Genomic DNA, 128813 nt, shown 5'->3' with positions numbered 1-128813 from the left:
GAGCCACTCATGCGGCCCATACACCAGTCAAGATTGCCCGTTGCTGGTCTAGCCTCGTAGTCCAGTGGCAAACTGCAGTCTATTCTGGATACTTCATCACTGGCATGTGTAGGAAGAGAATTAGATGGGGAAATGACCCAGGGACCCTTTAGCAACTGCCTTTCAGTGCCCCTCCTCCAACTCTACCGCTGGCCACATCCCTGCAGCACCCAGCACCTTTACCTCCCACTCCAAGCTCTCTCCTCCCTGGGCCTTGAGCCTGCCATATTTTGCAAGGCCTTTCCTGGTGCTAGCTGTGCAGCCCTCTTGGAAGCCAGCCTCCCCCGTCAGGCTCCATGCAGCACATTCCCACGCCTTGGTCTGCAGCTTCCCTTTTATCAGTCAGCTAATTATATGCAGCTGCACCTGTGGTTGCCTGACACTCAACCACATTAACTGCTACCACAGCTGTGGCTGCCTATCACTCAGCCGCACTAGGGAGGCCAGTGTGGGCAGATACCCAACCACAGTGTACCTCAGCATTTATGGGGTGCTACAGAAACATCAATAGGCAGGACATGGGAAAGCAGTAGGGAGGGGAATGTCTCTTCAGTCCCCTTAACCCAGAAATTCTCTTAGCAGCTCTGACAAAAGGTGACCATAGACAGTGGATAGCATAGGCAGGAGAAGGCTGTGCCCCTCCAAAAAGCCTGGCATGGTCCCATCCATACTCTGCCTCCAGGAACCACCTGCCCACTTCCAGTTTCCTTCCTGGTGTGGCTGAGAGGGTGGGGGGACAGACAGGTTGGGGTCAGTGTGCACATGGTCCTGGAGTAGGGCCATACCACCCAATCAAACATCTGACTCTGGGACCAGCCATGACTAGCACTAGCCTTGCCACCTGACTAGCACTAGCCTTGCCATCCTGCCTGCCCAGCATTTTGAGTCTGGGGGCACTCTGGCTGTAATGATCCAGTCTCCAGGAGGTAAGGGAAGGTGAAAGAGGCAGGGCAGGACCTCAGGAAAAGAGGGAGGGAGCAGGGCTGAACCTTGCCCAATAGCTCATTCACCTGCCACCCATGAAGTTGACGTTTTTTGTTTTGTTGGGGCAATGAAGGAGGACATGGGGGACAAAAGAAAAAGACCCCAAACACATTTGGAAAAGAAATGAGGTAATATAAATGGAATGTCATTTCAGGAGAGAACAAACTGGCAGTGGAGCAGGGGGACAGGATCCTGAGTTTCCTACAGGTTGGATGAATAGGAAACTACCTAGTCTAACTACCAAGCCATTAAGTCAGTCTCTGCTTGCTTGCTTGCTTGCTTGCTCGCTCGCCCTTTCTCTCTGGGTATGTCTACACTAGCTTGTTAGTTCGAGTTAGGTAGGCAAATGAGGGCAACCAGAGTTGCAAATGAAGCCCAGGATTTAATTAGAATCGCTCATTCAAACTACCTACTCCGTGCTGCGTGTAGCCGTGGGCACGGAGTTCGGACTAAGGGGGATTTAAAAATGGTGGCACCTGGGAACATGCAAATGAAGCCCAGGATATTTAAATCCCGGGCTTCATTTGCAACTCCGGTTGCCCTCATTTGCCTACCAAGCTCGAACTAACGAGCTAGTGTAGACATACCCTCTCTCTCTGACCCAAGGACTAATTATTTATCAAAAGTGGAACATCTTAAACAGGAGGGACTTGGAGTCTCAGAATCTCTCACAGTTCAGGGGCCTGCATCCTCTCCTGAGACTTGAGAGATCCCAATTCAAATTCCTTCTTCCCACTGTGGGGAGGGAGAACTTGAAACAGTAAGTCCTCTAACCCCTGGTGTGACAGACCAGTCCGGGTCTGGGCACTGCTGAGGGCATCCGCTCAGGGCAAATTACTCAAATTCAGGGCTCCTTACAGCCCCCACACTGGAGACCTTCCCAAACAGGCTACAAACCAGTCTCACAGAGTACTTCTGCTGCCTGCCTGGCCAGCTAGAAGCCTCACGAGCAAAACCCCTCTGACGCCCCAGCAATATCTGTGCTCTAGATGGCCCCGGGCCTCATACACAGGTGAGGGGTTTTAGAGCCCAATCTCACCTACCCCAAACAAGTAGGTGAGAAACCAGCCACAGTTCCCAGGTCAATTTACCATCTGAATCTTACCCACGAGTTCACTCTAAGCCAATCCTTTAGAATCTAACACCTAAAGGTTTATTACTCAAGAAAGAAAAGCATGAGAGTAAGGTTGTTAAAGTATCATACATTACATGCATCGAATCTCCCAGTTCTCAATGCAGGCTTGTAGCAGAGATGTTATAACTGCTGACTTAAAAGTCGTTGGTGTACATCCTATATCCGAATGGGTCCACAATTCTTCCTGGCTTGTGATTCCCTGCGAGGCCGCATCTGGGGTTAGGAGCAGATCTGAAGACCGAGTTGGAATCGGTCACATGGCCTATTTATCTCCCCTCCTGGCTTCTTCCAAGCTGGAGAAAGTCATGGTCTCTGACCAGGCACCTAGATTCCTTCATAGGTGGGTCTCTGGTATTTGAGAGACCTAGTGTCCCTGGAGCCTTGCTAATTAGCATGTCCATAGGCTGAGCCCATTGCTCAATCACATACAGAGAAACTTCCAGTCTCCATACCGAGTACATATTCATAACTCCACACACAGACATTATACCGCTATATGAAGAGCATATACAGAATCAGTAGAATGTAAGCTTTAATTCGACACCTCACATGGCCCCTTTTGTACCAACTTTTGGGGCAAACACTCCCCCATGGGCACAGCAGTGACCTGGTTGCTTCCCTTAAACACCGGTAACGTGACACGGGGTTACAAGTTAAAAAGAAAATCCTCTGATTTCTTCTTGCAAGAAACACTTTCAGCATCTGGCTCCAAGAGAGGATTCCCAGATAACCCTGCAGACTGAATTTAGGCATCAAATTCTCTCAAAGGGGCAGTGATTGGAATGCATCTCTCTCCTCAGCATCTCCCATTGGCTGCTATAGGCAGGAAGCTGCCTATCAAGATGGCTTTTGAGTATCCCAATCTTAGGTACCTTATCTCCCAGGATTCATTGTATAGAAGCCAGAGCACCACATTCAAGCTTTGTCAATTCCAGTGGCTCCCTATGCACCTACAAGTTAGGTGTTGTATGATGCTGAGTGTCATGATGAGTCTAGCCCTAACAGTCTACAAGGAAGCAATATGAATTTTCAAGATACAATGCATTGTGTTTTAATTAAATTATAAAGATTATAAATGAGCAGGCTTTTGGTATATCAATTGACTGCCATATGCAGTGGTATTTCATATTTAAATACTGGCCATCAAAGCATGCTTTTGCAGACGGTTCTAAAATAGTTGCCAAGTATTGTTGATTTGACCAATAAAACATTTGCCAGAATACTGACTACTTAGGGCTTGAACCTCTTCTATTGTGTATCCATCTAAAGCTAACAGGAATTTTCAGTGTTCAAGGAATGCACCTATTTTCTGAACTACTTCTAGTGCTAACAAGTTTAATCTGATACATCACAGTTTTAAAAAAAAAATCCCACGAGCTCACTTGCTGCATGGGTTTCCATAAGCCCAACCAAGCTCAATGATCTGCAAGGAATTCAGGTAACATGAGTGGAAGATAGCTCTGTTGTGACTGTAGTATGCAGCCTGCATTGGGGGAGAATGTGAATCCGTATCTCTTTGGGGGAACACTGGGAAGCAGAATTTTCTAGCACACACAATGTGAGCGTCCCTGCTGCTACACTTCTTCTTGAAGAGTAGTATGCCCATCCCCCCCACTCCACACACAGAGACACAAGCTGATCTCACTGTGCTGGAATGGAGGACAAACACAAAAAGATGAATCTCCTCACTTTTCCCTTGAGGGCACTACATGCGGAGAGTAGAAGGACCAACCTGGGGCTTCCTAGAACACAAAGGGCAAACTCCTGGCTCCATTGGCATCAATGACAAAATCTTCAGGGTATTTCTGCACAGCAAAGAAAACTTTGGGGCTGACCCATGCCATCTGACTCAGGCTTGGGGACGGGCTGCAGCCCAGGCTTGGGGACGGGCTGCAGCCCAGGCTTGGGGACCTTCCCACCTTGCAGAGTCCTGGAGGCCAAGCTCCACCCTGTGCCTAGACATCTAACCAGAAGTGAAACAGCCCTGAAGACCCAGCCCTGAGCACCCAAATTGGCTCTCAAGAGCCAGCTATTAGTGGCCAGTTACTGTGTAGACATAGGCTCATTGACCTCACTGGGGCCAGGATTTCATTGAGGGACTTTGAATGAACACAGGGTCACACAAGGAGAGTGAAGTGAGAAATTTGTGATCTCACTCACATATATGCACCCACAAAATGATCAGGCATATGCTGTCCCAGAGAGGGAGAGAAATGTGTATAAGAGGGATAGGCATGGGGTATACTAGGCATATTCAGGAAGGGTCCTAACTCCCTACCATAAAAAAAATCTGACACTACTCCCTTTCTGAATAGCAGGCATATCTGGCTGGCTGACAAGGCATGACAAGGCATATTTTTACTGCCAACAGTCAAATACACACACCTGAAAATCCAGATTATAGTGTATATTAGGAGTTGAGATACTGCATCTTGAAGAAATATTTGGATTTGTCCAGTTTCCCTTTCTGGCTATGCACTAAGCTCCAGTTATTTATTATACACTGCATGCCATCGTGGGCTCAACACCATACAAAATTTGAAGATACAGTACCTGTCCCTAAGAGTTAATCCTCTAAATCAAATAGAGAACACACTCCAAACATGATCATTTCCCACATAATCCACCACAATGGAAAAGCCTATACATTCACATTTCAGTTAAAAAATATTCACAGAATCTCTGAGAGGGAAGTGAAAGGAGTTCTGAGCTCCCTAAAAGGGAAGGAGAATCTAATGCAGCTGTCCTAGCTATATACCTCTGTGAAACCTGCCTCCAAGCCTGCAGACACTTGTCATTTATTTCGTTGTAGATCATTGGAGGGGTGGGCATTTTGTATTATATTCAACTCTAGTGTGCATAAGCACAATTCCCATGAAAGTGTTTAGGTCAGTTCTGGGTGATTTAATTAGTGAGGCTAGCTACACAACTTGCCCACATGTTCACAACACACAAATGGGCAGGAAGTGAAAGTGAGGAAGTAACTTGCACCTACATGGCATTCGGTAGGTCACTCATATAGAAAGAGGAAAGAAGTAGACTGGCATACCTGTGCAGCCTACAGATGGACAATACAAGATAAAGAAAGAGCACCGTCTTGTGCATGCTTCTATATTCTGAACTAGTGTAGCTCAAAAATAGCTTTTTAGCCTCCCTGGTAGAGCTACCTATGGCTCAAAGAATCCAGCTGAGTCTCAAGTTATAGTAAAATGGAGGCACCAACACACCTCAAGTCTGGTATAACAAACAGCTATTGACAGCTAATGTGCAGCATTTGGCACATACTCTAGATAGATATAAACTTTTCAGCTCACTCTCTGAGTAGGAAGCCACCTCTCCCAGATAATGTTTGGACTGGAAGGGCCTACATTTTCCTGAAACAGGTCAGCCCATTTCTAATTCTGGAAGACCTGGTATTTACAGTGAATGATAGTGTGTTCCTGGCAAAGTACACTGAAAGGTGTGACTGAAGTTGAAGTGGCTCTTGACTTTTGACAGTCAACAGGAAAATGGAAAGGTCTGTATAATAAAAATCATACACAGATCTAAAGGCACTTTTTTATTACATGCCTACACCTATATCTCTGAGAGACCATCTAGTGAAACTACATGGATGATTTACTATTAATCACTTTGCTTTACATTATAATATAACATTCAGTCAACAGCAATATGCATTAGTCAGGTTTGCATATTAAGTACATAGTTCATATTAAAAATAACTCTATGTTAGAAGAACATTAAATATTGAAAAATCAGGATCCGTCAAAGTTAGCTGCCTTGTTTGTGCCAGGTAGGTTGATTATTGGTTTCTCTGAATGCTCTTTCTGGGTTTAGTTTGGCACATAATTTTTTACTTAATGTGGATATCATAAATGCTAACAAGGTTTTTGAAAGAAATATTTCTGTAAATTGAAAAAAAAATCAAAGCATTGGTTTCCATTACCAGAAATATCTGAGCAATCATGAGCCCCTTTAACATCCCATTAGACAGAGATGTCCATTTTGAACTAATTCAACCTATTTATCCACTATGCTAGGATCTTTAAAAAAAATATGGAGTTTCCAACATCCCATCACCCCTTTCTGCCAAGAGAGGAGCATGACTTTTTTTAAAAAAAAATGTTGGTTTTAAATGCTTATAAATGCACCATAGTCATTGAAATGCTTCTACAATCTAGTCTAGTTTCTTACTTCTCAGAATCCGGTTGTAGCTGGCCTGTACAAGAAAGAAAGAACCAGGAAGGCTTCACTCTGCATCCCCCCTCCCACTTCTGTTTTCCTCTCTGCTGTGCAGTTTTTGTACCCTAACTGGGATTTTAAAGCTACTATAGAAGAAGTTACTTACTTTGATGGTAACTATGGTTCTTTCAAATGTTATTCCCATGGGTGCTCCACATTAGGTGTCAGTGTGCCCCTGCGCTGGCTCATCAGAGAATTTCTTAGCAGGATCTGGACGCGCCATGCATGCACAGCAGCTGCCTCATGCACCGTTCTCCTGTTGTCTGTGTGCGCAGCATGATCCCTCCCCCCCTCGGTTCCTTTTCTACTGTGGAATCAAGACTGCAGTCTCCAAAGAAGAGGAGGGGGGAGGGTAATGGAGCACCCATGAAGAGACACATCTCAAAGAACTATCATTACTGTCAAGGTAAGTAACTTCTTCTAATGATGTCTCCATGAGTGTGCTGCATTAGGTGACTATAGAGCAGTGCCCTATTGGAGGAGAGTTTTGGAGGAATGTCCAATGGCAGTAATAGGGAATCTCTAGCATAGGTACATTTACTAGGAAAGTTGTGGACATGTCAATGGTTCTGGTGGATCGTGAAGTCCCTCAAACTGGAGATTGTTTTGTATGGAGTATAACACAACTGTGTGCAGGATATCTATCTGGAAATTCATTGTGACATCACTGATTGGCCTTTGGAGTACTCTACGATGGAAAGAAAGAGCTTAGGAGATTTGCAGAAGGGTTCTCTCCAGACAGAAATCCAGGACCCTTCTGATGTCTAGTTTATGTAGGAAAGTTTCTAATGAGTCTTTTTGAGGTTTAGGGAAGAAGGTAGGTAGGTGTATTGAGTCATTGTTATGGAAAGTAGAAACTACTTTTTGGTAAGAATTTGGGGTAGGGTCGTAAGATGACCTTATCATTCATAAAGATAGTGAAGGGAGGGTCTGCCATGAGAGGAGCTATTTTTCCCACTTTCACTGATTTTATTGAGACAAGGAGAGAGACCTTCTCTGACATATGGAGGAGGGAACTTGAAGCAAGAGGTTTGAATGGTGGTCTTGTGAGAGCTTTTAGGACCAGATTTAGGTCCCAAACTGGTGCTGTTTGTAAGATAATTAGGTTTATGTTGGGCAGGCCAATTAGGAGGTGTTTAGTTATAGGATGAGAGAATATAGAAAACCCATCTCTTGATCCATGAAACATGGTAATGGTGGCAAGATGAACTTTTATAGAGGTCAGTGATGAGCCCATTTTTTTTATATCCAGGAGGAAGTTGAGAATGGATGGTAAATTAGACACAGACAGTACAGTAGTCTGTCTGTGCTTATACCCGTTGAAGAAATGTGTCCATTTGTGTAGGTAAGTGTTTCTGGTGGAAGGTCATCGACTGTTCAGAAGAATATCTCTCACCCATTTGGGGCAGGCGTGTTTGGCATAATGGCACCATGGAGTAGCTAGGCCTTGAGATGCAAAGTGCTAGGATTGGGGTGTATCATCTGACCTTGTTGCTGGAAAAGTAGGTCTGGATGGTTATGGAGGGGATGAAGATTGCACAGTGAGAATCGAAGGAGGTAAGGGCAACAGGTTTGTCTGGGCCATGTTAGAACACTAAGAATGATATGGGACCAGTCTTGACAGATCTTGTGGATCACTCGACTGATGAGCAGTAGAAGTGGAAATGTATAAAGGATGTGTGTTAACCATGCCGTCAGGAATGCATCTTTGAGAGATCCCTTCCCCATGCCTGCTCTGGATCAAAAGTGATGACATTGCAGTTCTCCCACATGTCAAATAGATCGATATCAGAAATTCCTGATTTGAGGAAAATTGTTTGAATGACTGCTGGATGTATCTTTCATTCATGTTGCTCTGCAAACAAGTGGCTGAGTCCATCTCCTATCATATTCTGACTGCCTGGTAGGTATGATACTAAGGGTGTTTTTTGCAGTGAACACACAAAATTCCAGAATTTTACTACTACCACACATAGGGAGTGGGATCATGCTCCATCCTGATGATTTATATAATACATGAAGCTGTGGTGGTCTGAAGATGTGTATCATTCGATTCTGGATGACAGGGAGGAAGCGTTTGCAGGCATTGTGTAGTTCTAGTATGTTGATATGGAGCTGAGCTGATGGGGTGCATTTGCCTTGCACTGTTAGAAGCCTGAGAGAGGCTCTCCACCAAAGGAGGGAGGCATCTGTGGTGAGGGCATGAGATGGTGGTTCTTGATGGAAGGAGATGCCTTGCATGATATTACTTGGCTCCACCACCATGCCAGAAATGAGAACATGCAGTGAAAGTGAGATTCTCCTGTTGAGTGAGTCTTGGGATGGAATAAACACTGTGGAGAGCCATCCCTGCAGGCAACGCACATGGAGTTGGGAGCACCTGACCATGTATGTGGTAGCAGCCATGTGCCCCAAGATTTGGAGGCAAGTTGTGACATTGGTGAAAGTACTGAACTTGATCACAGAAATAAGAGCTCCCAGTGCTATGAATCTGTGTCATGGTAGCATGGCTATTGCCGATACTGTGCCCAGATAAGGTCCTATAAACTCGAGCAGCTGGAAGGGAACAACTGTTGATTTTAGGTAATTTATCTGTAAACCCAGAGCACAAAAGAGTGATATGATGGTGTGCAGCATCTGTAGTGTGTCTAGACAAGTAAGTCCTTTGATTAGACATCGTCAAGGTACAGAAAACTTATTACTCACAGACACTGAAGATGTGCTGGGACAACCTCCAAAGTCTTTGAGAAGACTCTCAGGGCTGTGGAAAGGTTGAAAGGGAAGATGCCATATTGGTAGTGACCATTGCCAAGCATGAATCAAAGAAATTGCCTGTGGGCGAGGTGGATATTAATGTAAAAATAGGCTTCTTGCAGGTTGAGGGCTGAGAACTAATAGCCCGTGGCCAGTACCAGAATACTGGTATAAAGGGTAACCATCTTGAAACTGTGGTTTTGAACAAACTTGTTGAGATTTCTGAAGTCTAAAATGGGTCTCCAGCCCCTGGTCTTCTTTTTGGTGAAGAAATAGTTGGAATAAAATCCTCTGCCATGGTATTAGACCTGACTTGGAGGAGGTGCTGTACCTCTAGGTGTAGAAGACTCTCTTGGGAGGGGTCCCTGAAGAGGGACAGAGGTGGGGGATAGCTAGGAGGTAGCTTGATGAATGGGATTAGATACTCGGACTGGATGATTTCTAAAACCCATCAGTGAGACATGATGCTTGCCCGAGAATGGAAAAACAGGCACAGGTGGTAAGGGTGGTGGTTTTGGAATTGGCATTGGTGTAGGGATGCTCAGATCCTAGATCAATGCTTCAAAAGCTTTATTTGGATGTGGATAGTCGGTTCGTCGTGGATGGAGTCTGTTCAACAGTGACATTGGTAGAGCTGTCCTGAGCAGAATTCAAACAGCTTGTGTTGGGACCTGAAGTTTGAATAGTGAGATCTATGGTATGGTGTGTAGCATTTACATTTATTGGGTGGAGTGTAAATGCCCAAGGTTCTCAGGGTCAGTCGGGAGTCCTTCATTGTACTGAGAACCTCATCTGTTTTATTTGCAGACAGGTGTGATTTATTGTAGGGGAGATCCTCCACCTTCATTTGTAAGTCTTTCGGGATCTCCAAGGCTTGTAGTCATGAAGGTCATCTCATGACAATTGCAGTGGCAGTTGTATAGGCTGCCATATTGGCAACATCCATCACTGCTTGCAATGCTGTGCAGGCTATGGTTTGGCTTCATCCATGATGGCTTTGAGTTGAGGCCTTTTGTGCTCAGGGAAGTGCTCTGAGAGATCCTGTAATTTGGCATAATTTGAATGATCATAACTAGCAAGGAGGGCTGAAAAATTTGCTACTCTGAGCTGTAGAGTAGCTGATCAATAGACTTTACAATCTAAAAAAGCTAATCACTTATGGTCTTTCTTCTGTAGTGTAGAAAGGAACTGCGGTAATTTGACTCTGTACAACATCTACCACCAATGAATTAGGGGAAAGGTGGGAGAAGAGAAAGTCCATATCCTTTGTGGGTACAAAATATTTCCTGTCAGCCCTTTTATTTGTGGGAGGAACTGATGCAGGGGTCTACCAGACGGTATCTGCCAGTTCTAGGATAGCCTTATCCATTGGAAGGGCAATTTTAGTCATGGCAAAGGGTTGCAAGATTTTCATCAGTTTATGTTGTTTCTCTTGTAAATTGATGTCTTGATACAAGACCACCTTCTTAAAAAGTTCTTAAAATTGTTTAATATTGTCTGTTCAAGTTGATGTTTGTGGAATCACCACCTCATCAGGGAATGAGGAGGAACTGTGGAGAGGTGATTGATCCTCCAATTTGGCGGAGTCAACCTCTTCTACTTCTGTGGCTTCATCATCCAGCACCTCCAATGTTATGCGAGGCAGAGATGTCCTGGATGCTGACTGGGCTGAGGTGGTAGGGGTGGTACGATGGCAGCTATATAGAGACCAGGTCTGCCAGGATGGCCATTGCCCAGGATAAGGGGGTGGAGGGTATGGCCTTGAATGAGGATACTAGTGGTAAAGTTGTGGACTACATGACAATCTGAATGGTGGTTGATCCCATATAGACCTGCACTTTGCGGGCAAGGAGCACTGAAGAAAAACACTAATACTAAGAAAACTATTTTGAAAAAGGAAAAACCTTGCTTTCATTATAGGTGTTTAAATTAAATACCAGCAATGCGAAGACTTTTCACTGTATTTGAAGCACAGACAAGTGTATTAGTATGGGGGGATTCTGTGCAAAAAAGAAAATCAAAATTCTGCAAAACTCTGCATACTGTGTCAAAATAATGAAATATAATCACACTAGTTTCAATTGTTTGGTCATTTATTTAAACTATACTACAGAAAAAAAGTTGCAATATGTATTCAGCATTTCCTAAAGATATGAAAGTTAAGTTACAAACACTTGTTAATCAATACGCTGCATGCCATTTATAATCCTGGACTTTTGTTTAAATTACATTATGGAACACCAAACAGCAAGAAGTAGAAGGTCATTTTTTAAATTGCACAGACATTTATGCATGAAAGCCATAACATTATCCTCAACCTGGCAGAGTACTTTGGAAAGTGCTTGGTTCTTGTTGCCTTGACATTTTTTGACTGATTGGTCAATGTTTTAATTGCCTTGTAAGGTTGTTGTTGCTTTTTTAAACAGGTAAGTAAAATAAATCCTGATCTGTAATCTATCTGCATTGTGCCACATTGGCACAGGAAAAAAAAATGAGAACGCGCACATTGATCTTCCTAGCTAAGGAGTCTCTTACTGGCATAGTCTCATTTACACCACTCTGGCAATATAGGGACCTTATATTTTTCAGTTTTTATGCTTCTAGGGTAACTGACTGAATGCAAGAACAATAGTTATGAACAGGAAAATTAACAACCTTATTACCCAGTCAGGTACATTTCTGCTTCTAGACTGCCTCAAAAGCCCTACCCTTCCACTGTAGTGAGTTTCAGTCTTGAGAGAGAGAGACAGACAGACAGACTTGGTCCCTCTCTCTCTCACTCATTGGCATACATGTATGCCCAATCCCCCTACCTTGACTAATCAGTCATGCCTAAAGAGGTTGTGGAATCTCCATCACTGGAGATACTTAAGAACAGATTGGACAGACACCTGTCAGGGATGATCTAGATGGTGTTTGGTCCTGCTGTGAGGGCAGGGGATTGGACTTGATGACCTCTCGAGGTCCCTTCCAGTTCTAGTATTCTGTGATTCTATGCAAGCACATGTGTCCAGCCCCCGCTTCTCTGTCTCTGAAGCTGTTCCAGACACACATTGCCTGGACTGTAGGGGTAAGAGATGCATGTCCCCTGACAGATTTTTTTTTTCTTCATGGGGCACAGAAAAATGTGGGATATATGAATTTTGTGCCCCTGCGGGGACACAAAATACTGTCAGGAGTATTTTTGAGGAAAATGATGTCTCAGGTTTCAGTGGAATTCATTTACCATTGCAGTTACATCAGCTTAACAGATAATGCCAGATTAAGTGTCTTACTTAGAGAACCCCGGAACACTCAGCTCAAAGCTGGCTGGAAATTTTCTGACAGAACATTTCTCTCTTGGAAAATATGGATTTGATTAAATGCAGGAATGTACTCACTGACATTTGTCAGCTAAATATTATTGAAATGTTTCATTTTGATAAGGTCATTTCAGAATTTTCAAAACAAGATTTTTGTGAAATTTCATTTTGCGTGAAATATTGAATTTTCAAACTTTCATTACAATTTGGAACAATAAACATTCAAAATGTTGGAATTTCCTCCAGAACAGAAATTCTGAATTTCAATCATTTTTTCTCTCTCTCTATCTCTACTTCTCTATAATGCGTATCATTTTAAATGCATGAAATATCCACAAACAGCAGTTTCTACATAGCCAACATTGGCTATCATTAATTTATAGTGGATGAGATGATTTTTTGAAGAAAATGCAGATTTGGAAAGACCAAAACATATTGCAAGTTAATGTAGATTTTTCTGAATTGTTTCAGTTGAAATAAAATCTAAAATTCCAAAACCATCAAAAAATTTCTTTTTAACATTTAAATTTGTTTTAGTCAAGATTATTTTTCTTTGGAAATTTTCTGTATTTTATTTTTTTTTTTAAAGATTCAAAAGCAAATCAAGACATTGTGTTTCAGGTTGAAAAGGAAGTTTAATTCACCTAACTTTTTGATTCTCTATGAATTTCAAAAAATTTAATTTTTGATTCAATGCCAATTTTTTTTAAATCATAATTGCCAGAAGACTATTTGCACAGCTCTAATAGCTAATTTGCCTTTTTTATTTTTGTTTTGCCTATTATATAAATGCATTGCATTTGTTGCTGCTCGAGAGTCACTAGGAATTGAAGGTGACCAGAACTTCCCAGGAAACGCTCACTACCTTCCCAGGGTCAGATCTACAATTTGTATGAGCTTCATTCCTAACTACTTGTTGAATGGTAAACCCATCTTAGTCCTGGTCTTAGGCCTGGTCTACACTGGAAAATTAAAAGCTTCAGAGGGGTAGCTGAGTTAGTCTGTAACAGGAAAAACTTAAAAAACAAAATATAGACTAGTAGCACCTTAAAGACTAACAAAACATATAGATGATATCAAGAACTTTATAAAATTAGGTTTAAGGGTAATTTCAAAAGAAGGGTTTTCTTTCGAAATAACCGCATCTAGACTGCATTTTTTTTTTCAGAATAGGGTATTTCAAAATAGCACCTGGACACGATTATGCAAATGAAGCATGGGAAATTCATATTTGCGCTTCATTTGAAATTTCACTCAGCTGCATTTGCATTCCTCTCTCGAATGAGGAATGCAGTGTAGACATACCCTCAGTTGATGTAACTTATGTCACTTAGGTGGGGGTGGCTTTTCACACCCCTGAGCAATATAACTTACACTGATTTAAGCTATAGTGTAGACAAGCCTGGAGACAAGGTCTGCTGGCAAAGACTGGGAATAAAAGCTGCCAGGTGGGGACTGGGACTGGGAGGTAAAGAGGTATACAGGAAGGGAAAGGATGGCTATGAGCCAGCATGTGTGAGAGAGATTGAGATTTGATGAGGAGCTGGAGGAGAACTGGGACTGAGAGGAGGTATGATGGCAGATCCAGGAGAAAGGAGGAGGGCAATGAGTTGTTCCTTCACGCACTTGCCCTGGCTCCTGCACAGACTTTTTACTCAAAGGACTGGGTACTGGATTGGGCCAGAATTCATTTATGAACAATTCCGGGAAACCTACCATACCCTTTTCCAAAAATTTATGAAATTTGGCAGAAAAGACATTTTAGGTAAGACATGTGAGGCAAGGTCTCTGTGTTTGGGAGGGTGCAGCTCTGTGCCCTGGAAGGAAGGGGCGAGGCACTGGCCAATCAGCTCTTAGCACTGCCCAGACTGCAGCATGCTCCTCTTCTCCAGCCCTCAAAAATGCACAGAGGAGTGCTCCAGCTGCAATTGAAAGGGGCCTGGGGCTCCAGCCACCACCACTGCTGCAGTAGTAGCTGGAGCCCTGAGTTCCTTTGAATCACAGGGCCCTGGGGCAATTGCCCTCTTTGCCCCCCCTCCCCATCAGCAGGCCTGATTGTACCACAGGCCACCAGATGCCCACTCTCTGATTTGCAGTTTCAACTGAAATGCCCTGGCTTGAATAAACAAAGACTGCCAGTATCATAGGTGCCACTTTTTTTGGGGTGGGGGAAGGAAGGGTGAGCAGTGAAATGGCTAGAGACTCATTCCATCCAGTCTGTACCTGATCAGTGCACAAGGAGAACATAGCCCTCACCACTGTTATTTATTTAGCTGTTTTTCCATCACAAAACTAAATACTTAAAACATTTTCTAAAAGCAAGATGTCAAAACAGAACTAGAACCACAACAGGAATTCCTTGGAAATATTTATAAAAACAACATTCAGAACATACATAAAATCTGAAAGGGAAAATAGTTCAGATGCCTCGGACTTAAGCAAAGAGATGAAAAGCATTTATGCAGCAATCACTCAGTGGGGAGACGCATTTTCCAATATGCAAGCACAGACCACGCACAATTAACGCAAACTGTTAGATCCTAATAAGAGGACACTCACCTAGTCGAAAACATTCTATGGAAGACTGGGGCCAACTTCCCATGGCCGAGGAGTCGATGTAGTAACAGTGACCATGGAAGGGAATCCAAGATCTGCGTATATCAGATGCAGAACGTTTTCCAGGGAGCTGTGGAGGATCAGTAGGGGCTACAACTGATGAGAAACCCTGCTGTATGAAATCAGTAATAGGGTTACCATATTTGAACTTTCAAAAAAGAGGACACTCCTGAGAGGGAACGTATCTGTATCAGAATCTGCCAACTCACATGAATGTGGTATACCGAGTGTGTGTGTGTGTGTGTGTGTGTGTGCGCACAAACACACACACACACACACACCCCAACTCACGTTGCATGAATGCGTTATACTATATAATATACACGCACACACTATATAATGTATTCATGCAACGTGAGTTGGTGTGCGTACGCGCGCGCACACACACACACACACACACACACACGGTATACCACATTCATGCAACGTGAGTTGGTAGATACAGCTCTCAGAAGTGTCCTCTTTTTTGACAGTTAAAATATGGTAACCCTAAAGTAAGGGCTTTTTGGATATGTTACTGAAGACACACCTATACTGTACCATAAGCAGCCACTACTAATTTGTGACCAAAAAAGAACCTCAGACATTTTTGTTTCACAAACTAAATTTCTTTGGGCCAGATCTTCTACTCTGCTGCACTGACTTTAACTGAGGCCTGGTATTCACCACTCAGCTAGGTCAATGCAAGGCAGCCTATGCTGACCTAATTAGATCAGTGTTTATACTACAGCCTTGTCCCACAGATGTAAGTGCCGTACTACAGTGACATAGCTCCAACTCCATGAAAGGAGTAGGGTTTACGTCAGTATAGTTAGAGTGATGTAGCGTGTGTCACATATTTTGGTTTATATCAGCTGATGGACCAGTGAAATTGACAACTTGAATTCAGGACTGCTTGAATTCATCACCTCTTCTGTCTATCACTAATTTGTTGAGTATCTTTGGAAATAACCACTTTTTTTTTCCATGGGCAGGAAAGCCATTTCTTGTGCAAACCAATTATTAAAATGATGATATATGGGTATCCTTCTCTAAAAATATAATCAAAGCTTCACTTAGCAGAGAGTAACCTATGATTAAGGAGCCAACTCCACCTGAGATGATAAAAGCAATTCCAGCACAAATTAGTTTCCAATGTATAATATATTCAAATTAATATTTCCTGGGGCACCCCTCAAGATCTTTAAACTTTTGAATTTATCTCCCACCTCTCTCCTTTGACAAATGAACCAAATACTGATTAAGAAAAAAAACATGCTGTTCCTAACTCAATTGCTGCTTTTAAAATGCCTGAGTTTGCAATGACTTCAGCATTGTATTGGCATGGTGAGGCTCTTAAAGAATGAAAATAAAATGTTTCTGCTTTTCACATATTTAGCCTGTCTTTCCTTAGGGGATAACAAAGAACTTAAACAACTTATACTCTAATTACCCCCATTTTTGTGTATGAAAAAAAAGATATAAAAGGTCCACTGACTCTCCCACACAAGAAACTTATGTCAGAGCCTGAAATTAAACTGAGATTGCCTGGTTTCCAGGCTAGTGCCTTAACTAGACCACCCTACTAAAACTACTGAACATTCATTAATCTGCACCATAAAATGCAGAACCATCAACCTCTGACAACCCTTCCTCTTCACCAGATACAGTAATTACTAACATAACACAAGTAATACATCCCCAGAAACACCAAGTTGTTTGAAACACAAAACTGTGGGCAGCATGCAGAAGTGAGGGAGGGATCTGGATAATGCTGCAAAATGCAGAGATTAATGCAATCAGCTCAGCAACTCATCAGCTCCTGAATTGGGCTTCTTACACTACAAATGAGTGCATGCAGAGAATGCAAGCCATGACAGTCTCTGCTGTCAGACAAGCACCTCTGGACTCAAAGTGTTAAACTTACATTTAAAAGGAGCAAATACATAATTATATGTAACAGTCATGATCCCAAACATTGTAGTAATACAATAAATTAGGGAGTTTGGACCATTATTAACAAATACTGTAGTTTTATTTGCTTTTTAATGCACTCTTTAAATGAGATGCAGAGTTTTCAAAGATCTACTGTAACACTTTGTGTGTGTGAAAGAGTACTTGTGATTGAGGCCCTGAGAAACATCATGCTTTCACAGAAATGGAAAAATTAGCCCCAGACTGAGATTTTTCCAACATCAGGAAGATGGAAGCTGGCATCTGGGAGCATGCATGCCTGTCTTCTGGTTGGTGTGGTTTGTAAAATGAAGTGAGATCATGTCAAAGTAACAGTTCCAAGCAGAGGATGACACTGCCTCCTATGAAGCTGGCTGCTCAGACCCTGCAAATTGCTGCTTCAACAGGATACCATCATGTGTTATGAGATTCACTAAGCATAGCACCAGAGGCACATGGCTGCCTGCTTCCTCCTCCTCTCTGCTGCTGGAAAAAAATGCAGCAGTTGGTGAAGGACTTAGCAGCTAAAATCTTGGCACATCCCCAGTGAGACTTCAAAGTGGTTGTGGTGCTGCCTCTATAAAACCAGCAGCTGTGTCTGCAGCAGGTGATCCAGGGTGGCAGGCAGGACCTGTGCAGGCAGAAAGAGGATGGAAAAAGTCTGAAGCTGCTGAAGTAAGCTGCAGCAGTTCACAGTGGCAGATTTTATGCAGAGGAATGCGGCATGAGCTTTTGCTGACTGCATCTCAGGTTCCTAAGGAAAAGGCTCAATGTATGATGCAACTCCCATGCCAGTTTGATCGTGGTAAAAAGAAACTATCTTGAGGAATCTACTTGGGTAGTTGTGGGACTTGAATTCTACATTGTTTATGGCCTTATTTGTGTCTACTGAGTATGTAGCCAAGTGGCCATTTTGGAGGCATTAGGCAGATCATTTGAGTCTAGAATTGGAAAAGGTACAGACAAGGACAACAAAAATGATTAATGATACAGAACAGGAAGGAAGACGGGGACTTGTCAGCATGGAAAAAAAGACAACCAAGAGAGCAATAAAATCATGAATGAAATGGAGAAAGTGCACCACAAAATGCTATCTACGCCTTCACATAACGAGAACCAGGGACACCCAAAGAAATTAGGAGAGAGTAGGTTTTAAACAAACAAAAGGAAGTACTTCCTACAATGAACAGTCAACCAATGAATCTCGTTGCCAGGAGATGTTGTGAAGACCAACCTATAACTAGGTTTTAAAAAAAGAACTAGATAAGTTCATGGAGGATTGTTCCAGCAATGGCTATTAGCCAAGATAGTCAGAATGGAACCCCATGGTCTGAGAGTCTCTCGCCTCTAATTGCCAGATACTGGGAGCCAATGACAGAGGGTGGAGATCATTTGATTGTCAGTTCTAATCATTACCTCTGAAGTATCTGGCATTGGCCACTGTTGGAAGACAGATTACTGGGTTAGATGGATCAATGGTCTGACCTAATATGAGCTTCAGGGGGTAGCCAACATAGTCTGTTACAGAAAAAAACAACAAATGGTCTGGTAGCACTTTATAGATTAACAAAACATGTAGATGGTATCGTGAGCTTTTGTGGGCAAAACCCAGAGTTACACATTTGGGATATGAAAACTCAAAATAAATAGGAGAGGAGAAGGGAAGGGGAGGGGGGAGAGAGAGAGAGAGAAAAAGGGAAGGGGTGGGAGACAGAGCATCATTAAGTATCTGGAGACCTAATATGGTCAGTCTTATGAAGCTAATATCCTTTGTTTTAGCAATACTTAAGGCTACCAATGAGGCATCTCCAAATAGGAAAGGTTCTGTTTTGGCTACAGAGGAGCCTCTGGTGGCCCACCCACAACTTCCTGGTTAGTTTAATCAAAAGCCTAGGCTTACCGGATCTTATCTGAGTCTAGAATTGGAAAAGGTACAGACAAGGACAACAAAAATGATTAATGATACAGAACAGGAAGGAAGACTGGGACTTGTCAGCCTGGAAAAAAAAAGACAGCCAAGAGAGCAATAAAATCATGACTGGAATGGAGAAAGTGCACCACAAAATGCTATTTACGCCTTCACATAACGAGAATCAGGGACACCCAAAGAAATTAAGAGGTAGCAGGTTCAACTACTCTTTTACTATTTAACTACTGTTTTACATCCCTAGCTCCAGTCCTTCCCCAGGACTGGCTCTGTGTTCCTGATTGCAAAGTGGCTTCCTGACTACTCCCTGGGCTGGCTGCATGGTGGCTGTCCAAAGCTGGAGCTGGGCAGTGGTGCTGCTGCTCATGGGGCTGGGGCCTCCTGGATCTCTCCTGCCTCCACCTTTCTTTTGACTCTCAGAGCTTCCTGCCCCCAACCCTCTGTTTGCCACCCCTGCTCCCTACATGACACTGCCTCACCTGCAGCACCTCACTCCTTGCAAACCCTGGGCTCTGGCAGCAGCTTCCCTCCACCCCAGATGGGGACTCACAGCAAGACCCATGAGGAACAGCCTGGGGCAGACCCTGCCCTGCACACAGACTGCAAAGCTCACCTTCTCCCCACAAAGTGGGGGGAGGGCACTACGTGAGGAGTCTCTTGGAGAGCAGCACCACTGATGGGTGTCACAGTGGCCCACATCCAAACAAGTGCATGAGAGCTCATTGTTGGTGCACAAGACAAAACTTACTCTGTTCGTGGATGGAAAGTCTTAGAGGGAACACTGCTTGAGAGGTAATCAAGCGCAGTCCCCTGCACTCACAGCAGGACCAAGCATCATCTAGATCAGGAGAGGGCAGTACTTTTTGATGGGGCACTCTAAAATTTTGGAAAGTAGTCGAGTGCCGCACTCTTCCATATTAATGGAGGAGATGCAGAATCTGGATTGGAGGTTGGATGCAGAGGGGAGCTTGAGCTAAGGTATTGGGGTGCAGGAGGGAGACTGGAGTCTGGGAGGGAGTTTGGGTGAAGGACTTGGTTGTGACCTAGGTCAGGTGACTGGAGTGCAAGGTTTTGGGATGTGACCTAGGGTAGGAGATTGTGATCTGGGGCAGGAGATTGGGGTGTGAAATTTGGGAGTGGGTATGGATGCAAAAAGGGGGACAGAGGGTTTAGGGTTGAGTGGGTTGGGGAAGGGAGGAGCTGGGGTGCCAGAGGCAGGCTCTGGTCAGGAGACTTTCCAGCCAGAAGCCAAACCAGCTTGCCGGCCTGCAGAGCTAAGGCTTGCAGAGTTTAAACCGTTTCCCAGCCAGCCTGCCTGTCTGTCTACTTGCCTGGCCACACGTTTTGGTGAATAACTGAGCTGAGGAGAAGAGGCATGGTTCTTCTTGGCTGCCTGTTATTCCAATAAGCAGCTCCCATTGGCTGGTTTCTGGCCAGAAACTGGCCAAAGGGATTGTGCTTAGGGTGGGGTGGTTCCTGAAACTTCTCCCCTCCTCTCCAGTTTTTAAAACAGAAACAGAGCCCAGCAGCCCCTATTCTGCACGGCACGCAGGGTTGCAGGGCAAGCAGAGGAGCCTGCTTGGGGCTCCCCACTGACTATGAGGACCGGATTTGATGGCTTGATGGGCCAGATCTGGCCACAAGCCGTGTTTTCCCAAGCCTGATCTGGATCATCTGTGATAGATGTCTGTCTAACCTGCTCTTAAATATTTCCAGTGATGGAAATTCCACAATCACCGTAGGCAATTTATTCTAGTGTTTAACCACCCCGACAGGAAGTTTTTCCCAATAGTCAACCTAAACTTCCCTTGCTGCATTTTAAACCCATTGTTTCTTGCCCTTCTTGCCTCAGAGGTTAAGGAGAATAATTTTTTTCTCTCTTCCTTGTAACATTCTTTAGGTACTTGAAAGCTGCAATCATGACTCCTCTTAGTCTTCTCTTTTCCAAACTAAACAAATCCATTTCTTTCAGTCTTCCCTTGTGTTTTCTAGACCTTTAATCATTTTTTAACCTTCTTGACCTTCTCTGATTTCTCCACATTTTTCTTGAAATGTGGTACCCAGAACTGAACACAATACTGTAGTTGAGGCCTAATCAGCTCAGAGTAGAGTGAAAGAATGACTTCTCGTGTCTTGCTCACAGCATTCCTGTTAATGCATCCCAGAATCAAGTTTTTTTTATTAGCAATATTGTCACACTGTTGACTCATATTTAGCTTGTGGTCCACTATGACCCCTAGATCCCTTCCTGGAGTACTCCTTCCTAGACAGTCACTTCACTATCATCCTCAAGGTTGGGGGTGGGCAAAAGGGCCTCTGTGGGCTGGATCCGACCTGCCAAACGAGTTGATCCAGCCCACAGAGGCCCTGCCACTGGAGGCGGAGGGAGTGTGAAAAGTCTCCTTCTGGCCCTGCCCACATCCTGCCAGGATTGCATGGTGATGAGAAGCAGCATGTGCTCCTGATAGGGTTGGATGAGACTTGGCACATACCCCCAGCCCCCAAGCTCTGATTAGCCTGGGGGGTGGAGAGCATGCAAAGTCTCCTCCCACCTTGCAAGGGGCTCAGTACTTAAAGTCAATCACCAGCTGCTGCTCAGATAAGGTGTGAAGGTCATCCTCAGAGCCAGATGACCAAGAAAGGAGGGGTAATGCAGGTGAACACAGACTCATCAGTATCAGAACCACCATCAGTGCATACCCATGGTCAAAGATTGGCAGATTGACGACTCTGAAGGTAAAAAGCTGGCACCCTACAAGACAACTGAGTACAGGATGAGCTTCTCGAGGTCAACATCAAAAGATAACACACCGGACACAGACTGACACAACAAAATCCATAAACTTCAACAGAGGAAGGGATTATAAAAGCAGGGTGCTTGCCATTGAACTTTGGGTTCGTCTTGCCACTAATTCCAGGAGCATCGCGACTGATAGAGCCTGGCTCCCTCTCTGTGATTGATCCAGACTCTGGCCTGGTAACTATAACATTGACTGGCGGGACTCTGTGTGAGTGAGAATGAGAGAGAGAGAGAGAGAGAGAGAGAGAGAGAGAGAGTGTGTGTGTGTGTGTGTGTGTGTGTGTGTGTGTGTGTGTGTGTGTGTGTAAAGCATATGCTAACTGTTGTATTCTCAATAAATGCAGCCTATTGACTTCTCCCCTATAAAAGATCTTGCATACTTTGTATAGCATAACACAAAGACATCTAATCAGGGTCAGTGGGTGGGGAAGCAGGAAGTGTCCTGGACCTGCCCTTCTGGGGCAGCCTGGGGACCACTTAAAAATTTCTGAAGTGGCCCCCACTCAAAATTTATTGCCCACCCCTACTCAAGGTGCTTCCAATTTAATTGTTTAATAATTTGTTCCAATTTCTTTCTAGGTATCCAAGTAAGACTGTCCTCTTTGCACCTCTTTTTTAAATAGGGACTATGCATACCCTTCTCCAGTCCTGTGGGATTGAATACTGAAACAAAATATGCATTACAAATCTGAGCCTTCTTGAGAGCAACTATTATTAAGACTATGATTTAATCAAAGGTGGGTTTAGTAAAAGTCACGGACAGGTCACAGACAAAACACCAAAAAACCCAAGGCCCATGATCTCTTCCTGGCTTATGCCTTACAACTCCCTGGTTGACTGTCACTGGGGAGAAGTCATGGGGGGACCACCCGTTGCTCCAGGCTAACGATGTTAAAGAGCAATTATTTGGCTAATTGTGTAGTTGATACAATTTGTATCAACTACATGATTAGTCAATAAGGGGATCACTGCAGAGCCGCAGTGGATGTAGCTCCCAGAGCCAGCTCAAGCTGGGACTGAGCAGTCCCGACTTGTACCAGCTCTGAACTGCTGTGGCGCTGCATTTTAAACATAGTAAGAGTGCCAGGCTCTTACTACATTTAAAATGCAGAGACGCAGCAGTTCTGGACTGGTATGGGTTGGGACTGCTCGGTCCTGGCTTGTGCTGTATCCAGCAGACCCTGTCCACGGTGACCCAGAGCACCACGAACAAGAGATGCTTGGTGGCGGCAGCTCCTGTCCGCAAGGGTGAGGCAGCTCCCCCACTAGGACCCCCACTGACAGTGGCTGCTGCTCAGATAGTGGCATTTAATTTCAGAAAGGGGAACTATACAAAAATGAGGTTAGTTAAACAGAAATTAAAAGGTACAGAGACAAAAGTAAAATCTCTGCAAGCTGCATGAAAACTTTTCAAAGACACCATACTAGGGGCCCAACTTAAATGTATACCCCAAATTTAAAAAAACATAGTAAAAGAACCAAAAAAAGTACCACCGTTGCTTAACCACAGAATAAAAAAAGTAGTGAGAGATAAAAAGGCATTGTTTAAAAAGTGGAAGTCAAACCCTAGTGAGGAAAATTTGATGTTTGACAAACTGTCAAATTAAGTGTAAAAATATAATATGAAAAGCCAAAAAGGAGTTTGAAGAACAGCTAGCCAAAAACTCAAAAAGCAATAGCAAAATGTTTTTTTAAGTACATCAGAAGCAGGAAGCCTGCTAAACAACTAGTGGGTCCCTTGGACAATCAAGATGTTAAAGGAGCACTCAAAGATGATCAAGTCATTTAGCAGAAACTAAATGAATTCTTTGCTTTGGTCTTCACAGCTGAGGATATTGGGGAGATTCCCAAACATGAGCTATTATTTTTAGATGACAAATTTGAGGAATTTTCCTACATTGAGGTGTCATTAGAAGAGGTTTTGGAACAAATTGATAAACTGAACAGTAACAAGTCACAGGGACCAGATGACATTCACCCAAGAGTTCTGAAAACTCAAATGTGAAATTGTGGAACTATTAACTGTGGTTTGTAACCTATCCTTTAAATCAGCATCTGTGCCTAATGACTGGAAGATAGATAACATGATGCCAATATTTTAAAAGTGCTCTAGGAGGGATCCTGGCAATTACAGACCAGTAAGTCTAACATCAGTACCGGGCAAATTAGTTGAAACTATACTAAAGAATAAAATTGTCAGACACAGAGATGAACAAAATTTGTTGGGGGAAGTCAGCATGCCTTCTGTAAAGAGAATCATGCCTTACTAATCTGTTAGAGTTCTTTGTGGGGGTCAGCAAACACGTGGACAAGGGGCATCCAGTGGATATAGTATACTTAGATTTTCAGAAAGCATTTGACAAGGTCCTTCACCAAAGGCTCTTAAGTGCCCATAGGATAAGAGGGAAAGTCTTCTCCTAGATTGATAACTAGTTAAAAGATAGGAAACAAAGGGTAGGAATGAATAGAAAGTTTCCAGAATGGAGAGAGGTAACTAGTGGGGGCCCCCAAGGGTCCGTACTGAGACCAATCCTCTTCAACCTATTTATAAATGATCTGGAGAAAGGCATAAAAAGTGAGGTGGCAAAATTTGCAGATGACCACTTTGGTTAAGACCAAAGTGGACTGTGAAGAGCTTCAAAAAGATCTCACTAAACTAAGTGTTTGGGCAACAAAATGGCAAATGACACTGAATGTTGATAAATGTAAAGTAATGCACATTGAAAAAATAATCCCAATTTTACATACAATATAATGGGGACTAACTTAGCTATAACTACTCAAGAGAAATCTTGAAGGCCGTGTCCACACTCAGGGGTTCTTTCGAAAAAAGTAGCCTTTTTTCGAAAGAACTTCCCCTGCGTCCAGACTCAAGCCGCGTTCTTTCGAAATTAAATCGAAAGAACGCGGCTTTTCTTTCGACGGCGGTAAACCTCGTTTCACGAGGAAGAACGCCTTTTTCGAGGGAGATCCGTCGAAAGAACGTGAGTCTGGACGGGGGGAGCCCTTTCTTTCGAAATTATTGGCCTCCAGGAACAAGCCCTGGTGGACAATCTGGGCCATGGGTTGCACGTCTGTGGTTCCTGGCTGCAGCCATTCCTTAAAGGGACAGGCGCACCCTCACAGCCACTTGTTGCAGACAAGGAGCCAGAGCACACGGCGACCTTGCTGCAGCATGTCACAGCCCCAAGAGCGTCCTGGCCCTTCCTCCGAGCCTTCTGGGGACCCAGCCAAGGGCTCCAAGCGCCAGGCACCATCCTGGTCCGGCGCAGAGATAAAGAGCCTGCTGGAGCTGTGGGGAGAGGAGGAGGCCTTACAGGCCCTCAAAAGCCGGCGGCGAAATGCCGACATTTATGGCCGCATGGCTGAAGCCCTGGCCCAGAAGGGCCACTACCCCCGCACCCAGGACCAGGTGCGCTCAAAGGTAAAAGAGCTGCGGCAGGGCTACGCCAAAGCCAGGGAGGAGAGCTCCCGTTCTGGGGCAGCCCCCCACTACTGCCCCTACTACCCCGAGCTGGACCAGATCCTGGGTGGCAGTGCAGAAGCACGCACACCACGGCGGTTCGTGCAGTCCGGACTGGCAGACCCGGTGGTGGACGCTCCAGAGCGGGAGCTACAGCAGTCTGGAGACGGGGACATGGGCCCAGAGGAGGAGGACACCGAGGAGACGGCGACCCTCACCCTGGAGCCAGTCACCCAGACCTCTGAGGCCTCCCAGGCGTCATCTGGCACGGGAGAGGAAGCAGCAGGTGAGTACAGTGAGTTTGTGTCACACCCGGGGGGGGGGGAGGGGAAGGTAGGTGGGTGGGTGCACAGTGGGTGATGCACAAGGGAAACCTGTCATGCTCATGCTGATGCCCAGGTCTCTCTCACACACACACACACACACACACACACACACACACACACAGTGTGACCTTCAGAATGTCTGCTTCCCCTGTCTCAAGGGAGAGGGCATGCCCTTTTGGACAGCTGTTGCACACATGACTGATTGTGATAGAAATGTAGCCGTGTTACTCTGATCTGAGGAAGTGGGTCTGGCCCTGGAAAGCTCATCCCCTAATAAACCATCCTGTTAGTATTGTAAGTGCTACAGAGTCCAGTTTATAGGACTGATTGTGTCTTCTTCTTTTCCTCCACAGCCGGACCAGCCGTGGAAGAGGGCCGCAGCACCCCAGCCCCACCTCCATCTCCATCTCCACCTCGGAGACATGGGAGCCGCAGACACAGGCGTGTCTACGCCGACATCCTCCGGCAGCACGTCGAGGCTGTGCAGGAGCAGAACGCCATCCTGCTCCAGAGGGCGGAGGCAGAGGAGAGGTGGCGTGATCGGCTCATGAATGAGCTGGTCCTGCAGCGCACGGTGCTGTACGCCACCCTGAGGGAGGTCAGCGGCTTGCCTGCTGCTGTGCCTGGTCCTGCTCCTCCAGCACCCCATGACCCCACCCCACCAAACCCCCCTTCCACAACAGCAGCCCTTTCCCCCCTTGGACCTCCCTCTCCCCCAGCCCCCCCAGCTCCCCAGCCCCTCTCTCCCCCTGGCCCTCCTCTCCCCCAGGCTTCCACGTCCCAAGAGCCCCCCAGCAGCCAGCCAACCGACAGGTGCATCACCCGATCCCGTAGCCGGGGAGCACCCCAAACACGAGGCCCAGCCAGGAAAGGGAAATCTGCCAAGCCCCGTTCAACCTGATCCCCTTCCCCCCTCCAGGTTTCCAGGCCCCTTCCCCCCTCCAGGTTTCAAGCACCCCCATCACCCCAGTTAAAGCACAAACAAAGGGTTAAAGGCACTGTTTGTTTATTGTATATAGTTTGGCAACAACAAAAATGAAGAAAATTTTTGTTATTTTGCCACATTGTTTGATTATATGTACAAAATTATAAATAAGTAAAGAGAACATTTTATTTTGAAACACACCCTGGTGTAAGTGATGTGTCCAAACTGGGTCAGGAGATGGGTTGTGCAGTGAAGCTTCTATTGGGGGCCAGGGCCCAGTCCCCAGGCAGAAGCCCCTCAGTGCACTCAGTGGCCTCCACTGGAGAATTGGTCCCGGAGGGCCTCCCGGATGCCAACTGCAGACCGGTGAGCCTGGCAGATGGCAGCTGTCCGGGGCTGGGCAAAGAGCCTCTCCTGGGCATCAGCAGCTCTCCCCCACCCTGGTAGGAAGGCCTCCCCTTTCCTCTCCACGAGGTTATGGAGGACGCAACACGCGGCCACCACCTCGGGGATGTTGGTCTCCCCCATGTCGAGGCGTGTGAGCAAGCACCGGAATCTGCCCTTTAAACGGCCAAACGCACATTCCACCTGGTTGCGAGCCCGGTTAAGGCGAGCATTAAACTGCTCCTTGCTCGCATCCACCTGGCCGGTGTAGGGCTTCATCAGCCACGGCATCAGGGGATAGGCGGCATCAGCCACTATGCACACCGGCATGTGCACATCCCCAACCGCAAACTGGCGATGGGGGAAAAAAGTTCCTGCCTGAAGCCTCCGGTACAGGTACGAGTTCCTGAAGATGCGGGCATCGTGTGCCCGCCCTGACCACCCAACACAAATGTCTGAAAACTGTCCACGATGGTCGACCAGGGCCTGGAGGACCATAGAAAAGTAGCCCTTTCGATTGATGAATTGGGCTGCTCGATGGGGCGGTGCACGGATGGCAATGTGTGTCCCATCGAGCGCTCCTCCGCAATTGGGGAAGCCGAGGGCAGCAAAGCCGGCCATGACGCTGTCCAGATCCGGTAGACAGATGAGCCTGTTGAGCAGCTCCGAATTGATGGCCCTCACCACCTGCAGAACGAGACAGACAACAAAGTGTTAGAAGGGGTGCCTTATGTCTTAGGAGGAGAACCCACCGCCCACCTTCCCTCTCAAACAAACAGCCCGGGAATCCCCTCCTCAGAACCCCCCCCCCGCCCCCCAATTCAGGGTGAGTGGAGGAGCTCCCTCCCACTCCCACTCCCACTCCACTTGGCCCTTCCTGACAGTCTCCCTTCCCCCCACCCCAAACTGTGACTGTCCCCAGACAATGACTTACCTCCATCAAGATGGCCCCGACAGTAGATCTCCCCACGCCAAATTGGTGTCCCACGGAGCGGTAGCTGTCGGGGGTTGCCAGCTTCCAGAGGGCAATGGCGACCCTCTTTTCCAGGGGGATGGCGGGCCGCAGGTGGGTGTCTTGCCGTTGCAGAGCAGGGGCGAGCCAGGTACAGAGCTCCTGGAAAGTGGTCTTTCTCATGCGGAAGTTCCGTAGCCAGTCTTGGTCATCCCAGATCTCCATCACGAGCTGGTCCCACCATTCAGAGCTGGTGTCAAACCTCCAAACACGCCTGTCCACGAAAAAGTTCGGAGGCAAGGGCAGTGTGGCTGCCGGACGGGGGAACCCCTCGTCCCTCTGGTCTGGGTCCAGCTCGGGAAGGAGCCTCATGATTGTCTCACGAAGATGCAGCAACAGCTGCAGTATGGTGGTGTGGGGCCCTCGCCTGCCCAGGGGCAGCTCTGGCTCCATGCCACAAATAAGGGTCTGCAAGCAGAAAAACCTCAAAAGAAAAAAGCTGCTGGGGTGTCCCAGGAAGCTGAGCACTCCAAAGCAGCACTGCGATGCCTTGCAAAATTCCTCAAGGGACAGCAAAGGCAGCTGCAGGAGCAGAGCAACGGGTGTTCAGGAGTGTCCCTCTCACCACGCGTCTCTGCAAAGGGCAGGCAGGCAGCACCCGGAAGGAAATGCTGCCCCCATGCCCTGGCAGAAGCAGTTCCGGGTGGCTTTCAATTTCGAAAGAGCGTCCGGCAGTCTGGACGCTCTTTTTCGAAATAGCGGATCGATCTTTCGATCCGCGCATTGTAGTCTAGACGCGCTCTTTCGAAAGAGCCTCTTTCGAAAGATGCTTTCGAAAGAGGCTCTTTCGAAAGAAGCCTGCAGTCTAGACACAGCCGAAGTGATTGTGGATCGTTCTCTGAAAACATTAACTCCATGTGCAACAACAGTCAAAAAAGTAAACAGAATGTTAAGCATCATTAAAAACGGATAGGGAATAAGAGAGAATATCTTATTGCCTCTACATAAAACCATAGTACACATCTTGAGTACTGAATACAGACATGGTTGCCTTATCTTTGAGATATCTTAGCATTGGAAAAGGTTCAGAAAAGGGCAACAAAAATTATTAAGGTTGGAAGAGGTCCCATATGAAGAGAGATTAAAAAAAACTGACTTTTCAACTTAGAACAGGGGGATATGATAGAAATCTATAAAGTCATGACACTATGGAGAAGATGAATAAAGAAAAGTTATTGACTTGTTCCTATCACAATAGAACTAGGGGTCACCAAATGAAATTCATAGGTAGCAGGCTTAAAACAAACAAAAGAAAAATTTTCTTCACGCAGTGCATAAGCAACCTGTGAAACTCATTGCCAGAAGATGTTGTAAAGACCAGAAATTTAAACGGGGTTCAAAAAGGCACTAGACAAATTCATGGAGGTTAGGTCCATCAGTGGCTATTAGCCAGGGTGTATAAGAACAGTGGCTGTAGCTTCTGCTTGTCAGATGCTGGAAAAGGATGACAGAAGAGAGATCATGTGATGATTACCTGTTCTGTTCTCTACCTCTGGGGCATCTGTGACTTTTAAAGAACCCCAAAAAAAGACCAGAAAGGTACACTTGTATTCCTTCCCCAGTGGTACCCCAAACTCTTCTGCCACAAGAGAGCTTGACAAAAACAAAAACAAAAAAATCACAGAAAACAAACTGTCTTTGATAGATGACCTCTCAGGTTAGACAGGCACACACACAGAGATCTGTTACCTTCCAGGACAAAAGAATCAAATCATTGCCCTGGAACAGATAATTTTATTAACAAAATACAAAATAGATATCCTTAATAAAGCATACTTGGCTGGTTGGTGTTACAGATCAACTGAGAAAAACAAATTAACATAATATCTCTGGATTGTAGCTGTCTTGAGGTCTCTGAAAACATCGGTGCACAGGTCCTGGCTCTGCTGTCACTGCTCACGGTCGAGGCTCATGGAAGGGGTTACCTCTTCGACACTACCTTTGCTCTTCCCATTGTAGTAGGCTCCTTCAGGCCACTCAGCGTCGTCTCTCTCATGGGCTGTAAACTGAAGAACCTTTGCAAGTTGTCTACAAAATCCACAATGTTAGTTCCTGGGGAAGGGGTACCTCCTCCCACTGCTGTTTCACTAATTGCAATGGCCACTTAACCTCATGGCCATAAACAAGTTCAAAGGGAGAGAATCCCACACTGGGATGGGGTACATCTCTGGAGGCAAACAGTTACTGCTGCAACACCAGGTCCCAATCACTGAAATGTTCATTTATGAATTTGCATATCATAGCTCCCAAAGTTCCATTAAAACTCTGCATGATGCCATTTGTCTGGTGGTGGTAAGGGGTAGCAACCAAGTGGTTCACCCTATGAGCTTCCAAAAGAAGTTCCATGTTTCCTGCCCAGAAGTTAGCTCCTGAATCCCTAAGGATCTCAGAGGGCCAACCGACCTTGGCAAAAAATAACTGTTAGTGCCTGGCACAAGCTCTTGGCTGTGGTGTTCCCTAGAGCTACTGCTTCACGCCATCAGGTGGTAAAATCCATAAACCTCAGTAAATATTGTTTTTCTCTGGGTGTCTTTTTAGGAAAAGGACCCAGAATATCTACAGCCACATGCTGGAATGGAACCTCTATTGTAAGGAGTGGAGAGGTGCCTTTATCCAGCCTTGGGGTTTTCCCACCCAGTGGCAGCTTTCAAGACCATACATAACTAGACAGATCCTTGCCCATCCCCTCCCAGTGGAATGACTTTCCCAATCGGTCTTTGATTCGGTTTACTCCAGCAGGGCCACTAGGATGATTGTGGGCTAAGCTCAAGAGCTTTTCCCTTTACTTAGTTGGAACTACCATCTATCTCTGAGGATGCCAGTCCTACTTGTGCCCACCAGAAAGAGTTTCTTTGTATAAAAGTCCTCTTTCTACCACAAACCAAGACCTGTTAGAAGAGCTGAGGGGCTCACTCTGAGCTGCCATCCAAACTCCCTTTAGGTTCTTGTCTGCTTCCTGCTCTGTTTGGAATTGCTCCCTTTATGCTGGAGACATCAGCTCCCTGCTGGGTTGTATACTTGTGTTGTCTAGTTCTGGAAGTGATGCAGGTGATGTGGATATCTCTGCGGGCTGCGATCTGCTCTCGGCTAGTGCATTGTGTTGGGTTGCAGTGCTTCTTGTGCAGGCACCCCTTCTGATACTCCTTTGAGTGGCTCTCAGTTTTGTTTTCCTTAGTCACCTCCATCCACCTGGTTCTATTATATCCTGCCTCGGTTATGTCTTTACAGTTCCCATCTCATATGCATCTCTGGAGCTCTATAGGAAGGTCCTCTGGGAACTATTCCATTTGTACCAGGAAAACAACTACTTCCCTAGCGTGAGCACCTACTCCTAATATCCAGGCCTCACCGCTCTTTTTAATCTCATAGGCGTAGTGGGGCAGTGCCATACCCGATTTCTATCTTACGGCTCTGAAGCAGCGATAGGCATGTTCAGCATGAGACCCATCTTAAGTCTGGCCTTTTGTTTAAAAAGTTCATAGTCATTCATGTTTTCCCTAGACATTTCAACTGCCACTTGTGTTAGGGGTCCACTGAGCTGTAACCTCAGCTCCACCACATACCATTTTTTGGAGATGCTATACCCAAGACAAACTCTTAAAACTTTCTAAAAAGGCTTCTACATCATCTCCTACCCAGTACACTGGGTATTTCCTGGGCTGGGGAGCATTAGTTGGAGCAGGGTGGTTAGTCGGTGAAGTTGGAGCACCCAGTTTCCTAGCTTTCTCCAGTTCAACTTCTAACTGCTTTATCTCCACTTCTGCCTCCAAATGCTTTTGCTTCTCCCTCTCCTTGGCTTCTAATTACCTCATTTCCACTTCTCTGTCCTTCATCTGCAGTAAGAACTCCATCTCGCCCAGAGGCGAGGGCACTCTCCCACCCTGAAGACAGTGATCTTGCCTTGGTCTGATGCTGTTTTCACCTGGGTGTCACTTAGGAAGAGTTGGTTGCTTTGGGCCTACTCTGTCCGACCACAAACGCATTCACAGGGCTGCTTCTCTGCTCTAGCCTAGCCTAGCTATCCAGTTGTCCTGAAAGCTAAACAAAAAACCAAAAACAACTGTTTGGTTTGGACTCTCTGGCTCTGCAAATTTAACCTTCTGTATGCCTCTTCCTGCTCAGGCAGAGAAAGGAGGAAAAAGAAGTCCCCAAACTTCCAAACATCAAAAGAGAGAGAAAAGTATCCTTTTAAAATCCCGAGGTTTGTGTTCCTTGTTCAAAATGATCACACTGCTCTGGCCACCATGTCAGAGCTGTACCTCACTCTGGCACTCTGAGTGCAGAAGGTGGGGACCCACAAAAGACCTTTAATACTTTGTCTGTATGGGATCTGTTTAGAAAACAAACAAACAAACAAACAAAAAACCTCCCCAGAGTCATAGCACTCGCTCTAGAAGATAGGCTGCCACCAACAAATGATTTTTAAAGAATCCTAAAAAACCCTAGGAAGGAACACTTCAATTCCTTCCCTGAGGGTACCTAAAGCTCTTCTGCCACGAGAGCTTGAAAAGAGAAACAAAAGAAAACAAACCATGTCTTTGATAGCTGACCACTCAGGAAAGGCAGGCACACACATAGACATGCTACCTTCTAAGAGTCAAGAATCAAATCATTGCCTTAAAAAAGATTATTTTATTAGCCAAAAACAAAAAAGATATCCTTAATAAAGCATATTTGGTTGTTGAGTCTTACAGAGCAACTGCGAAAACCAAATTAAAACACAGAGCATAGTATCTCTGGGCTATAGCTTAAATAAGGAGAGTGGAGGAAGATAGAGCACATGGATTTTACACAGAGTTTAACCAAAACAAAGAAAAATACCCTGACTGCAACTAAACATACATTTTCCCTTATGCAATCATGATCCCTTCATGGTTCAGTCCACTTCCATGCCTGGTGGCATAGTAGTACTAAATACTGCACGTTGTTCCTCCAGTCCTTAACTTAGAATTCAAAAGAAGAAGCAGCTAGCTAGCTATATACAATTCAAATTTCAACAGTCTTTCCCATTGGCTCTCCCAACACCCCCGCTAGCTATTTGAGTTTAACCCTTTAGTCACTGAATGCACTCTTAGCCATCACAACTTGTATTCACTCTATGTCAATTAAATTCATAGCATCTCTAGGAACAAAGGAATCATCAGACTGGATTAGACCCAAGGCCCATTTAGCCCATCCTGTCTCCAATAATAGCCACTTACACCTTTCTTCTGAAGCACCTGTAAGACACCTGGAGTAGGCAGATGCAGAATATTACCCGCACTAGATCTCTCCCTGTTCTCCCAACAGTTAGACTGGCTTAAGGCATGAAGTTTAGAAACTCTTTCAAATTTACTATCTTTACCAAGACTACCAAGAGGGGTCAACGTTAACATCAAGTGTGACAGTGTTTTATGTGATAATGTAGACATCTGTCCATTACAAATTGGACTTACCAACTCACTTCACATAGAATGCACAGCCTCTAAATTGTGAACTACTGTGGGTTATTGCCATCCTAAGCTAGAATCAAAATAACCTTTCCTACATTAGGCTTATATCTTTAATAATAATTTACTATTTTGGCAGCACTGGAGGGAATGCTAGTGCAGACAATGCACTAGCCCACTGAAGCATTTTAAGTATTGAGTTATGTGGGCCTGCTCTGAGCAATATTAGATTATGCTCAGAAAACATCAATGTGCCTGAAGCAATATGAATACAGGGTATGACCATGACTACTACAGATGAAGCTCACCTAAGAATAACATGACAAATGTTTGGCAAGAAAGCATAATGTAAACACACCAACACCCTTCCAGCGACCTGGAAGCAAAAAGCACAAAACCATATTTCTATCACATTTTGCTTGTTATGAACATTCCTGACACTCACTCCTATATTTCCAGAAATGTTTTTGTTTTCAAAAAAGTTTCACATGAATATAGGCACAAAAACATTTGTCGTTTTCAAGCTGCGGGTTACTGACTTGTACATGATGTGTGGTATGAACAGAATGTCCAGAAAGATAGTGACTTTTATTTGCACTTTATCGCTATAAAATATTTAGACTGTATATGCCTTATATGAAAATAGTATGTAGCATTCTTGAAAAATGGTAACAGTGTACAATGAGTTACTTGAACTTTAACTCAGGGACTCTGACCACAGCTAGAAAATGTAGTGTAACAACACTATTTTTAACTATATGAAAAATAAAAAAAATGAGTTTGGAAATGTATGTTCGTGTGTTTCCACAAAACCCATTTAGTTTATGTCAAAGTATTTCTTTCTTGATCATTTAAAACGATGAAATGCATAAAATAACTTTGCAACATAATGTACTAAATGCTTCAACTTTAATATTCTGCATTCATACCAAAAACAATTAACATTTTTTACAAATAGTGTTAACTAAATCACACTCTTCTACAACAGTGCAATTCAAGTATGTATCATATGCCAACATAAAATGGAATTTCAAAAATAAAAGAGTTCTTGGCTACTGCATATACTCTATTAAAACAAAGACAGACTTTAGCAGTCTCATTTCTAAGAGACACAAATAATACAGCTTTCCAGAAGTACATGTAGGAGAGAGGACTAGAAAAGAAGTCTCCTGCCACCTTCAGGCTGAGGCAGCAGCAAGAAAATGAGGTTTGGACCTGCAGCTATATATTTTCCCATTGCAGCCAGGTGAATGTTTCTCAGACACAAAAAGAGCCTAATATATCAATGAACTTTTAAAAACATTTTCCAGTGTTTTTTTCATATAATAAAGAAACTCAAATATCAAGGCATTTTTTCACATCTGACTGAACATTGTACTTAATAGTATACATGTCGGAGTGATCAGTATTTTTAATGGGGCAAATGGGACAACTCTACTGTGAAATTAGTCAATTGTATTACAACCGAACAACAGTAAGATGAGTCTTATCTTAACAGATAAGATGAGTCTGCCTACTGCTATTCATAGCAAAATTAGCATAAGGTGTAAAAAAACCAATGAAATAAAGCTCCAGGAAAATTTAAAGGAGATATTTTCTCTCTCTGCTCCTAAAAATGGACACATGCTGCTTCCTATGAAGTTAAGTACCACACTGAAGCCAGATAGCTCCTGTAACACATATGGCTATCATCATCTGCCTGTAAATTCCAGCAGACTGGGAGAGGAGTTTAAAATGGATACAAGTGGAGATTACACAGAAATATTTGAAAGCTAAGCAAAAATAGTTAACATCAAGCGAATTTAAAAGAAACTTGATTATTTAAACATTCTGGTAGGGACATTGATTTTAGGCTGGAGAATAAGATATCAGCACTCCAGCCTAAAAGCAACATTTCTACCACCTGGATGAAATCTGAGAACCCTGGGCCAATCTCAGTCAGATGATCAAAGACAATTCTCAATATAAGCAGAATTCTATATTTTGCAAATAAGTTGAAATATTTGCAATGACCAATAGGCTTCTCTGAAGTTCTGGTGACCCCAACTCATTTTCATTTCAGAAATCAAAAGATAACAGCTGCAAAAACTATATTGTGGAAGATTCTGCACTGCTGTGAGATGTGAAAAGCATTCAGTGATCGTATTGTCTTCTAAGCCTCCTTTCTACTTTATTTGGGCTTAATTACATGATATTTATACTGTACATTGCTACAATAGGCATATTCTAGCTGGTAACACTAAACATTTATATACAGAGGCACCAATAGCTAGTATGACTGGGGCACACACTGACCCCAATCTTGAAGCAAGACAGTGGCAAACTCTGGTAGCAGTCTCCTCCATGACATCAGAGTAGCAATCTTTTCATTTGGACTATCCCTTGGTTTTCTTTTCAGGAAAATGAATTTCCTTGGGATGCTTTATAATTTTTGCCATTTTTGTTGTCCTATGTGCACTGAACCGATAGACATGAACAAAATGTCTATAAAATGAAGTGAGATAGAAATCATTTTGGAGAATTTGCTCTTGTTGGTCACAAAAAGCAAACCACAACACCCTATCTGAAGTCAGGTAACAGTTTTTCTAGTCCTTCATGGATATAGACTTTTAAAAACATTTTAGTATTACATTCAGAATTTACATGCAAAGAAATCAAGAGTTCCAAAAGTCAGCTTTCTACATTGTAATATGGCTGATAGTATTTTTGAGGGAGACAAACTTTAGAACAGCCTGACACTGGCATTTAAAATCTCAGCTTTAACTTTTTTAGAGAAACTAGAGACTCATATTTCACTCACATTTCACATAGTAAGACAAAGCAAGAAATGTGAAATTATTCTGTATATAGTGCATGGAAGGTTAAGAACTCTGTAGAAATGTCAGCAACAAAGTATCAATTGTGGGATTCACAGGGGGAACATATTAAAATAACTATCGGTAACTGGAGGGCAGTGGCCAAGTCATTTGTAAGAAAGGAAAAGAAGTTCAATAAGAGTTAGTACAATAAAAGTGTTCAATGTGTTACAGATATTTGATATCTCCGAGGAAGTCTATCCTGAAGAGGAGAAAGAATAACCAATTTAGGACACTGTGGACAGAAGTAAAAGGTAATGGTAAACATAAGAAACATGATGTGAGCTTAACAGGCAATCATGTTTTTAAAGAGGTTTGAGCTCGACCAAATGCGCCCAGGGACTTGGGCATATTACTAAGTTCAACAGGCAAGTTAAAAGCCTGAGTTCTACTTAAGAATATTACAAGTGACTTGAAAAGGGATATAAAGTAAAAGGAATGTTGGTAAGGACTGACATGGATCCTGCTGAATCAGTCATCTATTGTACCACAGTTTTGCACCACAATCTGTACCAAAATTTATGACAATTTAAATAATCATTTGATTCTGAGTTGTTCACAAAACTTATTACAGGAATTAGATAAGGACAATGACGTTAACAGTAAAAAAAATGAAGATAGATAAGAACTAAGGAGGCAAAAAGGAGATACTGGTAAAGAGTGACAGATCCCATTTTGGGAAAGAGTTTTGCAAAACTATGGAGTGCTGGGAGAGGAAAATGAAGTGCACACTTGGCCAAAAGCTATTTGAGACATAAAACTTAAAAGTGAATAAATATGCATGAAACATAGGGTGGAGGATAGGAGCATGTAAAATGCATATTATAGATTTTCAATGCTTGGTAAATAACACTACACCTGTGCTTTATTGAACCCAGACTTGCACTAAAAGTTTTCAGAATAAATTTGTTTATATTTTCCAATGTATGAAAATTCTAATAGACAATTTAAATTGAAAAAAGGACAAAAGATGCCAGATGTACTATAGATTTTATGGAAGAGAACAGTATCAGTATTCAGCACAAGGCTTTAAAATCTGGTTTTGCTGGGCCATAGAGAATTCCACTGTTTCTTATTAGTAGTTACAAAAGCCTGAGGCCCTTATTTGGGAATGTAGTGAAGCATGTGCCTAACTTTCAGCTCATGAGCAGTTCTACTGAAACCAATGGGACTATGTTCATAGTTAAAGTTAGGCACAGGTTCTCTGAGTACAGGTTCACTTAGGTTATAATCCTGAATTAGGGTCTAAAAACTGTGAATTGGAAGGAGTTTTTTGTTTGTTTAGAAATTTTACTCCTCTCCATCAAAATCATTGCTCTCCTTTTGGAATAAATTGCCCAATATGCACAGAGGATAGCCCATAATCCTAGTTACAGGTCTTCCTCAAGAAATAAAGCATTGTAAGGTATACAAGATTGCAAAACATTGTTTTATGTTCCTCCTTAAATTCCACAAACTTAACTGGTTATACTAAGAAGTTGTCACTTATGAGGATAATTAGATTGTTGGAGGGAATTACAAGAAACAGCTAAATATAGTCAAGCTTCACTAGCTGAAAAAATATCATTAACCTGGAATGCTGTAAGTTGGAGGAAAGTTTTCAACCCATCTTGTTTAGTATTTACACAAGACATTTGGTTGACAACATTCACAGACAAGGTATCAACTATTGTTTTCTAATGATGGCAAAGCCAATTATATGGCAAATAGCTATGAACACTGCAAACAGGTTCAGAAACTATTGGCTAGTCAAGGTAACTGAGCAGTTACACATGTATATGAATGAAACATCAGAAGCAATACAGTAAAATGGAAAATACTACCAAATTGAATAATTATGGCACTTATGCTCACCAAAAATAAAATGTGGGTTTTATATTGAGAGACCTATAAAGTTATCTACACAAAATGGGCTGAATTAAAAAGGTAAATGGGATGCTAGGATGCATCAACAGAAATAGACTACAAATCAAAACAAACACTTTTGTGCAGGATGCGTTGATTAGATCTCTCTAAAATGCTGTGTTATTATTGTTACCTCTCCACTGAGTATATAAGTGGCATACAGAGTTTCATGCCTCAAAGAGTAAGACATAGGGCAACCTGTGTAAGTTCACATCATATTTAAATGATCATAACTGGGTTAAAATTATAGAAGAATCTTGATAAGATGAATGAGAACCTATACATACTAAGAAAGGAATTTTAAAAAACCACAAGGCATCACACAACTAAAATGTATGAAAGTAAGAAGAGATGTTGGATTAAGGCTAAAGTGTTTTTTGTAATAATAGTAAACAGAACAATTTAGCTAAGCAAGGCCACAAGAGTTACAATAAAAGTAAAGATTTCCTCAGCCAAGTGACTATTCCTATATACAACTCTTCATGTGTGACCTAAATAATTACAAGAGCCATAAATAATGTAGTGTATTCATGTTTTTGTTCCAGTTTAAAAATTCCATTAATTCCCATCCAAACTCAGTTTCTTGGTCTTTGGTGTAATCTTCACCAATATACACACAATACAGTTCAGAACCCTAGTTATACAAAGCCAGAATGGAAAAGTACATCATTATATGCTTTAAACAATATGTTCTAAGATTCTAATCAGTTTCATGGTCCAATGATATGTTTAGCAGCCTGTAAATAGTTGTTTTAAATAATTATTATTCTAAGACAGAATCATCATTTGTGGTGATCTAGCCAGACCGTTAAAAGGTTAACTAGTTTACTTTGGTAGATAATGCCAGCTACTAGTGTCTGCAAACTACAGGAAGCCATGATATGCTTAAGTGCAATTTACAACAAATGGAACCTAAATGTAGTTACGTTTGGAAATTAACATATAGACTTTAGCATGTAAATATTAACCATGATATGCAGATTTAAGACTTTTTCTGCATTGCAAAAGGATATCACATCCTTCACAAAAGTAGGTACAACTATGAAACATGGTCATCTGTTCATGATTAAAATAAAACAGTAATGTAAAATATTTTAACAGTGTTAAATATATTCATATGATCACCATAGCTATTTCAAATGGCCACTATTTCAATCACACACTATTATATACATAACATTTATGACACAAAAGTTTGCAGGTTTTGAGTTTTCACAGACGAGCCAATCTTACCAGACATAAATAATCTTGTACCAATTTTAGGCCTTTTAAAAGGAATTAAGTGTCCTAAGTATTTTGTTCCTCTGCAAAATTTAAAAAAAAAATCCTAAAAAGTCAGTGCAAATTGAATCATTGAACCTGTTCACCAGGGTAGATTCCTATTAACCAAGGATAAACAATGTTTAAGGATTAAAGGAAGAAGCTTATAACATTGTCAACTGCATTTAGCAGAGGTTAGAGAAGATTAAGAATTAGAAGTCCTGGGTCCTATAGTAGTGCCTTCTGAGAATAAGTATGTTGCTGTGACGGCGGTGGTTGCTGACTGCCTGCTGGTGGAGGCAGAGTTGAAGATGCTAAGTTATAATTTGGCACCTGGGACACACTAGTTCCAGCATTCTGGTAAGCAGCATCAACAGTAGCAGGAGGTGGACTGTACACTGAAGCCTGGTTGGAATACGTGTTTCCAGGAACAGAGCTGACCATTGCACTGAGAGAAAGGAACATGAAAAGTTGCATAAGTAATAGGGTAGGAAACAAGGCAATAGGACAGAAAAATTAACACAAGTTTTATTATTTCTTTAGATCTATTACATAGGCATGAAAGCACCTCGCCTGGGCTCAGTTTCAAAGAAACTCCTGAAGAGGTCCATACTCCCAAACTTCATATTCATAAATTTAACTCTGGATGATAAAACTATGCTTGTATTTCCTACTGTATATAACACATATTACTATTTCTAATATTTTTGTTAATATATATAATACAAAGAATGAACAAGCTTTACCAATGTATATTTCTCACATCACATCTTCCAATAAATAATTTAAGCAAGGAAAAAATAAATTCTTTAAAATATGACTTAAGACAGATATCTTTCCCAGCCTTCTTTAAAACCAAGTCACTGCAGAAAGCCAAAACCTCAACCTTTTCTTGAGTTAATTTAAGTCCAGCTCAAACTTTTGACCCTGTACAGGTTGCTCACTAGATCAGGGCTACTCAACACATGTCCCACGGGCCATTTGTTTGCGATTTGGATTTACGCAGGGTTCAACACATGGCCCACGGGTGGGATCCTTTGAACATGGCCTCCACTGGGAACAAGCTCTACAACAGCGAGTCAATATAATGGTCTTCTGCTGATGTGTGTGTACTAGTTAAATTCCTGGACGGTCATTACTCATTAAAAGGGCTGTCATATGGGTGGAAATTGGGTAAATAATTGCATTTTATTAATATCAAAACAACTGACTTAAATAGGGCCTGCATGTTGTGTGGTCTTGCCTTCATTTTTGTATTCATGCCCGTCAGTGTGAAAAAGCTATTTGCTTGTATATGCAACCACACTCAAGTTACAGCCCTTGGCATGTGCTGTGAGTAGCATTGTGCCTCCTGGGGCTTCCAAAGTTGAGTAGCCCTGCCCTAGATACTTCCTCTACAGAGACCCAATTCCAATCCCCTTGTATCAGGGTAAATGTACAAACTTCAGAGACTCTGCAGAATCCACTTAACCCATTTCTAACATGATCAGAACCTGTCAACACAGTAAGGTGCTGGCAGCAAAGGAGGAGCAATCACCCCTAATGGAACACACCATACTTTGTGTTTTAGACAGTACCAGACACCAGTCAGACCAACAGTATGTATACTTGAATCTGCCTTGAATGTTGCATATATTTAGTGAACATGGTTATTTGGAACCCAACAATGGCCATAGTTTCTTCACATCATTATTGCACAAATCAGAGAATGTTTTGTGTACAAAGTTCAGACAACTACTAAAAATACTTTTGTTATCTAAACATCAGTAAATAGGCACTGGAAGTAAATGTGCTGCAGAGTTCAGTCAATAATGGCTAAAATCCAAAACAATTATGTCTGTCCAAAAACAATTTTCCCCTTAAAAGTCAGTCCTACTTACAAGAATGAAATGTTTAATGTATAAAGAATAGGTAAATATTAAAATTACTTAGCATAAGATGTCTGAGCTGGCTGACCAGGCAGTCCTGAGCTCGCAGATGGAGGAACTGTGCCTTGGTTAAGAGAAGGAAGTTGCTCTTGAGGAAGATTATAGCCTTGAATATGGCCCAACTGTGCATTCCCTGTCACCAAATAGGTACTACTTTGAGCTTGCCCTGGGTAGACCTGAAAAAAAAAAAACAAAATAAGGCCATAGATAAAATACAAGAACATATAGTTACTATTTAGTTGCTTGCTAAGTTCAGAATCTAAAGAAAAGCCTCTCAAGTCTTTGCCAACAAAAAGTTGTGGATTTAGAGGCAACTTGACCAATTTGCACTGTGTCATAATGTTGTAACAGTGGAGAGTATTATGATTGTATCATAACTCTACTCTCTGTCAAAAGGAAAGAGACTCCAGTACATTGGTAGTTTACGAGACACTGTATATCAAATAGGACTTTCAGTCATTAAATTTAAAAATACATATTTGTGAAAGTTCAAAGTAAGTCTGCAGTTTTTTCCCTTCTGAATAAAAGTTAAAAATTTGAACTGTTTAACAGAGAACAGACAGTGTAGAATAGAGGCTCCCTAATTGTAACCCAACAAATGGCGCTGGCTTTCCTTTATATACAATTGCTAAACGAAAATTCAAAGAAAGCAAACACGTTTATGTAAAAAAATTGCTGAATCTATCATTGGGAAGTAATATGAATGGGACAGGAGGTGGTCTGCTAGGGAAAATTCCATCTAGAATTCCATATGTTAGGTTCTCCAACTCCTGATGTCCTTATATCATGGCTAGATGAGTTTCTAAAGAAACAGTTTTAGTTCAAACAAATTATTGGGCTTACTGCAGAGATAACTGGGTGAAATTATATGGCAGGGGTGGCAAACCCATTCTGAGCCAAGATAATAGTGGATCCAGCGTGAAGAGCTGGGGCAAAGTTGTCAAAACAAAACAAAAACAAAAAAACAAAAAAAACCCACCACACACCACCCAACCAAACCAAAAACACACACACACACACACACACACACACACACACACACACAAAGGGAGCCCCCCCAGTCGCGTTTGGTCGAGCAAAACAAAAACAAACAAAAGCTCTAAAAAAAGGCTCTGCCCCTTTAAGAACCCGCATTTAAACACGTTTTGAGGCTTTTTGGCCACAGCAGGCTCCTGCTGCCATCTTTATTTCTGCAGCTTTCATGGCTGCGCCCGACGGCTCCCTTGCCCAGGTCAGCACAGGGAGCCGGGAGGAGGGGGCTGTTTAGGGGGACGCGGGGGCAGCTTTCTAGCCATGCGGGGGTGGGAGAGAGGGGGCTCGTGCGCCTCGGATTGGCCACAGCTGCTATATGGTCTGTGTTATGTACATGATCAGGGTAGCTGATTATAAAAATCTTAAAATCTGAATCTAAGGCACTAGCTCTATTGACATAATCTACACAATCAAAGAATGTAAGAACTCATTCAAGAAATGAAGGAAAGCATTTCCTAGCATCTTTAGGCCTTTACAATAGCTCTTCTCCACCCAAATGTCCTGTATTTCTTCTGAGGTTAGATGTGTGCCAGTTTGTAAGGCAGCTAAATCGTATTGTATGGGTGTGTGCTGAACTTGATTATGTGTAGGTACAGAGACTCTAGATTTCTAACTATTTTGTTCTAATGACACTATGCAAAGAAAAGGTATTGTGTCTCAAGAAACTACAGGTAGATTAATGGTATCATTAGAAAACTAAACACTAATTTTGCCAGTAATACTTATCCAAAAACACAGGAGTGGGAAATACAGAGGTTTATTAGCTGGCTCACATTTTTAGGCTTCATTTAATAAAGAAGCAAGTCTTCTTTCTGATATTTTGGAAGATCCTTAGAAGTGTCCAAATGCACAAAAGGCAATAAAGAGATTGTACAGCTTGCAAGCCTTTACACCTCTGATATTTTGATAAACTGGAAAATAAAGTGGTAATTGTGTTTTAGAAGAATTCAATGGCTAGCATGTTTATAAGGATTTCAGAAATCTCCATACATATGAATTGAGTGGAAGTATGATCTACAAAAATGATACAACTTAAGTAAGGAGAATGAATGAAGCCCTCTGCATCTGAGCCAAAAAAATTAAGTTATGAACTGTTGATATATAAAAGTGATGTGTAGCGTCCATATAGCTACTGGCAAGAGTAAAAAGCAGGCTGTGTTCACATGGCAATGGGTAGTTTCATTTGTCGGTGAAAAGCTCTGGTGTAGGGACACAGCAGGGAATATCATCTTCCTGCTGCCAAAGCCTTTCACTGCTATGAGGATGGACTCCAGAAGTTGGGAGCGCCTAGCCTTTTCCCGGTGCCGGAATCTTTTATTGTGGCAAGGTTGGGCTCCGGTACCAGGGTGCTAACAGGACGCTCCCCTCTGCTTCCAGTACAAGGAGATGTAGAGTAAAAATTTCTGAGGCAGGCTATCATATTCTGTTAAGAACCCCTATTCTAAATTCCAAATCTGGAACAGGCACACAAACACCTATGCCAAAGGCACAGTACATGAAGGTTACCGCCTCCCGCCCGCTAAGCCCATCGGAGGAAGGTCATCATAAAAATAACTACCCAGACTATTGCATCCCAGGGAAAGGCCCTATGGGTGAGAGAGACAGGACATAACACATTCAATGGTGCTAGGAACAAATGCGCAATTGTCATGTACCCTTACTGCCTCTGCTTTAGTCCCCCAGGTGCAACACCAATGGATCACATCCGTGCAAATATACCTTCCTGACGTTAGCAGACACATCGCCCCTTAACACATAATTGACAATTGATGTCTGCTTTGTTTAAGTACTTGTTTAACTAGATATAAGGTACAGTAATTACTCGTTTAACAGGTGCCTGCTTAACATGTTTTCGCAATAGCATGATTTTTTTTAGGGAACGTTTTTCAAATAACACGACTGTCCACCAAATAACATGACAATAATCAAGTAGACAATAATCTACTTCACGCGGTAATATGAAAACAGTGGTAATATGCATGAGCGGATGAATATACGTGGTCACAGCGCTCCTCCGCTCACTCACGTGTTTATCTTCGTGTTTTAACAAACTGTGGCGACTTGTGTTACAAGTTATCTTGTGTTGCTAGATATCTAATGTTGACGCTGACGACCCAGCACCAACAAAAAAATGACTTAGCCACCACCACCTGAAACACACCACCACTTTTTCCATTATTTTTAAATGGGAAAATCGACCCCACATAGAACGTTTTCGCTTAGCACGAACATTTTCAGAAATGAATCTACAGTGTTAAATGAGGAATTACTGTATTCTGTAAGCTATGGGTGGAAAACACTATGTAACCTTTAGATTATTGCCCTCATTTTGCCTCATGGTTAGTACCTATCCAGGGGATCTGGGATCTTCACCTTCCTCCCCCCATCACTTTATCCGCCCATCAGCATCTTATATAATCCATTGTAACCTATTATTGGGCAGTATTCACCATGCCTAACAAGCAAAGTGACACTCCACCAGCGCTGTGTGTAATAAACCTTCCTACTTGCTTCTTACACGGTGTCCAGATTCTGTTTCAACACAGGGCCTAGTTCCAAGAATGAAATATTATAAGGAAATCTGCTTATTAGGAGAAAATGATGTGGATGAAGATGTCAGTATATCTTAAGAACAACGTGGATCAACTGCTGAAGTCTTTTCCAGCTGCCTCCCTTCGCTTGAGACTTCCCTTTCTGCTATAGACTTTTCCAACAATAGGGAAAGGCTGCAGCAACCAGACACCACACAATACTCTTTTTGGTGGTGTAGAGAAGGAAACACAGCTTGGGTATGTAGAGAGCATTTATAGTATGTACTTGCATACAGACACCTTTCGGGCGTGTCTTTACTCATGTAAGCCGTACCTCACCATCTACATGACTCCCTATAGTCATGCTGGGAGAGTACATACTTAAATGTTACTGCCAAGAAGCGTGCCTACGTACTTTACGTATACTGCTACCTGTGCACGTCTGTAATATAAGTGCAATTTTTGCACAGGCTTTTTGGGTAAGGAAGATAATGGAAGAAGTTGTTTGTGGTGGAAGGAACATATGGTTGAACTTAAAGTCTACTGTGATTGAATACCTTTTGGCTTGAATATGTGAAGGAAATGCTGGCTTTACTTTTGTTCATTTTTATTTTCAAACTGGTACAAAGCAAGGTGGATAAAAATCAAGTTTTTTAAATTAAAAATGGATTTTATTTAAATGTGATTTTTTTTTTAAAATCAATAAAATACTTAACTTCCCTCTTGCTTAAAAATAACAGAATTAAATCTCATCACAAACAAGCTAAACATACAAATTAATGGCTCTAGTTTGCCCAGCCTCACTACCAGCTCTTGCTTCTTGAAAGTTCTGGGCTTTCAATTTCTGCTTCTCAACAGACTAAAGTCACATCTACAAAGAAAGCCACAGGATTGTTATTGTTCTGTGCTTATATGGTGGTAGAGCTCGGCCAAGCATAGCACAGGTGTTATTCAAGACACTGTCTTAATGACAGACACACAATACATAGAAAAGGATGGAGGCAGCATAGAAAAGAACAGTAGTGTGGAATGGACTGGAAATAAAACAAGAACACATCATTCAGCACACACAGAACTTCCTATATTCCCCCACACTTTTGACACAGAAAACTATCATGGCTCCTGGCCATAAGACAGATTTCACCTGGCAATATTTTGAAGAAATTCATTCCTAAGGTAAAAAAGGAAAATGTGTCAAGTATAAGTAATACAAGAAGGAGATGCAGGGCCTTGTTACAAGAATGAATCATCATAAGAAAAACTGCTTATTGGGAGAAAATTATGTAGACGAAGATGTGGATATATCTAAAGAACAATGCGGACCAATTGGTTAGTAACTTATATTTCACTTTGCAATGCATCATTCTTCAATATTCGTGCTTTGCCTTTTAATAAGTGATTTAACAAGTAAATTCCCAAGCTATTTGCTGTTAGATGTTACTAGAAAAAAAATGTCTTAGCTAATCATCATGGCTTGTGAATTAAGTAAAAAATAGAAATGATTAATTGAATAATAGTGTGACAAGAAGTGAGAAGAGTGACTATTCAGAATCAGGATCTATTCAGAATGTTTCAGGATCCCATTTAAGTGTGACAAATTAGACTGTATCTGCAACAACTTCAGAGTCATCAGTTGTGCTTTCAGCTTGCAACTAAACATATTAAAGACAAAATATCAATAGTATGCAAAAGATTTCAATCATCAAATAAAACAACCACTATCGGTGGGTTTGTAGTAAAGACCAGCAAACACCAACAAGACACCTAGATGAAAAGATTGCTCAGTTCATTTATGCCACAAATTCTACTTTTGCATTGTTACCACCACACACCTTCACTGACATGATTGAGTCCTTACAACCAGGCTACACTTCACCTAGCAGAGCAGACACTGGTGGAAGACTGCTAAATACTGTGTACGAGAAGGAAATTGAACAGTGTGCAGGGAATACTGAGGAGAAATGTGTCAGTTTAAGCCTTGAGGGGTGGAGCAATGTACACAATGATCTAGTAATATGTGCCTGTGTGACAAAAGAAAATGGGATTGCATTTCTTTCAGAAACAATACACATGTCGGGAAATGCCTACACAACAGAATATTTAAAAGAAATGACAGTGAAAGCTGTACTAAATTTTGAACAAAGCTCAACTGTCACATGCACAGTTTTGTCTCAGACAATGCTGCAAACATGGCAAAGATGAAAAGATACTTAGAAGAAGAAGCAGAAAGATGCTCCTTAACAACATATGGCTTCAGTGTCCATGTATTGCATCTTTTAGTCAAAAATACACCATCTTTTAGCCACTAAAATACACCATCTCAAGGATTAAAAAAAATGTTATAAGTCGCAAAATACTTCCATAACAACCATTTTGCTTCAGTTTCACTGAAGAAAGTGGAGCCTATTATCCATAGCCTTAAACAAACTTCAAATAAATTGCTGCTATACTGCTGATTCTGTCCAAGTTTGGAAGGCACCTCAAGAGACACTGATAAAAGAAACGCTAACCAGAAAATTGAACTGCAGGAACCAAAAGAGTGAATGGGATCAAACACTAACTCCACCTCATATTTTTGTGAACCTTTTCAACCCCAGATATAAAGATAGATTCTTAACTTCTAAAGATGCTGTTGCTGCCATAGCATGGGCATCTCAAAATCACTTATCAGTTAGGCCACTCATAATAATTTTCAGGGCTGGAGCAAAATTATTTCATCAGAACAAGTTTACTGATTATGTTTTTAACAAAGTTACTCCCCTGAATTGGTGGAAATCATTAGCCAGGCACTTGAAACAGAGTTCCTTCAGCTGCTAAAGCAACTTTTCACAGCAGTAGCTTCCTCTGCAGGCACAGAGAATATTTTCATCTTTTGGTATTACAGGCAGTCCCCGAGTTACGCGGATCCGACTTATGTCGGATCTGCAGTTACGAACGGGGCCCTCCCTCTCCCTGGTCTCCAGCAGACCAGGGGGACGGGGAGCAAAGCAGAGCAAAGCCACGGAGCCCGAGGGCAGCAGGATAGCCACGGTGCGTCTGGGCTGTCCCGCTGCCCCCGTGCTCCGCGGCTTTGCTCCTGACGCCTGTGGTACAGCAGCTGGGGCGCTGCCGGTTGGTCCTGTAGCGCCGCTCTGGGCGCCACTGGACCAACCCAGCAGCACCCCAGCTGCTCTGCCCCAGGTGTCCCCAAGTCAGCCGCTGCTGAAACTGACCAGTGGCTGACTACAGGAAGCCCCTGCCCCGGGCTTCCTGGAATCAGCTGCTGATCAGTTTCAGCAGCAGCTGACTTGGGGATGCCTGGGGTTCTTAAGTTGAATCTGTATGTAAGTCAGAACTGGCCTCCAGATTCAGCCGCTGTTGAAACTGATCAGTTTCAGCAGTGGCTGAATCTGGAAGCCAGTTCCGACTTACATACAGATTCAACTTAAGAACAAACCTACAGTCCCTATCTTGTACGTAACCCGGGGACTGCCTGTATTCACTCCAAGCTAGGAAATCAACTGAAAATTTAAAAAGCAGGAAAACTCATATCTGTTTCAGTCAATTAATCAAAATGACAGTGGCAGTGGTGAATACGAGAGATAGCTGTAGAAGTTTTAAAAACACCATGCATTTAAATATTCTGAGAACTTGTCTCTTAAGAACGAATAAAAATTGAAAATTAAAAATAAAGGGTTTTTTTGGGCAGCCATCAGCTAGCAACTCAGGAGACAGCTGCCATTGCAAATGTGAAACATTTATGTAATATTTAAGATTTAGTTTAATAAAATATAAGTGCTATTGTGGGGGGGGGGTGATTTAGTTCTTAACATTCCTAATGTACTGCTGCTGCATCTTCAGCTTGACACAGACAATGAGTATTATGTACTATTTTCTGAGATAGTAAAAATCAAATAATCTAAAAAGTTACATAAAGTATACCTCTTAGATGTTATAAATGATGTACTGAATTGTAAATTAGCATGTTTTAGTGATGAGATATGAAGCACTGTTTAATAAATGTGTGCAGTAGTATCAGTGAGAAACTGGATTTAAAAAAAAATCAATAATTCTTTCAGGATGATTTAAATAACGATATAAACCCCTTTGATTTAAATCCATCCACCCTGGCACAACAGGCACAAGACAAGAACTTTTTTTGTACATTTTATAAATGAAAATAAACAAAACAGTACTAAAATTAAGCCAGTCTGTACTAGAAAATCTTTTCAAAGTCTGAAACTGAACATTAGAAGTTTAAATATATCTTTATTGTTGTGTTTTCTCTTCCATAAACCATGTTTTGTTTTAATAAAACAATAGTATGTGCTTTAATGCTAATTCTGGGAACATAGCACAGTTTAGTTTTGGAAACAAACACCCTCCTCACACGAAAAAGACAAAATAAGATTAACTGGTATAAAGGTAATTAGGAACATAAGGAAGAGGCTGCAAATTCTGACAGCTGAGTGTACCACAAAACAGAGGCTAATTTTTTACAATGATAAGCCATAGTGTATCACTGATACCTTACAAGGCAACTTATCCATAATTAGCTCAATATATACTCAATATCTTAAAACTATCAACTATTTACCTGAGAGCCAGAAACACCAGAAGATTGCATATAATACTGTTGGTTCGGTAGTTTTGCATACATGGAATACACTGGGTCTTCATTCATCAACTTGGTATATAATGAAAGAGCCTCCATAACCTTAACATTGAGCTCTGAAAGTTCTGAATGTTTCCTGAAATAATGAATGATATTTTCATTCAAATTGAAGTTACCTTTTGTAGAAATATTTTCATATATCATCTATTATATCATATGGCTTAATATACATTTTAGTCATTTATACTCAAGTGGATATAATACAGTGGATTTGTACATAAGGTACTATAGCAAACTACTCTTACTGTATGGGAAGTGTTGCCTAGACATATTGATCAAGCATTGTAATTGTGACTGGCAGTCAGAGAAATATTAATTTTTTATCAAGTAGACAAGCAAAAAAATAATTTAAATTCATTACTCCTGAGTATTAAGTAGGAGATACAGTATTTCAGCATTCTAAAATTAGCAAAATAAATAATTCACTAATATTACTATCACACCTTTGAGAGAAAATATGCTCAGTCATCCTGCCATGATGGACCATTCTATTATTTATAATTTATATTACCATAGTGTGTAGGAGTCATAGTGATGGAGCAGGACGATAAACAGCATGTGCTTTCTACATGTACATTTTATACTGAAATTATTGATAGCACCATAATGTAAACAATTCATACTTGTGCTATTATTTCAAAAGTTTCTGAGCCATAAAAATCAGTATAAGCATATGTGTGCGTGCTTGTGTATGTTTTCTTACCTGTCAATATCTTCTAGCTTTTCATCAATGAGAGGTCCCATTTGGTGGCATATAGCTAGGAGAGAATTACATTTATATAATCAGAATTATGAAAAAATTCAGTAGTTAGTACTGAAAAGCAGAACGTAATCTTAAGAACATAAGAACATCTATACTGGGTCAGACCAAAGATCCATCTAGCCCAGTATCCTGTCTTCCAACAGCGGCCAATGCCAGATGCCCCAGAGCAAGTGAATAGAACAGGAATCAAGTGATCCCTCTCCTGTCATCCACTTCCAGCCTCTGACAACAGAGGCTAGGGACACCAGTCATTGATGGACCTAACTCCAAGAATTTATCTAGTTCTTCTTTGCACCGTTAATCTCCTGGTTTTCACAGAATCCTCTGGCAAAGAGTTCCATGGGTTGACTGTGTGCTATGTGAAGAAAAACTTCCTTTTGTTTGTTTTAAACTTTCCACCTATTAATTTCATTTGGAGACTCCTAGTTCTTATGTTATGGGAACAAGAAATAACTTTTCCTCGTTCATTTTTTCTACACGAGTCATGACTTTATAGACCTCTATTGTATTCCCCCCAAGTCTTCTCTTTTCTAAGCTGAAAAGTCCCCGTCTTTTTAACCTCTCTCCATATAGGACCCATTCCAGACCTTTGCCCTTTTCTGAACCTTTTCCAATGCCAATATATCTTTTTTGAGACGAAACTGTGACGGCGCAGTCAGAGTTCCCCACAAATCCTGCACCCCGTCTACAGCAAGAACAGATTTCACCAGCCAGTAGAATGGAGGGTTTATTGCTTCTCAAGGATACAGCACAACATAGACTTGATATTGCTACAGGAGTCTGGGCCAGGATGCCTAAGATCCCTTTGGGTTAGGGTGGTCCATCACTCCCCTAGACCCCCCCCCCCCCTCCCCGCCATTCAGGCTCACTCCCTCCCATTTCCCAGCCAGCCAGCCAGCCAGTGAACCTTTCCCCTCCTTCCCCCACCCCCTGCCCAAGCTTCCTGTTGGTCTCCGCCTCTCTCCCTTTGTCTCCCCCCCTGGGAATCCTGTTATCTCCTCAGGCTGAGCCCAGGTGTCTAGGTTAATACACATTTGGGTGACTCAGTGGGAATCACACATCACAGTGCAGGGGGACACCAGGATACAGAGCAGACAGCACTCCCACTGAGCCACAGAAGTGACCACTTCTGTATGCAGTGCTCAAGAGGTGGGCATACCATGGTTTCATATAGAGGCAACAAGATGTTCTCTGCTTTATTCTTTAGCCCTTTTTTAATGATTCCTAACATTGTTTGCTTTTTTGACTGCCACTGCACATTAAGTGGATATTTTCAGAGAACTATCCAAAATGACTCCCAGATCCCTCTTTTGAGTAGTTATAGTTAAATTAGGCCTCTTCATATTGTATGTAAAGCTGGGATTATTTTTTCCAATATGCATTACTTTACATTTGTCAACATTAAATTTCATTTGCCATTTTGTTGATCAATCACTTGGTTTTGTGAGGGGTTTTTTTTTTTTGGAAGCTCTTCACAGTCTGCTTTGGTCTTAACTATATTAAGCAGTTTTGTAGCATCTGCAAATTTCGCCACCTCACTGTTTACCCCTTTCTCCAGATCATTTATAAATAAGCTGAATAGAATTGATCCCAGTACAGACCCTTGGGGGACACCACTAGTTCTCTCTCTCCATTCTGAAAACTTACCTGCCATTGGTAATCATTGTTGCAAGTGCTTTTTTAAAAAATAGTAACCTCAAACATTTAGATGTCAAAAGAAATTTCTAAGATCATAAACAAATATCTATATTTTAATTCATAAAAGATAGAGTAAATGTTGGTTATGCACCTTTTTTATTAAAGGTTGAGGCCTAGGTTCTCTAAATTAGATTTTGCAAACTGAGAAGCAACAGACTCAGCATAAATCAGCCTCTCCCCTTTACATTTTGGAGGAAATTGAATAACTCAAGAGCTTTTTGCAGTTCTCTCTGTTCCTTCACAGCACCACTGTCCTGGAATTCATAACCAGAAGCCAATTCTGAAGATGTTCAATAGATATTAGTAGACTGTTGCAAAACAAACAAATCTAGATTGTAATTTTCACAACTAGATCTCAACAGTACTATGCACAGGAGGCAAATATCATTATCACCATGTTACAGATGAAGAAAATGAGAAGCAAGATAACCCAGCAGGCCAGTGATAAAAAAAAAAAATTACTAGGTCTCTAGTTTCTGACATTTTATAAATACCGCCAGGTTATTTTGGCAAGTTTTTAAAAGAATGGCTACCTACAGCAACTGGTTCTTCTGCATGTATTCCACTCTTGGTACAAATGAGCCCCACATGCACAAGACTGCATAGTTGGCTAGCAGCATCCACTGAGACCAGGCCAGCATCCTTTATGGCTCATGCCCTATTCATTCTCCTTCCGCTCTCCCCCCGAATCACGGGCATAAAGCAGTGGTTCTCAATATTGTGTATTGGTGACCCCTTCCACACAGCAAGCCTCTGAGTGCAACCCTTGCCCTTTTACATTAAAAATACTTTCCTTATATTTACCATTATTAGTCAAAACAGTCCACCAGTGGCTTTCACTTTGCTTTTCAAATGTTCAAGAGCTGAGGGTGGGCTCTTGTACATTTCAAAAGCAGGGATAATAGGGCCAGCGGGGGACTGTTTGAGTCCCCAGCTTGTCCCAGGTTCCCTGCAGCACTTCTGCTTTTGAAATGTAGAAAGCTCTGCTCTTGCAAGCTCTGCCACTTCCCAACTGCACCCTGCCCCTACTCTCCATGGAGACATTGATGGAGGGAACTGGCTTTTAAGCCGGTTCCCCCCAGCACCCGATCCTGCTCTCCCCCTTTCCTGCGTCTCTCTGATAGAGACAGCAAGAGAGGATGGGGAAAGTGACTAGTCAAGTCAGTAGTCGACTATCAAAGAAGCATTTGATTAACAGAGAGTCGACTAGTCGCTTACATCCCTACTCTGGACTCTAGGGCATTTATGAGAAGAAAAGCATATTGAAGAGACACTGAATTTGAAAGTGATCTACATGAACCTCATTCACCACTCTTAATAGGTAGAAGTGTAGAGAAAGAATTTTTTTTACCACCAGCTGAACAAAGAGGAATTCTTGAAAAAATTTTATCAGGTAGAGAGAGAAAAAAAGAGACAACTTCAAGAAAGATTGTTGATGTGCTGGTTTGCTTCATGGGGCTAGAACAGAGGCCCAAAGAAAAGAGCCACTCTTGGATAACCTCATGAGACATAGAATAAAAGATTATTGCCCTCAAATGGAAGGCTCTCATTTGCTGTTTGGATCTCTTCTAAGTAGAAGTGGCAAAACTTAAAAAGACGGGCCCGACGGTTAGTTACCTGCATCTGGAAGATGGCTTACAAGAATACCTTGTGCTCACAAAAATCTAATTTCTTTAGGCTTTTGTCTTTCAACATGGTTTAAGGAGGTTCCTCTTTGACCTTCTTGGAAAGCAACCTCTACAGGACAATTCAGAACTGGATGGGAGTACAAATATTTTGTTCCCTTAGGAGGGACATGACATCCCTGGGAGCTCGCACTATGGCTGGGATAGACACTATTGTATGCCACAAGTTTTTGCAGACTTCAACAGCACTTTTCGGCACAGGGAGCCTGTCATGGAAGAGTGTAAGATCTAACACATTTGTGGTTTTCCCTTGACCACATATATAATCCTGAGTCTCTGTCATGTGCCTAATGATGTCCTGGAATACCAGGAAATCATCCACTGAAACAGATGTAGAATGGTTCATTGCCTTATCTAGGAAGGAAAGTCACATGGGAGAGCAAGTGTTCTTCTGATGCTCCTCCTCATTTTCCTCCTCCTGCCTTTCCAGGATTTAAAGCTGCACAAGTTGGAAACACTAAAGGGTAAAAGGGTAAAAAAAGGGGAGTCTATCAACAGGGCTGCAAGCCTATGAGTCCCGGGTCTCTTCCAACCACCTCTCATGAAATCTTTCTAGAATCCTTATCTGACTGCCTCTGTGCTACCCAAGAAGGGGAAAGTGAATAGTTGGAAGATGAGAAAGAAAAGGAGGAAAAGCCATTCAACTGGAAGTGCACTGCATTTGGAGAGGAAATTGTGGTACTGGGTATGCCACCTTAACTTGATGTATTGATATCTCAGAAGCTGGCTGAATGGATATCACCACCCTCAATCCTCCAAAGAAGAGATATGGGCCCATAGTTAAGTTACTCAGTGCAGTGTTTGCTCTGGGTGCCATGGCACCCAGGAGTCCAGGTGCCAAGAGAAATGGAATCTGAGAATTTAGGGGTGCTGTCTTGGCAATCAATAGCCATGAATATCAGGTGGCCTTGTGTAGCCAGACAGGAACCCCCCTGTAACATCCATCTTTGTTTGCCTGGAGCATGCAGGGCACACAGAGCAGTAAGCGTTGGAGCAGGAGGCTCAGGATATGCGGGCTCAGTGACCCTAAATGGCTGTAAACAGAGATATGCCAATTGCTGACCAAGAGTCTGCCGAGGAGTTCCCTTGACTGAAACCCATATTGATACGAACACACAGCCGTCCGCGGGGGAAGGAATCTCTTGCCCAGTAAAAAAAAAAATATCTAGTACTCACAATTTAGTTCTCTCTCTTGCAAGTGTAAATTAAGTTGAAACTTGCTTGTAACTGGCGCCACAAAAACAGACCAGTACAATTTGGCATCTTAGATAAGAAAGAGGATACGGGCCCCTATGGGTATAAAGATGGGTCCAGCAGCACATTTACTCTGAGTGTCAATCTACCATCTATCTGCTGGTCGGGTTAGGTGTTTGACCTCCCGAGGTTCCATGCGGATGCTCAAGAGGCACAGAAGGGGGTAAAAATTGTACCTGGATGTGGTCCTTTGTCTTAAGTGTACACATAGACTTAGAGCTCTTTAAAGATTAAGCTGTAACTTGGTACCATTATTTCTATTTTCTATCTTTATTTTCTTTGTAACCATTTTTAAGATCTATATTTGCTAGCAGTTAAGAAAGAAGAGCAATAGCCATTGTAACCATATGCTTTATAAGCCTTTTTAATAAACCTGTAACTGTTTAAGCTTTAAACTGACTCCTTCAGTTGCTGTAACAGAACCAAGCACAATTTAAAAGAACTTCAGCCGGTCATAAGGGACAGGTATAGGAAGAGCTTGGGCGTTTTGGATTATGTCACTCCCAGGTGACAGATCCGTTGGGGCATCTCTCAGTCTTCCCTAGACTGCTCGCTGCAAAGGGATCCTGTATCCTAGCAGCTGAAATCTGATGTAATAAGCTCTTCCTATAAACTCTGGGGCATCTGTCAGCCTGTTGGCTGCCCTCCGCGACAGGACCCCAGTCCTAGCGGTAAATTCACGGACGTTAAACCTTTTCTCGGTCACACACACACACACACACACACACACACACACACACACACACACACACACACACTCAAAAAAGAACATGCCTTACCTTCAAGATGAAGCCGCTCTGGGAGATCTGGTTGATCATCAGCTGGATCTGCACTTTGTAACATCTGTAGCAGTTGGTCCATTTTATCCTATAATGAAAAGAAGAGAATTAATATGGGAACAAAATAGCTGGGTTTTATACTGCATTCCATAAAAGTACTGTAATGCAATATTCTTTTATATCCCCAGTGTAAACTGACTTTGATTCTCCATGATAAGGAGTCTACAGCATTAACACCACATTTAGTTTCAACAGATATGAACTACAATATGAACCTATATGTAAGATTTTCATCCCTAGTCATGGTAATTATCACAGGGCCCAACACATCCCCTCCAAAAAGACAAAAAAAAAAAAAAAAAAAAAAAAAAAAAAAAAAAAAAAAAAAAAAAAAAACCTTAACAGTGCAAAAAGAGCTAGAATGCTCCATTTAATTTCCTGAAAAAGTGTCATTTCAAAATGTTTCTACTGAATTTATTTCCCTGGAATTACTTATTTTCCATCTGAAAGTTTCAACCACACACAAAGCAAAGGTAGCTTTCAAAGAAAGCCAGACAAGAATTTTAAAAAGGATAAGCCACAAATATGACAAAATGGTTTAACAACATGTGAAATGTAGAATATTCCTCTTATATAGAAGTCATTCCTCAGAATTTTATTTATAAGCAGCTTCTACTTCTTATTCTACCTTAATTACATAAGCAATGCTACCACCTAGTGGATATATAAGTATCTACAAACAAGTATGTTAAAAGAAATGCATAAAGATAACTCCAACTAAATATGTATTTTAAAAGGCTATACTTTGAAAGCATAACTTGTAGTCTATAGGCACCTAAATAAAGTATTTATTAACATGTAGGAAGAGAGAAGGTTACTCACTTTGTGCAGTAACGGAGGTTCTTCGAGATGGTGCTCCACCTTAGGTCTTGCGGTGCTGCTGTGTGGCTAGACAGAGATTTACAGTAGCAGTATCCTCCAGTGTGCCGCACATGTGAGGCAAATGGCATGCATGGTGCTGCTACGCATGTGCGGCCATCATTCCTTCAGTTCCTTCTCTGCCCCGGAAGAACAACTACTCCTCTGAAGCAGAGGAAAGGAAGGGCAGGTGGTGGAGAACCTCCGTTACTGCACAAAGTGAGTAACCTTCTCTTCTTCTTCGAGGCGTGTCCCTGTGGGTGCTCCACTTGAAGTGACTATAAGCAGTACCCATGTTAGGGTGCTTCAGTTAATAATCACGTTGGGCCTTGGTGAAGACTGTGAATCCAAACGCCGTGCTCCTTTTCAGGTAGAGTCCAGGGCATAATACCTGGCGAAAGTGTGTGCAGAAGACCACGCTGTGGCTCTGCAAATGTCCATCAGGTTAATGCTGCTAAGATAGGCTGCAGAGGTTGCCATGGCAATTGCAGCAGAGGCTGCCATGGCAATTGCAGCAGAGGCTGCTGGTTAAAACTGGCATAAGCCACACGTATGCAGTCTAAATCCACTTGGAAAGTCTCTTTCGACATTTATGCACCCAAGGACCTTTTAGCAATGGAGATGAAAAGTCTGTTAGTTTTATGAATTGTCTTTGTCCTCTCTAGATAAAAGGCAATTGTGCGGCGCACATCGAGCACATGCCATTTAGCTTCTTCAGTGGTGGCATGAGACTTTGGGCAGAAGACAGATAGCACCAGCAGTTCATTGCAATGCCAGGAGGTAAGTATTTTGGGTAAGAACTTTGGATGTGATAGAAGACCACCCTGTCCTTATGAAAAATGGTAAAGCATGGGTCGGCCATCAGCACCCCAATTTCACTTAGTCTTCTGGCTGAGGTGAGAGTGACTAATGTAGCAAGTTTCATTGAAAGGTGCATCACTGAATACATGGCCATAGGCTTGAATGGTGTATGAGTTAGGGCTCGTAGTACAACGTTTAGGTCCCAGGCTAGGACGGATGTTTTAACAGGCAGAAATGTGTTCTGGATACTCTTTAGGAATCGTTTAGTCGTGAGGTGGGTGAAAACTGATTCGTCTTCGATGGGTTGGTGGAATGCGGTTATGACTGTGAGGTGTTCCTTTAATGAACTGAAGGAGAGATTTGTGTGTTTTAGATGCAAGAGGTACTCTAGTATATTGGCCAGAGGAATGGATCTGCCTATCTGTAGTTAGACCAGGAAGAAAATCTTCACCATTTGTAGAGGTAAGATTTTCTCATTCAGACGACGACTACTTATTAGGATCTGTCTGACCTGATCTGTAAATGTTGCTTCTACTAAGGAGAGCCAGTGAGAAGCCGAGCTCAGAGGCGAAGAATATGGGGAGATGGTTGCCGGACAAGACCCTGTTGCTGAGTCAGGAGATGAGGGACTATTGGAAGCTGCTATGGAGACCTTAGGGACATGTGAAGTAGATAAGTATAGCATGTCTGAAGGGGCCAAGCTGGAGCAATGAGGATTACTGATCCTGTCTCTGCTCTTATTTTGTTGACTAGCTGGTGAAGAAGTGGGGTTGGCGGGAAGGCACAGAGGAGGGGTGCGTTCTACAGTATTGTAAATGAGTTCCCCAGAGAGTATAGTCCAATGACTGCACTAGAACAGTACTGTGGACACTTTTTCTTCACAGAGGTTGCAAACAAGTTAATCTTTGGGAATTCCCAGAGTGAGAAAATCGTGTGGAGTACATCGTCATCCAATTCCCATTCGTGGTTGGAAGTGAACTTCCTGCTGAGGGTGTCTGCCATAATATTGTCCTTGCCCGGTAGACAAGAGGCTTGTATGTGGACTTTGTGGTCTATACACCATTGCCATAGGTATGTCGCCTCTCTATACAGGCAGAAGGATCTGGCTCACCCGTGCCTATTTATGTAGTACATTGTGGCTTGATTGTCCGTAATATTCTATACTGTGTTGCCCTGTATCTGTTGCAGGAAGTTCTGGCAGGCATATTGTACAATGTTCCAACACATTGACATGAAGGGAGCGCTCATCCTTGGACTGTGAGGGGGCCTGAATGCACTTCCCACCCTAGGAGGAAAGTCTGTCATGACTGCGATCGTCAGGGGACTTCTGTGGAAGGGTATCCCAGCACACACATTTTTTTGACCACTGGAGTGAGCTCTTGATCCTGGGTGGAAGTGATATCAACTTGCTGATACTGGTGTAATAGGGTCTATACACCATTCTGAGCCATTTCAGCATCAGTCTCATATGCAGTCTGGTGTGTGACACCACTGCTGTGGCTGCTGCCACATGGTCTAGAAGCTGTAGGCAAGTTCCTACAGGAACTTGCGGGCTGGATTCCAGCACTTCGACGAGGTGCTTGATTGTTTGAAAACAGTGGTATAGGAGAGAGGCCATTGCCTGGGTGCAGTCAACATAGGCCCCTATAAACTCTATGGTCTGAGCTGGTTGGAACTTGCTTTGGCCAGGATGATTTAGAGTCCCAGAGCCTGGAACAAGGACATAGCCTGAGAGACTGCCTTGAGGGCTTCCTGGTGGCTGGGTGCTCTGATCAGGCAGTCATCGAGGCAGGGGAAGAGGAAGTTACTCACCTTGGTGCAGTAATGACTGTTCTTCGAGATGTGTGTCCCCGTGGGCGCGCCACTGTAGGTCTCAGGCTTGTCCCAGTACGAGGACAAGCCCAACACCTACAGTGGCGCACCCATGGGGACATCACTCCAAGAAGAATATAGATACGCCTCACTGGCAGAAGTGGGCCACCACTACCGCAATGAGTTTTGAAAAGACCCTTGGGGCCATGGAAAGTCCAAAGGTCAGCACTGTGTATTGGAAATGTGCTGTGCCCAGTGTAAACCTCAGGTATTTGTGATGCGCAGGATACATGCATACATGAAAAATAAGCATCCTGGAGGTTGAGTGTCGATAGTCAGTCCCCTTCATTTAGGGCTGGTATTATGGTAGCTAAAAAGTCACCATCTTGAATTGCTCCCTCTGAATGCAGCGGTTGAGTTTCCTAAGATCGAGAATTGGTCTTCAACCTCCTGATTTTTTTTGTTGTGAGGAAATAGCGGGAGTAGAAGCCTTTGTTTCTGTGATGCTGAGGTACTGGTTCTATAGCATAAAGGTGGAGAAGATGGTCAATCTCATGGAGTAGAACACGTTCGTGAGATGGGTCCCTAAAGGAGGACGGGGAGGGAAGGTGAGTGGAAGGAATATTGGTAAAAGGAACACAGTATCCCGCTCTTACAACTTTTAGCACCCACTCGTTGGTCGTGATGGCTGACCATTGGTGGAAGAAGGGTGGGAGATGTTGGCAGAAAAGTAGGTAGGATTGGGGTTGTTCCGTATGAAGGGTGAAGGGGTGGTACTGGACTCTCGACCTTCAAAATGTTTGCCTGGAGGTAGATGGCTGAGACATGGCTGGCTGGTCCGTGGTAGTTTTGATGTTGTCTCCTCCTGTTGTCAAAGTGCCTCTGAGGCTGACTGAAAGGAGAGGATTTGTATTACTAATTAAAGTATCTGCTTTGTTTGCACTTTGCTGCAGGCACATGGATCCCAAGGACTTTCAGCATTGTTCTGGAATCCTTGAGAGAATTGAAGGACGCACTGGTTGAGTCTGCGAACAGCTTAGATCCCTGGAAGGACAGATCCTGTCTTGTGGCCTGTACCTCCCGAGGAAAACCTGACAGGTGAAGCCAGGAGAACCTCCTCATCACAACAGCTGTTGCAATGGTCTATGAGGCTGTGTTGGATGCATCAAGGGCAGCTTGAAGGACCATGGAGGAGATCAACATTCCCTCATTTATACTGGCAGAGAACTGTTGTTTTTTATCCTCTGACAAGGGATCAGTAAAAAGTGATAGCTGATGTGGTGGGTGTATTTAGCCAACATAGCTGTATAATTTGATATATGTAGTTGGAGAGGCTGACGAATAAGCCTTCCTTCCTATAAAATCTAACCGCTTCCACTCTTTGTCATATGGGATAGTACGTGTTGCGCTCTGTTTGCCCCTTTGGTTGACAGAGTTGGGGGAAGAATGAGAAAAGAGGAAGTCCAGACCTTGTGGCGCCACATAACATTTGCAATCAGAGCTCATGCAGACCGGTGGAACTGTGGCTATCTGCCATACAATCTTGGCAGGCTCCATGGGCAAGGCAAGTTTGGAGGTTGGTGTGGCATGGAGTACGCTGGTCAGTTTGCATTGGGTCTCAGGGAGGCTGACCAGGGAGACCTCAAGGACGTCAGAAAGTCTTTTAAAGAGGTCTTGAAAAGAATGGAAGTCGTAACCCACCCTTGGGGTCGAGGGGGCATAAGGCTGTCGTCAGGAGAGGAGGAGGAGATGTGAGTTGCTGTGTGAGAGAAGGCTGATGATTCCTCATCAATTGAAGCAATCTCCTCCGCCTCTTGGTACAGCGACCTGTAAATGGATGGCAGGGATGATGCTCTGTGTGACGGGGTGGACAGGTCCCGCACTGACAAACAGGGGACAGCCCAGGCCCAGCTGGGGAGGAAGCCCCACCCCTCCGACCCTGCTGGGCATGCTCCCAGCAGCGGCCGGGTATAAAGGCAGAAGGAGCCCTGCAGTCAAGGAGGCCGCAGGGTGAGGGAGGAGACCAGTCCGGGCCAGTGTTCCTGCAGCAGCTGGGACCAGAGTCGCCGCCCATGCCGGACCCTGACACGGAGAAAGCAGCAGCCGACCCATGGCAGCAGAAGCGCGCCCACAACCCCGGCAGGTATTGCCTCAGAGGCGAATGGGCCCCAGGGGAACCAGGGCGTGGTAGGAAGCAGCCCAGGGCAAAGGATATAAAGTTTGGCTCAGCGTGTATCGGCCAGATTCCCCACCGAGCGGGCAGTAGCCACAGACCCTGCCTAAAGGGCCCTGGGCTGGGACCCGGTGGAGAGGGAGGGCCTGAGTCCCCCTACCACCCGTTTTCCCTTCCCTGGATAAGCAAACCCCGGGCCAGGGGAGGCTTTTCAGAGCGGCTAGGCCTCTAGTACCGTATATGCCCTGATAGAGGAGCCTGGACTTTTATGTTGGGGCTTTGGGTACTGTATAGGCCCGGTAGGAGGGGGCCAAAACCCCAGACAGGGGCGTACCCCCTGACACTCTGGAAGCAGGGGCCGTTGTCATGAGCTCTTGACCCTGTAACTGGTGTTGAACCCGAAACAGTGCCCATGGGTTCCAATAAGGTCAGCTGGGTAGGAGTGGGGAGAGACATGGGAGGAGGCAACCATTGTAGAGGTAGTTGCTAAGCCCCTGGCAGTGTTGGTGGTTGAGGCTATTTCGGGGAAGAATGTCTTAGAGAATGGGTACCGACTACCAAGTCGTCTCCATCGTCGCTCAACTAGGGCAGTGCTGAACGTAGAGTAAGCGAGCGTAAGAAGCTGCCCAACGTGGGGGTGTCATTGGTGCCAAATAGCAGTGTTGTGGGCACTGAGGATACCCTGAGCTGCTCCTCTGTGGTGAATGGTGCTGGGGCAGAGCTATGGCTGCAGTCTGTGGCACCCATGGTACCGAGTGAGAGGGTGTCAGTATCGCATGCTTGGGTGCCAATGGTACCACATGCAGCTTTGCCTTCTTCAGTGCCAGTGGTGCCGCGGTTCTAGCCAGCTTCATTTTTTCCTTCTCGGTGCCAACGTATGCACCGGTGGTGCTGATGGCGCGATTTTGCCTTGGCTCTTCCCAAAGGCTTATGTAGGTCCTTTGACACTAAGGAACCTTTGGTACCTGATGGTCCTGGAGCCTCCTTATCCAGAATCCTGGTAGGCATTGGAGCAGGGGGCAGTTTAGGCGCTTGCTCCCATTTTTTTTGAGGGAGTCACCTTTTCTGGAGAAATGGGACCTCTTCCTATTCTGGTCAGAGGAAGACTCCCTCAAGGAGACACTGGCCAGTGTTGACTTTTCAGACACGGCCGGGGTGATAGTTGGCGCGGGGAAGATGAATGCTCCGGATCTGAAGCCAGCCTCACAGTGTTCTCTAGTGAGAGAAGTTTCATTTGGAGCTCCCGTGCCTTGCTTGTGAGAGTGGTGAGCTGTTTGCAGTGCTCACACTTTGCTGTAATGTGTGCCTGTCTGAGGCAGCGCACACAGTTGGAGTGACCATTGGAGACGGGGATAGAAAGCCTGCACGAGAGGTAGCGTTTGAAACCTGGGGAGCCAGGCATCCCAAAGATAGTAGGACTGTTAGACAAAAAAATTGCAGTCTAACTGATTTTTTTTTAAAATATAGAATTAAGATTTATTTTCTTTTTCTAACTGAACAACTACTAACAGAACTAACTAATTGTAACTGGAACAATACTGAACAAGTACCGTATATACGGGCGTACAAGACGACTTTTGATGTTAAAAAACATCCCCCAAAAATCGGGGGTCGTCTTATACGCCGGTTATACAGGCGGCGGGGCAGCCCAGGCGCGCCTGGGCTGCCCCGCCGCCTAAGCCCCTCCGCGGCTTTGCAAAGCCTCGGGGGAAGCCGGTGGCGGGGCATCCCAGGTGTGCCTGGGATGCCCCGCCGCCGGCTTCCCCCGAGGCTTTGCAAAGCCGCGGAGGGGCTCCGGCGGCGGGCCAGCCCAGGTGCGCCTGGGATGCCCCCCCGCGGCTTCCCCCGAGGCTGTCAAAGCCGCGGAGGGGCTCTGGCGGCGGGGCAGCTCAGGCACGCCGGGGCTGTCCCGCTGCCGGGGCGTCCTCAGAGGCTTTGCCTGGTCTGCTGGAGACGTTCCCCAGCAGACCAGAGGCACCGGGAGCAAAGCCGGAGCGGCAGCGGGGTGCCGCGCTTCTGAGGCTTTGCTCTGGCAAAGCCTCAGAGGCGCGGGACCCCACCGCTGCTGCGGCTTTGCTCCCGGTGCCTCTGGACTGCTGGGGACCGTCTCCAGCAGACCAGGGACACAGAGAGCAAAGGAGGCGGAGGGGTGCTGGGGTATAAGACGAAACCCTATCTTTTAACTAAAAAATTAGGGGGTTGTCTTATACGCCCAGTCGCCTTATACGCCGGAAAATACGGTAAGCGAATAAAGAGAGCAACTGTGGTTCCAACCGACACCGATGGAAGTAGAGAAGCAACTGAAGGAACAGCTGCTGCGCATGCATGCTATCAGCACCGCACATGCCATCTGCCTCACATGCACAGCACACCGGAGGGCACTGCTACTGTAAATCTCCGTCTAGACGTGCAATGGTGCCGCAAGACCTAAGGTGGAGCATCCACAGGGACACTCCTTGAAGAAGAACATGAAGTTTTCATACAGTTAGCCTCAGCAAACTTGGGCCTGATGAGTTTTGGTTAACTGATTTCAGATGCAATCCATTTATACACAGGCATGCAAAAAAGACTGGGCACACAGTTTTTGAAAAAAATAAAGTTACAGTTTACCATAGTGGAGTCTAATTAGTGGTACATAAAGTGTCAGCATTAGAGAAATTTGTATTGGAATACAAAATGAAAATGTGTGTCTAAGAGCTTCGTATCTCCTCTCTCCAGCTCCTCCTCCTCCCTGCTCCCAATAAGGGAAGTAGAAAGCTATGAGTAAAGCAGGTTCTGAGCTGCTTGGCCTTTATAGTCTTGTCTTGATGGGCAAAATGATGTACTGTTCAATCATGTTACCTCATTGCAACCGAAAAGCCCCACTAAGACGTAGTCTAACGTGCTGGAAACTATGTCAACTGTGATAATCCATGTCAATTTAAATATACACCTTTTTCTCCCCCTCTAGGCACATTCTGAGAGGAAGGCAACATGTAGTGAGACAGCAGAAGGCTGGAACCATACAGTCTTCACAAGAGCAGGAGGGAAAGGAAACAAGTAAGCAGTTCAACAGTGGCACAGCACAAATGCAATAGCAGCTTGCACTCCCAGAAAAGAGCAAACTACGATGGGGGGGCAGCACAGGAATTAGGTACAGGTTGCAATGTATTTTAGAAGAGGAGTTGTGGGGGTCTTTGTAACTTACATTTGGGAAAGCAGCAGGTCAGGGGGCAGGAAGGAGGGATTTGGGAGACTGAGGGTATTCCTGAAGAACAGAGAGAAGGAAGGAAAGATATGGAGCTTGTGTAAGTTCCTGGGAACAATGAGGAAGTTCTGAAAAAGATGCCCTGAATCCTTGAGGCTGCTTACGACAAGGCAAGGCTGAGGTTCCTGTGTAATAAAAGAAAAAGTTCCTTCAAGGACTAGGGCAGAAGGTGGTGCTTACAAAGAGGGCATGTTGGAGAAGAGGCCATGGTATGATATTTCAGTGAGACGTGAAGTAAAAAGTAGAATTGGAAAAAGAAAGCCACTCGCCATGCCCTACTGGTGCTTTGAAAGTGGATCTGCAGTCTGAACTTACAGTATGGTGCTAGGAATCCTAGATAGAAGCTGCTCCCAATTCAATGTAATAAGAACATATGAGAAAAGTCAATATGGGGGGAGAGAAGGGGAGAAAGACCTGCAGAGGTAGGGAAAAAAGGGACCAGGGGTAAGTTTATAGTGCTTCTCCTCTTCTAGAATGTGGTCCCCTTGATATTTTGGATTATTTTTGGCCCTTGGACGGAGAAGACTGGACACCATTGCTTTAGCTGTACTAAACTTGAAGTCAATATTTTAATTGTACCTACTTCATCAATATAAACTGGTTCAGGCTCAGGTTCTATTGTCTCTACTTGAACTTCATCACTGAACTGTACTGTTTTCTTCTCCGCTTTCACTGTAAAACATATGGACTCTTTAAAAAAAGTCAATTTAAACAGCAAAAATAAAATATTACTCTGAAAACTTTTTCTCTGCCATTTAAATTATTTGGAGGTTAGAACGCATTGTAAACTTAAAACTGGGCTGCTTTTTTTTCCCCCAAAAAACAACACACACAACCCTGCGCCTCCTAGAACATATTTATATTTGTAAAGTTATTACCAGGCTCTTAAAGACAAGGGTCCGTGATTTTTGAAGACAGCACTTGGGTGCTTCTGAAAATTTTACCCAAGGCCTTTTTAGGAGTTGGAATTTCCTCCAAGTGAAAATAAGTAAACATATCTAGATGTTAAAGTGCAGAGGAAAATTCTTGTTCTAGCAATAACTACTTAGAAATAAGCCATATTTTATAATTTTATATAGACTGATATAGATATAGAAAATAAGCTGACAGCACCACCTATTAAGGTTGCTGACAGGCATGTGGCCACAAATACGTGCATGCATGTACGTACCTTAAAAAAAAAATTTCATGGTTGCGTCCAAGCCCATCTTAACATAAGTATGCCAAAGACAACAAAAGTACCCAAACCACCAGTAAGTCCAATGCAAAATCAAATCAGATTTAAATTTATAATTTGTTCGCCCCAGAAGCCTTATTGAATATTTAAAATTTAATTTATTTATTTTTTTTACTTAAGCACTCAAAGGAGATCAGATTGGAGGTATGTTATTCTGTTAAAAGAAACTATCACAGCAAACTGTTGCTTTCATTCAGAACTAAGGATGTCAAATAGCATGTAATTGAATAATTCTGTATCCACATGAAATTTTAGCGGTTACACAACTATTCGATAGTTGCCAGAGGCGAGGCCAGCATCCAGTGTGCTCCTGATCCCATTCCTGGGGAGCTCCTGGCCATCCCATGCAGCTGCCTTTGTATCAGAGGCAGCAGAGCAGAGGGGAAAAACACATTTGCGGAGCCAGGTCGCCTGGGGGGCTATGTGAAAGCTAGCTCCCTGCACACATTGGCTCCCGCCTGCTACCCTGTGCTGCTGCCTCTCGAGAGACAGCAACACAGAGTAGCAGGGGGTTCCCGGGAGTGAGGTCAGGAGCACACTGGCTACCAACCCCTCCTCAGGGGACTATCGAGTAGTCGTGCTACTACTAAAAATTTAAGCCAGCTATTCACAGGCACCGTTTCCTGCTCCCCCCCTTCCTCTGCTGCCTCTGAGACAGAGATGGGGGGGGTGGAGAATGCACATCATCGATGAGATTAACCGATAAACTCCGGCTTACTGGTTAATCATGTAGGCATCTACATGTTGACATCCCTCTTCAAAACATTCCCACCATTTTTATACGCCGCACCTTCACAAGTAAGAGTGTTACGGTTGATTTGTTTTTAACTTTAACTTCAATCACAAGATTGAATTTTTTTTTTCAACTAAAAGCTACATATTAGAATTCTTGGAGGTACAATGTAAAAAGTGAAGTTCTGAATGGTAGAAACCTCTGCTCAATATATAGATTTCCTCTTCTCAAGCTCTAGTCTCTTCTACTTCCAATCCAGTCACTGACCTGGTAAACCTTTTTAAAAAATATTTATTTGTAAGATCAAGGACCCTTTAACAGGATAGTTTTAAGACAAGTAGACACCACTACTAAGAATGCAGCAGAGGATTGCTGACTCCACTTAAATCACTGATGCATCTCTAATCTTGTAAATGAGCTATAAAGTAGGATAAAGTGGGCAAACTTTAATGAACATGTCTGAAGTCTATCTGGGAGATCCTTATTTCATGCGATCTGTTGGTTCAATGATGACGTTTCATGCCCTCTCTTTTTGTAGATTTTAGAGTGACTTGGAAGTTCAAACTCTGATGCAGACACTCATCGGCAGATCAGGTAAATAAAAGTCATTTGAGGGTGAGAGCTCTATTACAAGACTAAAGCCCAAGCCCAGGTATAGCATCATAGCTTTATTAGTCTCTGCAGAGTATCTGGGGATTAAGGGTTGCCTGTCCTATTCTGTCATTCATACACATTAGTCCTTGGCTGTAGGATCTTCAGTCCTATCTTTTTCTATCTTTAGAGTCCCCTGGTGCTAGTATCTGTGTCTTATAGCTGAGCAATCCTTCTTTTGACACCTGGGCATTCCATGCTAAATGCTAAAACTGCCTCCTTTTGTTTTGGAGCAGAACACTCTGGTGGTAGGTTTCTCAAAGGACAAGAGCTTACAGGTCCCTCATTGAAGTGACAGATAATATGAACAGTCATAGCCACACTGACCTAGACAAGAACACTAGGTTTGAAGGCTGTGTGCTGAACTTTATTGAGATTATTATTATTTTGCTTGGAATAGATTCAAAACAGTTTTTTTCTCATTTTTAATTGTACTCACACCACTATATGCACAAACTAAAAATACCAAATGAAATATTGGAAGCATTATATTGTATAATGTATTGTATAAATAATCTTCAACATGAACACAGTGTTACTCACTCATTTCTGGTTCAGCAGTAAGGTCAGCTGTTACAAAATTAGAGGGAAATAATCCTATTCCTTGGTGGGTTTCACCTTTCCACCAGTTTGGATCACTGAAGATTAAAAAATAGTTTAAAGTAAAGTGTTCTATATTACAGCTTAATTCAAGTAAAAATGTAAGACATTTCAATAAAATCATTCAACGTGCAAATAAGTTAGTATAAACATGAGGCTATAAAAACAATGAGTAGTCCTGTGGGACCTTAGAGACCCTTTATCCTGGGTTTGAACGAAGATATTAACTGACTGGTGCATTTCAAAGCCAATTTCTTCTGCCTTTAACATTGGCATTGCCACATCAAAAGTTATGCATGGGACACATTCAGCCCACTTAATTATCCTCATTAACCTGGGTCCTACAATTGACTAACATGGCTACCCCTATGGGGTTTTAATGTATGTGTTCCAATACTGAGTATGAGCATGCCTGATATTTCCAAAAGACTTTTATGGACTTTGACCTCTCTTTTACACAGTATGCTATTAGAAACTTGAAGAATTTAGCAAGAATCCAAAAAGGATTGGATGCTTATATACATTCATAATTATAGTAAGGATTAAAGGGTTAAAAGAGCTTAAAGAACGTGAAGGTTACGCTCCTTCTAAAGGTTGAAGAAAACCCTAAATGACATGGATTAGGAAGAAACTTTTATGATGGGAAGGTTATTCTTTAACTGCTTGATGCAGGATTTCTTGAACCTTCCTCTCAATCATCAGCTGGTAATGGACCCTGCCAGAGACAAGATACTGATCTGATCTGGTATGACAGGTCTAACATTAATGTTTGTCTGCTGATTTTGAACTTATATATTGAATCCAGCTAAATGCTAGGCAAAAGGCACCTTGCAGCATGATACCCTAAGCTGAAGGGCAGAAAGCCAAATATTTTGCTGAGTACTGCAGAACCCAAAAAGCTAGCCTTTGGTCCAGACTTCTACATTCATACCACTTAATCTATTCTTTTTGGAAAGGATATTTTTAAATAGTTGATACAAAATATTTTAACGAAAAATAAAACTTTCCAGACTTCATATAAACATCCAAATACAGAAAATGTTCAATTGGTATTACGGTGTAGGCCTGGCTTGACATAAGTAGCTTGTCTCATTTCTGAGTGGGTATAATAGGGAAGGTGAATGGAAGATTACATTGTAAACAGGTGCTTGACAAACAGTATGTTGGAATCAGGGTGTCTGTGATAGCTAGGATAAACAGCAACACCTTACAGTTCATCTTAGACAAGATGATCTATAGGACAAGATAAATCTAGAATGTAAAGATCAGATCCCACATAAACAGCACATGGAAAGAGCATAGTACACAGTAATTGGTTCGTGCAAAGTAACCAATCCAATCCAAAAAGTGTGATTAATGTAATGTGTAAATATATTTATAAGCAGAAGTTGTCAGTGTAACTTTGGATTTGTGGTATGCCTTACACCCGCCCTCTACATTTGAGTGTAACCAATTTAGCATAGCTTTGCTGTACGCCAAATACAGGAACCTGAGTGACAAAATCTAGAGTCAAATTGAGTGTTTTGGATGCCACAGAACTGGATGAAGTTTTTTCCCAGAAATAGACAAGGTGTTCTGGATAAGCCAAGTGGAAAAAGTCTCAGAGGGAATCCCAACAGACTGTTCTGTTTTTACTCTCCATGTGCATCCTCACAATCACAGACATTATGCATTGCTGAGAGGTTCCAGCATAAATCATTTGAGGAAAAAAAAAAAAAAAGGTCTGTTTTCATGTAATACTGAGCTGTTAGTTAAGGTTTACTACTTACATAAAACCAGCACAAGCATAGAGATTTCCCATAATTAATAACTGGTTGGAAAAACTTGATAGTTTGAGGGAGAATCATTTATTTGCACTAAACCAATCTGTAAACTTTTTGTTTAGTTACTTTTTTAAAAGCTGTATATGTGCTTAGAGAATGCAGATCAGACTTTTTAAAAAATATGAATTACACATTCATTAGTGTCTAATTTATTACTTCTAACGTAACTGTCGAGAGAATGAAGTACAGGCAGTCCCCGGGTTACGTACAAGATAGGGACTGTAGGTTTGTTCTTAAGTTGAATTTGTATGTAAGTCGGAACTGGTACATATTGAAGGGGAAACTCTAGCCAAACATTTCTCCAGGGCTCAGTTTTATTCTCCCACACTTCACTTCCCTCAGTCCTTTATTCTCAAGCTGAGGTGTCTGCTGAGAAAAGCCACTCCGCGTCTGCCTGGTCTGCTGGGGGGGGGGGGGGGGGGGGCTAGCTTTGGTCTCCCTGGTCTGCTGGGGGGAAGCAGCTAGTGCAGGGTTACAAACGGGGTGAGGCAAGTAGGGATCCGATGTAAGTCGGATCCATGTAACTCGGGGACTGCCTGTATACACTTTTGTTTTAAACAGACAATGCTATTTCATTGATATGTACATAGCATTTTTAGACTATTAGTGCCCTGTACATTAAACAAATTTTAAAATCTCATCATCCCATTCACTTTATGCTCATTATATATTTACAATTTTTAGCAGCATAGTTATGTGAGTTAGTGTTTAATAAATGAACAAAAACAACAAAAACAAACACACTTAACATAGCCAGGCCAGGAAAAAAACCTTATTGTAGAGGCAATTATATCAGCAAAAAAGTACTGTTGCTGATATAGCTTAATCCGGATTGTTGAGCAAAATAAACTCTATGCACAAAGACCTTTTTTTGCTACTTAACATTAAAGAGGGGTTTTGCTGATGTAGCAACATCAGCTAAACTTCAAAGTGTAGGTAAGGCCTTATTGCATCAATAAATGAAAATCCTGAGTACAGAGATCAATATTTAACAGAAACGAATTTACCTTCTCCCTCAGAGTATCCTGTATGCTTCTGTACTTTTCAGTGGTGTTATACAACAGACCACATAAAAAAGATAGGATGTCTAAGGGAGAATGGAATGGAATCATAATTTGTGAATTATGCAAAATATGCAATTTGTGAACCTAGAAAACAAGAAATTGAAAACTGAAATGCCAAATAAACAGAAAGGAAGCAGGACAGTAACCCAAGGACCTTTGAAGATATAATTGGATATTTAAAAAAAAAAAAAATGAAACATGCTTATTAGAAAGCAAATGATCCCTGAAAAAGAAGAGTTACTGTTGCTCTAAGAGTTAAAAATAAGTATTAAAGATAAATGCGGCGCATGGATAATACTGCTGAATTTTGGCCAATTAAGTTTTAACAAGAGAATAAGGTATTTAGAACGGGCATTTTTGTTATGTCTATACTGCACATAGTGTAATGTGGGGCCTCTAAATGCTACCATAGCATCAATATGCAATAGTTAAACAATTATTATTCATTAGCACTTTCATTGCTCTTGGAAAGATTAAATATGTGTGAGATAAAAACATTTCCCCCCCAAAACTGGAAGATGGAGCCAAGAACTTTGAAATAGCTAAGTCCTGATTTCATTTATTCCTCAGAAACAGGTCTTCAAATATTATAATTAACACAACCTGAGCAAAAGAAACTAATTAAGGAAAATAAAATCCATTCCTGAGAAACAAAAAGCTTTCAAAAGAATAAAAAAATATACACCAGCTTGTAGTGCAATTCACAATGCTATACTTTATCACAATGCTGATTATAGTAGCTAGTGTTGTCAAAAATTTAGTAATTATAGAGTTTGCAGACCATAGTTTGTCTGAGAAATGCACTTCTAGCATGTACTACTTCTGGACATCCATGTAAGTTACCTGTCATCAAGTACTGTTATAAGTTCTCCAGCTTTAAAAGTTAATTCATTATCTTCAGCAGCTTCAAAATCATAGATAGCGCGAACCTTTCGGCCTTCATGTTTGTGATTTGTTAAGAGGCTTGAAGTGCTTGGATACAAACTGGAAAGTGTTGTTTGTTGTTGCCTTTGTTCTTTTAGGGACAATTCAATTGCTACAAAAAAAGTAAATAATTTTCTTTAAAATTCAGAGATATAACAAGGGGCAGATTAAAATTTACAAATTGTTCTTCTTTCTATTCAAATTTTGTAGTACAACTTTATATTTGAACAATTCATAATTTCTTCCATTCATTTAGAGACAACTACACTGAACAAAAAATACTAATTTTCATCATCTTAAGGCTAATGTCCACAATTTTGCTCTGAAGTCCATGAAAATTTTAAGATAGCATTCAATGGAAACAGAATCAGTACTTAATACTTAAAGGCCCTGAGCCAAAGTAGTCAGGGGAGTTTTTCCTATATGTTTAGGCACCTGCAGGGGGTTTGATCCAAACATTTTCAACTCAATTAATATTTTTCTTTGGATGCATGTAAGTTCAATTTACATTCTTAATAAAAGCTGCTTGAAGTGTTAAGAAAAAAGAGTGCTATTTTTAAAAAATCCACATTCAGTTTTTGGTTACAAGTTACATTGGATAACATAAAAATCCTTGAAGCTGTCATTTGCCAAAGGTCATAAATGTTCACTAACTACTAATGCAAAAACTTTATACATATAGGCTGTGTCTACACTGGCATGAATTTCCGGAAATGCTTAAAACAGAATAGTTTTAGTTATAAGTATTTCCGGAAAAGAGCGTCTACATTGGCAGGCTGCTTTTCCGGAAAAGCCCTTTTCGCGATCGGGGCTTTTTTCCGGAAAAGACTACTGGGCTGTCTACATTGGCCCTTTTCCGGAACAGTGTTCCGGAATAAGGACTTATGCCCGAGCGGGAGCAGTGTAGCTTTTCTGGAATAGCAGCTGATTTTGTACAGTAGAGCGTCGTTGCTTTTCCAGAAATTCAAGGGCCAATGTAGACAGCTCGCAGCTTATTCTGGAAAAGCAGCTGATTTTCCGGAATAAGTGGCCCAGTGTAGACACAGCCATAATGAATATACAGAATCTATATATCTGTTACTAACCTGCTTTGTCATATAGCATGTCTATACTGAAATGTAAACCCAGGGTCACCCAGGTAAACTCAGGTTCATGCCTAACCTCTTTCTATCTTTACTGAAATTGTACTAACCCAGGGCTCAGACCCAGCATCCAAGCCCAAGTCATGATGGGACACTCAGGATTTGAGCTCTATGGCTTTGCATTGTAGACACATCTTTGCATGACTAACATGCTAAGAGACCTCCATAAGTATCCCACAATTCTAAGGGCCAACTTCCTTTGTCTTCTAGCTCAACAATCTCCAGTTGACTCAACTGAAAACAGAAGTGACCATACCTCCTCTTGGCATACAGTGCCAGCTCAGTGGGACAGATTAATCTATTCTCTTCTGATCACTGGGCTGCAACCACAACGTTCAACAGCCTCCTGAGTTTGCAATGGATACCAAACAGAACCAAATGGATACCAAACCTTTTGTAAATTGGGCTGCTTCATAGCCACAGGAGCAGTGTCTGATTTTGGTGACTCTTTGGTGCAAGGACAGTAAAACTGGACTTCAGCAAAAGTACCAGCAATGACCTTGCATACCAGCAGAGAGCTAAAAAGCTGGCAGCTTTGCAGATTTTCCAATACGTGATTAGTGCCAGAAGTGTATTAACAAGACTGAAGAATGAGTACTGACAAGACAAGAACCACACATCTTGGGCAACTTGCCAATGTGATTGTTGTTTTATCAGGAGATTGACCTGGGCAGCAAGAAGTCAACCAATGTGCACAATGATCTAGTCAGCCAGAAAGGTGCCCAGCATGGGGACTGATGGGAGCCAGCAAGAGGCTGTGCATGAGGATCATGAAGTTACTTTATTAAATTAATCTCAGAGAAAGCTGTGGAACAGGATCAACAGCAAATTCTAGGTTTCCACTCCTCCTCTCCCAACCCAATGAACATTTCACTGCAAGCCTGCACAAAAGCTAGTCGAGACAGAGGCCTGTCTAGAGACTCTTAAGTTTCTGCTTCCAAGTAAAAAGTTTATTACGGTAACGGGAGGGATTTGTGCTCTATGAACAAATGTACAAGTTATAAGAATCCTTGGCTGCAAGCATGTATATACTAATGGCAGATTATATCCGTGCACCTTGTATCTCCCCTCATCCTGCCCCTCCACCATGTGGAGTTTTAAATGGCAATCAGGAATTGAAAACCGTAAAAAAAAAAAAATGGTTGAAAATGATATTTTCCTTGTAAAACCACAGGCTTTTCCAGGATCATTCATATTTTCCTTTTCAGTAATAAGGGCTTGAAATTTGCCACCATGTAATCACTGAACCATCGATGGTGCCACCTGGAAACAGTAAACTCCCGTGTGTTTGGGAAACTTTCTTCTATTTCCAAATCTAGTCCATTTCAATTAGAAGTAGCCCATGCAGTCTGAGGGTGACAATCATTTTTAAAAGCAAGCTGACATTTTTATGTCCAGAACTGTGCCTGGGCTGGCAAGGAGAAAGGATATAGAGATCTGTGTGCAGTAATAGCAAGGCAAATTGTGTGAACTAATGCTGCATCCTTAATGATTCACAACATTGTTTGCTTTTTGACTACTGCTGACACTGAGTGGATATTTTGAGAACTATCCACAATGACTTCAAGATCTTACATGAGTGCTAACAGCTGATTTAGACCCCATCTTTTTATATGTACACTTGGAGTTATGGTTTCCAATGTGCTTTACTTCGCATTTATCAATATTAAATGTTACCTACCAGTTTGTTGCCCAGACACCCAGTTTTGAGAAATTCCTTTGTAGTACTTTGCAGTCTGCTTGGGACTTAACTTCGGTAATTTTATATCTGCAAATTTTGCCACCTTACTATTTATCCTTTTTTCCAAATCATGAATGAGTATGTTGAATAGGAATGGTCCGTTGAAAGATACCACTATTTTCCTCTCTTCGTATTGAAAAACATTTATTCCTACCCTTGGTCTCCTATCTCTTAACCAGTTACTAACCCATGAGGTCCTTCCTCCTTATCCCATGACTGCTTACTTAAGAGCCTGTGGTAACGGACCCTGTCACAGGCTCTCTGAAAATTTAAGTACACTATATCCACTGCATCACCTTTGTCCACATGCTTGCTGAGTCTCTCAAATAATTCTAGTACACTGGTGAGACAGGATTTCCCTTGACCAAATCCACATTGACTCATCCCCAGCAAATTTTGTTCAGCTAAGTAGCTGACAATTGTGTTTTTTACTATAGTTTCAACCGGTTTGTCTGGTATTGAAGACAGGCTAACTGTCCTGTAATTGCCTGGACCACCTCTGGAGCCCATTTAAAAAAAAAAATAGTGTCACATCATCTTAGCTTCCTATCATTTGGTACAGAAGCTGGATTTAAATAACAGGTTACACCTACAGTTAGCAGTTCTACAATTTCATATTTGAATTCTTTCAGAACTCTCGGGTGAATATCATTTGATCCTGGTGACTTAGTGTTTAGTTTATCAATTTCTTCTAATACCTCCTCTAATGAGATCTCAATGTGAGACAGTTCCTCAGACTTGTCACCTAAATGGTTTGGGGAAAGTAAGCTATAGTCATGCTGGACAGCATGATGATACTGGCATCCAAATGTTCCTGTAAACACTTAACAGAATTTCATTCTGCCAAAAGCATATTCAACAACCATTCTGCTCCTGCTGAGAGTGTAATTAAAACTTCTTTTGCCAGAGCCTCCAAAATCCAAATAGAGTTTCATAAGCCAATGGAAGGGGGGAGGAGCACGTGGGGTCCTTCAGTAAAATAGTAGGGATAGTAACTCTGCTTATGCCAATGTAATTTGGTGGGAATAGCATTTCAGTCTATCCATGAATGTGGATTCCCAAGTAGCGAGGAATCCTGGCATCATGATGTTTTACAATATAGTCCATGTTGACATTGATAAATTGACCTCTCTGGTTAATGAGGCCCTTCATAACTAAAGAGCAGTATACTTCGTGATTTATGTACTCATGTGCTCCTTGGAGGAGGACAAATTATGGCACAAGAATCTTATCAATCGCCCCAGAGCAGTTCGGAAATCCCATACTCTTAAGATAGCAATTACCTCTGGAATATCTTTAATGTGCACCACCCTGGAGTAAACTACATTCCTGATTACCTCAAAAACCTCTGCCACCTCAGAAACCTCTGCCACTACTTCAACAAACAGTTGATTTTTCAATATCAAAATTGTTATTAATTAATCTATAGCAGTCTGGGGTAGCCAGCTTCCAGACTGTTGTAGCAACTAGAGATGTTAATATTGGGTATTTGAATAGCTGTGTAACTGCATGAAATCTTTGCAGTTACACGACTATTCGATAGTTCCCACGGGTGGGACCAACTCCCGGCCCCATTCCCAGGGAGCACCTTGTCACCCCACACTGCGGCTCTGATACAGTAGGCAGCATGGCAGAGCGGCAGCAGCCCCTGTCTGTGGGAGGTCTGAGCTCCTCGTGGACAGAGGCTACTTCCATAAAGTTCGCTGTAGACAGAGGCTGCTCTGGGAGGTGTGGAGCAGACAGAGGCTGCTGGGCCAGCTGTGGACAGAAGCTGCCTCGCAGAAGCCTCCCCTACTTCTCCCCACCCTGCTGCCTCCAATACAGGAAACAGTGGGGGAGGAGGGGGAGAAGGGGCAGGTGGCATCACAGAAAAGCTTGCTCCCCGCAGCACCAGCACCTGGCAGTGGGAGGGGGGAAATGTAAGTAGTCAACAAAATTAACCAATAAGCCTAGGCTTATTAGTTAATTATCTAGGTTGACTACTTGTTGACATCCCTAGTTGCAACCTGCCTCTGGACTGGCAAGGGTTTCTGTTATTTCTCTTTATACTGGAGGGGCAGGGCAAGCTTCTCACAAAAACTCCATAAATGCAGCTTCATGTGAAAATTTTGAATCCACTGTAGGTCATCACAAGTCTGTATGATAATGTGATCCGACCAATCTGTGCTTGTAGCCCAGTCTATATAGAGGGAACCAGTGACTATGCCAATTGTACGGAACAGCATTTGCCAGTGCACATCTTCCATGTCAGGGTACTCTTCTGCCATCACTGCAACCACATCATCCTCCTGCTCCAGCATGTCATCCTCCTGCTTTAGTATGACAAAAATGCTGTCAAAAGGCTCACTGATACCTCAAAAGGGCTCTGCCAGTGAAAGTGCAAGCAAAAGTTCTTCAAAAGGTACCATCTCCATGCTGCCAACACTGGGAAAACATGGATAAAAAAGACTGTTTAGCAGGCTGTGTTGGCAAGCTATTCAAACTTCCTGAGATGTGCAGGATGGGCACTACAGTTTTCCCTCTGTGCATCATGGTCAAAAGGTTAAAACAGCCACATTTCAGGAGGAAGCAAGGGACTCTAGGATATGGTTGGTTTGTATGGGGTCTGAGCACAGCAGTGTTGACTCCAGACCCCCAGTGTTGACACCAGAGCCTCATGTTGGAGCCTGGGTCAGAAAAGTCTTAGAGGAGGGTTAAGAAACAGTGTAGACACAAGTCCAGGTTCTCTAACACAGGTTTCCTGTCTCAAGCCCCATTAACCTGGGCTTACAATGAGGTGTAAATATGTCCACAGTGACTTGTCAATAGAACCTATTACAGACTTAAATCAAAAGATCATTCTTCTTGATAAAAATTTAAAGGGCCACATATGTTTTTGGTTTAAAAAAAAAAAAAAAAACTGATAATAGACCCAGAAAGCAGCAGCTCAGCAAAAGAGCAACTCTGCTGAGGCATACCACTGGCATAGGGTCTCATGAATAACGCAAACTCCTGGCTGCCTAAGTAAAAAGAGGAAAGAAGCAAGGTTACTGAAAAGGAGGTGCTGCTCAGGCACCACTACACTATCACAATTCTGGACTACCTTTTTGGGCCCATCATGGTAATTACAGCTAGTGTAACACAGAGCAGCCCCTACGCTGTTCTAAATGCATGGTGGAGAGAAGTGTACAGAGCAGCAATTTGAGCAGGGTGGCGCAAGCAAAAAATTTAAGCCAGCATAGCACACTACTTACACTGCTGACCTCATCAGGTTTTGATACTCTATACCAGGGGTTGGCAACCTATGGTTCACAAGCCAAATATGGCTCTTGATGCTTGAGCTCAGTTCCCCTTGCTTTCCCAGCAGCTGGGAGCCCGAGCTGGCACTCTAGCCTTGTACGCCCTCCTCTCCAAGATTAGAGCGCCTGTGCCGGCTTCCTGTGGGTAGAGACAGGGGGAAGCCCCGAGCCACCTTACCAGATCCAGATTATGGGGCTGTGGAGCCAGAAATGGCTGCATGTATTGCTGCTTCCCTCCCTGCCCCCAGCTGGGGGAACAGCAGCATGTGGACACACTTCCTGTAGACACACTTCCTCCCACTGGAGCAGCAAGGAATGCCTCTGGTGTCTCCCCACTGGCCAGACACCCTGCACTGCTCCTTCCCTGTCCCCCCTAGCCAATCACCCTGCCCCCAACCTGCTCCTGCACCCTCCCCCCAGGCCAGACACCTACCCCCAACCCGCTCCTGCCTGCTTCACCCTGGCCAGACACCCTGCCCCCAGCTTACTCCAGCACCCTACCTCACACTCAGACATCTCATTTTCACCCCTTCTGCACATCTACCTCCAGGCCAGATCTTGCACGCCCATCCCTATACCACTTACTGGCAGCCCTGTCCCACACACTTAACCCTTATTTTTGTCCTCACTCCAGAGGTTAGGGGGCCCACAAAATCCACTAATCCTGGGACCGCAGAAGTGTAAACGTGACTTGTGGCCTTGAATTTCAGTCCTTCCTGTCCCTCTCCTAACCATAGGGCTGGAGCACCAGAGGAGTGAGGTGTTTCAGTTGGGGGACAACAGTGAGGGTTGGGGGTTTGGGAAGGGTTTTTTTGCTTCTCACATGTGTGGTTTCCTGACTGATTTTTCTGTGGATCATTGATCCCCCGAACCAAAAAAGTGTTCCTCGCTCCTGCCATAAGGACAATGTTGAAACTTTTTGTGTTGGACATATTTTATTTTATTTAAAAATGAAGCCTGGCCAAGAAGCGCCCAACGGGGGCCCAGACCCTTTCTGGCTGCAGCGTTATAACATTCCTGCAACCCTCCACACTCCAACCCTGAGTCCATTATACACCTGAATCCCCTGCCCATAGCCCCTCATACCTCCACATCCCCAGTCCCGCCATAAGATTGACAGAAGACAGCCTAAAAACAGCCTTCATCCATGTATGAAGCTGGATTTGACCAGTTCTGATGTAAACTTCAAAGAAATGTGCAAAAAGATGCAGCAGCAGAAGTTCCATTCAATAAAGTCTGAGTACAATGTTTCATTTATGCTATTATTAATCATGTCAATTAACAATATTAAGTTGTATATTTTCAGTCATGCAATGGGCATTCTTATATGGCTCTTTACTGATCACTTGTTCTGAATTTTAATGTAGTTTAGCTCTTTGGTTTGAAAACATTGCTAACGCCTGTTCTAGACTACTACAGCACTGTCTCTATCCTTCTATGAGAGAGACATCTAAGTCAAGTATTTGCACTAAGGTTTTTCACAGTGATGCTTTCTCAAAGATCACATTAACTAACAGGCTATTACAATATCACTTCACTTTTTCAGAGGATAATAATAAAAAAAAAACACAAAGAATGACTTTTAATGCCTATAATTTAAAAAAAATGACAATATCTATAAGAAAAACAGGGTTTTTTTAAAAAAAAATTGTTGTTTTTAAATATTTAAAATGGAAATTGATAACTGCTATCCATAAACATACTATTAGACATAGCAAGGAAGCAAAACAAAACTCTCTATTAAACAGTATATATTTACATACTGTTTCATAAAGTATATAGATAAAAAATAAATATACTCACCTTTTGCTAAATCTTCCTCTTCCTTTTTGTTAGCTGCTGTACCAGGATCTTTGGCTGCTAGAGCTGGGCTGGCTTTTGCCTGTTCTGCAGCCTAACCAAACACCACGAAAATGAACATGAATTACAATTAACTTTATGGTAATGCACTAAATACACTATTTTATTCTGTTGTGATCTCAACCAAATTTCATGAAGCCATTTATTCTAAAATCCAATGTAAATTACAGCATGCACTCTCTGAAGCACTGTTCAATTTTAGTCTAAAACAAAGGAATCTTATAGAAATGTTAAAATGGCATTTTAGAAAAAAAATGCATTATATAACTTTAAAATGCAAGCTACAAAACCAGAAACATCGATAATAAACAGTATTTGTGTGAAATTCCAAGAATTCACTCATCGTTTAAACTCCCAATTCTTTACATAATATTATACCTGTGAACCAACAGCTGGAAATGTAACTCCTTGCTCCTTAAGATTTTTTATCATAGCAGAGATTAAACTAAGTTGTGGGTCATTTTTGAATTCATCTGTCCATTCCACCATGAGAGCTTTAAGCTTTTCACAGACTTTTGGATGACCCTGGAAATGGCAAAAAGTTAAGTATATAATTAAGGAATCTGCTCCTGATACATTTTATTATTTTGTGTACTTGAGATAATTCTTTATTACATTACATTTTGTATGTATTCTTAATTCTCTTCATTTCCTATCGCAGCAAAAGGCTCTGTTCTACTGCATACAGAAAAAAATTAAGGTGGCGACTTTCTTAAAATGTTTAACCATTTAGTATTGTCTGATGACAAGAACATATTGAAGCACTGTGACAATCACAATGGGTATGAGTCTATCAGAATTAAAATTTATTTTTAAAACACTAAGTTTTATTAGTGCCATATCCCACATCCACTATAGCCAACGCTTCGCCTAAATGTTGAAAAAGATTATGATGACAACTGCTTAGGAACTTATTCAAATATAATAATCTCTCACCAATTTTTCTTTGTTGTGTCAAAATTTTATGAGGTTTAGGTAATGGAGACCTATTAGCTGTTTCACATGCACAAGAAAAATGTACTACTATAATTGAGAGAGAGCGAGAGAGAGAGAGAGAGAGAGAGAGAGAGAGAGAGAGAGAGAGCGCGCGAGAGAGAGAGGGGGGGAATCATGCTCATAGCTACTACATAGGTCTCAATGCATAAAGTCCTTTTTAATCTCTTAAAATAGAATTCTAATATACACACACTGTTCTCACCACAGTCTGGTAAGAAACCATTTCATTGACAGCCTACATCACAACAGTGCTATCCAACCCTCATATATCTGGAAATTGTGTAGGGATGTGAATTTTAACAATCCCCACTAGCATGGAGTCCATCTCAGAAAGATTTCATTTCCCCCATCTAATTCAGATTCTATCATGAAATCCTACGAAAGAATACCACACATTACCTTATTCAATACATTGCTTACTTCACTAGCAAAATCTCTCGAACACACTTCCAAATGAAAGATTTTACCACAATTTGATACGCATGCTCCTAGAAGCTGAAGAAAAAAGAAATTAAAAGACAGCCAAGCATTGTACAACATAGCTTTTCAGGAAGACAAAGGAAGGAAAGAAAAGACCACCTACTGTCAGTGCCTGCATAGCAACATGAGGATCCTTATGGTTCACTCTCTTCATAATAGACCGAAGGCAATCCTTAGGCCTAATAAATGAGGGGAAAAATTACAACTGAAATACTACAGTCCATGGCTTACATCTCATTATGAGAGACATGGCAGAAGCAAGCTTTATACAAATATCAGGAAAACAACTCTATTAGTGTCAAGTACAAAAACCATTTTTGTCAACGTTACAATTTTAAGAACTGTATATTTAGCAATTCTACCTTCCTAGCCATTTCTATATGAAAGACTGCTAGATTTCTGAATGAGGAGGAGGAATTATTTTCCCCATTAGGCATAATGTATTTTATCTTCTGAACGATAGTCTAGTATAATCCATCTACCTTTATGAAAAAGGCTGTTTAAGAAACGTTCATAACCAAATAACCAACATTATACATTACATATACTGTGCAAAGCACATGGCATTAATTTCTGTGAAGACCATTTTCTAGCAAGAAAAAATTTGTCCCTGCATATTCAGATACTCTGTATGAGCAGGAGACACATCAGTATCCTGTTTTAGTTTAGAACAGCTTTCTTTATGTATATCTACATAAAACAGAAAGATGAACAAAAACTTCTTATAAATTGGAGGCTAAATACTCTTCATCAGGATATTTCATGTCATTAATATGTAGCATCCTACCAAATTCAAAGCCAGGAAAAATGTGTGTCTGCCTGTGAAATCTGGTCTTCTGTGTGTTTTTACCCTGTATTATACAGATTATTTGGGTGGGGGGGAGGGAGGGGAGGACCAGTGTTCCTCATATTGGAGTTCCTGATTCAAAAAAGAGTTGCATGTTTATTTCTGTCTTCAGAACTGGGAGGCTGGAGAGTAGTAGCAGTTGTCCAGGCAACAACTCTGAAGGCAGCAGTGCCCTCCTACCAGCAGTGCAGAAGTAAGGGCGGCATGATCATAGCATGACACCCTTAATACTGCACTGCTGTCTTTAGGGCTGGACAGTGGTACCTGCTGACTGAGGGCCTAGCTCTGAAGGAAGCAACACAGAAGGAAGAGTGGCAATACCATACCATGCCATCCTCACTTCTGCGCTGCTTCAAAAAACAGAAGTTAAGAGTTCTGCAAATCGAGGGCAGCATTAGGGATGTTACATTTCAATTAACTGACTAATCGAATAATAGATGCAATTTGCATCAACTATTCAATTAGTTGATAAGGTCCCTCCGCTTTTGAAGTGTAACTACACTTCAAAGGCGAAAGCACTGAGGGGAGCACGGGGCCGGTGGGGACTCATGCAGTCCTCTCTGCCCTTTGCTCCCCGCAGTGTTTCAAAGCGGCAGCACCGTGTGAAGTCCAGGGTCTGGCCCTAGGCTCTATGTGGCACTGCCACTTTGAAGTATCCGCTCCTCTCCCCCTCCAACTTGCTGCCTCTTTCAGATAGAGGTAGCAAGTGGGGAAGGGGAGCGACTAGTTGACTAGCCTGTCAACTATCCGATAAGCATTTGCATACCAGCATCCTGGATTCAGTGAGGGGATGATGGAGGCAATTGCTAGGGCTGCCAAATCCACCACATCTAAGGCCGCTTGTAGGGGCACCCTTTACTATAGACGTCCCTTCCTCCATGAGAGATGCAAACTCATCTGGACTCTTGGAAGAACAACTACACTTCAAAGGCGAAAGCACTGAGGAGAGCACGGGGCCCGTAAATTTCAGCTTGGAGTTCCAGGAATTACAATTGTATCTGCTGGGCAACATTTGTTGATTTGGGATCCTGAACTGTAGGTGAGGGGGCCAACAGTATTTCAGGGCCCCTGGGCAAAGCCGGGGGAGAGGCGCCCTGCTCCCAGAAGGGGCAGGGAGAGAACAACTCTCAGAGCCAAATGGAGCATGCTATATGGCAACTGAAAGGGCCAAGGACTCCAGCCAGCACTGCTGCTGAGGTAGAAGTGGCAGAGCTCGGGCCTTTTTGAATCACCAAGCCCCAGGGCAACTGCCCCCTTTCTGTTGGTGGGCCTAGCTATAGGCCTGTCGAATAAACCTTTCTGCCAAAAAGGCCTAACTTTTTGGTATCCTTAGTCTTGGGGGTTGCCCCTTGTATAGTCTATTATTCCTCTTTATTGACACCTGACACTACCTACATATAGGTTATATATCAAAATATATATCCCTGACCCATGACAAAGCAGTTATTTTCAGTCTTCTTTGCCATCAACTGCAGGAGCACTGAGGTCTGCCCTCAATACCTTTATGGCACCCATAATAGCCTAATTAAGGGTCAGTGCCACTCTTGATGGGCATGTCGAGGTTAAGAGGTCTACTAAGGCAAAGAAGGGCTCCTGAACTCCTAGCTGCCCAAGTTTTGAGCCACTCTCAAGGAGCTCTTGATGAATTCTATAGTAAATCTGAAAGGACACCATGTCCACTCCTGCCACTGCCTCAATCAGAAGAGCAGCAGGAAGTCTGTACCAGTAGGATGCACTGTATCTTGCCCTTGGAACCAGAGAGGTCTCACGGATTCGTCTCTAAGTACTTACTGCAAGCTTCAGTACTGGAGCCAGGATCTAGATCTGAGCGGATTAGCTTCTCTGGCCTTAAATGCTGCAGAGAATGACCTTCTAGTTTGAGGCCCCTACATCAGTGGGAAAGCCCAGGAGTTCCAAACGGACCATTGTACTGGCTTCTGCCATTGCCCCAAAGGCCACACCAGGGGTAGGATTCTCTGGGACAGGCTCATGGTAGGATACTACAAGCTGGACTGATGGCTTCTGCGTGAGGCATATGACACTTCCTCTGAGTCAGACTCTGCAGACTCCCTGTCAAAGACTAGAAAACAGTGGTGCTCACTGGTGTCAGAAATCAGTGCATAGAGGAAAGGGATTGGGACTGGACCATCAAAGCAATTTCCCCTTGGGAGGCACCAGAGTTTTCAGTGCTGTAGAAGTTCTCCCCATCAGTGCTGAAACAGCTGGCTCCTGCACAGGCAGGAATGCTAAGACCAGCATTGAGGAGAAATCTCTTGGTGTGGTGGGTGCCCCTAGCACCTAAGTGACTCTCTCAAACTGGCAAATTCATCTAGTGCCAGACTCAATGGTGCCCTCTCCAGGACTGGTGTCAATAACACCAAACAGATCACTGGAGCTGTGGCGTGGTCTGACACTGGTTGCACTTTACTAGTCTTCCATGCACTGTCAACCTCAGGATTGGGAAGTGCCCTCTGTCAGTCTTCCTCTACTTTCTCCTTGGCACTGGAGATGGTACCGAAATACTTGTAAGGTGGAGGGAATGCTTGTCCTCAGAACTAGTGATAAGGAACAGCGCTGAGGATCCTGAACAGTTTTATTCTATGCATTGATATTCTGACCGAAAGTGAAGTATACAGTGCAGAGTCTAAGTGACTGGGCTCAGAGAAGGAGGCATCACTGAGTTCTATTACGATGAACTTCAGGCCCCCTCACCAAAAAAAAGACAGGGACACTAGACTGAAGTCCTTTCAGGACTCCAAAACATGAACTCCGCACCAAGCATTTAAGGCAACTGGAATGGGAGTCAGTCACTCAGAGGCACAGATTTGTGGCATAAGGCTTAAAATTTGGGGTCCAGGGCATGCCCCAGCACCAGAGCAGAGTGAATTCTACTAAATGGCTAACTAATAACAGATCCTATTCCAGTCTTACTCTACTTGTATGAAGAAAAGATGTGAATCAGCAATACACTGCTAAAGAATGGCTATACCTTCCAAGTATAAGCTGCCAAAAGATGAGCTATCTGAACAGAGTTTAGATTTTGAAGGTTTTCTTTACATTCTAACAGGTACCAATAATATAAAAAGGGAAGTTAAGAGCAAATGCTGCAGTTCCTCTGGAATTTTCAAACATATGATGTGGACCTGTTATTTAAGTAAATATTTTGTTTTGTTGGAAAGAGTGGGGGGGGGGGGCTGGAAAAAATAACACTTTTTAAAATATATATATATATATATATATATATTGAATATTTCCAACATTCCAAACCTGAGCTGTTCCCTCAACACCAAGTTGGTTTTTTTTTCTTTCTTCTCAAATGAATTTACAACAGGTTTTTTTCCTTCCACATATAAAGTAGTTTTATACTGTGCATTGATAGCTGATAACTAAAATAAAACTCTTAAGTTACACTATTGCTTGGCTACACTATATTTGGCTGTGTCTATGTTTTACATAAAATTTCTCTTTCACAGGCAGTACTACCAATTATAGAAAAGGCTGCTACGTGGTATGGCTGTTTTACTCAGTACATGTCTCCACAAAATGGATTGAGTATTTATCAGAGTAAGAAAAACAAAGCAAAATTTTTCTCCCCACAGTTACTGCAATACAAACACACACTTTGGAATAAATGTTGTCCATGCAGTCATTAATTTGATACACTTCAATGCAACTCAGAATACAAACAGGTACCTTTCAGTAACAGCTGTTCTTAATATTAAAGTTAAAATGTAGGTACACCCAAGAAAACAACATAAAAGGACAAATATTCAGAGGGATGACAATTAAGTTTGGCCAGCACTGAAAAACTGTCATCAGTTCACCAGCCTCGGTACAAAATCTATTTATCTGAAATTGATTATGATTGGGGTCCTATGTAAATCATGATTTCATGGAGGGCACAGAAATCATGATGATACTCCAAAAATCAAGATTTTCAATTTTTTAAAGGAACAATGCCTAGAAAGTATTTAATAGGAAAAATTACTGTTATCTTACAGAGCTGTACCCATTCTAAAGTGTTCCTTCATAGATTACCTCCACTCAAACAATTGTTCATTACAGCAGAGTTGCTGGCCTGCACCTTGGAATAAATTCCTTGCTGGGGAGGTTTTATGCTTTCTAGGACTTCATACTTTGTCTCTTAGGGTATGTCTACACTAGCCCCCTGGTTCGAACTAGGGAGGCTAATGAGGGCGACCAAAGTTGCTAATGAAGCTCGGGATTTAAACATCCCGCACTTGATTAGCATAATCCCGGCCGGTCGCCATTTTGGAAACTGAATAGCCAGAAGTAACTGCCCGCATCTATAAGCAGCAGAGAAGCGGGATTCCGAGATAAACCCCTTAGTTTGAATTAACTGTTATTCCTCATGGAATGAGGTTTAGGACTAGGGTGTAAGAAAGGTTGTGGGATCTGGGAGGGATTTTGGGTGACGGAGGGGGCTGTGACCTAGGGCAGGAGATTGGGATGCAAGGGTTTGTGTTGTGCCTATGGCAGGAGAGGATTGTGACTCAGGGAGGGGAATTGGGGTGCAGGATCTGGGAGAGGGTATGGGTGCGGGGGGGAGGGAAGAGTTTGGGTTACACGGGGTAGGGGGCAGGAGTGAGGGAAAAGGGGGTTAGAGGAAGAGTCTGGGGTGCCAGAGGCAGGATCTGTCTGGGAGACACTTACCTGGGTGATTTCCAGCCAGCAGTCCAGCAGGTTCCACAGCCAGGCTCCCTGTCTTCCATGCTCCCAGAGGCTACTCAGGGTAGCCAGCTACAAGTGCCACGTGTGCTTCTCTGAAGGCTGAGCGCCAAAGGGGAGGTTGGAAGGGGTACTTCATGCACTGTCTGTTCTTCAAATAAGCAGCTCTCATTGGCCAGAAACCAGCCAATGGAGCTGCAAGACTGTGCTGGGAGAGGGGGCAGCACGCAAAGCCTCTCCCCGCCCCAGGCTTGCAGCATTCACATACACACATGGCCCTGCAGTCAACTTTTCTGAGCAGCATGCAGGGTGCTGCAAACAGGGAGCCTTGCTGAGACTCCCGCTGGGCTGTGGATCCAGCAGCTTGGCGGGACAGATCTGACACGAAGGCCATATTTTGCCTACCCCGTTCTAACTGAATTGTTAGCTAAGTGGGCTCTTAAGAGGATAAATTCAAACCATACCTTCCCAACTTCTAAAATAACATTTTTATGTCACTACATACCATTTTCCACTGCACACAACTCCAAGCTCCTTCACATTAACTACTATTTCTATAAGAGATTTCTCCAAAACAATCAGTTATGTGACTCTGGAATCTCAAATAATCTGATTTTTCTTCTCAAGAGTAAAGCCATAAATAAAACCTACCTGAGAGGGAATTCAGCAGGAAAGCACTACTGTGCATTATGAAAGTAAATTCAACAGCCTACACTAAGAGGGGTATAATTTAATTATTAATTCCCCTATTCAGAATGACCCATTTATCAATGCTTTAACAAACTCTTCTCTGTCAACGTAAAAAACATACAAAACATACTTACAATGACATACTTTCAAACAAGATTTGTAATGATAGTGTCTAAAGCACACAACAAATCTCTTGTTCTCACACACTTGCATTTATGAATACAGCAGTTAAATTAAGTACTAAAATCAAGATCCCATATTTCTGAAGGAAGGTTTTTAAACATTGTGCAAAAAAAAAAAAGTCTCTCCTTTATTTCCTCTAACAAGTATGCTCAGTCTAACCTAAGTTTATTAAGGTACTAAGGACAAGCATTCAAAATGTTCATCATACCTCCCCACCATCTTAATATAGTTAAGAGTGACCTGCAAGGATAGAAAAGAAAGATTCATAAGTTTAAAAGCAAAACTTCACAGTTATTAACACTTACCCTGTGCGCGACTGCCCAACTTTATCACAAATATCTAAGATGAGGCCCCAATCCTCTGCAGTATTCATCTCACTGGTTGCTTTCTCTGATTAAAATAAAATAAATAAATAAATGGACTAGAATAAACTTGTTGTTCATACATAGATATGTGAAAGTTTAACATAGAACTGCTAAGATTTAACACTGCAAGATTTCTATTAAATGCCAATGTCTGATATCACCCTGCCTTTAATTAACTGAGGAATTTCTTATAAATTTGCATTTTACACAGATGCATTTTTTACTGTTTCATCAAACATTAAAATATTCAAACATGCACTAGATCACCAAATATCTGAATTAATAAAGAAATGAGCATTTCACTTTCTCTGTTTGCGTTTCAAACAATACATGCACAGAAATGTATCAGCTTTCAATAAAACTGTGCACTCTTAGGGCACGTCTAAACTACAGGTTTTTTTCGAAAGAGGATATGCAAATTGTGGGAATCTGCATATCTTCTTCCGATCTCACTTTCGAAAGAAGATCTTTCGAAAATGAAAGTAGTCCAGACGCGGTATTTTTCCCCCTCAGGAGAAAAATCTTTTTTGAAAAAACTACATAAACCTTTTTTAAGGAAAAGCAGTTTTTCAAAAAAGGGGGTTTCTTTCTGAAAAAACTGGATCCGGACTACTTTCACTTTCGAAAGTGAGATCAGAAGAAGATATGCAAGTTCCCACGGAATTTTCATATCCTCTTTCGAAAATAAAAAGTAATCTAGACATAGCCTTAGTTCTTGGGGTTGCAAACGAGTTCCAAAAGCTACTATTTCCCAGGACATTGGTATACTGGCTTGTCATATCAATACATCCTTTTGTCTCAGCAATTCAGCCACAGTATATTCAGTAATATGCTGCTGTGTCTTCTACTTGCACCATGCCTGTTTGTAAATGTAGTTCTGAGCAGTTCGAAACCTGTAGGTTAAAACTGCCATTACACTGCAGTGGAGCCTCAATTGGTTCAAGAATGGGTAAAAGTAATAAGTCTCCCCAACTTTTAGCTCTCTAGCCTCAGCTCTGCCTGGACCAGTTTCTTTAATGGCCTCTTTCCAGCCACAGAAGTTTACTATTCCCATGCTAGCCAAGCAGGAGCCCAACAGCTCAGCCTTCTTTCTCTTTCCTCTTACTCTCTCTAATTAGGTCAGACTACAGGTTTATCCCTTGCATCAGAGAGGAATAACAAAGGCTGAGAAAAAACAAGAAGCAGATGAAACAAAATCAATATCTCCCCCAACAGCCGATCACATTCAGACATGGGCAGCAGATGAATAAAGGCTCTAAAACCATGGCATACAACCATTTCGCTATAGTGAACTAGCCACATTATTCTGAAAATGAAAATAATTTTGTGAGCCAACTAGCCATACAACCTTCCAAATAGCCACATGAGGCTAGTGTTCAACCTGTCAGCCACAATGGGCCTAAAACTAGAAACTAGGAAACTTGAGTTTTTTCACTCTAATTCTGAACTGAGGAATCCACATAAATCCAGAGAGAGTTTGTATCACCACTGGGGAGCACTAAAAATGCCTAGCTTTGTCTCAGGGCAGGCACAGTTTCCATGATTCTAAGGACAGAAGGGTAGACTAGGTGGTGTTTTCTTGGCTCCTCATTTCTGGCCCTGCCTCATCCAACTTTATTTCTGGGCTTTTAACTTAATAATTGCCTCAACAAATAATTCCATGCCACAGGAAGGCTTTCAGATAATTTTCTGAAGGGAAGCAAATGTCTCCTGGCAGCTAAATCTTTCCAGGAAAGACTCGTTAATTCATTCTAGCAATTTAATGGCTACAGAGACGAGAGCCCGTCAGTGAAACCCATCTCCCAGAAGTCATGTAGAATACCCATCTTTGAGGGCCTAAAATCCTGCAAGTGACTTCCTCTTTCCTGCATGCAAGTTGAGCAGGACAGCTGTCTCACTCTCAGGCCCACTAAATAGGGAGGGAAGGAAAGGAGAAGGGGCCAGGTATCAGTTGCCCCAGCCCTGGTGATTCAAAAGGGCCCAGGGCTGTTTTGGCAGATGGAGCCCTGGGCCCTTTAATTTGCCACTGGAGCGACACACGGGGTTCTCCAAGCGGCTCTCAGGGCTGGCTGGGAGGCATAGAGGCCAGCATGGCATGCCCTGGGTAGCACTGTGGACTAGCTTTCCCCAGCCCTGTCAAACTTGCCCAAGGGCCCAGTAAGTCTGTTGGTCCCACTGCTCACTCTACTAGGGTAACAAGTTTTGTAGAGGAAAAAAAACAAACAAACAGACAAATAAAGCTATACTGCACAACTGAAGGTCCCTGACCACCTCTTAATTTAGCTTTCTTGGGCTCTTTTATGTTGTCAAAGAAAATATTTTTATGAAGAAACAACATAATGTGAGATATTGCTGTGGAAGTCAACTTTTCACAAGACTCTCCACGAGACAAGAATCAAATGGGAATGGAAGAGAACATGGAAAAATCTTGCATGGTACCTGATCATTATTGCCCGTCAGATCAAGTAAGGAGAAGGGGCTCAAGGTCTGTACTGTCACAGACAGCATTACAGAAACTTATTTTACTTGTCTTGTAGGACAGACTGTTGACAAACTTATAAATTACACAGTCAACAAAATTATGAAAAATATTAAGTTGTGGCTGTCACACTGATTTCCAAAATCTTCTAAATTTCCAGAACTAAGAAATGCTGGAAGACTATTAAACTATACCAGCCACCTAAAAATCAGCCTTGTAGGGGAGGGGAAAAAACCCAAAATCTGGTACTGTTACAAACATCACCTAAAACATCACCTAAGACCAAGGTTTCCTCTAAGCTGTGCAGCAGTGCAGTCCCCTCCCTACCGGATGGGAGAGACTCACTACTCTTGTCCTTGGCCGGGGGAGCTGCTGCTGTCGCTAAGGGAGAAGTGCTCCTCTCCATTCCACCCCCTGTCCTGAGACCCATCAAACTGCTGCTGGGCTGTGCTACCATGCACCTTAGAGGGAGCCTTGCCTAAGATTACTACAGTTGAAAGATTAGAGAAAATATTTCTCTATTTTTTATCTTGTTTATCTTAGCAAAAGGGGAGAGAAACGTAACACAAGAAACTGGCAGGAAGACACAAGGAAAAGTTTTGTACAGGTTGCACCTCCATAAACTGGAACTCTGGGGTCTGGCAACATCTATGATCTGGATGCACCATGGATGTTAAAGGATCAGAGAATCCTAGAACACTGTGGGGCAGGGGGAGGGAAGAGAGCCTGGTGCTCTGCCAGGACGGGAGGGGGGGGAAGGAGATGATGAGCGGACCAGCTGAATTTCGGGGGGGGGGGGGGGAGAGCCAGGAAGCCAGGGTGGGGACGACAAGGCAAGGAGGGTCAGCAGCAGGGGGGGCCCAGAAATGATCTCCCCTGAAAAATACCTCTCTGGGACCAGTTAGGTCCCGAGGGTGCCAGAGCAGGGAGGTCCAACCTGTATCAATTTTTTTATCCCTGAAATTTCAAATTGACCATCTCCCTTTATATGTACTTTTAAGAAAAGCAATCTTTTCTATGTTCTCAGAGAAAAGGCTGGATTCCTTTTAGAAATGCAGAGTCAAACTCATTTCACAAATTCCCTGCAGATTTCCGCCAACAAAAGAAAAAAAATACCATTTCCTTTTCTACCTAATGTACAGTTGAAAAAAAAGCCTTTACAGTAATTACTCGTTTAACTCATGCCCGCTTAACATGTTTTCATAATAGAACAATTTTTTTTTCGGGGGGGAACGTTTTTTGAACAACACAACCGTCCCCGAAATAACACAAAAAAAAGTCAACCACGGACTACTTCGTGCGGCGGTAGAAGTTGTGAAAACAGCAGTAATATTGTACGCACGGTCACAGAGCTCCTCCGCTCACTCACGTGTTTATCTTGTGTTAAACTGCGGCGACTTGTGTTGCTAGATACTTGCTGTGTATTACTATATCCCTTAGGAGAGAAAAGTGTAAGGAAGGTGATACATCTGCTTCTGCAAGCAAGAAGCATAGAAAATCGTTTCCATTAGAAGAGAAACTTGAAGTGATTAAACGAATTGAAAAAGGTAACACAATATCTCCCACGCTTTGAATATGCATGAGTCTAGTGTGCAAACAATCCATGCCCAAGCTGATAAAATTAAGGAAAGTTGCAAAAATGCAACATCAGTAAGTGTGAAGAAGGTTATTCATACACGATCTTACCTAATGGAAAATATGGAGAGGCGATTGTCTATGTGTATTGAAGACCAAACACAACAAAAGATGCCAGTGAATTTGGCTGTTACTCAGGAAAAAGCCAAAGCTTCATATGATGCTGTTAAAAGAGAACTGAATGAAACCGATGCCAAGCCATTTAATGCAAATCATGGTTGGTTCGAACGCTTTAAAAAGCGTTCAAACTTACAAAATATAAAAATAACTGGAGAAGCTGTTGCTGCTGACACTGAGGCTGCTGAATCATTCCCAGTGATATTTGAAACTATTATAAAGGAAGGTGGCTATTTGTCTAAACAGGTGTTTAACCTGGACGAAACAGGATTCTACTGGAAGCGCATGCCAGCACACATATATATCTCTCGTGTTGAGGCTTATGCACCTGGTTTTAAGGCTGCAAAGGCTCGTATGACGGTGATGCTGTGCACCAATGCCAACGGGAAATTGCAAGCTCAAACCGGTAGTAGTTTACTGTTCAGCCAACCTTAGAGCTATAGCTAGGTATTCAAAGGATCATCTTCCTGTTTGGAGATCTAGTGCGAAAGCATGGGTAACTGCAAGCATCTTCACAGACTACTTCTGCAATCGCCTAACTACAGAGTTGAAAGAATACTGTTTGCAAGAAAATCTTGCTTTCAAAATTTTACTTCTTCTAGATAATGCACCAGGGTATCCTCCTTTGCCTTACTGATCTGTCAGAAAACATTCGAGTGTTATTTATACCTCCCAATATAACCGCATTATTTCAACCTCTTGATCAAGGAGCAATAGCTGCTTTCAAGGCGTATTACTTGCTCCGTACATTTACTAGGCTTATAATGGAGATAGATGGAGAGAATAAGCCTACAATCAAGGAGTTCTGGAGAAAATTTAATGTTAAAGATGCTATAGATATTATAGCAGAGGCTTGGGAGGAAGTTTCGTCGAGTTGCCTTAACGCAGTTTGGCGCCGTATATGGCCTGCATGTATTCACGAGTTCAGGGAGTTTGACACTGAAATAGCTGAAGCTAAAAAGCAGATTGTAGCCCTAGCCCATGAAGCAAGATTAGAGGAGGTGGATGCTACTGATGTGCAAGAGTTGCTCTATTCTCATGGGGAGGAGTTGTCTATTGACGAGTTGAAGCTGCTGGATGAGCAGCAGCAGGAAAATGAGCCTGAACATGCTGAACCAGTTATTCAAACATCATCAATGTAAGTTATGGCTGAAGCATTTAAGCTTATAAGTGATGCAATAAACATTTTTTATGAGAATGATCCTGATTGCTAACAGAGCTCAAAAGTAGTGAAAATCTAAGAAAACTCCATATCTTGCTACCAGAAGCTTTACAATGAAAAAAAAGCAGCAAAGCAGCTCTCTATCAAAAAATGTTTTCGTGTTCAACCTAAAACATTAGCTGATGAACAAGACAGCCCTGTTCAGTCTACATTGTCTAATGTTGACGTTGGCAACTCAGTACCAACAGAAAACTAACTTCGACACCACCACCTGAAACGCAACCCCCACCTTTTCCATTATTTTCAGTGGGAAAATTGACCCTAGGTAGCACGTTTTCGCTTAGCATGATCATTTTCTGAAACGCATCTACCTTGTTAAATGAGGAATTACTGTATAAACTTAATACAAAGCCCAATCAAACTCACAAATGCACAGTTATTTGTATGCCAGTGTTACATGCCACAAGGTAACTGATATAAATGAATGCTAGTCTGCCAGTATCTCTCTTTTACATTTGGAACTAATACAAAGGATTGTAAGGACTATAAAGATTATAAAAATATCTCCATCACTTAATTCAACTGTAATTAGATGCACTCTGTACAATTTGGAGATATGCACATTACCACTATATTGAAATTGCAACAAACATGACAAATAGGTGCACCATTATCTCTTACACAAAACAAGAAATTATGGAGTCTGTGTATCACTCTGCTCCCTGCTGCCCCACACCATCATTTCCTCCTTTGTTGAATCTTTAGCTCTTCTTCTGTATAAGACCTTCAGATTCTCCCTAGTTTCAACACACTGAACAACTGCTCTGGTTAACTCTTCATACATCCTAGGGTCTTCCCAAGCTTCTCTCCTTCCTGTCCTTTTGACTTCTCCCATCTCCAACTTCATTGCTTCTTTAGAAGTCTCCTAATTAACTCAGGCCAAAACATCCTCCCTCATCTCTTTAAAGTCATTTTTCCAAAATGGTTACTTGACACCCTTCAAGCTTAAAGAAGAAAATCCATACAGTTATTTTTGTCATTGAACTACCAACTCTTCAGAGTATTTGTAGAGTATTATTTATCTTTCTGAAAAGCACTATAACATATACACATATGTACCTTTATACTCGGATTATATACTCCATAATCCTTAATATTAAAACTAAGCAAACCATACAATACAGAAAAACAAAAGAGATAGAGAATTCAAGCCTATTTTTCCCCCTCACCATCAGCTTCTCCAAACATACGGATAAACAGGCTCAGCAACACCCTCAGGTGGGCTCCCCGGCTGCCACGGCCCCCCCGGCTGCCACGACCCCACATGCATCTCAAAGTGACCAATTGCTAGGGCCAGCATGCATCTCTACATGGTGTGTCCCATGGGAGGAGGGGAGAAGCAGATCTCCACGTGCTGCACATACCCACAAACACTGATCCTATAGCTCCCACTGGCTGGTTTCCAGGTGATGGGAGCTGTGAGGACTGTGCTGGGGGCAGGGCAGTGCACAGAGGGTCTGCGCCACACAAAGACATGCACTGTGACCTCAGCAGCCGTCCGCTTTGAATGGCATGTGGGACCACAGCAGTCAAGGAGCTTGCTAAAGGATCCCTCTGGCCTATGGTAGGCCGGATCCAAATGCTTTGGAGGCTGAATCCAGCCCATGGCCTGTAATTTGCCCACCCCGATCTTATGCATATAATTACATCCTGAGTGAAATCGAGACACCAATGTCCTATACGCTGGACAAATGTTTTCAAACATTCCAAGGGACAACATATACAAAAAATAAATCCCAAACATGTAAAAACCAAAACCACTCAAATGTGTAGCACCAAAACACTTCCCTAAAAAGTATGATTTAATAATTACCAGATGTCTCCAAGCTCAACATGAGCATAAAGGCATTTAATCTTTTATACATAGTGCAAATAAACATCTGCTCAAATACTTCTAACACACAGAGTACAAAGTTGACCAAACGTCATGGGAGACAGATTTCTGATAATCTAGAGAATCTCTTTGTAATTACCAGAGGCTGGGACCTATAATTTTAGTTTGGAAAAGTAAGTCCATACCAGAGTATTAAAAGACAGTCCTTATATATGCATAGTATATTCTGGAATGAATAAATTGACTGAGAGCATTTATGAGACAGAAAAACATACTAGCAGTGATGTGTCAGTGAGTGGATCTGTACAAACATGACACAAAAACGCAAAACCAATAACAATTGTATTACAGTAATTATAAAATGTAGTTAATGCAGTTACAGAGTGCAGTAGCTAAATATGAAATATGGCAACAAAACTGTTTAATGATACTGAGTGTCTATTTGATTTTATATTTTTCTTCTTCCGCTCACACACTTATACCATTTATTCAAATTAGGGACATGACAGTGTAAACAGTTAACCAATGAGCCTGGATAACCCATGAGCACTCATTCCCACCTGCCTCTTCCTCCTCCCTCCCCCCGCGCTGTAATCTCTGTATCAGAGGCAGCAGCAGGGGGGTGAAGGAAGGAGAGAGGTGGGATCCAGTGCCCGTAGGGAGCTGCCTTTTAAACTGGCTTCCTGCGTATACTGGCTCCCATGAAGCCACTTCCCTCCCAAATGTGAATATGTAACCACTGAAAATTTCACCGGTTACATATTTACCAAAATAAACACACTGTAAAATCCCTAATTCAAATTAAGTTATGTTGCTCTTTTCCAAACTACTACTATCCTATCTAGATACCCATAACCATGCAATCCACTTGCCACGCGACCACTATGACATGAACTGTTGTTCATGTTTCCACAGTCACAGAACACATCAGCATACAAACTGGAAATCCAAACGATGGCCAAGCAGCAGAGCACAGAGCGTAGCCAACTTGGGGAGAGTGGGTGAAGAATAGAGGCACAGTTTAATTGTTATACAGTGCTTAAATACCATAGCAGAAGACCCTAAGAAGCATGCTGGGGGTGTGAGGTAGACCAGTGGTTCCCAACCTTTTTGATACTGGGGACCAGCAGATCCATTCGCCAACGTTAGGTGGACCAGAAAGATTTTATTTGCATATTTATTATGCAAATGATGAATATGCAAATATTCAAATAAAACATTGCTGGTCCACCAAAAGCACAGCCCACAATGGCAGCCCTAACCCCTAGAACCTCCACTTCTCTACTATCTCCCAGCACCAGCCATTGACCCCAAGAGGCCTGTATCCAACCCCTTCCCCGTGCCACCCTAACCCTTAGAGCCTCCATCCCTCCACTACCCTGCAGCACCAGACACTGACCCCAGAGTCCCCTGCACCCAACCAGCCACTGACTGGAGCTGGTTGCCTGAGAGGTGGGACAGGACACACCTCTCCCAACAGACCTGGTGAGAACGGTGTACTCCAGCTCCAGCCCTCAGAGCCGCCGCAACCTGGCAGCCAGAGGTACACAGCCAAGCAGTGAAGAATGGGTTCCACCTAACCCAAAATGGAACCAGACTGCTGACAGTTTAAAAACAGCTCTACAACCTTTCTAATGTTAAGGGCTGGGGGAAAGCCAGCTGGTGCGGACAAAGACATCTCTTAGGGGAGGGTCTATTAATAGAGATGTTCGATGTTCTAGTCAGGAGAAGAGGAGGGAAGTATGGGTTGGATCAGATGAGACAGACTCTGTTTTTCATTTGATTGTAACACATAAGGAAATGACAGACAAATAAATAGTGACAAATTATTGAAGTGTTTATGCGCAAATGTTAGAAGTCTGAATAGTAAAATGGGTGAACTAGAGTGCCTAGTTTTAAAGGCAGATATTGATATAATAGGAAACACGGAAACTTGGTGGAATGAGGACAATCAATGAGACACAGTCATACCAGGGTACAAAATATACTGGAAGGTCAGAGCAGGTCATACCGGTGGGGGAGTGGCACTAGAAAAATGTAGAATCAAATGAAGTAAAAATCTTAAATGAGACAAAATATTCCATAGACTCTCTATGGATAGTAATTCAATGCTCCACTAATAAGTCTACAGTAGTAGGGATATATTCTCAACTACCTGATCAGGACAGTGATAGTGACTATGAAATGCTAAGGAAGATCAGAGATTTCAACTATCCCCATATTGACTGGGTACAGGTCACCTCAGGACAGGATGCAGAGATAAAATTTCCTGATACCTTAAATGACAGCTTCTTGGAGCAGCTGGTTCTGGAACCCACAAGGGGAGAGGCTATTCCTGATTTAGTACTAAGTGGAGTGCAGGATCTGGTTAAAGAGGTAAATATAACTGGACTGCTTCGAAATAGTGACCATAATGTAATAAAATTTAACATCCCTGTCGTGGGAAAAACACCTGAGCAGCCCAACATTGTAGCATTTAATTTCAGAGAGGGGAACTACACAAAAATTAGGAAGATAGTTAACCAGAAATTAAAAGGTACAGTGATAAAAGTAAAATATCTGTAAGCTGCATGGAAACTTTTCAAAGACACCATAAGGCCCAACTTTAATGTATAACCCAAATTAAAAAACAAAGTAAGAGAACCATAAAAAGGGCCACCGTGGCTTAACAACCAATTAAAAGAAGCAGACACAGATAAAAAGACATCTTTTAAAAAGTGGAAGTCAAATCCTAGTGAGGAAAATAGAAAGGAGCATAAACTTTGTCAAATTAAAAATTTTTCAAAAATAAAAATATTAAAAAAAAGGTTAAAATATCATAAGAAAAGCCGAAAAGGAGTTTGAAGAACAGCTAGCCAAAAACTCAAAAAGTAATAGCAAAATGTTTTTTAAGCACATCAGAAGCAGGAAGCCTACTAAGCAACCAGTGGGGCCCTTGGACGACAGAAATGCTAACAGAGCACTCAAAGATGATCAAGTCATTTCGGAGAAGCTAAATTAATTCTTTACTTCAGTCTTCACAGCTGAGGACATTGGCTCAGGTTTAGGTATCTCCCCATTCTTTTTAGGTGACAAGTCTGAAGAATTGTCCCAGATTAAGGTATCATTTAGAGGAGATTTTGGAACAAACTGATAAACTTAAAAGTAACAAGTCACTGGACCAGATGGCATTCACCCAAGAGTTCTGAAATAACTCAATGTGAAATTGTGGAACTAACAATTGATTTGTAACCTATCCTTTAAATTGGCTTCTGTACCTAACGACTGGAAGATAGCTAACATGACAACAATATTTAAAAATGGCTCTAGAGGTCATCTTGGCAATTGCAGATTGGTAAGTCTAACATCAGTACCGGACAAATTAGTTGAAACTACAGTAAAGAATAAAATTTTCAGACACACAAATGAACATAATTTGTTGGAGGAAAGTCAACATGGATTTTGTAAAGGGAAATCATGCCTCACTAAACCGCTAGAGTTCTTTGAGGGGGTAAACAAACATGTGGACAAGGGGGATCCAATCGATATAGTATACTTAGATTTCTAGAAAGCCTTTGACGAGGTCCCTCACCAAAGACTCCTAAGTAAAGTAAGTTATCATGGGATAAGAAAGAAGGTCCTTTCATAGATTGATAACTGGTTAAAAGACAGAAAACAAAGAGTAGGAATAAATAGTAAATTTTCAGAGTGGAGAGAGGTAACTAGGTGTATCCCCCACGGGTCTGTCCTGGGACCAATACTTCTCAACTTATTTATAAATCATCTAAAGAAAGGGGTAAACAGTGAAGTGGCAAATTTTGCAGATGATACCAAACTGCTCAAGATAGTTAAGACCAAAGCAGACTGTGAAGTAGGGATGTTAAATATCGGTTAATTGAATAGTCGATTAACCTCATGAATTCTTATCAGTTAGTCAACTAGTCTATAGTCCCCGGGGGTGGGGCTGGCAGCTAATGCCCCTCTCCCAGGGAGCCCCTTGCCACCCCACGCTGCTGCTTCTGTATCAGAGACAGCAGCATGGGGTGCCAAGCAGCAGCTGGTCCACGAGGGGAGCCAGCTTTTAAACTGGCTTCCCTCATGGACCGGCTGCCTGCCACTCTGATACACAGGCAGCAGCGTCGGATGCCAGCAGCTCCTGTCCAGAGGGTGGGTCTGAGCTCCCAGACCCGGCACAAGCCAGACTGCCTCCCCTCCCAGATCCTAACATACATTAAATTCAGAGCTGCAGCAGGGTTAGGTCCCAGACCCAGTGCAAGCCAAGATTGAGCTGGGCTGCTGGCCAGCCTGCTAAAAAATTTACTGGCAAGGGGTGGAGGAGAATGCGTGTAGTCTATAGCATTAACCTATAAGCTTTTGCTTATCGGTTAATCAGCTATAATATTACATACATCTCTACTGTGAAGAGCTTCAAAAAGATCTCACCAAACTAAGTGATTGGGTTTCAAAATGGCAAATGAAATTTCATGCTGATAAATGTAAAGTAATGCACATTGGAAAAAATAATCCCAACTATATACAGTAAAATCTGCACTATCTGGAATTTAAGCATCCAGAAAACTGTAGAAACTGGCAAATTTCTGATGCCAGGAAAAGCAAAACAAAAACAAAACCAAACAAAACAAACAAGGAAACTGGCCCTTTAAGTGCTGGGTCGCTCCTCAGACGAACGTGCAGTACGTAACTGAGGGAGGAGTGAACGGCAGCCAAAAGTAAGCAGCAAGCATCTTAGCTCCCCCCGCGGCTCCTGGCACCCCTGGCGGGGCCAGCCCCCCATAGGTCCTTCTCCCCCTCCCCCGGCAGGGTACCCACGCCATCTCCACCTCCCACCAGCTTACACCCCTGCCCACCAGGCTTCATCCTCCCCTCCTGCGGCTCAGTCTCCCAGCAGGCCACATCCGGTCCCCCGCATGGCCCCAGGTCCCCCCCCCCCCCCCCCCGTCAGATATCCAGAATTTTTAGGTTACTGGCATATCCTAATCCCCAGGCGTCCCAGATAACACAGGTTTTACTGTACACACAATAAGGTGGGGACTAATTTGGTGGGGACAACAACTCAAGAGCAAGATCTTGGAGTCATTTTGGACAGTTCTCTGAAAACATCCCCTCAGTGTGCAGCAGCAGTGGGAAAAAAAAATAGAATGTTGGGAACAATTTCAAAAGGAGTAGAGAATTAGACAGAAAATATCTTATTGCCTCTATATAAAGCCATGGTATGCCCACATTTTGAGTACTGTGTACAGAAATGGTGGCCTCATCTAAAAACTATATATTGGCATTGGAAAAGATTCAGAAGAGGGCAACAAAAACTATGAGGGGTTTGGAATGGGTCCCATATGAAGAGAGAGTAAAAAGACTTGGACTTCCCAATTTAGAAGAGAGAAAATTAAGGGGGAGGAAGGATATGACAGAGGTCTATAAAATTATGACTGGTGTGGAAAAAGTGAATAAGGAAAAGTTATTTACTTAGTCCCACAAAATAAGAACTAGGGGTCACCAAATGAAATAACTAGGCAGCAGGTTTAAAACAAACAAAAGGAAGTTTTTCTACACTCAGCATACAGTCAACCTGTGGAACTCCTTGCCAGATGATGTAGTGAAGGCTAGAACTTTAACAGGGTTCAAGAAAGAGCTAGATAGATTCATAGAGGTTAGGTCCATCGATGGTTATTAGCCAGGATGGGTAGGAACGGTGTCCCTAGCCTCTGTTTGTCTGGAAATGAGTGACAAGGGAGGGATCATGTGAGGATTACCCGTTCTGTTCCCTCCCTCTGGGGCATCTGGTATTGGCCACTGTCAGCACACAAGATACTGGGCTAGGTGGACCATTGGTCTGACCCAGTATGGCAGTTCTTATGTTCACATGTAGACAAAGAGGGAGAGAAATTAGAAGTAAACATGCCTAATAAAAAATGAACATGAGTAGATGCCTCTTACTTGCCATTGTTTTTAGTACTCAATCTTCAATAAACATCTCTTCACAAAACAATTGCTTTTCTTTTGTGTATGTGGCAAAACTTGATTATTTCCACTCTACCCATCTCCATGTCATTTAAATAAAAGAGCAGATTTCATCATGACAATGGGTTATTTACTTCTCAGTGAGTGAAAATCCTAATGTGTTGACAACTATGACAGGGATCAGGTTTTATTAGCTAACTTTCACTTTTCCCTCTGAAACTGCAAACTACAAAGTAAGAATACATTTCAACTTCCATACTCAGGCTGTCCCTAATCCATGAATATCCGTGGTATGGAGGAAGAAATAGCTCTGTGCACTGTTGCTCCCCCTCTCCCACAGATGGCGGAATGGCAGCCCAGAGTCACTTCCCCGAGGCTTTTCCCCACTGCTTCCACAGCGGGTGGAGGAGACAAATGCAGTGATCCCTGGGAGCAGCAGGGAGCACGAAGCCATGTGTGCCCCCAGGAGTATGGAGGCAGGCAAGCACCCACCCCCACACCCAGACCTCCCAGTGCCTACTCTGGCCCCAGCAGAATCCTTAATCGAGCATTTCTTGGTGTACATAAGATTGCTAAAACCATTCTGAATTTTAGTGAGGGAAAAAAACCCACAACACCACAACACCCTTGCTCCTAAGGAGCACTGCCTGTATCAGCAAACACATGACTATGACTAAAATGTGATACCACATGTGGAGAATTCATTCAACTCTAGATTATTGGCTCAAAAATCAGCACAGATATATAATGCTTAGAAGTTCTACTTTGGTTGCCAATGCGAAATGAATTCAGTCCAGAGTTAACAGATGTTAATATCATAAAAAACAACAACAAAAAACCAGTATAACAGGTGTATAATAAGAGGACAGTCCTGTATAGATTGTCCCTCCAGATGTTGAAGCATACCACACTTTCCTACGCCAACTCCACTATAGCCAGTCCCAAGGCTGGTTGAAAAAGTAAGAGAGGGTTCATCAGGCTTGAAGCCATCCATAAAAATTTTACATAAACTGACACTGAGTCTTCAAATGAATAAGTATTCTAGAAAAAATACACAGTGCTCATCCAAATATTGTGGAAAGTAGACAAGCACTGCAGTACCATTTTGGATGCAGGCAGTTAAAGAAGCTAGGCTAGAAAAGTAAGATCAGAATGCTTGCACACTGCCCTTAGTAAGGACCTGACAGAGACACCGAAGAGGAGGAAAATACAGAAAGCATGCATCCAAGACACAAACTGGAAAGCCGAGAAGAGCAAAGACACTGGAGAAAGATAAACAGTTTACTGAGAGGTATCCCACCCAAGAAACAGAATAATGAAAGAATGATGATGGTAAACAGAATAAATAACAGGCTAATGATGAGCCAGCTGGCTTTTGCTTGTGGCTGGCTAAATATAATTGGCACATATTTCCCAGTTGGCTGTGGTGAGGATGAAAAGATAAATTTAATATTTCCCAGAAGACATGCTCTTCAGAAAATTCCAGAAAATAGTTAATCACGCCTAAAATAGTTGGTTCTGCCATGAGGGCAGGGGACTGGACTCAATGACCTCTCGAGGTCCCTTCCAGTCGTAGTATTCTATGCCAACTTAAATGGACATTAGGGAGTTGGCTACAGAGAAATGAAGGGGGGCAGAGTGAACTCCCATGGAGTCAGAGGGGGAAGGATACCTCATTGAGCCATGGCAACGAGGAGTCCTGTGGCACTTATAGACTAACTAAAGTGTAGGAGCATAAGCTTTCGTGGGCAAAGACCCACTTCGTCAGATGCATGTAGTGTAAATTTCCAGAGGCAGGTATAAATATGCAGGCCATGATCAGGCTGGAGATGATGAGGTGGATCCAATCAAGGAGGATGAGGCCCACTTCTAGCAGCTGATCTGGAGGTGTGAATTCCAAGAGAGCAGACGCTGCTTTTGTAGTTAGCGAGCCATTCACAGTCTTTGTTTAATCCAGAGTTGATTGTGTCAAACTTGAAGATGAACTGTAGCTCAGCAGAATAGTGATAGAAATGTAGTGCAGCAGTTTCTCTTTGAAGTTTGGTCCTGAAGTTTTTTTGCTGCAGGATGGCTACTTTTAGATCTACAATTGTGTGTCCAGGAAGATTGAAGTGTTCCCCTACAGGTTTTTGTATGTTGCCATTCCTAATATCAGATTTGTGTCCATTGATTCTTTTACATAGGGACTGTCCAGTTTGGCCGATGTATATAGCAGTGGGGCATTGTTGGCACATGATGGCATATATTACATTGGTAGATGTGCAGGAGAACGTACCAGTGACAGTATGGCTTATCTGGTTAGGTCCTGTGATGGTGTTGCTGGTGTATATATGTGGGCAGAGTTGGCACCGAGGTTTGTTGCAAGGATTGGTTCCTGAGTTCGAGTTATTATGGTGCAGTGTGTAGTTGCTGGTGAGAATATGCTTCAGGTTGGCGGGTTGTCTGTGGGAAAGGACCGGCCTACCTCCCAAGGCCTGTGAAAGCGAGGGATCATTGTCCAGGATGGGTTGTAGATCACTAATGATGCGTGGGAGAGGTTTTAGCTGGGGACTGTAGGTGATGGCCAGTGGTGTTCTGTTGGTTTCTTTCTTGGGCTTGTCCCATAGCAGGAGGCTTCTGGGTACACGTCTGGCTCTGTCGATCTGTCTCCTCACTTCCTTGTGTGGGTATCGCAGTTTACAGAATGCTTGTTGAAGATCTTGTAGGTGTAGGTCTCTGTCTGAGGGGTTGGAGCATATGCGGTTGTATCTCAGTGCTTGGCTGTAAACAATGGATCGTGTGGTGTGTCCGGGATGGAAACTGGAGGCATGCAGGTAAGTATAGCAGTCGGTAGGTTTTTGGTATAGGGTGGGCCTACGAAAGCTTATGCTCCTACACTTTAGTTAGTCTATAAGGTGCCACAGGACTCCTCGTCGCTTTTGCAGATTCAGACTAACACGGCTACCCCTCTGATCATTGAGCCATGGTGGGTAAAGCTACGCCATGCTCACCCTTCTCACTGGAAATCAGTGGGTAGAATAGGATATACAAAAAAAAAAAAAAAAAAAGCCAAGTGTGGGCAAGAGCTCCGTTGGGGGGCAGCCATTGGAGGAGCCAGATGCCTCCTCCCCAGTTGTGAGGCTGCTCCAGGCCCCTGAAGAGTGGAGGACTGGCCAGAGCTATACCCTGACCTAGCCACATGGCTACTGCAGCCATCTATCTGAATGTTTGGGAGGACTCAATAACCCCAGTACAATCTGAGGGGAAGTCTGAAAGAGGCCCAGGGTAGCCAACCACAGTCTAGCTGTGTTACTGTCACCAACCCAGTGATTGAGTTGTGAATGGAATCTCTACTGAACTAGTGGCTGGGGTATTCCTGCTGCTGTTAGAGCTCTGGGCGGGGACACCATGCAGCAGGTGGGCCTGCATCCCCCCCAGCAATCCCAAACCCTGAGGTCATAGTCTCTTTCCCTCTGGGTCAAGAAGCCTGTTTGTTGGCACTTTACCAGAACTAGGATGCCCTTGTTGTTTGTCCTGAACTCAAGTTGGAGCCATATAGACTTACTACCCTACTCAGACTAAAAGGTCCATTACCTCTGTTTGCTGAATACAAGCTGGAGTCATTGATAACTGCCACCTACTAATTCCCCACACTAGATGACATAGAGATGGAATGAGGAAAAGTGGCCTCCCACAGAGCCAGAGCCCCAACACAAAGATGAGAAGGAAGAATACAGGGGAATAGAATACATTTGGGGATTCTATGGTCACAAATATGTTGGAGTGCGCTAAATAAGTTATGGTGAAACGACAAGAAAAAGACTTTCCTTCAAAAAAAAAAAAAAAAAGGAAGCCTGAGGATGGAGCAAAGTACAAGTGATAAAAGATGAGAGAGAAAGATGTTTAATTACATGTATTTTACCATCCCTTCTAACAACTTAAGCTAGTAAACACACAAAAGTATGGCATACTGAAAACTTCTATATAAATATAACAAAGACCTGGTCATTAAGTGAAACCATACAAATATGCAACAGAGAGGTCCAATTTAATAACCTACTCTTATACACCACTAAATGTTTAAGAAAAGCTGCTCTCAGAAAGTAAAGTAAAGTAAAGTTAAAACTCTAGCATTCTCTAACTTCGGAGTCCATAAAACTATACCTTGTGCATGCCAGGGACTGTTAAATCAGATAATCGAGTAATCAATGGAATTTCTATCGACTACTTAATTAGTCGGTAAGGGGGGAAACTGCAGAGCCACAGCGGGGTTAACTGTGTCAATCTTATGGCGGGGGCTGGGAATGTGGCAGTGCAGGAATTTGGTTTGGGGTATATGATGGGCTCAGGGAACAGAGCATGCCACAAACACGTAATCTACACCTGCGATTCTTAAACTGTGAATCAGAACTTCAAAGTGGGTCATGAACATGTTTCAAAGGAGTCGCCAGGGATGGATTTAAACTTGCTGGGTTCTGGGGCCAGAGCCATAGCCCAAACCCAACAGCCCCATCCCAAGGCATTCAGGCTTTGCTCCCCCATCCTCACCAGTCTGGGATATTAGGGCTCTAACGGGGTGCGGCTTCTGGCCCTCTTCCTTAGATAGAGTAGTAACATTTGTTGTCAGAAGAGGACTGCAGGGCAACAAAGTTTCATAACCCCTGCTCTACATCAACAGAGCAAGCAGGTAAATAATGAGGATGCTATGAGATATTCTTGTTAAAAAGATGTACCGTATATACCCGAGTATAAGCCGAGTTTTTCAGCACAGTTTTTGTGCTGAATAATGCCCCCCTCGGCTTATACTCGAGTCAGTGTCTCGAGAACAGCGTCTCGGGCGGGCTCAGCGCGTCTCTGCCGCTGGCCGGGTCTAGCCCCGGAAGTCGGGGCGAGAAAGCCCCGTTAGTAAGCTGCTCCGGTGCCCCTGGTCTGCTGGAGACCGTCTCCAGCAGACCAGGGGCACCGGGCGGGTTCCCGCGCTTCTGAGGCTTTGCCAGAGCAAAGCCTCAGAGGCGCGGGACCCCCCGCGGCTGCGGCTTCAGTCCGGGAGCCTGTGGTCTGCTGGGGACGGTCCCCAGCAGACCACAGGCACCCAGATTGAAGCGGCAGCAACGGCGGTTCCCCGCGCCTCTGAGGCTTTGCTCTGGCAAAGCCTCAGAGGCGCGGGACCCCCCCCCGGGCTGCGGCTTCAGTCCGGGAGCCTGTGGTCTGCTGGGGACGGTCCCCAGCAGACCACAGGCTCCCGGACTGAAGCCGCGGCCGCGGCGGGGTCCCTCCCTCTGAGGCTTTGCCAGAGCAAAGCCTCAGAGGCTCTGCTCCCCGTGTCCCTGGTCTGCTGGGAGGGGGGGGCGCGGCGCAGCTAGTGTGCTCCCCCCCCCCCCAGCAGACCAGGTTTTTGTTTTGGACTCTGGGGCAGAGCAGCTGGGGCGCTGCCGATTGGTCCTGCAGCGCCCGCTCTGGGCACTACTGGACCAACCCGGCAGCACCCCAGCTGCTCTGCCCCAGGTCCTGATTCAGCCGCTGCTGGTCAGTTTCAGCAGCGGCTGAATCAGGACGCCTGGGGCAGAGCAGATGGGGTGCTGCTAGGTTGGTCCAGTAGCACCCAGGAGCGGCGCTACTGGAGCAACCCAGCAGCACCCCAGCTGCTCTGCCCCAGGCGTCCCCAAGTCAGCTTCTGCTGAAACTGACCAGCGCTGACTACAGGAAGCCCCAGGCAGAGTTGCTCTGCCCCGGGCTTCCTGGAATCAGCTGCTGATCAGTTTCAGCAGCAGCTGACTTGGGGACGCCTGGGGTTCTTAAGTTGATTCTGTATGTAAGTCAGAACTGGCGGTCAGTTTCAGCAGCGGCTGAATCTGGACGCCAGTTCCGACTTACATACAGATTCAACTTAAGAACAAACCTACAGTCCCTATCTTGTACGTAACCCGGGGACTGCCTGTACTGTTTTATTAAAAATATTTAATCTGTCAAACTGCTGAATAGTTTCATATTAGTACAGTAACTTACGCCAGATTGTTAGTGCACTAAACACAAGAAAGACTGAATACTAGGACAATTGTCTGAAGAAATGTATTTAATACAACTGAATATTGGAAGGTACGTAGGAACAATTAAAGGGTTCTACTTTAAAACAAATTACTGCCCTTCCCTGGTGGATTTGACTAAATGTTGTAGATAGAAATTCATTATACTCTTGGGTCTCGTTTATATACCAGTTGAATGACAATTGGTTTTGCCAGTATTTCACAATAAACTTTTAAAGAGAATTTATAATCCAGAGCATATTAAAAGTGCTCAGTTCAGTTCCTAAAACTTGTGAAAAGAAATGAAATGCCACATGTAGCTTTATAGGAACTTTTTAAAAATGATATATTAAAAGGGTATAAAACATTTCTAAGATTAAGTTGGAAGTATTTTACTTAAACTTTCATGTACTTGAATAGCTGCTGTAGATTGGCAATGATGCTACATTCGGTGCTATTTTTACTTGTTGTGGAAGAGGGCAGATTTACTATATTTTTCTTTCAACTTTTTCTACATACTGCATTTTGATGTTCGTAGAGCTGGGACTGCTTCTAAGTGAGTTAAATACATTCCAATATGCTTTCTTAAAAAACTACTCCATAATAGTTTGTCAGTGATGATGACAATGTCTATGCTGATAACCTCACACCAGCTGAAGCTCTGTTTGGACATACAGATGATGAGGAGGAGAACTCCAGTTTTGAAGGATTTTAGCTCTTGTGTGTTAGCTTGGTTGCTGATTGAGCTAAGGTTGTTGTACTTTTAAAGTTACGGTATTTTTGATACCATATTGTTTTTGTTGACCCCCTTTTCCACTTACAGAGCTGGGTTATTGTTTTTCTTTGAAATAAATATTCATTTAATTTTATTGGTATCTATCTTCATTTTTTACATTTACCAGTAGCTGCCTCATTTCCTACCCTAGGCTTATACTCGAGTCAATACTTTTCCCCAGTTTTTTGTGGTAAAATTAGGTGCCTCGGCTTATATTCGGGTCGACTTATACTCGAGTATATACGGTAAGCTCCATCCCTTGCTGATCACAGATGACTTAAAAAAAAAAAAAAAAAAAGTGCTTCCCAGCAAACACCTGAATGACAGAAGTCCAACAGCAGATAATTATGTTGTCGGCATGCAAAATGCCAAAGGAAGTATTCCTGTCCTGCTATTGGCTTTCTTGCACAAACCTGTGCAAGGCTTTATCTACACTTTTAAGTTTAAAGTGCAGCTGCAGCAGTGCTTTAACACAACAGTGTGGTCACAGTACCACCTCCATAAGGGAAGTAGGTAACAGTGATGGGAATCTTTTTATACTGACACTTAACAGAAATGTAACTTCCTATGCTAGTGGGAGGGGAAGGTTCAGGTCCCTGAATGAGACAGTTACACTGCACTGAAGCAGCAATGTAGATAAACCCTTAGTGTCAGAAATGAGAGAACAATGACAAAAGCGGCTAAACGCATCATTCACAATTAGGATGTGTCGAAGGAGAAAGATTTTAAAAGCAGACTGTCAGAGTGGTAAATAAAAAAATAATTTTACTCAGGAAATAAGCATACAATAACTAAAAGAGCAGGTTAAAATAACTTCAGATCATTTATATGTAGTTTCACATTTTGGCAGAATAAAGACACTTTACAAATAATTCAAGGCAAGTAAAAGGCATCTATTTCCTCTCCCTTCCGTTTAGTATAAGTGAAGAGTGGAAAAGAGGAAAACAGATCAATTCAGACCTAACACGTCTCAATTATCAGGAAAGAGGAAAGTTTCTCTTCAGTGATTAACTGTAAAACAACACTTACACTCTCCCTGGGGAGATAGATGACTGGGCTTTTCTTTCTAGATGGGTATCCCAGCTGAGAATTTTACTTTGTTTCAATAAGGCTTTCACAAACACCGAGTTCTTTTTGTGGTTCCATCCGACGCAGACCATGACAAGTGTTTTATCTGTCAAGCCAAAGGCCTTGATGCCTCTGTACAGTAGCATATGCACTGATGCCATCCATAACAACCAACCAAGCCAGCTATTTGAGTCACTTCAGGCAGAGACCAGCTCCTCGCGGTCTCTCCAGTGAGCATTTCCATCGCTTTTGTGCGCTCCTCTCTGTTCCTCGTGACAGAGCCCAGCCCCTGAGAGCGCAGTGGCACCGTAGGCACAGCCCACCCTCCTGCCTGCCCCTTGCTCCCCGGTGTCTCGGCCCCTCCCCCAGACACAAAGACGTGAACAGGCTGTCGGGCTCGCGCGCGGTGGGCAAGCAAAGCAAGTTGGCGGCGAGGAGCGGGGGACAATCCAGAACGTGGGGAAGGGAAGGAGCAGGGCTGTGGGGGGCCACGAGCCCGGCAGGGAGAGCGCCGGGTGCCCAGCAACAGGGGCCGGGCCGGGGCCGCCGTTTGTGCCTGTGCCACTTACCCACATCCTGGTCAAAGGGGTTGGTGGCGAAGAGCGGCATCTCGGGTCCGCGCGCTGGGAAGGGGCGGGGAGCAGCCGCAGCCTCTCGGCCGTGGGGTCTGGTGTGTGAAAGCGATGGAAGGGGGCAGGGAGCCCTCGGCGGCGGCCTCAGCTCCTCCTCCTCCCCATCAGGGCACCGCTCAGGAGCCGCCTCGCCGTGCTCGCAAAGCATGCTGGGAATAGCAAGGGTTGCCCTTTCCGGTGCCTGACACGAAGACTCCCCCCCAGCACGGCTTCAAAGGGCGAGGAGGGGCTCTGCCCTCCCGCTGCACGTTAATCCCGCTGCTTTCGCTGCTCCTGTCGCCCTAGGATGAGCTGTTGGAGGGGTGGTGGATCAGCCAGCACAAGAGGCCCCTCAGGCCCTCTGAGGGCAGCTATGACCCTTGACAGTCGGTGACTGACCCCGCCCTCGGCTGGAGCAGGTGGGACCTGGGATAAGACACCTGCTGGCAAGTGGCCCGGCCCCACGAGGGAGCCCTGTCCCTTTAAGGCGGCGGGAGAGAGAGGAGCTCGTTCCCCGCCTCCCTGGCGGCGAGTCCCTGCGCCGTCCCTCACGCTGCACTGGTCCCCGGCCCCTCGCTTCCACGCGCCCTCTGGCCCCGCTGTTAGGGGCAACGGCAGGGGCCCCGTGACTGCTGACGCGATTGGCACGAGGGATTGGGGAGGGGGTCACGAGGCTGGGCCGTTGCAGAGTCAGAAACCGCTGCTCTCAAAATCTGCTCCCGGTAGCAGTTATTGACATTCTAGTCCGTCCGTTTGGGCGTCTCACAGTTTCTGCTACCCACGCACGTCTCACTGGTCCGGGGCGGGGGCCTTTCGCATAGGGGGAGCTAGTCCAGACTGATGGGGTTCACTGTGTCACAGCTGCTTCTGACGCTGCACCGGGCACTGGGGGACTGGCACGGGTAGATGAGGAGTCCCCCCGAGCTACCTGGCCTCCGTCACACCGCTCCACCATCCCTGCCCCCAAATGTGTCTGGCCACACCCCCGCCTGCTCCGTGGGCGCTGTGAAATAGGAGTAGCATCTGCGGGGCAGTCCTGTACCTGACGCGGCAGCTGTGACCCATTTCCCGCTCCAGCCCCCAGCCTCTGGGAAAGGAGTTCAGTGTTGTAGGAGCAAGTAAAATGTCATTAAAAGGGACCTGCTCAGCCCCCCCCCCCTTTTTTGGTTGTTGTTGCTTCTGCCCCAAATGATGAGTGAGTCAATTTCATGCCCAGTGTGGTACAATTTATGTGTCTAATTCTCAAGGCTTCCCTGTAAATGGACTGGTCTAACACTACTGTTGAAATAAGTGAGGAAATTAAGAGTTGATGGATTTGTCAATACAGTACGTATTTATATACATAAACCTGGGCTGGCCAATTGTCTATGTGGGTTTATATGCAGATACATATTATCAGTAAAGGGATTAGTCCTTGCTTTTGTGGTACTAAATATGTACAAGGTATTTAACCATAAGGCCAAATCTCATTTTGTTAATTTCTTGGGAGAGGCCCTGTCACTGCTAATGGAATGTATTTCATGAGTAGGATTTGGGTCACAGCATGACACATTTCCTGCCTATCCCTGTCATGCAAAGCTCAGTCATTTTTTAAGGGCTTTAGGGTGGGCTTGAAAGAGAGTAAATGGAAGCCACATAAGAGAAGTATCTGCTCATGCAAAGGCTGTTTGCACTGGCACTTTACAGCACTGTAACTTTCTAGCTATGAAAACACACACACATACACCAAGCACAGCAAATTATGGTGCTATAAAGTGCCAATGTTAACCAGGTTGTACAGGCACTGGTGGGGTCCTCTCATGGAGGTGGTTTACATAGAGCGCTATGAGAGCTTTTTCCGAGCTCTTGTGCCATGGCTACACTTTCTGTTTAAAGCACTGCTGCAGCTGCAAAGATTAACATTTACAACAGAGAAATTAAATTGTGAAAATAGATGGAAAAACCTGTTATTTTGCTTGCCACTTGGTCAATATCTTTATGATTTACTGGTGTTATATGTTTGCAATAGCTTTTCCTAAAATCCTTCAGAAAAACTGTAAAAAAATCACCTTCTACATGGGAAGATCCATAACCCCTTGGGACAGGGACCTATTATATATTTGACATACTTCATCTTTTATATTGCACTATTCATAGATATACCACTATATTTTTAAGAATAATGTTCAATTATCTATGAAGCTTATTAAATTCCTGTAATTTTTTAATTGCTCTGTGTGTTTACACATACCTCCTACAGGACAGTGATTATCCCTCTGACAAATTGCAGAACCATGTGCTAAACGTATGTTTCATGTTTCTGACTGCCTCATCTGCTTTCTATCACTTAATCCATCTCTCCAAAATTTAGTTTGATATTCCAAACCCTTGAGCAGTTTCAAATAGCCACCGTAACAATCTACCGTAGAAAGATTGATGGATCTTACATCCATAAGTTACAAGAAACAACTAGAGTTTTCAAATTATTACAGGAACTGTTTTTGTATCGCTGCTTGTCAAGTCAGGTTCAGTTGTACAGGGCTAAGAGAAAGAACATTTAATTTTTAAAAAAGTGTCTAAAATAACTTAAGTATATACAATTTTCTGCTTTTTAAATACTATTATGTCAAACATTTGCAGGTGTAGAACAAACAATTAGATTTAACTGAAGCAGGCAATCTCCCCTTCGTAGTACTATAAAAATCCTATTTCTAGAACTAGAGGAATGCAGTGCTTTTTAAAGACTTGATGCTTACATATAGAAAACTTGACTGGCCCAGGACTACATTTTGCTTTTCCTGATCTATAGACCTGTACAATTTTGTGGGAATTCCACATTTATGGGAGAAAGAGCAATCATTTGTCTAAAAAAATTATTTTGCAATATGTTTCAAGGCTATACTTAAATATTCTTCTTCCCCCTGCTCCCCATCTAGTGTCACAGTTTGCAAGTCACACACATATCTGGGTATTTGTTTTTAAGTAAGTTGTAGGAAGGTTGATTCTACATCAATGGTTTAGAAAACATGAAGGTTTTCAGAAATAAGAATGTTAAGAAGCAGGTAACTGACAAATCGTGTAGATGATACAATTTGTATAGACTGCACAATTAGTCGATAAGGGGAGGCGGGGTGAATAGTGACTCAACTACTGGCTAAGCCTAGGCAGAAACCTGTCTCAAATGGACATAATACTGTACGTTGACATCTTAAAGAATTCTTTAGCATCAAACAGAGCTGTCTGCTTTTAAGGTTTTTTGCATTTTACATTCTGCAAAAAATGAAGGGTATTTCTAATAACAGAAATTACCCTAGATGGATCAAAGTCTCTGCTCGTACAACTCTTTGGATATTTGTTAGGGATGTTAAATTTAAATTAATTAACTAATTGAATAATCAATGGGATTTCCAACAACTATTCGATTAGTCAATAAAGGTGCCTCTGCCTTTGAACTGTAGGGCTCTTGCTACAGCTGAAAAGCAGAAGCCCTGCAGGGATCAGGAGGCCAGTGGGGACTCCCCCGCTGGCTCCACACTCCCTGCAGCCTTTGAAATGTACAAGAGCCCCAGCGGAGCTCTTCTATGTTTCAAAGCAGAACCAGCGTGAGCAGAGACTGCTTCAGTTCCTGCTCGCACCATTTCCCACTGTACTTCTACCTCCACTGCCTCCTGTGGAGACAGTGTTGAGGGGAACTGGCTTTTAACCTAGCTCCCTCGAGCACCGGTTCCTGCTCCCTCACCTTGCTGCCTCTCTCTGATAGAGGCAGCAAAGTGGGGGGTGGAGGGGAGTGACTAGTCGCATTATGCTTATCAGATAGTCAACTAGTCACTTACATCCCTAGTATATGTCTTTCTATATTTGTTGATTTCACATTGCAACCCGTTACAGACGGATAGCCAAACTGGTGGATACCAGCGAAGGGAGCCAAGGGAAAGAAATTGTTGAGCAAAAAAAAAAAGGCCCAGCAACTGTCCTTTTAAGAACAGAGCACGTGCAGGAGCCACAATTTTTTCTCTGCAAAGCCACATGCGGCTCATGAGCCGTGGGTTGGCCACTCCTGCAGTAGTAGCACACTTATACAATATTTATTAAAAACAGGGATTTTTCTGTTTTGCCATTTGTAATACATAGTATTTCTAGAGGAAACAAGTTACACGATTTTTTTAAAATTAAGTGATCTCCCTTTAAAAACTTCCCAGCTTTCCTTAGATAACTTAATTTCAATATTTACAGTATTCCCTTTACTTATTGTAGAGAATATTGAGAGAATGCTTCAAATGCTATTTATTAAATAGGACAAAATCAGAAAGTTTTTAAAGGTGATCACTATAAATGTATTATTTGTGAATTTTTTTAGGTTAATACCCCAGGTGACTGAAATCCTCTGTTTCGCGTGACTGACAGTGTTTTAAAACCTTAGAAAGGTTGTTGGTCTAAGCATCATTTTTAATATACCTAAACTTCTTGGAACCACAGAGTGTAGTCCATCTTGGATGATTTAGATCTTCATATTTCCAAGGTGGGTAATTTTGCATTGTACAGTTTACTGAGTGGTGATCTTTCAAAACATTGTAGCTTCTGTGCATAAATATAGAGTAACATAGCAGTTTAAGGATAAAGGTTTGCTTGTCTATTCTAGGCTAAAATTGTCCTTTCCTCTTAGTATTATAGGATTGTGTTTGTGGGTTGGCTGCTACTCTCCACTTCAGATATGGCTGTTCTTCAGTGATATTTTGTGTATGTGGTCTGTGAAGAGCTTTGGGATAAAAGAAGGTGTGTAAATTGTGAAATACATTAATTTTCAAAGTTTTCCATAGTCTAACTTTTGTTGGGCTCATTAAAACACTGGGCAATATATCTCAGCCCTGTTTTGAAGGACCATTAGTAGGCATGAAAGAGAAGTTCAGTTTCTTGGCTTTCTTGTTAAGATTGACAACAAGTGTCAGTTATGAAAGATTTATTTGGAAGGTGGCCATTTGTCCATTATGAAATTGACAGATACCCAACTCATTTCACAAAAGCCAATGAGTAATCTTCCAATAGTTAAGACTTTCAGTCAGTGAGATAAAACAAATTATTCTTATAAAGCATAATTAATATAAAACACTACATAGACAATATAAATAAGTATTTATATTTTTAATCATTAATTTACAAAATACACTTTTCCACATATCATGTAGCCACATGCGACTTCTTGATAATTACTGTGTTTCAGGTCACAGCTGCTTGAAGCTTCATAAAATCACCAGAGATAGAACTCAGATTCTCCAGTTATAAAATCATAAGCACTTTGACCTGTCTTTACAAAAAACGTTAGGCACCAAAGTCTCCAAGTCCCAGTTTTGGAACCATTCTGATGCACAAAACTCCTTCTGAACTTGAACACACCTAGGTTTTTGCACTATTAATTCACTACATGCCTTTGCTTCGGCTCCTGAGCACACATTCTGCTGCCTCGGTCTAGGTGCCTATGTCCCATCTAAGCCCCAGAGTAATTCACAGACCAGAGGAAGATAGGAATTCAGTCACCTAAGCAGCATGCATGGCCTTATTCAATAGGTGTGCTCAGCAACCATCCAGCTGATCAAGCCCCTCTAATGAGTCCACACAAATTACAGAGGTAGACGTCCTTCATAACTTTTAGCATAGCAGATAGGATACTCACCTGGGATGTGGGAGATGCCCCGTTCAAGTCACCTCCTCCACCAAAGTAAAGTATCATCACACGTGCTTCATCTGACCATTGAGCTATGAGATATTCTGCTGTGGGGTTTCCTCAGTCTCATCTGCTAAAGCTTTTATAGTCTAGATAAATAATTAAAAGAGGCATTGGTGCAAGGGGACCAAATCCTGGATCTCCTTTTCAAGTGAATGCTCAAACCATGATGCTAAAAGGTCAGTCTCAAATAACGTATCTTCCTCATCTTCTCCCCCTCCTCCTTGTTAACAGTATAAGCACTTAATGCCAAGAGAGGGTCTATAGCTGAGAATCCTTCCCAAGAACAGATAGATGCCTCCTTGCAGCTGAGATGGGCTTATCATATTACCCTTTTGTCACCATCTCCCATTGGATAGCTTAGATAGCTCCCTAGGAAAAAACCACCTGTAGCAACAGGGGTGACTGCTGACAAGGGACACAGAGGGGATACTGGTGATATTACTGCCGCCCATGTAACTCCCCAATCACCCTGGCACAGGGACCGGGACAATCCACCCCACCTCCCCCCCCCCACTTCCCCACCTCTATTCCACCTCCTCCCAGCCTCTTCTCCCAAGTGCTTTCCCCCTTAGCAATGATGCCAAGGGAACTAGTGGGGCCAAGGATCTGGCACCAGCAGCAGTGGGAAGTAGAGTGATGTGGCCCTAGCTCACTCTGCTACCAGCACATCATCACTCTTCCCATTGGTGATCATGGTGATGGTCTCGTCCTCTCTCCTGAGTGATGCAGTGGAAGCTGGGGGAACAGAGTGAGCAAAAGCCACATTACTCCACTTTTCTCCACTGCTTCCGCTGAGTGGTGGGCAGCGGAGCAACCCCTGCTCCCTGTGCCAGGCTCCCCTGCTAATCCCTCCGGGCTACCCAGAGGCCTCTTGCCAACCATTCCCCTCAAGTGTGCCCCCTCATGCCCCTCCTCCCATGTATATTCCTGTGTAGCAGATAGTCTCAGAGCCAGGGCTTGATTAAACTTTTGTGAGCCCTGGTGCCCAAACATTGGTCCTGTCCCCTGCACCAAAGCCCTGCCCTGCCCTACCCTACATGGTCTCTTACCTCTGAGACCCCACTTACCATTTACACATGGGAGAGAAGCAGAAAGGAGCGAGCAGCAGGTGTTGCCTGAGGAAAAGGAGGGCTGTGGCTCAAGGAGTATGGACCCACCACCATGATACCATTGTAAAACTATAACTGCTCAGTGCACCCCTCACTGCCCCCCCCCCGGGGGGGGGGGAATGACTCAGGCTTGAAGGCTCACGGTACTGGGCTAAAAATAGTAGTGTAGACATGCAGGCTCAAGCTGGAGACCAGGCTCTGAAACCCAACAATGTGGGAGGATCTTGAAATCCAGGCTACAAAACAAGTCTGAACATTATAAATAGTCTACGGTGCCAAGCTCGTCCCATTCATAGAATCATAGAATCATAGAATAATAGGACTGGAAGGGACCTCGAGAGGTCATCGAGTCCAGCCCCCGCCCTCAAGGCAGGATCAAGCTCCGTCTACACCATCCCTGACAGATGTCTATCTAACCTGTTCTTAAATATCTCCAGAGAGGGAGATTCCACCACCTCCCTTGGCAATTTATTCCAATATTTGACCCTGACAGTTAGGAATTTTTTCCTAATGTCCAATCTAAACCTCCCCTGCTGCACTTTAAGCCCATTACTCCTTGTCCTGTCCTCAGAAACTAAGAGGAACAAATTTTCGCCTTCCTCCTTGTGACACCCTTTTAGATATTTGAAAACCGCTAAACTCCTATTCATTATATAGGAGGTTAGGCACTGCACTCAGGTGCTGTGAATCAGTGATTTTCTAGGCACCTTACTGGTAGCACTTTAGGGGCTATGACAAACAACTAAACAGTTCTGATTCCACTGTGGTAAAGATACACTGTTCTGTTTTATATTACCTTAGTCAGACAAAACTTACCTGAGAAAGAAAATACAGGCAAATCAATTCCTCTATCCAAATGATTTTACAGACTTACCAGAAAAAGACTATGTTGTATCACATTTTAATTACATTCTCAAGTTAGTCATGAGTAAAATTAATAGTTATTAATTATTAGTTAGTTATAGTTATTTTCCACACTTACTGAATTTTACAATCCAGACCAAATTTGATTTGACAGCAATGAAATGTGCACGTGTTGAAACATGATTTACCTCTGGAATAAACAGAAAAATAAATACAGCTTAAGGGATAGTAATTTTCTCTGTATTTTCATAATATTTACTTTAGCTTAAAATGGAATGGAATTTTAAGTATATCAGCATTCTACTTCTGCATGTTAAAACCTTACAATGAAACAAAATGTTCACTACCCATTGGTTTACAGGGAAATAAAATCGAAGAGTACCCCAAAATAATGTAATACTCCACTCCTTACTACAAATCCATAAAGATTTTTGTTAGCCATTTAAAACATGTTTTGTGCACGTGTCGGTTGCCTGTGTTTACTAAGTATCAAGTTTCAATCATGGCAACAATTCTGGGTTATACTTTTAAACACTTTTTTTTCTGAATTAGAATGGGTTAGGCCAGTTGTAAGAATATAGTCTATTTCCAGACAGGCTATGTTACTTGACAGTCTGGTGGTCAGCCCAAATTGCAGTGATCATATTCTTTAGAGTGAAAGCAAAAATACTATGGCCATCAAACGAAGGTCAATTGGAGTTCGAGGGAGGGTGTTCAGTAGAGGAATGCTCACACCTGGCATCCATATTTAATTGAGCACCGTGTGCAGTGTAGCAGGATGAGGTTTTTAGCGGCTGTCCTTGAGTGTTATGAGCCAGAAAAGAACTCATACAGATAGATTCAGGAACAGAACAGATACTGAGACCAAACTTTCAGCCAAGACTACAATCAGACACAGGATTCACCCTATCAGTATTTTAATTTTAGTTTTCCAAGGAAATCTTTTGTTATAAATTGCTTTTTGTTTGGAACTGGGGACAGAGAAAAATTGGAAGCAGAAAACACAATCTCAGAACAAAGGAAATGCCAATAGCATATCTAATCCCATATCCTGTCTTCAGCATTGACAGATCTTTAAAGGATGTAAAATCTTCATAAGGGATATTTATACAGTAATATTGCTAAAGGGAAATTCTTTCCTAGTCCCAACCAGTGACAATGCGTTATAAATCCTGCAGTATAAAGATTGATTTCCATGTAATGAGTAACTGGGTATATTCTTTTAGCCCAATACATCTACTGCTTTTTCATTTCTGTTAAATTATTTCCTTTGGTACTGCGTTATATGTGTTAACACAATTTTCTTTTACCAATTTAAAGTGTGCTGTCTTTTCCTACAAATGTATGTTCCTTTCCTCTTATATTAAGGATGCAAATGAAGATTATTAGAATCACATAACTGGAGCTCCCCTGCAGTCTTGATACCAGTAGAGTGAGGCAAATATATATTAAAGAGACAGGGTAGCTGAGATAATATTTTTATTGGACCAACTTTTTCTGGTGGAAGGACAAGCTTTCAAACTACACAGAACTCTTTCATTTTGGGGGAAAGAAATTGTAGTGTCTGAGCTAAATTCTAGTTGGGACAGATAGATAAGCAATCACCTGAAAACATATTAACATACAGGTTATTGGACTTTTGAAAATAAATTCACTTTGCATGTGTGATAGGCTGCTCAGAGGGCCAGGCAGTCTAACAGTTAGTGGTCCTCACTTCTGGGACCCATGTTTCCCTGGCAGCAGTACCCGTTTCCTGACATTAGTCTGAGAAACTTCTGGCCTCTATCCTTAAAGAGATGGGGTAAAGTGACCCATGCCCTCCCTCTCCATGAAGTCCCAGTACGAGGGCCCTATGTGAAACAATGCCCACAAGCTCCTTCCAGCAGACAATCACAGTCCACTGCCTAAGATAACCAACTTTTCAAAAGGCAAAAGTGGGACACATGCAGGAGCCACACACCCTTCTCTGGCCTTAGCCTCTGTCCCTTCTCTTCTTCCAAGGTCCTACCCCCCAGCCCAGCCAGAGGCTTGAGCTGAGCCACAGAAGAGCTACCCAGGCAGCCTGGGACACCGTGGGGAGCCCCAGTACCTGCACCTGCCCTGGTCAGGAGAAAAGAACTGGGGTGCCCCAGAACAGCTCCTGTTATGTGTTTCAACTTCCCAGGGCACCCTATTCAGGGCAGATGAGGGGCCCAGGGCTCCTCACTGTGGCCCAAGCTCTCTGGACAGCTCTTACATCTAAGCTCTGGCATCTGGCCTTGCCAGGGGACTGGGTGGAGAAACAGAAATCAAGGCCTCATAGCAAGGATGGAGCGAAACACAAGCTGGAAGAGGCAGGCATCATCCCTGAGCCTCAGGCAGGTCCAGGATCAATTCAGTCCTGAAGTCATTCAGCAAAGGACCAGGACTTGAACTCTGCATTTCAGGACTGCCCTGCCCAATTCAGGCTGGTTTGTCATTCTACCACTGCCTTGTGTTACTTCCTACCCATGTTCCTTCAGTCTGTGGCCTGGCTGCCCTTATAGTCCAAACAGTTTGTAGTGGCTCTTCAGAAGTAGCTCTCTCCTGTGGACCTTTGTGCAATTCTTCCATTGTCTCAGGACCTACTGGGCAGGGTGGATTTAAGGTAGGAGGGTCTTAGCCCCACTGTGTCTTTATAATCAAATACTATAGTTCACACAGTGCTGAGTACTCGCTAGCTGTATCTCTCAATTATGGAGATGCTGCTTCTCCACTGGTGGCTGCCTGGTTGTGGTGCTCCCCTCATATAGATGGGCAGTTACCTCCTGCCTCTCTTCATAGTCTACATTGAACTGAGCCAAATTCTCTCTCCTTTTCTTTCCTCCTCATGCCTGGCATTGGCTGCACATATTTCAGGGTTGGGGCCCATAAGCTCTCTTTAACCCTTTTCATGCAGATATGAATATCATGAATGGATATCTTTGCATCATCACAGCATATGTTCACTTTGAAAAAAGCAACTACTGCAGAATACTGACAAGATGCAAATATAAACTCATATTTGAACCAGAAATAAGGCTCTAGAATTTATGCTCATCTAATCAAGACACAGTTCAAGTTGTTTGTTTTTCCATACTGAAAACAGTGTTTGCAGCAAGCAATTAATGAGCAAGCCCCAAGCTGAAAACTTTAAAGTTTTATCAAATGATTTTGAACTCAAAGCACACTCATTATCTAGTCAGAGGTAATGCATTAACAGAAACAAGTCTGAACTGTATAGATTATTTGCTTGTAATAGACCAATGGAGTTGGCCCAAAACAGCTAGATTTACTTCACAAAAATGGGCCATCTGCAGTATCCTTCCCTTGGCATCTGGTGTAGTGCAAGACACAGATGGGTTAAGGTGGAAAACAACAGAATGTTTATTAGGGCTAAAACAACAAAGTAGGACTCCCTGCAAGCATAATAATAATGGCTTCCTGCAAAAAAGATAGAACCAGTGGGGATGAATCCCAGAGCCCAAATGCTTACATTACAAATGAGATTTACAAGGAACCCAGAGAAGGAGTACAATATGTCCTGTAGACAATAGGCTGACACGGGTGAGAACTAGGGTATCAGGACACAGGAACACCAGGAACCAGATTCCAGAAACCTCAGAACAAATAAGTAGATCTTCAGCCCAATGACTTCTGCCTTCTATTCTTGATCACATCTTCTTGTGTGCTGAGAGCAGACACAACCCTATCTCATGGTGAACAGGTGAGTGAATGCAAGATAAAGAGAACTTACTAAATGTTATTCTCTTGGGGCTCTAACTCTAAGCTAGACTGGTATACTGTGGGAATGTCTCTATGCATCACTGGGATGACCTACTTGCAAAGCATCCAGAGACATAGAGCTGCCTCACAGTGACAAAAACTCCTTTATATACATTCTGGTTGCTAAGCATATTTACTGCCATAACACACTACAGTTCCGCCTTTTCCTTTGTTTGGGCACTACACACAAATCAGTCTTACTCAAGTCACCAAAAGCCTAAAGGAGAAGGGGTGCCAAGACGGAGGACAGATTGTCCTTTTGCCAATCCAAGATGGTGATCACATTTAAAATGGCAACTATATTCATTTAATCTTTTCCCTCCAACAATGGCATCTTATAGCGATACACTTTTAAGCAGCAAGCACTGTTAGCTTTGTTATCAGCAGGTTTCTTATATTCCTGGATGCAGACTTCTTCATTCTGGGTGTTGTTTGAAACTTTTGGAGATGCTTGGGTGAACAGCTAGGATCATCTTGGCCTCTTACCAAAGTTTCATTTAGTTTTACCTGCTTGGCATCTTTTGGCAGTTCTTAGCACCTATGTATTCCTAATCCTTTTACTCACTAGCATAAGAACTATTTTAGATGCTACTAAGGGACATTTGAAGAGTTTCTTGTTTCCCATATTTATTGACTGATTCCTTTTTAGAACTGTGTGTTTCACATGGAATGCCAGCTACTGTGTAGAGTTCTAAACTTACCCAAAGGAGGCATGAGCAAGATCAGAAAACAATTTTTCTTCTCTTTAAATTTGGCAAAATGATTATTTTATCCTGAATAATATTTCTGAAATATTATACAAATAGTTCCTTCAGTGAACATACATCTCCTTTTTATCTTCAATCTTTGGCTCTCTATTGATATTGCCAACAAGGATCCAGTTGTCATCTGCTTTTTTTGGTGCAGACACCTGTTCTGTGTGTGACCACAAACCCAGTTCAGATGCAGCATGCCCAAGAAGGTCACTTTCATTTATTGGTGACCTAGGCCAGATGTCAAGAAAATATTGAAGTTAAAATTAACCTTCTTTCCCTACACCCTCTATGCAATTCCACATTCTCTATCAAAAGAACTCCTACTAAATAAAACAGGAATATTTCCATTGATTTCAAAAGCAATTGGATTGGCACCCTAGACCCTAGCAAAGTAGGTCTCTTAAAAACTCAGTATTTCTTATTTATAGATATTTCAGTGTGTGAGACTGAAAATGGAAACATTCCAGCATTAGAGTCTTGCACTCTGGCATTAGGGATTTATTGTTGAAACTATAGTGAAAGTTATCTGGGTAATTTTACACCTTTATTGAATTGAGATTGGTGCAAGCCTCTCCTGTAAAATTCTGTATTAAAAAAATCATTATTACATAGTATTATACTTTGTGTAGTAGCATAGTCTCTATGGGTATGTCTACACTACCCCGCTAGTTCGAACTAGCGGGGTAATGGAGGCATACCGCACTTGCAAATGAAGCCAGGGATTCATTTGCAAGTGCGGTATGCCTACATTACCCTCCTAGTTCGAACTAGTAGGGTAGTGTAGACATACCCTATTTCATATACAAATGACTAAAACTTAGTTATTGTACATGTTTAAGGGAGGGAACTATGAGAATAAGCTACTTGGTGAGGAAACAACTGGACTCCAGCAAATACTTTTGAGCATAATTCATGAAAGTATATAGGCACCTAACTCCATTGATTTCAGTTGAAATGGGGGCCTAAATACCTTAAAGAACATGGGGGCTACATCTAGGCTACGTCTAGACTACATGCCTCTGTCGCCAGAGGCATGTAGATGAGGCTACCAGGCATAGGAAAATGAAGCAGCGATTTAAATAATCGCCGCTTCATTTAAATTTACCTGGCTGCCGCGCTGAGCTGATCAGCTGTTTGTCGGCTCAGCGCGGTAGTCTGGACGCGCGGGTGTCGACATCAAAGGCATTTGTCGACCACCCAGGTAAACCTCATTCCAGGAGGCATACCTGGGTGGTCGACAAATGCCTTTGATGTCGACACCGCGCATCCAGACTACCGCGCTGAGCCGACAAACAGCTGATCGGCTCAGCGCGGCAGCCAGGTAAATTTAAATGAAGCAGCGATTATTTAAATCGCCGTTTCATTTTCCTATGCCTGGTAGCCTCATCTACATGCCTCTGGCGACAGAGGCATGTAGTCTAGACGTAGCCTAGATGTAGCCCAAAGCAATGCCACGTCCAAGGAACGCATCCGCTTGATTGGAAATATTTTTGAAAAAACAGACACGCTCTTTCACTATTCCCGTAAACCTCGTTTTATGAGGAATAAGGGATGGGTCGAAAGAGCACTTTTTTCCCAAAATTTGGTGCTGTGTAGACCAACATAACATTGCACTGTAGACCTAGCCGGGGTGACAGTCACAATTAAGTCAATAGAGCTATTTACCTCCTTAAAACGGAGCACATTCATTGTTTACAGGATTGGGACCTTAAGGTGGAATTCAGTCGTCAAGTATAGTCAGCATAAGTGGTGTGTAGGGATGCCTGCCCACAGCCTGCATACCATGGAATCACTCTGTGTCCTGATACGTCTGAGCCTAGCAATGCAGCAAAAGGCCATGAAAGTTAAAGGCAATACCATCCAGAATGGCCCACAAAGAAATTATGCAGAGTATACCAACTCTTATGACAATAAGCAGTGTGATATGCCAGCCCCTCAGAAACAGAATATCCATGTCATTTTATTGTACACGTACCTCAAAAGTTATCATTTGGATTCATCCTTTTCTTAAGAATCTGCCTTCTCCAGGGGCAGCCTCCATTTTGTTAGTGCTACAGAATGTGACATAGGACACAGTTCTTATGAAGCTTGTTCTTTGTGTTGTTATTTTTGTTTATCTGAAAATAAAACTCATTGAGACTTCCAATATATGGAAAACTTACTGAGGTGGCAGGGCAGCAACAATGCAAGTATACATAAATATTAAAATGAGAAAAAATAAGTTGTTCAGTGAACTTAATTCTTTCCAATGGCAATGTACACTGTAACAAGATCTATGGTTTGGAAACTGGATGAACATGGGAAAGAACACCTTGCGTAAACTGGAAGTGTCTGTGAAAATTACAGTTGGGTCCATGCAGGATACAAACCACCTTCTCTTATCCATTCCATATTGCAAAAATTCAGATTTAGAGTAAAATTAGATAATTGCCAAATTAAACTAAATATTAGCCTACAATGATTTAAGAGTGTCTATACAAAAGGGTTGGACTGATTCACCTACTTTTATGCAGTACCCAGTGTAGTTATTTCTTTATATAACCAAGCCCTATATATAGCTTATACATCATTTTGAGATTCTTCAGCTCAAAGGACACTATCAAACACTCAATTTTCAGAAGAATAGATATTAAATTCTGAAGGAACTTAAGGATGAAATGTCTTTGCTGCTAAAAGATAAATGCGATCTCATTAAAAATTGCTACCATATTGGCTGATTTGAAGACAGCAAATGTTGTGCCTATTTTTAAAAGAGGCTCTAGAAGTGATCCTAGGAATTGCAGATCAGTCAGTTTACATCTGTACCAAGTTAATTAATAGACGTTATAGTTAAAAATGGAATAATAAAATACCTTATCCATAGTTTCTTCAAGGAAAGTTCATGCTCATTAGCATTTTTAAATATTTTTAAAAAGAAGTAGATAAAAGAGAACTGATATACTTTATTTAAAGAGACAGGGTGAGTGAGGTAACATTTTCTATAGGATCAACTTTCACTGGTGAGAGAGACAAACTTATGAGCCACACAGAGCTCTTCTTTAAGTCTGGGAAAACATACAGAGAGTGTCACAGCTAAATTCAAACTAGAACAGATTGTACGCCTGTCTATCACAGTATGTGGTATACCTCATCCAGTACACTACATGCCCCCAATAATAACTATGTAGGCAAAACCTGACAGACAGTCACTACACTCTCAAATAGACTCACACAGAAAAATGGTAAAGGACAGAAATGCCACATTACCTGTGGGTGAACACATTTCACAAAACACTAACTCTGTATCTGACTTATTGTTCCTCATTCTCAAAGGAAACCTGCATAGCACTTTCAAAAGACAAGCCTAGGAACTTAAGCTCATTATTCTGATAGGCACTAAAAATTACATACTGAAGAGAGACACTGGATGAATGGCTTATTACAATCTATAACACACTAGCTACCTTCCTGTTGCTTTTTTCTCCCTGTTTTCTTTCCCTTTTATGATGGGAGGGAAATAAAAGGGTCACTTCACCTTAAATGGTCCCTTGAGATATGGGTTTATGATTTATCCTAAACAGTCTGTTCCACCATGTGTTTAGCTCTGATACTTTCAGTACGTTTCCCAGACTTAAAGAAGAGCTCTGTATAAGCTCAAATGTTTGTCTCTCTCACTGACAGAAGTTGGTTCAATAAAAGATATTGTCTTATCCATCTTGTCTCTCAAATATCTTGAGACTGCCATGGTTATAACAAAACTGCACAAAATAATTTGTTTAGATTTTCAAGAGTCTGTTATTGACAAGGTTCCTTGGGGTACGTCTATACAGCAGTGCTATTTTAGAATAACTAATGTTCTTCCGAAATAACATAGTCCGCATCTACACTACAAGCAGTTATTTTGACATAATGTCAAAATAATATTGAGCTGGAGGACTTCTTACTCTGACTCCTGTATCCCTCATTTTACGAGTAAGGGAAGTTGGAGGAAGAGTGCTCTTTCTCAGACTTCCTGCTGTGTAGATAGTGCCAAAAGCCTAAATAAGCTATTTCGGCTTAAGCTACGCAATTGACGTAGTTCAAGTTGCATAGCTTATTTCAGCTTTAGCCCTGCTGTGTAGACATACTTTTACAAGAGTCCACTAAAGAAACTAGGCAATCGAGAAGCCAAATGCACAATATTGTCTTAAATCAAAAACTGGAGAGACAAAAAATGGAGTGTAGATATAAGTGGTTTTCATCATGGCAGAACATCAAGAGAATGGTTCCATAATGTTATGTGCTGAGGTTGGTGTTTTTTATACAATTAATAAGTACTTTAAACAAGTGGGTGAGCAGAGAACTGGCAAATTTGCAGATGGCACAAAATTATTTAGTTAAGTGAAGTCCAGAAAGGACCATAAGGAACATCAGAAGGTACTAATCAAGCTAGGTGACTTGGCAACATGATGGCACATGAAATTAAATGTTGATAAATGTAAAATAATGCACATTACAGGAAAAACATTGAATTCCATATACATGTAATGAGTTCTAACTGAACTCTAACAATTCGGAAAAAGAACCTGAACATCATTATTGATAACTGAATGTGCAGCTGCCATAAATAACAAAAACATCAGAAAATCAAAGAAAAGCTTATGATGCATCAGGAATAGGAGAGAAAATAATATAGACAATGTTATAAGGCATTATATAAATCATTTTCTTCATCTGCAATGCTGTGCTCAATCCATCTAAAAATGATATTGTAGAATTGGAGAGGATTCTGACAGAAAAAGAGAATAACTGAGGGTATGGAAAAACTCTAACATGAAGAGACTGGGAAAAATTGAAATTGTTTTTCTTAGAAAGTCAATGTTACTTGTGCTCTTAAGTCCCTTAGACATGTTTGAAAAACTCCCAAGATAAGTAAGAAGGGACATGATAAAAGTGGATCAGGAATTTTTATGCTGCTTATCTCATTACACAAGAACCCAGGGACATTTAATTTAGTTGAAAGGCTGGACATTCTGATGATAAAAAGAACTACTGTTCACACAATTCATGATCAGACTGTGTGGAATTAATTGCAACAGGAATTATTTCAGGGGCAATTCATGGTCTGTGTTATGTAGGAAAGCAGACTAGAAAGATAACTAGAGTGGTCCCTTTTGCCTTTAGACTCTATGAATCCAAGAAGTTGAAGCAAAAATTTAGTAAAATTAAAAGAAGGATTTTGTACGTATATGGGTAACAAGAATACCCAGAATAACAACAGCAATTACTTAAAATTATTTGAAATGATATAAATAGATCCCTGCAAATCCGTGGATATCCACTTTATATCTACAGATATCTACTGTCAAAGTCAGACAGGACTCACAGATTTTTCAGACTGCTCTGTTTATTAGCAAAGCTGCTCTGCTAAATTAACCCAGAAAATGTGAGTGCCCTACAAGGTTCAAACCCCTTGATTTATACAGTCAAAAGAAAGTCAAAATTAACAGGATTAAAAGAGGGGCGAGGCTAGTCAAGTATCTTCATTTCCACATCAAGCACACAGCAATCTCCTGTCCATATCTCCTTGGTTATCTCAATTGCTTTCTCCCTAACAGCTAACGTTCCTTTTCCTATTAACTCTAGCTAGCACTCTGGAATCTGCATACCTACAAACAACATTAACATACTTTTCTTCTTCCTGTTCAGAGACAAACAGTATTCCTTCAACTTATTCAATTATTACAGCATAATTCATCTTTCTCTTACAGTATAATTCTTTCTACTTTCACACTACATCTGTGGAAATGGAAATGGATGTGGATGTCTGCATCTTATTTTTGCAGATACAGTTGCAGATGTAGATACCAATTTTGTAGCTAGAACCCTGCACATTTATGAGCATCTACTTTCTACCTGCAGGTATCTGCATCCACTGATGTGAATGTGAATATCCACAGATCATCTTTGCAGATGCAGATACCAATTTTGTATCCATACAAGGCTCTAAATATAAAACTTTCCATGCTTCTGGGATTATTCCAATTTCTACTATATGTTGGATAATCTACCCACTGTAGGGTTTGTTGAATCTTCCTCTGAAGCATTTGGTTCTGGCCACTTTTGGCATCAGATACTGGACTAAATGGACCTGCTGAGTCTGATCCAGTCTGGCAACTCCTTTAATGAAATTTTATTAAAGATAGATAGATAGATAGATAGATAGATAGATAGATAGATAGATAGATAGATAGATAGATAGATAGATAGATAGATAGATAGATAGATAGATAGGAATTATGCGTGACACCCTTGTCTCAGGTTCACCCCTTTTTTAAGGTTACAATGCAGTCTGTACAAAGTACACCTTGTGAAATATTAATTGAAAACTCAATCTGCTGAATATTATTATTCTGTTGAAATATATGTATCATCACTAGATGTAAAATTATGAGATTTCACTATATGATTGTTACTGAAGTATGTTGTAGTTCTGGATAACCCCCACAAAACCATTTTCTCAGAAACATATGCATACTAGCATGCCAGCAAGGTGCTAAAAGGTCAGCACGTATGTAAACTGTTCATTCAACAACAAAATGGAAAGTATAAACAAATTTATAGGAACATTTAGGAACTCTTTATCTAACACCAAGCAGGAGGTAATCCTCAAGCAGAGGAGGTGGGTAAAAAAATAAGAAAATTTTCTTCACTTCACTTCTCTCCTCCTCCAAGACTAAAGGGGTAGGGGAATGGTCCCAGACTAGAAAGAGATACAACCTGTGAAATGTATTTCATCCCACGGTGAAACAACCCTTTTGCTTTTAAGCTTATTAGCCTTGGAAAAGTTTAGGAATTAGCTTCATGTTTATCCTTTTATTCCTTTTGTAACTGATTTTGACTTCTTTGCCTTGTCACTTGTAATCCCTTAAAATCTTTCTGTAGTTAATAAAACTCATTTTATTGTCTCTGTCTATATATAAAAAAGTTTTTCCTCTGGGCAACAGAATGACATCATCACACTCTCTGATTGCAAAATCGAAAGCAGCCAGACAGGGGGTTGGTGAGCGTAGT

General features: G+C 42.7%; 2 protein-coding genes and 2 long non-coding RNA genes across 7 annotated transcripts; 3 read left to right on the top strand and 1 right to left on the bottom strand.

Moving 5' to 3' along the window:
* Positions 1-24992: 24992 nt before the first annotated feature.
* On the top strand, positions 24993-26473 carry LOC149525435 (uncharacterized). Its single transcript, XM_089776720.1, has 2 exons — positions 24993-25480; positions 25874-26473. Exons 1-2 carry the CDS (start codon positions 25093-25095, stop codon positions 26419-26421), a joined length of 936 nt encoding a protein of 311 aa, XP_089632846.1. The 5' UTR covers positions 24993-25092; the 3' UTR covers positions 26422-26473.
* Positions 26474-29664: 3191 nt separating this feature from the next.
* STAM (signal transducing adaptor molecule) lies at positions 29665-110243 on the bottom strand. 4 transcript variants are annotated; one of them, XM_075922467.2, is made up of 14 exons: positions 109528-110243; positions 87809-87893; positions 81198-81273; positions 81035-81109; positions 79997-80143; positions 79562-79652; positions 71517-71709; positions 67730-67824; positions 65149-65237; positions 55615-55702; positions 50139-50193; positions 49358-49511; positions 41219-41394; positions 29665-39738 (listed from the first exon to the last, which is right to left on the bottom strand). In XM_075922467.2, the coding sequence occupies exons 1-14, from the start codon at positions 109736-109738 to the stop codon at positions 39519-39521; spliced, it is 1755 nt and encodes a 584-aa protein (XP_075778582.2). In that variant the 5' UTR covers positions 109739-110243; the 3' UTR covers positions 29665-39518. The 4 variants fall into 4 exon arrangements, with proteins under 4 accessions (XP_075778582.2, XP_075778581.2, XP_075778583.2 ...); XM_075922466.2 differs by having other exon boundaries at positions 81014-81109; positions 109528-110238; XM_075922468.2 differs by lacking the exon at positions 109528-110243 and adding an exon at positions 108920-109474 and having other exon boundaries at positions 81014-81109.
* Positions 57887-60438, top strand: LOC142827353 (uncharacterized). Its single transcript, XR_012902060.2, has 3 exons — positions 57887-58404; positions 58522-58670; positions 60099-60438. It is a non-coding gene; the product is annotated as an uncharacterized LOC142827353 (long non-coding RNA).
* Positions 61155-73098, top strand: LOC142827352 (uncharacterized). The gene is made up of 4 exons (XR_012902059.1): positions 61155-61288; positions 64269-64357; positions 67074-67129; positions 72950-73098. It is a non-coding gene; the product is annotated as an uncharacterized LOC142827352 (long non-coding RNA).
* Positions 110244-128813: the final 18570 nt, after the last annotated feature.

Source organism: Pelodiscus sinensis, chromosome 2, assembly GCF_052426305.1.
Source record: "Pelodiscus sinensis isolate ZL-2025 chromosome 2, ASM5242630v1, whole genome shotgun sequence".
Taxonomy (NCBI): Eukaryota; Metazoa; Chordata; order Testudines; family Trionychidae; genus Pelodiscus; species Pelodiscus sinensis.
Note: the sequence above shows the minus strand (reverse complement) of the source record. Positions and strands in the feature narration are given on the sequence as shown.

Coding starts and splice junctions, on each gene's coding strand:
- LOC149525435 (XM_089776720.1), top strand. CDS start 25,093: ATGGCTGAAGCCCTGGCCCAGAAGGGCCACTACCCCCGCACCCAGGAC. Junction 25,481..25,873: donor CACGGGAGAGGAAGCAGCAG/GTGAGTACAGTG, acceptor TTTCCTCCACAG/CCGGACCAGCCGTGGAAGAG.
- STAM (XM_075922466.2), bottom strand. CDS start 109,738: ATGCTTTGCGAGCACGGCGAGGCGGCTCCTGAGCGGTGCCCTGATGGG. Junction 87,894..109,527: donor CCCCTTTGACCAGGATGTGG/GTAAGTGGCACA, acceptor TATTTTAATCAG/AGAAAGCAACCAGTGAGATG. Junction 50,194..55,614: donor AGAGCGGCTTCATCTTGAAG/GTAAGGCATGTT, acceptor ATTCTCTCCTAG/CTATATGCCACCAAATGGGA.